The 126,323-nt window shown below is 41.2% G+C and overlaps 1 protein-coding gene across 1 annotated transcript; it reads left to right on the forward strand.

Moving 5' to 3' along the window:
* Nucleotides 1-20,654: 20,654 nt before the first annotated feature.
* On the forward strand, nt 20,655-119,593 carry ANKH (ANKH inorganic pyrophosphate transport regulator). Its single transcript, XM_058800817.1, has 12 exons — nt 20,655-21,132; nt 76,544-76,760; nt 84,770-84,888; nt 86,011-86,094; nt 88,475-88,645; nt 89,225-89,359; nt 92,345-92,437; nt 96,024-96,119; nt 114,633-114,762; nt 115,400-115,523; nt 116,106-116,205; nt 118,480-119,593. Exons 1-12 carry the CDS (start codon nt 21,037-21,039, stop codon nt 118,594-118,596), a joined length of 1,482 nt encoding a protein of 493 aa, XP_058656800.1. The 5' UTR covers nt 20,655-21,036; the 3' UTR covers nt 118,597-119,593.
* Nucleotides 119,594-126,323: the final 6,730 nt, after the last annotated feature.

The following is a 126,323-nucleotide window of genomic DNA, read 5'->3' on the forward strand; positions in this document are numbered from 1 at the left end:
CTTTTGACATTCAGATTTTAAAGGCTTTTCAGATCAGATATTTCAAGTCACCAAAAAGCTTTGAATTTAATTTCTCTGTGTTTTGATTATCACCTCTAAAGTTAGGGCAATGCCCTTTACACAAGTAAATGTGTAAAGTACTTTCATGCAAGGATCTATGAGAGTTAATTTTCATGGAACACTGTACGAAGTACACAAGGGAAATGTTCACAAAAGTCTTGCCAGCAGATGTGGCACACTCTGTTGTAAATGAAGTCCAGCATTATGAAGGGAATGGGACTAAGAGAACCTCTGGCAGCTTTGCAACAGCTCCCCGTGAGTCCTGAGTCACCCAGACACACCTCAACATCTCAACCCTTCTATCTGCTCATGGCCACTGGGGGACACAGCTGTTTCCTCTTGCCCCACCGTGCCAGCCCCTCACTCAGAGCCCATCAGGAGGGAGGAGAAGAGCTTGCAAAGTCTTCCAGGGTACTCAGATACCTTACAGGGTTACTATTTCCCCTGTTACAGGGTTATTTTAAATTGTCTGGCTATTGAAGAAATTGCCTCAGAGAGGGAATTTATATTTTTGGGGTGGAATTACTGGCACCCTTCTGTGTGAAAAGTGGTTTACTGTGGACATTATGTATGAATGTATATTAAAAAAATACTGTTTTGGTCGATGACACAGGATAAATATACCCAGTTTTCATTACTGCATCAGACACAGCAGTATTAAGCCACTCTGGGATGACAGCAGTCTTGGGAGGGCTGATTCTCAGTTTTGCCTCAGAATGAAAAATAGGATATGACGATCTAAATAAAGATTGCCTCAATGCCCACAACCAAGGAACCAAACTAAAATTGTTGACAGGAGTGGAAAAAGACTGTCTGAACAATCCCCACACCTCTATTCCTGCCCCAATGACCTCACTTACTGTAATGTTTCAGTTTAACTGCCACAGACTTTTACACATATGCACCCCCAAAAAATAATCACAGATGTCAGAGGAAGCAAAAGTTACAAATAATTTACAAATAATGGATTATACTGGATGTCTTCACTTGGTTGTCACAGAGGCTCAGGACTATGAAGCCTCTTTTACTGATAAATTCCTCCTTTAATATATGGTACTGAGCTTGGTTAAATATAAAGCACTACATTTTCAATAAGACTTGAACTTATGCTAGGCTGTCTCAGATTTCCCTGCCAGTGCTTTCCCCAGATGGGGACTCTCAAGGAAGCAGAACTCTCATTTCTCCCTTTCAGAACTGGTGTGCCATTAGACTAACCAGAGAGCCACTCCTCAGTGTCAGGCCTATGGCCAGGACACGTCACAGAAAGAACTCAGTCACTGCAAACATGCTCTGGGTGAATATCTTCCCACAGAATGAAAGTCTGGCCCATAAAATATACTGGGGAGAGTTTATGTAGTGAAGCTCCAGATTCAATCATCTCAGTCTACCCTACAAGTAAGGAGCCCACTCCCTTTTGACAGATGCCTCCAGCTTTGAGGACTCTCATCAAGTCAAAAACCAAAGACTAATTCCATCCACGCAGAATCACAAGTAAAATCTTTCTCAAGAGAATAGTGCCTTTTCAGATAGAGTTATTACAATTTTTTAGAGCATTTGCAAATGCAACACACCAAAATTCTCAAAGTAAAAAAAAAAAAAAAATTAAAAAAGGAATCGTTGCATATTTCTGAAGTACAAAGAGCCCAGTGTATTATGTTTTCACAGACTTTATGTGTATTAGTGTTAAAATTTTCCCTTCATACAGGAGATTCCAGTCCCACAGTCTTACCACTGCTGTTTGAACGGAAGCTGCAGTCTTACTCAGCATGAGCTGTTTGGTTTTGTTCAGAGAAATAAATCTAGTAGGATAACATGCTCCTTGTAGACACTGGTGACACTACTGAATGTAAACATCTGGATTTATTTTACATTTTCAATAAAATTACATATGTTATTTCTGATTCATTAGACAGTAAAATACAGCGAAAACAGAGCTCCGAATTTAAACAGCTTTTGTTGTATTTTTAAAAGTACTTTATTATGGAATATACCTTGTCTCTTTTCCTTCCCTACCAACTACTTTCTGGTATTTATCATTTCTGCAACAATCATAGACAAAATCAAATAATTTTTTTTCATTTTAAAGGAATATTGTACTGACAGGTTTTAACCCTAAATGCCTGTGTTTTAAAAGCCACTGGAAGGGTTCTGTTCATTAAGGTATGTGAGTCATATGCTGCAAATCAGCAATGGCAGGGGGGTGTCTGTAAGTCTCTCTCTGCCCCATATACAAATGGGGTTTCAGGGCAGGCTAATGTAAAGCAGGGAGAATAAGCTGTTAAAGGCTTAAGTCACTTTATACCATGTAACTTGGGATCAGATAGGACTAGCCAGACAACAATATGCAAGAAAGAAACTATAGAACTGTAGAATTAGTTGTGGACTGGTTGTGGAAGCAAGCTCCAAATGGTGGTACTGTCAGCGGTTCAGCCTTTCTGCCGTGCCAGTGACATGCTAGGTTTATATTTAAGCTACCTATCCACCTGCAGGACAACCAAGAACAGCAGCCTAAAAGCCAGCCTAGAATCAATCCTACTTCTAGCATTACTTGCAAAGACAGCTCTTTTGTGAAATTCTGTACCCACAGGTACTCACTCTGCTGTGCAGAACCTCCACAAGGCCTAAGGGCAATATTTCTGGACAATGTTTGCAGAGCACTCAAGCACACTGTTCTCTATGTATTGGGTAACATGAGCCTTTCAATTTGATCGAGTTACTTCTCTTGCAGATGGAGACATTCATAATTTGTTATTGTTATTGTTAAAACAACTGAGGTTTTGAAGACAGGAAAAACCCTTATGGAATGAGGTTTCTGAAACATGACCAAGCCAAAGCCACCAAAAATAAGTCTGGCCTGTCTGCAAAACAAAACTCTTAGTCTGTCTCAGTCCATTCCCTGTGTTGCAGCTATGCTTCCGGCCATATGAACTCACCTTGTCACTCAATCACAAGAGGGAAAACAACCTAGAAACCCCAGGTCAGCAGCTGATCCCCAAGTAATTGGGGTTCAACAGTCCCAAACAGTCTGGAAAACATTAGGAGAATAAGGTTTTATTCTCATTGTATTCCTATTAAAAACAAATATACCCAGAAGGTGGAGTTTAGAAAAATAATTTGAACAGCACAGACTACACAAACCTGCAGTGACTTCAGCCACAGGACTCTAGGCTTGTGGCAGCAGAAGTGGGGGACAACACAAGACCAGCTGACACTCTCCAAACATTTTGCAGGGAACCAGAATGTGAGAGAGATTGCCGAGATGGCCATGCAAAACTTAGTGAAGGTTCAGACTACTGTAGTTTCCTTCAACGAGTTAACAGCAACCTTTCTTAAGTAACTGTTGGTTTGAAGTTCATCAACAACTAATCAAACTGTGTAGTACAAAAATAATTACATCAGCAGACTTCAGAGTGGCACCTGAAAGGCACTCCAAAGACGGTCTCAAAACACTGTCCCCTTTTTCCCTTGCATCAAAACCACACAAAACATCAATTACAGGGAAACCATGATATAGAGAAAAGGAAGGGATCTTTGAGTCTTTCTCTGAAGGATCCCACACAGGATATTTACTTGGCGAGATGATGACTATGGAGAGAGAATTCCAGATGTGTGGGTCTCAGCTAGGAAAACCTTTCTCTTGCCTACACACCCACACATATCCACTTCATGCAACTCTTAAGCAAGCTTTGGAATGAAAAAATAAGAATTATGGGTGAAATATTTGACATGAACATACACTCTTGGCTTACACAAGCCTCTTGATGGATTCTCAAGAGTAAATATGTACCATGCAATTTTCCTTGAATAGAAGGAAATGCCAGACACTCACACAGTGATCAAGCTGCCACTGAACCTCTCTGCCCCCACTAAAGACAGCTGTATATTTGAGACTTGTAGAAGAGGTTTGCTTGTTAGGTTTTGGGCTGTGTGCTAGTAACCATTAAGAACTCCACATTTATCTTGCAGATCTTAGCTGATATAATGCCTTTATTTCTCATTCCAAACATTGGGAGCAACTGAAGGAGTCATATATGAGGACTTCTTGATGGCTTTTTCCTACTGGGTATACCAGTGTTGACTGTGGCACTCTCACACCCTACATGAATACCAAATCATCATGTCAGGCTTCCTCCATTTTTCTTCAAGTTAGAAACTTTGTTTGAACCTAAAAAATTAACCAGAAGATAAGTAGGACTAAGGAACTATGATTTCTATACTAATAAGAGAAAAATAAATATCTCATGCCTCTCAGAGCTGATTAAATCTATTAGTGTTCAAAGTATTAAGAGACCATGTGAGGCAGACAGCTGTGGAAGAGACATGACACGACTGCAGCAGTTTTTACTCTGTATTGAGCTTAAATATCCTGTGAACCTAGTGGCCTTTCAGTTGAAAACACTGTTTATTCTTTTTGGTCTGAGAAGGCAGCATTCACTGCAGTTCACAGCAAGTCATACGACCTTCAGGAGAATGAAGAGCTGATATTTGCACTTCATCATCATAAGTCAGGAAGGATGACTCCACTTCCCGATTGCCAAATTTACCATAAATCCCAAAAATTGACTGTGAAAAACAGAAGTTCCAGGAGCTCAGGTCTTCCCGAAAATTTATCATAATGGAAAAACAAAGTAGTTTACCCTTTTCCACACCCACACTCCAAAGGAAAATAATATTCTACCTACTGATCACAGAGCTGTGCCAGCTGGTCTAGCCATTCTATTGTTCTACTCTGGATTGCTTTCCTTACTGGCTTTAGTCTTGGAGAAAATTCATCACTGAAAAAAAACATGAAAAAATTCTCTTTCATTTATCTTCAGAGAACATATATGCATAGGCCAACAGGAAATTTAGACCCATGATTATAGTTTAATACAACACCTTCTCAGATGGCAAGCTCAGAAAAGAAGAGTCCATGTTCCATGTGGTCCCCTCATTAGTCCCCTTATATAATTTTGATTTTGTTGCTATTGTAAATTATGGAGCAATTTGGTATTTGGAGCGTGCATCCACAGGCACTACAGTATCTGAGTATCACACAGACTTGATAGGACACATGGTATTCGTAAATACTTTTAATTGAATGTACCAAAAGAAAAAAAAAATCACTTCCTCTGGTAGAAAATAATCAATTTAAAACATATGCTTTGCTTTTTCAGCTTGAATACTCCAGTTTGTGAATATCAGTGTCTTGGGGAGTTCCTGTTTCTTGCCACTGTGGGACAGAAAGAGAAGCATGCATGTTTTGTGCTTGCAGGTTTAATCCACAATAAGATTTATACAAACAAGATTTCTACAGAACTATACATCTTGTAATAGCCACACATCAATCCAGATTCTGTCCCTCGTTACAAGGCTGAGGCTTCCTGAAGCTTGGCTGAAGACATCCCTCAATTCCAACTAAATAAACAGCTAATTATAGCCTATAGAGATCTGTCAATATAGAGTGACAGACAGATCTGTAAGGGAAGACTTTGGAAAAAAAAATAAAATCAGTGGATAAATAAATGCTCAATTTCACTGAGAAAGCATTCACTTTAATTGCAAGCTATTGACTCAGTATTTTAGTACTGCACAGCAATGGCATGTGGAGATAACAATCATAACCAAAGAAATTGACCTAAAAATGCTTTTTTTTCTCTTAAATACTGAAACTACAAAACAAAATTTGCAGGTTGTTTTGGAAAAGCCCCATTATTTTTTACTGATTGCTGACCTTCATGACAATTACCTCACTGTCTCAAGAAAGGCAGCAGCACACCATCATAAAGTGTTCTGAAATTTACTGGTATAGAAGCAAAGCTTGTCAAGATGGTACCATCAGTCACCTAGATTTTAACCCCTGCCTGTTTGTTTCCTTCCTAAAGAATGCAGTTCAGCAACGACACAAGGACTTCCTGTTTTAAAATTACTATTTGCACAGTCTGATGGAAATGTAATGATGGGTCTGTGCTTCTGGTCACTGTGGTTTACCCTGTCACAGAAGTTTTGCAAGGGATGAAGGCAGTGGGGGGTAAGTGGGGAGGATGTGGCCATCCCATTAAAAAACAAAGCAGTGGGAAGCTGTCCACCTTCCTGAGGATGCTTCTCAGAATAAGTGACAAGCTGCTGAGATTCACCATAGAGGCGAGTTTATTTCTCTCATGGCACTGGTAGATGTTCAGTGCCGTCCTCACCCTCTCCCCAGCCAATATTTCCCCCATGTACTGTATGATCCTGCTGATCAAAAACAGAAATAAAAAGAAAGTCCAGATTTTGAATGTAAGTGTAATGCCCCGCTGCAAACAGGAAGGTGTGACTGCATCATTGGTGATTAACATGGCTGGATTCCCTTATCTCTAGATAACCATCAGGGTGAAGCATGAACTTCACAAAGGTGAGTCATCCACATTTTGGAACTGCCTATCTCCTTCCACCATCTCAGGAGAGGGCTAGAACAATTTTCATCTGGCATTTTGAAGGGCAGAAACTGCTCTACCACACTGATGCCACAGCCAGGCCGTGTCTGGGTTCCTGTCCCAATTATCGCTTTTGAATGAGAACACCAGTGACACGTGAGATGCTTTGGCACAGATGCCTTCCAGAAGAGTACTGTCTAAAAAACCTCACCTCAATAATGCTGAAGTTTTCTGCCCAGAACATTTGAATAATCCTGAGAGAGCTCAGGACTCAGGACCCAACTTTCAAGGAATCCTCATATTCTTTTAGTAAGGCATTTGTCAGTGTAGCTGTTTCCTGCCTCTGGAACAAAGGGGACAAAAAAGTAAAGCATAAAAGAGACCCTAAAATCTATTAGCATTTGACATTAAATGCATCAAAATTATGCTATTTTGTCAAGGAATGACCTCTCAGCCTTGCAGCATCAGAGCCTTTTTTTGGCAGCACACAAAAAATTCAGGTTTCACAATGGTAAAATGGCACATCTGATTTTAGCTGCAGATAAAAGCACAATACAATTCTTCAACAATTCAGATGCTGCTGATTATCAGTATAAGCTTTTATTATTAGTATAAGCTTTCAGACTGCTAAAGAAAATGAACTTATTATCCTTTCTCTGTAGATTTGTACTATCTCCTTCATCTAAAAAGAAGACATTTCTAAATATATATTTTTAAAAATACTTTATATTGTTGCTGAGAGACAACATACAGTGCAATCTTACAATGTTACAATTGTCTTTATAATTACTGCCATATATTTTCATTGCTATTGAGTGTTTCAATGAATGTTATATCTAGTATTTGGGAAAGAAAGTAAAAAATCACCCTGTTTCATTGGTGAGGATTTTTGTGTAGATAGACATTATTTATCTGTCTCATTCCCTGAGCTGACAGGGTCCCCATCTCTAGAAAGATGGCCTAAAATGTTGTGAATATGCAGATGTTTCTGCTGAAATCCTTGCCAAGCATTTTGGCAGCCATGAAATAAATGCTCAGTGTGTAATTTTTGATGGAAAGCATATCTGACAGATGGATGAGCATCTTAACTTCATTCTCTGACACTGCTTTAGCCCAAATGTTTTTATATAATTTCTCAGAATAAGAGATAAGTACTCTGAAGAACAGAAAATAACAGAACATCACAAGAAATACATGAAACAATGGGCATTCTTCTAATGACCACAGTTCAGAGATTTCCATGCATTCATGTCTTCACTACAAGAGCAGGAGACATTATTAAGTGAAGACAGCTGACAGACTCCTAAAATTTGCCAGCTTGGTCAAAATCTCCAGAAGCTTTAAATAGCATTTATATTGTCAGCACCAACCAATAAAGTATAATCAAATATTTAGTCTTCATATTTGCTTTCCAAGAGCTCATTTTCACATTTTCATAAAATCCACTAGCTACAGCACAAACGATCATTTTTGGAGCACTTTTCAATACCAGCAGGATGTCATCATGGAGGTAAATTGCAAAATAAAAATGTAACTAATTAACTTTGACAGTGCATTTATTTGATGAAGTATCATCTTGCACATCATAGAGTCAGTTACAAGCACCTGCTGCCAGAATGAAGAAATCACTGTTAATCTGCTTAACTGTGAGGCTCGCTTAGCTCCCAGACTCCTGCTGATGCAGACTCATGGGATCCCAGCAGTGGTACCCCCATGCCTAAAGCATGCAGGCAGCAAAACCTTGCCTCTCTCCATGATAAAACAGCAAATGGATGTATTGATTAAGAAGAACTGTTCCTCGTTATAACATGTAGGTGTAAACAGGATGGATTAATAGTGATTTGCAAAAGATTAAAAATGGGAAGCAGATTTAAAACTCTATTCAATTAATTAATATTTGCAAAGCATGTTCAGTAACTAGCAAATCTTGGATTATTTACCTTTGATAAAGCGGTATCAAGGGGAGAGCCCTGTGCTGGGGCCCCTTCTGAAAGTCTGGCTCCCTGAGGCTGAGGACCAATGTGGGCTGTCCATCTCTAATGAATGCATTTACATTCAACACTGCATCTGGAAGAATTAGTATTTTCACTTATCCTGAGATGGGAAATAAATTAATTACTCTCAGCAGATGCTGCCTGGCAACAAGGGATCTGCCAAACTAGGATCAGGTGCTCAGAGAGGGTACAAGCAGACTAACACCCTCCCAAGCCAAATAAGAAACCTAAAATGCTGCTGCTGCACAAAGTGCAGCCAGTGGACAAACACTGTGACTGAGAGGCTGAAGCTCCATGCATGCAGGATGGCCTGGGCTGAAGTAAAACCAGGTATTCAGGATGCATCTGCTCTTACCCACCCACCCCAAATTCAGCTGCTTCCATCCCTTTGCTGTGTATCTGAGGTTGCAGTGCTCCTACCTGCATCAATCCCCCGATGGGTACTGTACACTCTTTCCCAAATCCTATATCTCTTTGCTTTGGAAAGAAGACAAGCCTGCCTTGGGAAATGGTGGGCAACCAAACCAATGGACCCTCTTTGTACAGTACAAAACACTTACAGACCTCACTTGGAACAAGTTTTCACTAACTCATACATTTTGGGGGCCACTTTTGTGACAGTGAAGAAGAACTTCCATTTTCAGAAACTAGAGAGAACACCCTCCCCTTGGCGCAGTACCTCTGTGTCCTATGCCCACAATAGTGTCCTATGATCCACTATCTTTAAACAAAAGGTTTTGCTTGCTTTACTGCAAAAGTGCCCAAAAATGCAGTGCTTTCTGACATTTTGCTGGCAACAACTAGATGGAAGAAAAATTTGGAGCAGCTTCAGCACTTGAAGGACAACTCCAGGTCAAATGTCCCCATGGCAGATTTAACAGCCCATGGTGCTTCCTGCATGAATGAACAATTTCATGGGCCAGAAAGACCACACTTTACATGTTCAGCCATATCCTGGGAAGATCACCATCCCTGGTCCAGACAGCCACAAGAGGTCAAGCCTCCAGTCATAGCCAGGGATGCAACCAAAATTGGAAGATTACTACCAAGAACAGCTATCACAGAATTTCCCATATGCTGCATTAGCAAACTAAACTAAAAATGTGTTTCTTCTTCAACAAAGGAAGCTTGTCGCAGACATGAGACAAACTTGATAATGAAAAGAGGAGTTAATTTTAAGATATTTTGTTCCTGGTTATGTGGTAAAAACATTGACAAAACAATCAAGGTAACGGCTGATCAGGGCAGAACAAAATCTTAATGCCAACAAAGCAAAAGCATCCCTCAGGGGAAACTGGCAAACATCTTCATTTATATTTTTTTCATTTAACAACAAAAGAGAAAAAAACGTGGTTTATCTGTACTATTGTTTATGTACCAGAAATACACAAAGAAATTTAATTCAATACATAAGTAAAAATAAAACCAAAATATTCTGGGTTTTGTCTGTTTATGCCTTCATTCCAGAGATGCCCAGATGTGTATGAGAAATAATGAAATGCTAGGAAGCGGTATCAAGCTTTGCTCAGAGAATTCTGATAGGACTGGAAGTGTCCGACCTATTGAAAAATATACAAAAATTTAGTTAAGTTTCATATGGAGCATTAATAAAGATTTCAGTGAAATCTGGCACCCCTGAATAACCTAACCAGGTCTGCAACAACATCTGGGAAAAGTGGGAATCAGATGGACAACTTTGATATATGTTTGTAAATATTTCTATTCTCAAAAAAACCCCAAGAATATACAGAGGATTGGTTATCAGCTTCAGGTGATTCACTCTTGAAAAGCAAATGTTAAACACTTTTTTTTTTTAAGTACTGCTTGACAGAGTAGCCAAAGAGGGATCCATTTCAGAAGAATGATCTGATTAGTGTGGTAAGGGGGACTATAAGAGGCAAAAAACTGGGAAATAAATCTCAGCTCCATCTCCTCAGGGCAGCTGCACACCTGTATCTCCAGTTACCTCAGTGATAACATGTTGTGTACAGAGAGGCTCAGGGTGAATAATTTAAAAAGTAAATAAAATAATAAAAGTTAATGTCAACCTCTGTTATCAAGCAGCAAGTCTGCTCGAGGATCACATATACACACACAAATACCAAAGTTTCATAATTATGGATTTCCCTCTCAATAGCTAATCTAGCCCACACAGATCAGTATCATCAGCCAGGATCTGAAAGTACATTTTGGGGATCTGATCACTATGAGCAAGTGATCAGCTCCCAGTTTAATGTTACACATAACCGCTTCTCCTGAACCTCAAAGTCCAGCACAAAACTTCCAGAGGGATTTTTCTGTCACATTCTCAAACATAATAAGGAACTGCCATTCCACAGTGCTGAATTCCCTTGCCCAGTTTAGTCCATATTTTCATGAGGAGGAGAAAGACTCAAAATCCCTTCCTCTACTCGTGTGAATTCTCACACAGAGAGATGACTGTAGCGTGGTAACTATTAAGTGAGTAACTGAAATGAAGCATGCATTACACCATAAAATAAGATTAAAAGAGTTATTTTGCTTTGCTAAAACTTGTAAATATAAAAACAGAGGTACCCCCCAGCGGGAACAAGCAGCAATTGCTGGCTTGCTGGTGACAGGTCTTAATTTGTCACAGAGACTTGCAGGCAGCACAGTGATGTGTTTGCTCTCACACTACAAAAGCAACTATTTTTGCAAAAATGAATCACTTTACATTCTGGAGCTATATAAATAATTAAGAGTCAACTAAAGTTGCCAAAATATATAAGCACAACACTCTACAAAATTAAAGACTCTGCACTATGCAAGAAGCTTCAGCTCAGAGCACATATTGAAACCTCATCATTTTGTCCAAAGGATTTCTGAACCCTGAGGAGCTCAACTCAGAGCTGGGAGATCAAATGGCAGGAACCTGGGGTTGGAAATTACCTCATGGCACTTGTAACATCTTCCACTATCAAAGCTCTGAGCTAAAAGAAATTGTTTAGGCACTTGACATGCTGTGAATCAAAGAATGCTTAAACTTTACAGGGAGATTCATCTTCAGGCAAATACCATTGATTCTAACTTTGTATTCCCAGGGCTTCATGTCAGTTCATGGGTTTGTTTTTTTTCTATATACCTTTTATCTGCACTAAAAGCTCATAGGGATCCATTACACCTTTATGAAAACCTAATTTGAATTTTTCCAACATTTTTGCATAAGTTAGTAACCAGGCAGAAAATATCTGATAAAAATGGGGTGGGGGCAAGAAATTTTTAATTTTTTTCAGTTTATTGAACAATAAAATTTTTCAGGCTCAGTTGTTACAGGTCATATTTAGCTGATTAAGTTTTTCCTAGGCACAGGAGGCAGTCTGATACTCTGCTGTTTGCCAGTTCATCCATTTGTCCTTGCCTGACATTCTTTAAGCTATCCGACCACCTTCAACTATTTTTTGCTAGAGGAGAAAAAGCCTTGGAAAATCTGAGTTCTTCAGGGATTAGCAGTTAGGCATTTGGGAATTGTAGAAGGATACAATAAACCAAATTTTATTTTCTGTGCATTTAAAAATGACAGATAGCTTCCCGGCTGAAAGAAAACCAGATTTTACTGGGAAAACACAAAATTGGAAAAACCTGAAAAAATAGCAGAAGAGACTGACATCCTTCAGAACATGCTGGTAAAATTCCTGATCCAGTCTAATACTGTCTACAGCAAGTAGAGAGAAAAGGATTCCTTCTTCATCCTGAGGAAGACCAGACTCAGTGGATATCAGGTGAATGGGAAGTAAATATGCTGTCTTTGACGGATATTTGGTTTTGAGGATTGCACTTTCTAATCCATCTGGCACGGATACGATTCAGGCACTAGACCATGGTGACATCTGTTACTTGCATGGATCAACATCTGTCCTTTCTAACTGCATTCACTGCTGCCAGTTTGTTACAGCAAAGGCTTCAGTGCCAAACAGGTCTCTCATCAAGAGATTGAGGGCAGATATCATCCTCACAAAATTTCAAAACACCTTTCACATGGTGTCTCTTCCTGTCTTTTAACAAACAAGGAAAAACCATCATACCCACCAACAAAAACAACATTCTAAACTGCAGACTACAGCGAGGACCATAGCATCCTTCAGCAAACTTACATCTATTCTTCTCAGCAGGGTTGATCAGAGCGCTGCATCACTGGTTTCACCACTGAGCTCCACCCATGCAGGCAGAAGATGAGGTTATCGTTGTCATTGCCACTGACTAAACAAGCCCTGCTCCAATTGTGAGACTCGTTTTGATTTCCCCACTCTCCCCCACCACCACTTCCAGCAGATCCTCATTCCCTTGCACCCAGAGCACAGTGATGGCTTTCTGTGCAGCTCTCTGGTGTCGCTGAGATGTCTCTGCTGTTGGGATGCATCTAGCCAGCTTCATCCAGCAGCCAAGCTTCAAGAGAGGAGCATTCTCAGCTTCTTTCCATAACAACAAAGGTTTCCCAAACACACCAAGCCCACCCAGCTACATGTGGTTTCTCTACTACCTCCTTTCACCTGCTCTTCCCTCCAGTCCATAGCTTGGCTGCTGGATGGAGGATGGAGAAGACGCTTTTTCTGGAAAGGAAAGGAAAACATCCTGATCAACTGCTGAATACATTGGTTGGTCTGGAACCTGTCTACACCAAATTCCTTGCAGTTCATGACCAACTGAGACAACACACTTGTTACTTTTAGTAAGAAATTCATTCAACATACAATTTTTACTTTCAGTAGTAAATGAGAAAATAAATTCTGGTTTACTCCATTGAATATGACACATCTTTTTTGTAATTTAAGGTAGTAACATGTTAGTCTGAATTCTCACAGGCAGAAAAGACTGTGCTACAGTGTTTTTCTAAGTGTGCTAAGTCTCTTTTTTGAGGCTTATCCTAGCACAATGGGGTTCAGCTAATAAAGAGTCTCATTCTCCCCACATGCAAGAAACAGTTCTTTGTCTTTATCCAGATACAAATACACCTGGTTTAGATGGTAAGCTGTAGTCTGAAGGGCTTAAAAGCTGATTGTACTGCAACCAAAAAACCAAGCAAACAATTTAAAAGTTTGATAACTTAACTAAAAATATTTATTTTTCCTTGTCCTAGGAAGAATGAGAATCCTATTAAAGAATTATCCAGAGTGGAAGGTAGAGCAATTTTGAGAGAATCCTGCCTAAGGTAATTCATGTCCACATGCAAATGACAGCCAGTGCTGTGCCCAGTTTCTTTTGTCTCTTCACAATACTCCTTTGAAACTAGAGAAAAAATTGACAACAAACTATTGGAAGAAGGGCAAATGTCAATAGCTATGTCATATATTATCCTTCATGAAATAAAAGATTTCTACACTCCTTCAACAGGTTCACAGGGGCTCTCATAGCAGACTTGAAAGGAAGTGCAAGAAAGTACTTGAACATTATATAAATCTCAGAGTCATCTTTATATCATAGATTCAAAGAATCACAGAATAGTTTGGGTTGGAAGAGACCTTTAAAGGCCACCTAGTCCTGCCCCGCTGCAATGAGCAGGGACATCTCCAACAAGAGCAGAGCCCCATCAGGCCTGACCATGACTACAGGGAAAGGGTGGCATCCACCACCTCTCTGGGCAATCTGCTCCAGTGTTTCATCATCCTCATTGTAAAAAAATTTATTACTTATATCTAATCTAAATCAACCTTCTTGTTGTTTAAAACTATTACCCTTTGTCCTATTGCATTTGATAAACACAAAATTTATCATTGGAGAACTTCTGCTGAAATTTATGCTCAGGAGACACTGGCTTTAGGCATGCATATCCCATAGCATTTTCAGCCTTTCAAGCACTAATAAATAATGCTTATGCATTTGCATATTACTGCACACTCACAAATACATTGCTATCACATTATTTTACTACAGGCTCTGTATAGGCTATTTTATGGCTTTCTATGGTAGCACAGAAGCCATGTGTGGCAAGACACATATTCAGGATGGGCTGAGGCCCTTCTAAATAAAACTGGAGAGGGTGAAATATGGCAAGATTGTAAGTGCATATTTCTAAAATGTTTAAACATATTCTCAACAATTAATCTAACAACCAAGCTCTACACAAAAGAAAATTGAATACAAGAGTTTAAAATGAGAAAACACCATCTCCTCCCACTATGCCATTTTAGTTAAATGGCATTCAACATGCATCAATAATCTCTAAACAGTTCAAGTCCGGTATTGATTACTGTTTTAATAAAACACAAAGCCATAAAGGTTGACCTTTGTTGGTGGCATTGTGTGTTATTAAATTTCATATACAGTGAAATTACACATAGTTGTTTTAGTGGGAATCAAACAGGCTGCAAAAAGTACATCCTAATGCTCAAAGCAAAGATGCCAAATCTAAATTTAAAATGGATTCTGAAATCCAGGCAAATTCACATAAATACATTTTAATTTATTAACCAGAAATAAGTTCTAGAAAACATTTTAAATTAGCACTTGCATTTTTTTCAAAATGTTTGAATGCCCAAGTTATAATCATTAAATAAACTTTAATTTAGAAATTAGGCAAGGTAAAAACATACACAAAATGCATAAGATTTAAGATAAAGGATTTAATTTCTTCCATGCTGAGAAAATGCAACACTTGTACACAATTGCTTTGACAAGGAGAAAGTTTCCTCTGATCATGAAGCAACGCTGGAGCCTCAGCCTGATGTGAGTGATGCAATTCCCTCTGTAGAATGCAAAGTTTATAAGCATTCTGGTCCCTCAGGATCCCAGATATCATGGTACAAGCCTTCGAGAGACAGAAAACCTTTAACTTGGGCAGCACCTGGTCCGTGCACCCTTCTGCAATGCCATATTTACATTAACACCACTCCCACACCAAGGAAGGAGCTGTTTGGATTAATCAGCCAAGAAACAGCACAGCGTCATTTCCTGAGTGAGCAGGGCTCCAGCTGGGCATCCCTGAGCATCCCACCAGCAGCCCAGCTGCTCCCACCAGCTCTCTTGTGTCAGAGCTGCAGCAGAGTCATGTGCCCCAGGCTGCATCAGAAGAAGATACAGTTTTGGGCTCAGAACACAAGCCCAAAGAACAAATAACACTAATAAGGCCAGTGCCACAAGTGATGCTTACAGCTGGGATCACCCCCGGCCGCGAGCCTGAGTGAGCCACGGATGAGACACCATTGTAAAGATGGGGGTACAGAGCCAACACTCACGGGTGCCCTGTGACAGAAGGCATGTCCTGGACGAGCCCTCCACCTCAGGTGACCAGAGACAGTCTCATCCAAAAAATAAGTCAGGCATGTCTGAGAAACCCAGGTCTCCTTGTGCCCCTGAAATCCAATACCATTTTTATCTTGGTCTACCAAGAATTAATAGGAAACTTCTTCTGCTTCATCAGCTGGGAAACAATTTTGCCTGAAGCTGCTGCCAGGGTACTAGTGCCAGCCATAAAAGAAAGACACGGGTTTCCTGCAGGGGCACTGTCCTTATCATCTAACCTGACAAACCAGCTGCGTCCAGAGCAGATTGATCTCAGGGAAGGGGCACAGGTTAGTTGTAAAGACCATTTTTATTTTTCACACAGAGATGCAGCTAAATCAGAACTGTATTAGTCAGACACTTGTCTGACTGACAACCCAATTCCTTTGGCTGTTTTCTGATCTTTCAGTTCAACCCTACCAATTCACAGAATAAAATGCTACATAAATATTCTTTGCCTGCAGCTTTTCTGTAGTCTTTCCAGTCATGAACTGCAACAGCCTAGAAGCCATGGCCAGGCACACAACCCAAGAACCGAGTGCCTCTTGATCCTAAGGCACAAGGAGTGAGACAAGGAGAGTTCCACTAACCCTTTGAGGTAAAGGCCTTCTGCCCAGCTCACAGTGACTATAGTGATTCAGGCTTTGCTGACCTCTGGGTAAGAGAAAGTGTTGTACCTCTAGCTCTCTTTTGTCCTGTCCTTTGCAAGAAAAGAAACACTAGAAACAGGCTTTCTGCAGAACTCAGGTCCAGGAAAAGAAGAGGATCTTTAGTTGGGTCCTTACAACTGTGTGTCTGGTCAGACCCCCCAGAAAAATTAGTGTGTAGAAGAATTTCTTTGTTTTTATTCCTCAGCACTAAATGGGAAAGAGTATTTTTACATTTTGTGCACAGGACTCGCATTCTGAGCATTCCTTCAATAACATCCAGTCATAGTTTGACAACATTTTTAAATGACATAAATTTTAAATTTTAAGTATCTTATTGTTTTAACTACTGTGGTGTAAAGATTTGGAAATGTGCATCACACTCAGTTCCAACTTAAAAGTTAAATGTGGAAGGGGCAGCTGTTTTTGGGGGAGGAATAACTCAGGACAGAAGCAGAATATGACGGTGGAGGTGTCCTTCCACTTTATCTGATAAAAGACAGGAAAAGACAGTCATCATTTGCTCTCTCTGAGGCCAAGGCCATTCAGGGACCAGAATCACTGGCCATTCTCTAGGCTGGGAAATACAGCTCATCTGTCCTCTTATGGGATGACTGGCTGACAAATTTTATTACTTGCTGGTTTGAGTTTCTTATAGAATGAGTGATTTTAAATCACCAGATAAAAAGAAAAAAAATCCTATCTAGAAGAAAAGGTTTGAAAGAAACCCAGTAGCTCCAAAAAGAAGGGATGACAACTAAACAGCCAACTTGAGATGGAAAGCCCAAGCGCAGTGATTCAAAAAACAAACCCAAGACTGGTTTTCTCTGGCAGGTAATTAGCAGTAGCCTCAACAAGGAAAAAAGAGGCATGGTTCTGAAGTAAGGCATTACCACAGCAGGGTCCTTTCAAGATTCCCACCATGTGTTTGTGGTAAGAGGCCTCTTTAAGCTCAGGACAGCAGTGGGACTCTAACACATTAAAGCCCATGCGCTGATCTGCATGCTGCGTTTCTGACTGTGTGAGTAAAAGTAATGTCCTGATTCATTCTGCTACTGGGGACACCTTCAGGCTTTGCCCCCATTGCCTAAGCAGCAATTACATTTCATTACCAGGCACAAGGCAGTTTTGTGATACCTTTCATCCTTTCTACACTGTAACACATTGCAGCACTGCACTCTATTCATGTGGACTTCTCCAGTGAGATGGCTCCATTTGAGATACTCCCAGACCAGATGATTTTTCTGTAAAAAGCAGTGAGATTATGGCTAATTATTTCCTGCTGTCCTCTCTGTCTTTTTTATTCCATTAAACAAACAGACAGTGTTTGGTATATGAGTAAGAAGTGTAGTGTAACAGAAAATATGTTAGAAAGGAAATGATTACTAATCACTGCTTTTTGCCCAATACAGCTAAAATGACCTATTTCCTCAGCTCATCAGCTGAGCAAACTACTGACTCCAAGATGTGAGAAACCATCCTTGTTCTTTGGTTGCAAACACAGTTTTGTTTTTGTAATGAATTGAAGGAGCAAATATGACCTGGGCTGAAAGAGAGGCACACAAAAACTACAGTCAGCACAGAAATAGAAGACATGAATGGGAAGCAGAAAGACAAACCTAAAACACTGTCTAACAGTTTATTAAGTAGGTCTAATGATTTTAAAATATGGAACTCAAGAAAGCATCAGTCAGGTTCACACTTGCCCAGGACATTCCAGTACATGTGAGGAGGTAAAATGTAAAACTACTCTTAAAATAAAACTGTACTGCTTTGAGCAGCAGGAAGATAAAAAGTTAACCACAGCCCTCAAGTGACCAATCAGATGGAAATTAATTAAAGATGTAAGGGGCATGATTCATTATCTGGTAGAATTAAAAAGTATTAACTACCTTATGAACACATTAAAAAAAACCCAAATTTATAAACTTCTCTAATACTGCATAAAGTACTTGGGTTTCTCAGTATTTCCAGGACTGAACATGACTTTGGGACAAATAATCACTATGAATTCTTTATAGTTTGCACTGTGAGACACACAGAGTCCAAATGTTTTGATTCAAGAAGCTTTAATTTTGGGGTGGTTTGTTTTTGCCAGGAATTAGAGGAGGTAGCTCTCAAACCTCAGGTCATCTGGAATTTTCAAATGGCAACTTAAAATCATATATTTACAAGTGGCTTTGGGGATTCCCTTTTACTTTTCTCTGACTCAAAAACAGCACTAAAGATTTCTTTCCCTTAAATAAAGAATCTCTCTAAACTGAAACAAGAGGCAGACTTTGCAAAGAAAGCATTTTAAAACATATAGTTTTAAAAAATATTCTTCCATAATTTCACCTACAAGTTGCTCTCAAGACCCATGGCAGCGAGGAATGAGCTCAATGGCAATAAAATCTAGTCCCAACAGGAAGAAATTAGTTGCTGGCAATACAATTATCTAAAACCACACACATTTTCAGGAAGAAAGAATGTAATACTGAATTAATGCTTCAATACATATCTACCCTTGAGTTCAAAAGGCATAAGGCCTGCTTCAAAGAAAAGGACCTGCAACTTACATCTAAGTGTACATAAAGGCTATGCCTAAACTGGCAGGGAATTCAGCTCAGTGCAAGCAAACAAGTAAAACAAGGCAGATGGTGTAAGGCCTCTGCATCTCTAAGAGCTCCTCCTTCAAGTCCAGCTTTAGTTGGGTTGGCTGGAAGACAAACGTTCCCTCTCACTGGACACAGGTCGAAGATGTCCGATGGATGAACCACTGCTCCATCTGGAGATGATTAGCTCTCCCTTAGGGTGATGAAGATTTGGTGCTGTTAACCCAAAGACACTCTTAGGCAATCACAAACACCTTCTGCTTCCCTCTTCTCAGTTCATGGTCCTCTCCTGGTTTTCTCTGCTTCACTCCAGGACACCATGCCTGTGGCATTGGAAGTGACCTACAGGATGAAGGCAGGTTTGCTCTCTTGTAAGCCTTTGAGTTTGCTCTTCTGTGCCTCACAACGATGGCTGCTCCAGCTCAAGGGCTGCTAGGTGAGACAAACTCCAGCTGTAGGAGGGAAAAAGCCTCCAGCACAACTGGAGCTGACTTTGCCAAAACACCTCAGGAATCAGGGACTCCTTTTCTCCAGCCCCACCCCACAGCCTGTCAATTGCCTACCAGGGATATTCAGAGCTCTTCTCCTGTTGACTCTCCAAATATGGGCTTAGTCATGGGAACACTTTAATACAGTTGTCTTTGGGAGAGGGAGGCTTTGCAGCACTCCTCTGCTGGCCACTGGTCCTCTGAGGATCAGATACAGGTATCTGACTCCTCGTAGGGTTCCCACCTTCCCAAAATATTTGCCAACTCTCCTTGAAGGGGACAAGGTGTAGATAACACCATAAACCTAAATGACCCAGCGAAACTCAGTTACAATGAAACCTTGAAACCATCCTGCAATTTTGAAAACGTTAAGAAACTTCTGCAAGTTAATCAGAAGGGAGTTGCCTTCTCTTCTTTCTCCCACCCTTAGACTGGCAAAACCTTGTGGGATCAGAAGCAGCGAGGGCCCTCCTGCAAGCACATTCCCTTGCCCAGAGCTCTGGCAGAGATCTGTAAAGATGAAGATGTTACACTGCCAAACGTTCAAGATTCATTTATTCCAGGGTTTTGACCAGAAGAGCTGTGGGTCAGACGCCGTGTTCAGGACTCCCACCCTTCCTGCAGCTGCACGAGTGCCGCTGCCCGAGGCCCGAAGCCCACGGCCCTGGAACGCCTTCCCGCGCCCCGGCTGCGCGATGAGGGCGGCGGCCGTGCGGATGGGGAAGCCCAGGGCGCCCACCGGGACCCGGTGTGGTGAGGGAGCGCGGACAGGTGCCGAGCCCGGCCCGGCCCCGCCACGGCGGCGGGCCGGGGGCGCAGCGCGGCCGCTCCGCCGTCGGGAGGAGCCGCTCGGTGCCGCTCTTTCCCCCGCCGCCGTCTGCGAGCGTGTGTCAAACCCACGTGCTCCGCCAGCCCGCGCAGCCCGGAGCGGCGCCCCGCGGCCGGGCCCCGCCGCCGGCCCCGCACGGCCCCGCACCGCCGCCGGTCCCGCAGGGCCCCGCACGGGCACCGCCGGCTGCCGCGCCGCACCGCGGCCTGCGCCGTCCCCGCAGCGGCGGCGGGCAGGAGGAGGAGGAGGAGGAGAAGGAGGGCGGTGTTTTCCTGCGCGGCGCCGCGGCCGTCGCCCCGCCGCCGGCGAGCGTCAGGCGGGGGGCGGGGGGGGGCCCGGCCCTTCCCCTGGCCCCCGCGCCCCGAGGATGGCAGCGCTGCCCGCACGAGTGGCTGGCGGCGGTGTCCCTCCTCTTTTTTTTTCCGGCAGCGGCGGCGGCGGCGGCAGCGGCGGCGGATCATTGTTGTGTGGGAGGAGGGCGGCGGGGATGGACTTGATCTCTCGGGTCTCCTGCTAAGGCGGCAGCACAGCGCGCCCCGCCGCCCAGCCAGCGCCGCGCCGGGCAGGGAGGGACCGGACCGGCCCCCCGCCCGCTCCCCGGCTCTTTATTTTTAGGGGGCTCTGCTGCTCCTCTCCCTCTCCCTTTTCTCCCCCCCACCCCCTCCCCGCCCGCACACACGCACAGGGACACGCACGCACCCTCCCCGGTGCCCTTTCATCCTTCCCCCCGCCGTCCTCCCGCGCCGGCTCCTGCCGCGGCAGATGCGCCGCGGGTCACCGCGCAGCTGGGACTATGGTGAAATTTCCAGCGCTCACTAACTACTGGCCCCTGATCCGGTTCCTGGTCCCTCTCGGCATCACCAACATCGCCATCGACTTCGGGGAGCAGGTAAGGCAGCGCCTCTCCGGGGAGCGACCCTCTCCCACCCGCCCGCCCTCCCGCAGCGTCGGGCTGGCGCTATCGGTGCCTCCGCCGGGAAGGCAAGGGACGGAGAGCCGAGCCGAGCCGTGCCGAGCCGAGCCGTCCTGCCCCAGCTCATCGCTCCGGGCGGGGACTGCGGCCCCTGTGCCGGCGTGCCTGCCCCGGCGGCCGCCCGAGCCCACGGGCTGCCCCCACCCCCAGGAGATGCCCGGGTAATGATGGCAGGGTTTGGATTGTTTTGAGGAATTTTTCCCCCTCTCATTTCAGGATTATATAATCTGAAATTACATAATGCGCTGGCCGGGGGCTGGCAGGGCTTTATCCCCGCGCTGACACGGGCGCTCAGGTGCAGCAGCCCCTAGCGCAGTGCAGCGCGGCTGGAGCGGAGCGGAGCGGGGCGGGCGGCCCGGCTGCCGCCGCCCGCTGCCGGAGCGGAGCCTCGGCCCCCCCGCCCCGCCGCGCTGCCGCTGCCGCAGCGGTTCGGCCCCGCCGCCCGGAGCCCCCGCCGCGGCAGGGCGGGAGGAGCGCGGCAGCCCCCGGGAGCCGCTCCGCACCCTGCGGGCAGGGGAACCTCCGGCTGCACCCCTGCCGGTGCTCTGGGCGCCTCGGCACTGCTGCAGTTCTCCAGCGGTGCTGGTGACCTAAGGCTGTCCCCTGGCACGGGCGCCGAGTAGATAGCCCGGTGTATCCGAGCCCGCTGTCAGCCTGTCTCACTGACATGCCGCCACCCCATTTCGTCCTCCCAATCACCGCTTGCTGCGTTTGCACCGAGAACATGTTCAAGGCTCGATGTACCCACTCCCCTGCCCAAGCTAATGCTCGTTTGCCCCTGCACTGGGGTGTGGGGGGAATCTCTGGTCTCACGTTTTGATATTTATGACAATCCAGGCCCTGTTTTGTGTTAGGCTGCACTATATGGGACCTGTCATTACATTTTTAATAGGATGGCATACACTACTACTTACTTGCAAGTGTTAAGCTAGGCAGCCGCCCTAAGTATTGCACCCCAAATAGCTTTATCCTTGTCCTAAGTCACTCAGTTTGGCTAAGAAGAGCAGACACTTGCTCCTGTGCTTCTTGAGCAAAGATATCAAAAAATTAGTTGGTACTTTCAAGCATTTGTAAAGAAGAAAGTGAAAGGAAAAATACTACAGTGGGAAAAAATAGCTAACATTAATCATATGTTTGTCATGGCTGTGTGAATTGCATTTTGAGTCCTAGTCCTTTAAATAAACCGTAATACTGAAAAATACAATTCCATCCTTGTCTAACAACTATGTGCTTTCCTACTAAGTAGGTCTTCTTTAAGCATACTGGGGGGGGGGGGGGAGAGGGAAGGCAAATCTAAATATAGAAATGACAAAGGAAAAGGAGATTTAAATGCTAATAACTATGCCATGTTAATAACATATAGTAGAAGTTAAATTGAAAGCCGTGCACTCAGGAAACTGAGTATGACAGGTGCATTCATACAGTTTGCTTCGTACAAGGTCAGCTTAATTCAAGGTAAATGTCAGCCTATAAAAAAAACATCCCCATGGCTTCAGTGTGCTCTGAACCAGGATTTCAAAATTTGCAGGTTATTTTATAAGTGAGGGTCCTTCTGTCTGGCTGGGTACCAGTGACACAGGAGGGGTGTGAATCTGTGAATGATACATGTAAACACTTTAACAACTTTGACAGTGTTAGGGACAGAAATATCTTAGAAAATGTGTTTTGTTTGATAGCAAAGTCATAGGATTGGGTTTTCAGGAGAGTTGGGTTTATCCCTCATCTCAGATGGCTGCCTGGGGAGATATTTAATTGAATAGTGAGAAATCCAGCCTTCTATTACTCTTGCGTATTTCAGGACCAGAAACTGGAAAGATAGTTTTTTACCAGCCTTACCTACATGGAAATCAGGAAACTGAAGCAGGGACAAAGCTACTCCATGTCTGAAGGGTTCCTCATACAGAAAAAAGGACAGTGATTTTATTTTCCTCTATGTAATACATGAAGTTGCTTTTTGCACTTGTACGATGTTACTGTTGGACTTGAGAGACTGAAAGTACGTTGCTGAGCCAGTCACATTTCTGCTTTACATTTTCAAAACATGCGAAAATGTTAATGTGAGGGATGAATGGAAGCAACATAGAAGAATGGGTATGCCAACAGACAGCTCTGCAAAGGCTGCAGTACCCCCTCCTTTGAACGTATACTGCAGATAACACAGATTTCTAAGAATGATAAGGGAAGGAAAATTTGTATGAAGGAATATTACTTGCTCTGGGCAATATTGTAAAAGAGACAGGAGAACTGCAGGTCAGAAGTAAGAGATGACTGTAAAAAAATTAGAGAGAAATGGATCTTGTCTGACCAGGGAAGAAGAGATGTGTAAGAAATGCTGTAGGTCATAAACCCTTTTGATGTATGGTATTCATACCTCACTCCCTCAAGCAAGGAGAGTGTTTGGAAGTAGAGCATTCAAAGCAGAGCCTTCTTAGCAAAACCTCATACTATTAGACACCTCAGACTGAAAAGTGAGAAACAAAGATAACTTTTTTTTTTTATTATTACCTTGAGAGGCTTTTCTGGGTGTTGAGTAGTTGAAGTCAATAGCAAACATCACTACAAATTTACCAGATCCCTGCTATGCAATTGCATCTAGGTTTCTTGCTAGGTTAAGGGAAATTTGCAGTAAGGCTAAAGATTGTTTGCAGAACATGGGTTAAGGCTGTCACCATTGCCCCAAATAAGATGCTTGGCATGGCAAGACTGTTTGGTTTACAGGAAGTAAAAAATGCTGGCACAGGGCTTAAGAACTAATAAGCTCAGCTCCTGAAGTCACTTTCAGAACTGCTGCAGCCAGTGAAGAGCCTCCTGTTGACCCTGGACTCTAATCCAACAATGCCTTAGGACAAGACCATATTACAGAGTTACTCCAATCTAGTGAGCTGACCTCATTTCTTCACCTCATAAATTCTCTCAGACAAATACCTGATATTTTTTCCTTTACTTAAAAAAGTAATCCTGATGCAGGCCCAGGTAAATTACCAGAATATTAGAGAGATAAACCATTTCTAATTTACTTTCTTGATTTCCTTCTGCAACTCATTTCCAGCTTATTGACAGTGCTACATGGCTTTTATGAAATTAAGTACTACATACCTTTCTTCTTAAAAGTACAGCATTCAGGAAAATAGTCCCAAGTATTTTGGCTAAATGTTCCTTCTCCACTCAAATCTGTCTCTGTGTGTCAGTAATGTGTGTGTTCATGTGAACACCTCTATATATTTTTTTCTCTCCAGCTGCCCTCACAAATGTACAAATATATATATATTTCACACACAATGTACAAACATATATATATATATACACACACACAAATATACTCAACACAGCATTTCCATCCCAAGAGTTTAACACCACCAGAAGAGAGATAGTCACTTTTATTCTGCCATTGAGAGGAGCTTTCAATTCTCAACATCTTACCCTGAGATTCACAATAATTACTGTTGTATTTAGAGCTCAGTCATTGGAAAACGAAGTTTGCATTAAAAGTTCTGGCTCCCTTGAAAAATGTTGATGTACTTTCTTAGAAATAAATAAATAAATGCCTCCTGTGTAATGGAGAGCAACACAACCTCAAGCAACTCAACCAGCAGCGTTGCTACTCCGTGGGCTCAAAAATCCATCACCACCCACATCAGTTTTCCTTTTAACACAATTCCAGAGCTGCTGACATATATTCTGGTGGCCTGACTTGTAACATAAATGTGCATTTGCATCAGCATTTTTACAAAGGGAGCAAGCTGAGGTGGGCATGAATTCGCTAACTTTGTCAGAAGCACGGACTCAGCCCTAGGCAGTGCCAAATACAGTTTGCAGGTGTGGCTGGGAGCTCTCCCTGATGCTCATGGGGTGGCAAAGGCCAGGCAGAGAGCAGTGGTTTGATCTCAAGGTCTGCAGTAGTTCTGTAATTATCAATGGGAAGGAACACTAGTATGGTTTTTTTGTTTGGGTTTTTTTTAACTTTGTAGCTATGATGTAGCCAGCCCACGGATCATTAGTTTGTGTCACTATCAGTAGCTGTTGGCCGGGCAGTTTAGCGTGCCAACATAATTTATGTATGCCTCCGTGGTGTTCAGTGGCCTTTGGAAACTAAAACTGAGCAAGCACAGCCCTGCTGCCTCTTTCTCCAGAGGGCACTCAGGTGGATGGTCTCTGCAGAGAACTTGCCATGCATTGCCCATGTTGTAATGTTTGAGATCCAACAGATAAGCCATAAAGGAAATGCTAAGTGTTTGGGATTCCAAATTATTTTATAGTAATTGCTGTTTTTTCTTATATTTGGATTCTTTTGGGCTGTTTTTGTTGTTGTTTTTTGGTTTGGTTTTTTTTTTTTTTACATAAAAAGAAAGTTGCCAGAAAAGGAGAGCAAGTCATGAATAATGTATCAAAAAGAATTAGTGAACTTATTGTCTGCCCATGCCATTTGCAAACTTGGTAGGGGGTTAAACATTTTGATTAATGCCTTATGAAGCTTGGTTTTGGGGTAAGCATTATTGTCTGGACGTTCAAAACAAGTAATGGGAGAGTTCACATTCCCAGCTGTTCACCAGGGCTTTGTGCCAAGTTGTGTAACCTTTCCATGGCACAGTTTCCCTGCCTTTGAAGTGTGCCTAGACACCTACCTGCATGTAGATGTAATGAAAATTCATGTGTCAGAAGCACTCTGAGATGAAAGGTGCTGTATGAGTGCAAAGTACCCCTGTTATTGATGTTGTAAGAGGTCAGGGACTTGTTTCAATTGTGTAGGACTTTAGTACCAATATAAACAAGAAAGCTAACAGCGTCCTGTAATTGGTGTACAACGTGGCTGTATGTTATTACCACAACCACATTACTAATAGGGTAGGCTGACAGAAATGTCCTATTTATTTTAAATGAATGTGAACTACACAGCTTTTTAAATTACATTTAGATTAAATTATGTTGAAGAAGGAAACATATACAGAGTATACTATCGACAGAGTTTTTTTGTTGTTATTATTTTCCATGGCATTATTTTGAAGTAGTTTCTCTTGCAGAATTCACAAGCCAAATGGTCAGGGAATGACCACTGAAGTATATCTAACTTTTGTGTTTTGAGTGAGTAGATCCAAGTGAGACTGTCTGTGAAGGATTAAAAACCAAACCATATACACCTGAAGTAATAACTTTAAGATCTATACCTCAGTGCTGTCTCCAGAGACTTTTTTGTAAGCAGTTCAGCTTTACTTCCCTATGCATGCCAGCCTGAGCCTTCCAGCCCTGGCTCCTAAATGGTCATCTGCCAGGCTCTGGGGATTTTCACACCCGTGCTACATGGGCTCTAGACCACGTGGCCGGCTCTTGAGACTGCCCAAGAGATTAATTAGGCTGCTATGTCAGTGTTAGTGCGGCGGGCGCTGCACACCGGGCATTGCACTCACCGCTCACGCAGAGCGTTTGCTGGCATTTCACAGCAAGCGCTGCATGCTGAGATCTGGGAAGAAGTCAGAGATCTCATAAAACATTTGCAGATAAAAGCCAAATCTCCACAGAGCGCTAATGTTCTTAAAGGTGACAAAGACTTACTCCTGGCAGCTAAACCAATATCTATTTGCATTTTATAGCACGCAAGGTACAAAATAAACAGGTTATGAAGAGCACTGGGGCTATCACCACTGGAGATTTCACATGGTACTAGAAATTATGGGAATGAACCTGCACCACTAATGAGGTGTCCGTTCCCTGCGGTGCTCCATGTTGCCATACTGTAAAATACATAATCTTGAGCTAGGACCTATTTTGCTTAATTTGCCAGTACCTTCCCCTTTTTTATCCTGCTCTCTCCTTCCTTCACAACACCATCCAGTTCCCTGCCTCCCACCTCCCGTGGCTGTGTCAGCTCTAAGGACTTCTCTGGACTTTCTTATGCTTCACTGTTAAGAGCAGGCAAGTTTTGTACTTGATGGTAACCTTAAGCATGTCTGAAGACATTTGCTATCTATAGAGCTGTAGAGAGAGCTTATTTCCAGGACAGGTTGGAAGGGGAGGTGAGGGGGAAAGTGGAGGACAGCAACTCCATGCAGCACCAACCAGCCACTTTTTAATGAAGTAATTTAATTAATCTCAAAACTGTAAGTTCAGATGATATTTGCCCGCCAGGCTGCTGGAAAATAAAACTTTGAGGTCTGGGGGTTGATAATTATTCTCCCCACCAAGAAGTCTAGCTCATGCAGTGGGAGACAAGGAACATTTACAACTTTGCCAAGCAGTCCCAGTTCCCAGTCTCTAGGCTGGAGGGCCCTCACTGGAGATACTCCAGTCATATTATCATTTGATAGCCACTGAAAAAGGTGCATGGGGTAACCAAATACTTCTCATGCTTATTTCAGAGATAGGGAAATTGGCTTCTCCTCCCTATGCCAGTGAAAATCTAGAAGACTATGCTAGAAATCTAGCATCAGGAATTGAAATCAGGAGTTGAAAATAACCCAAGTCTAATTTTAAAACCTGGGTTCAAAACTGAAAATTTGAAAGGGGTTTGAACCACTGTATTCTACATCGTGTTGAGATATCCCTGAAGTAAAACTTTTGGATGTGAAGTGGACTGACCATTTGCTTTGTTTGGGGGCTTTTATTGTTTGTTTCTTTTTACTGCCTTTTTTCAAAGCCAAGAAAGCTGATTTCTCTTCACATTTGCTTTGGTTTGAACTGATTTCTTTTTAATCATTGCTCATTTTGCTGCTGCCTGAAGAAGTTGGTTGTATACAAAAGCTTATATGACATGGCCAATCTTATGACAAAAGATAAAGTGTCTTTTTATATTCAAAGAAGGCATACACTCAAAGCTCTAGCTCTAAAAGTGCAGATTCTATCTGTTCCTATCTTGATCTTAGACAAGACATATCTCCTTATGTGAGTTTCATCAGTTCTAAAATTGTGATGTGTTTCACAAGGCACTTACAAAGTATATTCCTTCATATTTGTAAAACATGGATGTAAGTTGTTGTATAAATAGAAAATTTAAATATATCTGCCAGCTCATGCAGAAAACTCCATGCATAAAACTGAGCAATTTCAAACAGATTTTGCTTTGCAGCTACTTTGAGAAATCTGTGATGTTTTTAAATAACCGATATTACTGCTGAGCTCAATTCCAGTTTAAATGACATATCAGAACATGTTTTTCTTTTAAAAATATGGGTAATTTGTAAATATCTTATATTTTAGCAAGCTAATTTAATCAGCCATTGCTACCTCATGCTCTTTGTACTTGGATTTTTGGGTGAGGCAAGCAGGAGTGTTAATATGCAATTAGATCATCAGATTGCACTTCTTTCTGCCTGCTTGATTTTCTACTGATATGATGTTGCTGTAGCTATGGCTTGAGACACCACCACTGTCTTTTCAGATTACGATTAGATAGAGAATTAAAAAAGAACCACCATAAGAGATGTAAATGGCCTGTGCACTTTGGTGTCTGAAACATCAAAGCTCTGCAGTTTTCCCGTGTTCTGCCTCCTTTATGGCATCACCTCTCTTTCAGCTTTTCCACAGGATGTCACTACCTGGCTATAGAGTTTTTCTACGTGTGCACTTTTCCTTGATGAGTTCCCTCCCAGTGTAATGCAGAATAAAAGAGCCTGCGTGAAACATTAACTAAGAATAATTCCAGGTGTAAATATGCATTTTGTTCCAAAGAAGGCTGAAGTAGAGCATTGTTACTTGCAATAGCACAGTTGATTTCCACAGCCTTTGCAAGAACATTCTAAAAAAAGGACAAAGGAAAAATACTGGAGAGAAGGGAGGCGTTCGTTGAAAAATAAGTGCCACAAGGGTGTGAAATCTCAAGTGCCATTTAAATTATTTTCTCAAAGATGATGCAAAAAATTCAATGCTCCTGTTTTGGCTGGAGTGTTACTTATGGAGAAAGGGTGGTCACTATTGCCCAACACATCCAGTTTGCTTTACTGATGGAGTGGTTCATCAAGAGTTCAGCCTTTAGTGTGGGAAGTGAATAAACTGCAAGACACTACTTATTATCAGATGTTTTGCTTCACATAGTATTTCTGCATTGTTAAGGCAGATTTTTTCAACCCTTTTCAATTTTTACAGCCCAGAAAATTTTCAGTGGAGTGCAGAGAAAATTCACAAGCATAGGAGCTGGAGAGCATACATGGTTTTATATTTCTTCATTACCTGTTTCCAACTCTTTTTAAACATTCCCTAAGGTACCGGGTTCTGTAGGCTGAAAGCTCACTGAACCAAAGCATGTGCCAGTCTGTTTGCTGACAAATACATTTGAAAGGCTTTTGGCTGGGAGATGGTCTGTCTTCTGGCCTTCATACCTGTGTTTTGCACTTAAATTAGTGAATGAAGTCAGATGCAGGGGTGCACCTGAACTTTAATGTGCTGGCATGATTATTGCCTGTGCTGGCTGAAGAATGCAGTGGTGCCTGTCAGCCATGACTGATTTTTTTCCTTCATCAAGTCAGATGTGCAGCTCGTGTAGTTATAAGGGATGCAACCACATCACCCAATGTTCTTCCTTGTTTTTTTAAAGATGATGTTCGACATCTACTTTCCTCAAAATGCAGGGTTTATGTCTAGATTTTATTGGGCTCTTTTTCCTGTTCACTCCCTACTCACCCCTCCTTCCTTCTGCTGCATACCAGTGACCAATATCTTATTTTTGTGACCTCTGTGTTAGTATACAGTCACTGCTGTTCCTGTAGCTATGGATAGTTAAGGTGAGGTAGCCTCTGATCCACCTCAGGCATCTTCACTCCTCAAGACAAAGGCTTTCCTTGCCACAACATACCAACGTGCTCCTAGAATTTGGCAGCCTTTGATCTCAAATCTGCTGTCCTGCAGATGGAAGACAGATACTTGAGCAAGCCCATCATTGCCATTTCCTCTGTCAGCATCTTACCAATTAAAAAACCTTTAGGCCATTTGAAAAGAAAATTAATTGTTAGCAGCATCTTGGAGTGGGAAGACACTTCACATTTTTGGTTCTGTTGAGAGGGGAAAAAATGTCAGTTACACAAGAGGAAAGATTATAGAAGTGAAGAATTTATAGCTTGGACGGAAAAGGGGGTTTGATAACCATCTGCAGTTGTATGAACTGTGGTGTGGTCATGAAGGAGAGGAAAGGGGAAACGAGGTTAGCTAGGTCACTGCTGTGGAGAAGAATGTGGACAAGAGTGGTGAGAAAGACTGGGGTGAAAAGATTTCCAGATTATTTTCCAATTAAAAAAGCAGAAGATTTTCCTTCTCACACTTTACTTCCTTCTAAACACTTTACTTCCTTCTAAACACTTTACTTCCTTCTAAACACTTTACTTCCTTCTAAAATGTGGCACAAAGAGTGCTGACCTTCAGACAGAATTTGGTGGTGGTGGTGGTTGTGTTTTACATAGGCTCAAATTCAGTGGGTTACCAAAAAAAAAAAGAGTGTTGTGATCACTGTAAAGCGATCACATGATGGATCAAACCCGAAAACCCAAAGACCACATTTTCAGAGCTTGAGAACCACATCCTCCTCAAAGGCATTCAGTACACTCTAGAAGGGCACTGTAATTATGGGCTCTTACTAAGGTGCAAAAAAACCTGTAAAAACCCTGCAACTCAGAGGTGAGAAATTTATTAATAATCGGTGGTCATGATACAGTTTTCTCACAGAACCCTGTTTTTCACATGCTGCCTCCCAGATTCAGCATACAGAGAGCACTTGCTGGGAGGAGAACCAGAGCTACCTAACTAGTAGAAGTATTGACTGTGAACCCTTGTCTTGTTCCTTTTAGAAGCATTCACTGAAGGCAGCATGCCCTTTGCTACCCAAGTGGAGGGGAAAAAAATCCAAACAAAATGAGCTTACCAAAATGCAGGAGCCTTTCCAGTATGAGAGAAGTAGAGTGTGGAAATGTCCTCAGTGTGGAAGTAAGGGAGATCTTAACACTGCTTTTTGGCTGGAGGCTTGCTGAGTTTTCTAAGGCATAAGCTGTTGTGGGACAGGTCTTGGCAAGCCCAGGGGAAGTTTCAGTCCTGTGGTCCCATATGGTGTATGCCCACAGCCCTGTACCTTTTCTTGACCTTCCTCACTTACCCTTTCTTACTGCCTTTCCAGTGCAGTTCTTTGGGTCCTTTGCTTGGCTGTCCCATGGGTGCTGCAGTGTATCAGTCACACAGACATCTCTGTGGCTTTGTTGCCAGACTGGAGCTGCAGTTCAGCACCTCTTCCTGGCTGCTACCAGGGAGCCCATCCATTACCCTGCAACTGGCTTGGGTAATTTATTCTGTCAGTCCATTCCCCTTCCTCCTCCACTGTGACATTTTGGAGATGACTTTGAACATAAGAATCGTCCGCAGCCCACTCAGCCCAAGAGGCCAGCTAAGAAGATGAGTTCAAACCAGCCACCAACTCTCCTCAACAGAAGTGAATGCCAGGTGGATGTACTTGACATCTCTGGTCATTTTTCTCTGCACTTAGTAGCACATAACAACTGGTAATGTGGGCCTCCAAATTTAGTGTGACAGCACTGTCAGTTTCCCCTGTAGTTATGTTGGGTCATAACGATTTTGGAATCTTAAGCATTCACTTTAAAAGAGGAGGAAAATCCAAACCACAAACATTTTTCAGCACATCAAAACACCAAAGGCAGTCATCCACTGAAAGCTTTCTTTTTTGACACAGGTAAACACATTTTTCACATGCTTCTTTAAGACACATGTGCATATGTATGTGGTGTATTGTGAGCAGGAGACTGCCTTTATAGGAGAATTATACACGGAGGGGTGCTAAAGGACTGTCTTGATTACTACTGACTTATATGCAAGACTAAATAAATGGTCAAGGAAATAAGGAGATGGGCTGTAACCGCTCATGTACCTGTTTTGTTGCTTATAGCCTGAGCCATCTCTGGTTACATGTTGCATGTGCAACTGCTGTTTTGTTTTTGAATCCATGGTTTTGTACATGGATTTTATCTTTTCAAAATGTGATCTTGAGAGCCGTCCTGATCGCTGCACCACTGTTCTTTATATACTAGTGGGCAGTCATTTTGCTTCAGACTGTTTTATTTCAAGGCATGAAAGCATGACGACCTCTCAGCATTCAGAGTCTTGTTCTTATATGAGCTTTCTGAGATGCAGTCAACGGTCTGCTGGTTAGGACATGCTCCAGCATTGTAACACTCTTGGGGAGAGCTTTCGTCAGCAGTGCCTTCTGGATCTAATATATTAGTGTGGGCTTTTTCTGTTAATACTGTGCAGAGGCCAGTGTTTCTTTCCTAAAGTAAATTCACAATAAATCACAGCAGGTATCTTGCTTGACATTTTCTTATTCCAGGCTTGACCTGTTGGTCAGCTTTGAGCCGCTGTCCAGAAAAGGCTGGTGTCGTTGTGGGCTAGCTTTTACAAATCACAGCATGCAGTTCTTGTCAGCTGCAAGCTCCTACCACGTTGTGGGTGGTTGCATCACTGAGGAGAAAATAGCTAACGAAGGCACAATCATTGCCTCGGGACTTTGCCAAGGAAACCTCATGTGAAGTTACATATTTGTGACTTTGAGCTCCAAGGGTTTGGTCATGCTTGCGGTAATCTGCAGATGTGGGGTCTGCTGTATTCTGTGTGCATCCAGAGATTTGAAAGGGGAAATGAGTGGTAAGAAAGAGGGGTTTAGATCAAGCTGTCTGAAAGGAAAAGGCCTGGCATCCTTGGCTTTAGAAATACCACCACATCCCAGAAGTCTTGGGTCATGAAAGCTTTTCACTGCACTAGAAGGTCTGAAATGCTCCAGTCAAAGTGACTGCAGGGCCATAATTTCATCACTAATATCTTGCTGAATAACAAACTAGAAACTTTTTCCTCTGTCATTCTGCTGAAAGTGTAAAGTAGACAAAGGAGGCATGCCAGTGCAAGTTTAGCTTAATGAGAAAGCCGTCAGGTTCTTGTTGAGACCAGCATTGAGAAGAATGTTAAATCAATACATGTCCAGCTGGTGATAAAGGATAACCTGCGCTTAACTGTAGAAATAAATAGAGGAAAAAATTATTGCTAAAATATGACCTTTTTTCAAGAACAGAGAATAGTAGCAGTACATGAAAGCATTAGATATGAATACATAGATATTAATACAGTCTCTTGAGAACTCTGAGTGTGGAGTGCTATGACAAGAAATAAGCAAATTGGCTGGACAGGGAACTGATTCTGTCTGCAGCCAGAAGAACAAAAAATACTTGAGTTTGTTGTTTTGGGTTTTTTCACTCTTAACACACCTATAGCATTAGGGAACCTTAAGCACTGTTCTGCTTTTCTGTTGACACAGCATAGGGTGAGGGATGCACAGCAAGGCTGGAACAATTACAAGAAAGGATTAGTAGCTTATTTGCAAGAGGTTAGTATTGCAACTTTTGGGAGTTGATTTCAAAGGCAACTGCAAGCATGAGTGTCTCTTGTTTGCTTTCCTTGAAGAATAGTGCCTCTATAGTCTCTTGACATTTAGAATCAAATACCTCTATGCTTTCCTTCTTTCTGTTTTGTCCAGATAAGATTCTATAACCTCAAATCTTCTGTGTACATCCCTTTGTTTTGCAATTCCTTTGTGAAAGAAAGAAAACAACCATTGAGAAAGAGAGAAACAGGATATAAAAATAGGGAGCTGCCCTCAATTCAATTCTTTTTTTGTCTTCCACTGAATCCCTGTGTGGCAGTGCAGTGATGCAGCACCATAACCAACAGTCTGGCATCTGCAGCCTGCCAGGCTGAACCCTGAAGGATCAAGCATCATCAATCTCATCTTTTACTGTCTGTTTTTGGCTCTTTGATTGTACATATATATATAAGACAGGGGAGTTTTTGCTTTCAGCCCTTGGCTGGAGCCTCCTGTGCACTGCTCTGTTTGGCAGCCCTGGACAGCTCCTGTCCCTTCACCTTGTCATCCTGCCTCCTATTTACTGCCTTTTTAAAAAATCCACAGTAGTCTGTAAGTTTCAAATACCTGTTCCTCTTCTGTCTCCTCTGCTTTTCCTTTTCTGTGGCTGTCCACAGGCTGGCTCCAAGAGACATGCCATTGCTGTTTGCAGACAAGCATCCCACAGTAAGTACAGCAGCAAGGTGCCCACTGCCTGCCCCCAACAGATTCCTTCCTTGCAAGAGGCCTGATTCAGCAAAAGAAATGCTTAATTAGAAATCTTTTTTGTGTTTCTGGCCTTTAAATGTAGGCCTCACTTCAGCTGGTGTGCAGGTATTTATGTCATATGAGACAGCCAGACTTCAAATGAGGAATGTGACCTTTGTGAAGCTGCAAGACTTTTATCTAGCAGAGGGTCCGTGCTTGCCGCTTGTTCCTTCAGACATGCAGTTGTGGTGCCAGGCAGCACATTCCCCAGCTGTGAGCGTTCCTCCTTTCACACCCCACCGTGCCAGAGCCAGGTCCAGGTCGGTCTGGTTCAGATACTTTTTCTCCAGGACTGGCATGGCACAGTGCTGTCACACAGCAGTCACATGGCTGTGACTCCTTCACCACTTGACCCGTGCCTCCCTCTCGTCCTCACCCAGGTGGCCTGCTTTGAATTCCTGCTCAGCATGATGCCATGTAGGAGAAGCAGTGAAATTTTTGTCCCTGCATGCTGATGTCTGATGACACATGGTAAATGCCTGGTGTCCTCATTGGTGGCTTTTTTCAAAGAACCTAGAAACCAAGGTCAGAGTGATTATTCTCACTAAGTCTTAAAGCCAATTTCTGGATCACAGACAAGAATAACATTGCCTGCATTCTCCACATGCCTGTTCATCCTGCTGTTAGGTCTCATGGCTGTGGTTAGGTCTCATTGCTCCTGAAAGCAGGAATGTTTTCTTACCTGCATGGCCAGAGATAAAGCTGTTGGAGTGCTGAGACAATCTAATCTCAACAAAGCCCCTTTTGGATCAGAGAGCACTTCTTTTCTTTGGTGTATTCTTTCAAAGAGAATCCTTTGAGGAAACCTGGGAGAAGCATGCCAAGCTCAGTCAGTTGTACATGGGCATGGATATAAGGTGCAGAGAGATCCAGGTGTTGTGAAGGTGGTCTCTGTAGAGAGAAACATCCCCATTGGGAACCTGTGCATCCCTTGAGGGACTTTGATGTTCATGACCATTTTTAACATTATAAATATTTTTTAAATGCTATATATAATTTGTCTTCAGACATTTTCAGGTCATAGCTAAACTACTAGGCTTGTTCCAAATTAGGGATGGATGGCATGAATAGCACAGTGTGAGTCAGACCCATCACATGTTCCAAATTAAACTTGTGCTGAGCCAACATTGTTCTTAAGACTCTTTCTGAAAATGTCTCTACCTTACAGATATTGCTGATAGTGTTTCTACAGAGGTTGATAAGGAAGAAAAATATAAATCAGAAGCATGGAGGAAAACTGTATGATGGAAGGACTCAAAACATGCAACTAGGAGAAAGTATTCTGAATAAAAAAGTTAGTGGAATTACAGCTTCAGCAGCATATAGGTTTTGGCTTGCCTAGCACTCTTAAAAGTTCAAATTGCAAACCTCTAGTGTTGATGAAGCAGAGTTGTCTCCTAATGACTACAGATTGATGTTTTCCTACCTAGGCATTGCAAGCTGCCTGAAGTATAACCACAAAGGTCTCCTGTTTTCTGGGGGGCAGGGGGGAAGAGGAGTTATGAGGGTAACATAAAGATCACAAGATAGAAGGTCTTGGAGGATTTATCTGATGACCTGTCCCCCAGTAGAGGTAATGCATGCTCTAAGTCAGATTTCACCTGGGATACTTTGCACAGTTATGGCCATACTTAAGGCAGGTTAGTTCAAACTTGTTCAAAAGATTGGGCAAAATAAACCCCAGCTATTAATTTCTCTTTTTTTTTTTTCCACCATCTTATCTGTGAAGGTGAAACTGGAAGGTTTTGGTTTCTGTAGCCCAGCAAAGAAAGGTAGAGCATGATTAAGGTGTTTGTGAGGGAGATGGGATCATGTTTTCTGATGGGAAGATGGTAGCCTACCTGCAAACAAGAGGAATTTGAGTAGCAACATATGACTGTGAACAGACAATGAGTGCTTTTAAACTGGAAATGAGGAAGGCTCCCAGCTAGCAGAAGAATGAGGCTCTGGAAAGAGCAGGGTCAGGAAAGCTGACCAACTTGTTTTTAAGATTGCATTAATGAAAGTCATGCTGTTGCAGGTGTGCCTGGAGCACCACAAAGGATTGACTACACCCCTGCAAGTAGTTTCCATTCCCTTTGTGAAGGGAAGGTAGTAAAAACTTCTTAATCTGAATATGCTGTGGTTCTTAAGTACTTGTTTTTCAATATTTCTGCCTTCTTTAAAACAGGTCATTGCTCACTTGAGACCTTCACAATTCCTGTTCTCTCCTAGGAATGATTCCCAAAAATGGAAGGTGGCACAGAGGCAGGGGGCTGCTTCTGCAGGGCTGACATTGCTGCCTCTGCTGCCTCTGCTGCTGCTGGTGAACAAACAGAGCTCTGTTCACTCTGTGCTCCAGCAGAACGAGCAGGGGGCGGGGAATGGGACAGAAGAAGGATGAGCTCGGGGAATGAGGTTGCTCAATAGAATGAGAAAAACATAATGAGAGAAGACAATGTATATTCTGTTTCATAAAGAAATTAATTCAATTATGCATGTTAAACAAAATTTGGAAGGGTTTGCTAATGCTCTTTTATTGTTGTTCATGGGACAGCTTATCTGTTAATTTTTTCTGTTTTGCATGCTAATGATAAATCAAAGCTGATCATCCTGTCATCGCCATTGACCCTGATTTAGGAAAATCTAAAAACATAAAATGCCTTCCATCATTCTCATTGCTTATGTCTTCTTCCATGCCTTCTCCCAGCATTCCAAATAGCAAGCTGTTGTTGTGATATGAAAACCGTTTTAAAGACTGAAGCATCCAGTACTAAGAGCACTGGAAGAGACATGCTTGTCTTCTGTTGGCCACTTTGGAAGTCTCAGTCTGTATATTTCCATACATTTGAATTATGTTGCTTTGGTCCTTCTGAAAGCAAAGCAGCTATTATTACAGTAATGAAAAACAAAATTACAAAAAAATCTATTACAATCTACTACAAGTACACAGTACTTTTGAAAATGTGGTATTTTAGAAGTGTGGGCATTACATTTCTTGGCCTCTGCATGATTGGGCTGCTAAGAAGCTGTATTGGTGTTGTTCTAGTAAGTTAAACATGTGATTTTAAAATGTTTTTGTACTGTCACTAGAACAATACATGACATAAAAAGAGCAAATGCTGAAACACGAGAGTCTCAATTCTGTGTCTGAGAGATTCTGCATTTTCATTTGGGTGAGTTGAGGCTGGGGGAAGAGGGACTTTCATTTTATTTGGGGATTCTGGGATTCTTTTTACCACATACACGTAAGTGTTTGAGCACTGATGATGCTCAGTCCAGTTATTCTGCTGACAGCAAATGAAAGCAAAAAGGCCCAACCATGGGGTGTGTCCTCCCTGCTCTGACCTGTGACCATCATCTGGCCCTTCTCCTTCTTCAGCCTTGCTGAGGAGGGATAGCCAAGGAGAGGGGCAGGCAAAAGGTTTGTCTCACCCTGTCACTCTGTATGTGCAGAGAGGTGAATCCCCATGCCTTTATAAAAGCTGTTGGTGTTTTGTTTTTTTTTTTTAAATCAGGGCAATGTTCATTTTTCCACAAATAAAGTGGCAGATCTGTTTACTTTATACTTACATCCTAGACTCAGGAAGGCTGAAATCTCACTGCAGCATAGCTGTTCCCTTTTCATCTCTATGATCAGTCCTCGTTGCTAGACTAATGCATGGGAAAATGGGTGCAGATTTGGTATTTCCCTAAATATCTTCACTCCTTGAATAATCATGATGATCCCTGCAAACATAGAAGGTACAAATGCCCTTAGAAAGTAGAAAAGAAAGTAGAAAACTGATTTTCTTTCTTCCCTAGTCTTTTTACAAGACTGGTCTTTGTCATTCACTCTTGGTAGTGAATTAGGAATTTGCTGTGTCATTGTTAACTAAGAGGAATAAAGACAGTCTGGAAATAGAATGGGTGCAGCCTGTGCAGATAGATGTCAGCTGTTGCTCAATGTCATTGTGAAACTGTGAAGTCATCAGAAATAGTCCCCCCAGGGAATGTGAATATTGGGCACAATGCTGGGTTTCCAAACTGAAAATAGAGAGACAGAAACCTGGGTAAGAAAAAAGGAGTATCACATGACATAAAAGTAGCTCCAGTTCTCTTTGGCTCACTGGAAGTTTTTGGCTGTCTGTAGTGTCTGATACTGTATCACAGAAAAGATATATGAAGATCCATGACCAATAAATGCACTCTTCATCCAAGATGGCCTGTAGAGTTTCCCTGTGCCTAGTGGGAACTCTGTCCACATTAACATTGAAGCCATGCAAAAACATGACCCTTGAAAATGAACAGGAGGAGGAGATTTAGAAAAGGATAATTCATCTTGTTAATGACACCAAGGAATAAGACACTCAAGAGAAATCCAATAGCTTCAGCAGTAAAGGTCCTGTAAGCACTGTCAAGGATGAAAAGGAAAACCTTTAAGAAAAAGAGGCAATAAATTTGCTTTCCAACTCCTTTATCACCCATTACATAAAAAAGCCTGAGGGAACAAAATCTTACAATTGGAAAGAGTCTTAATGGCCCAAAACTCAGCCCAGACATTGGAACAAAAGCTATAGTCATCACATTTCTTTGCTTTCTGGACAAAGAACTTATTATGTAAAAAGCAGAATAAAACTCAAACGCCTGGGATATGCCAATAAGCAAACCTCCCTTTACTCAGTAAAAAACCAGCCTGTTAACCCATCAGAGCAATGTGGATTTGAGGTGAAGATCCACCAGTTTTTCACCTACAGGAAATGACACCATATGTGCCCTTTGGAGTTTCTCTTGTGACATCAAAGACAAAGATTACACAACTTCCATCAGAAGTTATTGCTGTTGTAAAAGTGAGGGTATCTGCTTATTCATATAACATGATTCAGCTTCTTTTGCCTCCAGTAATGTTGAAATCACTGCTGAGTGCTTGTTCCATAGTAGTAGCGATGTTTCAGAAGAAAAAGAAAAGAATAGAGAAGTTAGTAGTTTAAATACTTGTTATTGTATTACTGCTTCAGCAATATTTCTGTATCACTTGTTTGCCATAGACAGAGAAGTCAGCAATGAAGGAGAAGGCAGCTGGCACTCATCATTGACAGAAGAGGAGACAGTGTGTGAAAAAAGTATTTTTACTTACAAACTTGTACCAGATAATTCTAATAAAGCTGCAATTGTCAATTGTAGAAAGCAGCAGCCAAATCTCATAGATTTTCAGGAAACTTAACAGAGTAATGCAAGGAATGTTCTTTTCTTTTAATGATCCAATAGCCTGGTCTTTTTTTATAACTGAAGGGTAGTCGCGTGAAGAAATCGTTGGCATTGTAAGATGCAGAGCTCCCAGGAGAGATAAGAAAGCCACTGCATTTGCCTTCACTGGATACCCAAGGAGTGCTGTCTTTGATGCCTCCATTGGACATAACTTTTGCCCACTGACAGAAGACTGCTGCTGGGAAGAACAAGCTCAGACCTGAACAAGCAAAAAGAGGATTTTCACTATATGGCAGTGTGAGACGTTTTCTGGGAATAAAGCTCAGATCAAGCTGATCCCTCCTAACATTAATCCCATGAAAATGAAATTTAAGGCAGTGATTCAGGCAAGTTTCTGTTTGAAACTAAATTGAGAATTACTGTCCATGAATAGTTCTATTTTCCACAATTTTCTCTGGTGACAAATTTTTATGTTACCTGCAGAAGAATAACAATACATATGGCTGACTATACCCATTCTTAACACAGTTAAAGGAGGAGGGCTAGTTAAGGCCATGAAGCAGGCTGCTCTGAAGCTACAGATAAATTTTATCTTCCTACTTTAAAAATACATAAAGAACCAATATTTCAATATTGTGTTGTCTCAATCGTATTTATTAAACTAATAGCAGGTATAGAAAAAAAACATTAGTCTAGTCAAATCCATTAACAGTTATTGAGCAAGCCTCAGATAGCTCAAAATTGTGGAGGCTATATAAGAGCTGCAGAGAGCAAGCAGCATCATTTGTAGTATTATGTTTTGGGAAAAAAATTAGACAAAAAAATTCACAGGTTATAAGATGATATAATCCCACACAAATGTACAGTTACATTACAACAAACAAACAAACAAACAAACCCATAAATGGTTTACTTGGTTTTTCTACATTTCAGTAGTTTTTTACTTCTGTCTTTTACTATAGAATTTCAGTATCTCATAGGTAGTGTACATGCAGACTTAGGGATATCAGAGGAAAGTTTAAAGATAAAAATTAAGTGTGCTTATATAGTGAAAGGGAATTTTTCATTAAAATATCTTGGCTGCCTTACTATGTCTCTGACCAGAGAATTTAGACTTGAAGAAAGAAGAGTTTTTGTGTTTCAAACAAGCAAAAAACAAAGAAGTTTGGTTACAGCATTCTGTGTTTTAACACCATGTTTCATTCTGGATCACCTACACTGTAGTTACTTAATATTCTGAACACCCAATGTATTCTGTTTAAAAAGATCAGAAAAAAAAAGAAAGAACTGTTTTCTTCTAATGTTCTTTCTAGTTTGCATGACACTGCCACTGTAATTCTATATTTGCAGTTATAGTAGTAGTAAAAAAATTTTGTTTTCTCCAGAAACCCAAAGACCCACCTTTTCAGTGCAGCTCATTGCTCCTAAAGTGTGTGCTTTGCTTGCAAGCAAACATCCACCTCCAATTTCTATGCAGATGCTCTTGATCACGTGTATCTGAGTCATGTTTCTTCTGGAAATATAGGCAATGAATTCTCCAAATACCCAGCCGACCTGATGTACCCAGCCGACCTGATGGCCGCTTATTTGCTGCTTCCTGTGCTGGGGTGCAGCTGATGGCAGCAATGCTGCTGTGTTCTCAGCTTGGTTGTCAGCAGTGGGGTTGTTCATAGCCTGATGGGTAATAGCATGCAAGATGAAAAGTGATAAAAATACGTTTTTCAGAAAGCCTCACAATCTTAAGGAAGTTCTTTTTCTTGCACCAAAACACCTCCCCATCCTCTTGCCAGGTCTCAGCCCTTCTTACTCAATCAGCACCTAGTTTCTTCACTTCCACAGCCAGGATCCACTGGGGATTATTTGCAGTGCTGACACTCTTGCTCTCATCTGGTCCCAAAGCTATCCCTGGCAACTTCAGCATAAGAGTGCAGCTAAGCTTGGCAGAACTGTGCTGCTGAGCTGGGAGGCAGTGACAAATGAGTGACAGGGGACATAGTGACACCACGGTCCCATGCAGCTACTTCCTTTTAGAAAATAGCTCATTAGTGTTAAAGCTAAATTTTACTTAAGTAATTTATATACTTTCGAGGTCATCAACTGAAGAAGTAAAAGTTAGGGACAGAAATGCTGTAAACAAATAATATGATAATTATAATTCACTGCTGAATGTTTGTCCCAGTTAAGAACTCTGTTCAGATTTTTCTTCACTGTTAGTGACTGTCAACATTTCACCTGCCCTAATAGGTGCAGTTCTGTGATGCAAGTCACTTGCTCCTTTGCTCAGTTATTTTTTCCTTGTTCAATGAATAGCTAGCCAATCTAAAAATAAATGTGAATTAGTCTGTAAATACTATGTTTGAGCTGCAGGCTGTTAGGTAAGAAGCAAATTCAGCCAACCATTGTGTATTTGTGATAAAATGAAATCTGTGCATTGATTTTCCCCCTGCTTTGAACTCTAGGCCATCTTGTATTTCTGGCTGCTGCTAGAACAATGAGGCTGTATCTGACAACAGAAGTGGACTTTAAAAGGCAAAATATAAATATTTGGAATGTGCCCAGGGAGACGAGTCTCTCATCTTCCTTTTTGCAACAACAGTCAGTCCCACTTTTCACTGAAAATTTGCCAAAATTCAAGTTAGTGTTTTTGAACTGAAGAAACAAAGCAAGTGAGAAAATGTGCCACCTTGAAAACAGATCTCCTGCTGTGAATGCAGCAGTTCAGTAGCAGGGACTTGATCCTGAGCACTCTGTGGTGTCAGGGGTGGTGGAGGCTCCTGCACGACTGAGCTCTGGAGATCCCTGCAGATGTGTTGTACTAGACCTGGTACAGGGAGGTAAGCTTGCTCTGAAGCTGTCATCCTGCACCTGCTCATGCTGTTGAGGGGCTCATTCAGGTTAAAAAGAAAAACTCAAGTAATACATGCAGTTAAAATCCGTCCTTTTCTCAGCACACCAAAAGGAAAGCAGAGTTTGCCTGGCCTGAGGCCGGCTATGGCTGGTGCTGCACCATTGCTGTTTCTGTGCTCTCCTCACGGCCAGTGCGGGTCCAGCTGCTGTGGGCTGCAGAAGTGTGTGTCACCTGCTGCTGGCTGGCGACAGTGCAACCTGTGAGCTGCACCGAGAGATTATGGGCTCTGTGTAAGCACCTTTAATGTCCACCAGGCTCCCATTTTGTTTGTAAGCCCAGGCTCTCCTTCTGCTATCTAAATTGCCTCCACATTCCACATTTGGTTGCAGTTGCAAGCAGTGATGTTGCAAGGGTTTCCATAGAAGGTTAGTAAACCTTGATGACCCTTGGTTATCTGGAAGAACTTATCTTGCCAGCTGTTTTCAAGAGAAGGGATGCAGAAAGCAAAGCCAGGTCAGTCAAGGTCGTTGAATACTTTAAAGGCCCTCAAATTCCTTGGCAAACAGTGATCAAAAGGAACAATTTCCAATGCTGGGAAAGGCAAACAGCATTTTTTGTTTTGCCTAATTCTGTTCATTTCTTGTGCAACTGTAACAGAAACTTCTGCAGAATCTCTGCACTGGATCTCAGTCATATCTGCTCCTGCATTTTACACACCACCAAATGCATACAAAATGGAAATATAGTGCTCGAACAAATGAGGATGGTTATGTGTGTGTAGGTAAAGGCAGGCATGTAGAATTGGACAGGGATAGCAATTGCTCTGACTGGACACTTGGACCACAAGGATCTGCTTCCTTACATGTCAACAGACTGAATTTTTGTGTGAAAGAAATATATCTTGGGGCTGCTGGAGGGAGGGAAAAAGGTTCATCCCTAAACCTGCCTCAGACCAAGGGAAAATAAAGAACTAGAGGTCCATATACATTTTTGGCAGGCATAAACCCCGGAAAACTTTATAAGTCTGCATCATCATCATCTAATAAAAAAATGATACAGAAAAGTTGTCTGGGCACACAGGAACTCTGGGGTAGCAGCAAGCATATCCAAATTTGAAAGCCTGTTTATTCATTTTTTTTCTCTTTCACATGTTGATGTTATCAGCAGTGACTTCAGAGTCAGACTTTAGGTTAGTATTTATTAATATGTAAACCTGCATGTTCAAATAGGTCATTCTCAACAGTTAACTAATTACTAGCATGGTGTGATTTGTGCAATGTTAACATCACTTAAGGAAGATGTGCTGTACTCCCCCTTGTGAAGTATTCTTTCAAGAGGTAGGGACTTTGTCTGAGTATTTCTTTCATTTTACCTAAGTTCTTATTCCATCTTTGCTTAACCTGATTTTCATAGGACCCTGTTTGTATTTGTCTGTTTGGACAACCTACAGATGAATTAGTGTCTGTCAGGCAAGGTTATGTGATTGCCTTAGGACTCTGAAAACTCTATCACTCAGCATAAACTGAAGAGTTGCAGCTCCAAGAATCGAGTTGCAGCTCCAAGAATCTGGAGGCTTTCTCACTAGATAAGTGTTTTGATTCCCACCTCAGAGCCACCAGCATGTTTGATACCACTGAGCATCTCCATTTAAGTGAAAAAAAAACCACTTGAAATCTTAGAAATATAACAATATTAAGCTACAACTTTTGCCAATGAAGTCTAATCCAATAAATTATGTGAAACTTCTACCTTTAACTCCCAAGTATCACAAATACTTCTAAAAGGATAACTAAATCCATCAAGTCCATGACTTTCCACACCATGCAAGAACCATAAACCTCAGAAATACTTTAGGTTTGTCTTCTACTAATTTAAAAATAGAAAGCAAAAAGGCTTTCTGTGTGCTTGAGTGGTGTCTTACAAGTAGTCTGCAAAGCAATCATGGTCAGTGTGCTCCTGGTATGATGCATATGGGCAGATCCTTGTAGTGCTCTACTACTTCAAAGCAGCTTTGTGTATGCTTCAAGAAATTATTTCATGGTCAGGCTTGGAAAATCTTGGTAGCAATCAAGTGTTGAATGTGGCTCAGAGGTAAAATAGCAAAAAGCACTGAGCATAGTGTAGGGATCCAGTCTCAGGTGAGCACTTTCTTGTGTCACAGCCTGGGAAGCCAAAATGCATATTTTTTCTAGCATGGTCTGGCATGAGTTTTACTAAAATCATCTTTCTTCCTTTTTTGTGCAGCCCTTTCCGCAGCACTTCCTACTCATCTGTGCTTCTCTGTTCTTTCCTTCAGTACCTTCACCTCTTTCCCATTTTCCTGATGACCACTGTACATCAACTATTTTACAAGCTGCTGGCCTGATAGTGCTCCGAACTGCTCATTTGCAAGAGCGGATTTGACTAATGTCTTCAATTCATTAATAATCTCTCTGCTGACATCAGTTTCCTTTCAGTGCAATTAATTTCACCTACAGTGAATACTGCCTGGCAAAGCTTAGAGTCTTGACTCTCCTCTTGCATTCTTTTTTCCTTGAGTCTGTATTGCACTTCACTGCTCTTTACTGCATACCCTGTCCCTTGATAGTCTCCTTCACAACTTTTGTTCATTCATTTTCTGCTTTATCATAACCATCTGTTATCTTGGACTCCTCTTTCAACATTTTCCTTTGTAATCATACCTGTTGCACAGGCTTTCTTATTCACACTGCCTGATGACTGTGCTTCTGATCTCTCAGCCTGCTACAGAAGAAACCCAGCATCTGCTCAGGCAAATCCGTGCCAATGCTGTGTTTATTACTCCCTCCAAACCACAAAATTTTTCCTCGAAACAAATATTGTCAAAAGAGAAACAAGACCAAGTGGGACAGTTGGTTAGAAAAAACACATCCAAATGAACATACATTATTTTGCAGTGTATACCATATCTCATTCAAATACCTCTTGGCAAATGTAAAAACTGCCCAGGACACAGGGCTCTGCTACCTTGCCTTCTGCCCAGCTGCCTGCCTCTGAAGCTCTGCTCGCCCTGGTGACAGTGTTTGTGTTGAGAGTGGCAGTGCCTGGTAACAGGATCCGCTATTTACGTGTACTGCAGGACATGACTCCTGCTCTGGCCCTGCTCTCCCAGTAGGGTCTCTTGCTCCATACACTGAACCTCTGCAATTATTTAGATGAAAGTTACAAAGAGTTGGAACCTTGTTGAAAACAGAGTAGGCCGCTGTTGATTCGAATTTTTTTTAAATTAATGGTATTCCCAAGTTTCTTTTCATCAGTAAGAAAAACATCCACTTTGCTGCATCTGGGTAGAATTCATGGGGATAATCAGCAATTACAAACAGATCACAATTACTAATTCACTGCAGCATTCCTGGAACATACTGTTTCCATTCCTGGATTGTTACACTGGCATTTAAATTATTAAAGCTGCCTATTAACAAGTGATATGTTCTCCCTGGAGGACCTGAAATATTCTGACATTTCTATTAATGAAAATGCTTCAAAAAGTTGTTTTCAAAAAAGTTGTCATTAAGAGCCATAGGAACATGCAACCATGTTAATAGGCAGCTACATGTCCACTCAATTTAGGAAAAGATTAGAAACTTAAAATAAAAACAGCTTATTGGGATGCTTCTGAGAGCATTTTTCATTTCTTCATTGAGAGATATATGTGTTTATGCAGGCTTCTCAGGTCAAAATAAGTTTTCTCGAGTTACTATTTTTAAGGAGTGCTTAAGATTAGTTCTTGATTTAGTACAAATTCTTTACAGCATTGCCCTGCAATGTGTTTTTCCAGTCTTGCTCTTTAACCCCCATACAAGTGACTTGGTTTGGATGAAAACTGAATACAATGTCCATGTTTCTGGTGTCCTGTCCCAGCCTGCTTCCTTCCCTCCTCCGCACAGTCAGGGCTGTTGTGCTTGGCTGCCTCTTGTGGGGGCTTGAGAGGCACAGAAGGCCAGTATGTCCCCCCATTTCCATGGCTGTGGAGCTGGGGAAGGCAGCTCCCTCTCGCCACAACATCATGGGGGCATGAGTGCCGTGCATGCCGCTTCTTACTTTTTCCACCTGAATTTAGACTTATCCTGAGTACTTTTTTTGCAAATGTGGAAGCTACTCCAGAAGAAGTTCAAAAATCAGTGATAGAGGACCTGGTGCAGTGTGTCAGTTGAAGCCAAAGAAATGTTTCCATTTACCTAAGAGGAGGCTGGATGTGAGGAGGAGGAGGAGGAGGAGGAGGAGTGCCAGAGAGGCTGATAGGCAGCTGCTGTGCCTGCGGCCAGCGAGGCCAGCTTCTGCTGGGCAGCTTCCAGCATCTCCACCACCACTGCTGGGGCTGACCATCTGCAATTTTAAGGAAAGAGCAGTGGTTGTTCATGTGCAATATTGCAATTTGCAAAAACAAAACTATTGTGCAAGACATGATATTTATTTTACTGTGAGATTTCTTGTCACACTCTGTCTCTGTATTAATAGGGTGCACATCAAAACATAAATCCACTGGTAAAGGCCTCTCTTTTGGGACAGAGACACTGTGTGATATCCCTTCTTCCCTCAGGACCTGGGTTGTTTTTAAGCATACATCTATCAAGTAGTTCCTCTCCCTGAACTTTCTGGATTATTTTTCCGAGCAGTATTTTTAGTTTGTGTGCCTGTTGTCCTTCCTATGGGAAATTGCTCAAGGTTTTACACTGAGAGCTGAGGGGAGAGGTGAGCAGGAGTAGTGATGAACTGATGAACACCTTGATGGGATGGTTCCTGCTGTTGAATGACAAACAGAGTTTGCTTCACACCTGAGGTGAGAAGCAAACTCTGTAGCAGAAACCAGAACAAGCTTGGTGCTCCTGCCTGCTGATGGAGAGCAACCCACCATGCCTGGGTTCAGCAGTGCAAGGGAAAGTAATAAATACCCTGACCTGGCATCATCTGAGGGATTTTGGCTGCCTACTGCTGCTGCTGAGAGTCCATAGCAGCTGGATGCCTCATCCTTGGGAGAATTTTGGGAAAAAAATCTCTCTCCTAATTGCACTGAGGAAAACCAGTAGCTGGAGCATCAGCACTATAAAGCCACATCAATTAGTTTGATTAGTTTGATGTCAATTTATTAATTTCTATAGCATTTTATTATTTGGTAGAAATTCTTTGGTTTGCCCATTCAGAAGGTATCTGAAAGCTTACAGATATAACAGTGTGATTCAATGGCATTTTTAGCAAAACAAATTAACCCTGCAGACGCTGAATGATACAGCCTTGTTATTTTTCCTGTCAGCATTGTTTTCAAGCAGATACAGTTCCAGATATAGTTTTCATATTTTAAATACCTTCACAGAAAACAGATTACTTTCCATAAATTTAGCTGCATGTTTTTTTACATAGATCTCTTATCTCAAAGCACACCTAAGATATCAGTAACTATTTTCTGAGGTAGAGTAGTAGTATTTCAAATAGTCTGAATAAGGAGTAAATTTGTGTTACCAACACCAGATCATCCAGTGCCCTGCTAGTTGTCCATCAGTGTCCATCCACTTGCATGTCTATCTAGTCTAGCAGCTCCTTCAGACAGCTGCTGCTGGGGGACTTTTGTGGAATGACTTGTCCATATGAAGGTATTGTCTGTCTTCAGCAGTGAAACTGCAGTGGATGTGGCAGATCACATGCTCCCATATTGGCCAGAGGATCATCCTCTTTGTTTAAAAGCTCTCACACTGCTTAGTAAAAGTTTCCTTTTATTCAGTAAAATAATAAAGAAAATCAAGATTTAGATTTGATTAACTACAGTTTTGCTAAACCTGTATTATGCAGAGGAGTGCACAGATCTTTTTTTTGTTGACTGCACTCAATTGTGTTTCCTCATGACGGTGCCATATTCCTCCAGCCAGGGTGAAAAGCCTCCAGTCATTTTCTGAAAATACATATAGAAATTGGATATCTAAATCCACACAGTGAAGGTCAGTATGGAGTGTTCTTTATTTCTCTGCTACTACTGCATTTCTTGTGGTGTGGTTTCTACATAAATTCTCAATGCACATTGCAAAGATGCCGATACAATGGAGGTCACTTAAGTCCACAGCTGGGTGAGAAACAGGACCCACTTCTTCACTTCAGACAACATCCTTAACAACTCCAGGCCATGTTTTGTCTCTGTTAAACATCCTTTGGGAAGGTGCTGTTATTTTTTTTTAATAGTCTTTGCTTCTTACCACTGACAACTGAGTGTGGGCATCCCTCCATGTCTGTGTCTATTACATCCATATTGGCTGTGGCCTCTAATTGAGACTTGGGTTTTTCTCAGCAGTGAAAGAGCCACAGAGCCCTTACCCTATTAAAACAGTATTTAAATTAAAGAGAAGCAAATGCTACTTTCTGGTGGAGATCAGCCCTTAAATACAGAGCTCTTCTTTTGCACATGGGGCCTAATTGGTTTATATGAGGGTTTCCCCTGCAATATTTGCATCACCTCCCTCCCCCCTTCTCCCCAGGGCCACATCATGCTAAAGGTTTTAGTTGTGACAGCCACCACTAGCATCTCACTGCCTTTCATATAACATTATACTTCTGAGCTGTTGTGGTGTACTCAGAAGGGGTTCAGCCTGGCTGAAAGGTGCAGCTCTGTCCTCCAGGACAGCTGTGGCATGGTTGTTGTGATTTTATTTTTTTTTCTCTTTTGTCACATACCCAGTAATGACGCTTAGTTACCCAACAGCCATAATCTGTCTGCACAGAAATGCCAGACCAAGGAGAATGAATTCTTATCCCCACAACTGTCAAAGGATGTTCCTGCTAAGCTAAGATATAACATAATCAATTACATCAGTAGCTATTTTCAGGTAGAGCTACATTTACATGTAAGCTACAGTTTGAGAGGCTTGCATGGAGGGTTGTTTTTTTCTATTATAATTTGTATTTGTGCTGCTGGTGCAGGCAAATCAATTCTGGCTCCTGATTTTCTTTTATCTTCTTCTTTCTTTCTGCTATATCACTGCCCTCAGTTTTTCAGACAATGTGCCAAACTAGAAATTAATCCAATGTCAGGAGAGCAGTAAGAATTATCAACAAGAAAGATTAAAGCATGATACAGTTTGTACAGCAAAGGAAGGAAATTCACTTTTTCTTCCACTTCAATCTAGCAGGTCTCTTGGGTGAATTATTCATGCTGTTTCCACCCCTGGCTGTATTTAAAAAGGTGTAGCAACAGCACGGCCTCGCCTGAGAGTCATTTTATTCCTACAGCCTTTCACACACACTCCAAGGGATGGCTTCTCAGGAATGACCTTTTTTTAATCCTGTGGCCTCCTTTCAGGCAGCTCAATCCCTGCAACTGCAACACAAATCTGATAGAATAACCACCATAATTAATGTGGCTCAATTTCTGATGTTACTGTGTGCTGTATATCTGCTCCTTTTGCTTTTTTCCCTCCCCTCACAAGGAAAGCAAAGAATAAAGACCAGCTGGGAAGACTCTCATCACTTCATGTCATTTTTCTAATTAGCCCTTAGGATTCTTCCAGGAGTCTCCAGGGGCTGAGCCTAATCAAAGGCTGGAGATACTGTCAGGAAGCAGTGTGTTCATTCAGAGAGTGAGCTTTCCTCCTGACACTGCTTGTACTGCCTTTCAAGTTCTTTTAAGAATCCTTTTAATTCCATTATTGCTCTTTTAACCTCCTTGTTTTCCTGCTACTATCAAGGAGCAAAGGAATAGGAAGTCTCAGCAGTTTCTTCACATATCACAGTAGCGAGGGAGAAAAACTGAGAAGGACTTAGAAAGAATATCCTTCTTCAGTCCAAGGATGAAGCATCTGATTATTCAGCCTTTTAAGCAAACTGCAAAATGACGAGCCAAATTACCCTCAGGTTCTATATATTTATATTAAAGCTGTATCTTTTGAAGCATATGTGTTCAGTGTAATGCCAGTGGTATGTTAAAGTTGGGTCAGTAAGATTAGGGCTCTGAAATTATCCACAGAGTTATTTTGCAAATATCTTTTGTGCATAGAAGTCATCTCAAATCACACTTCAGATAAATATCATGTGATATATATGCTGACATATGTAATTCTTGTCCCAGTACTCTTAGTGAGAGTTTTTAATTGTGATATGAAGAAGAAAATTTTAATGGCAATTTTGAATAAAATTTTATTTAAGAAAGAGCATTACTAAAATGGAGCTTTGTCCCACAAAACCAATCTGGGTCATTTCTCAGCATGCACCAAAAGCAAAAAACGATGGACTTATCAGTCAGGGAGCACAACCACTTTGAAAGCAAACGCCGCTTACCAAACTTCATCGGGAAGGAGTGATGCTCCTAAGTGTCTAAGCACCATGTACTCAGTTTGGTCAAGAACCACCCAAAGATAATTCTCATGCCAGTTCAGTCATGAAATTAGGAAGAAATCTGTCTGTTTTTAAAATAAAATAAAAACTTGGGGATTACAAACTAAAAAAAAAAAAGGTAAGCTAAAAATCATGAGTTCCTTTTGTTATTGTAGGCTGGGCATTCATTTCCCCATCTAGTATCTTCTTTACAAGCGATGTTCCTACTTTGTTTTCCGTCCTTCTTGTTTTATTTGCACTTTGTGCCTTGTCAGGGGCAAAGTATAGGAGCATAAAACTTTTTAATAGCAATCAGCAGTCCTCTCTGACTTCCTATTTTTGTAGTATTCTCTGTTTTCTGAATTTAGGAGGACTAATGAGAACATTGGAAGAAAAGAGGTGGCAACGTGTGCTAGAGCTCTTTGCAGAAAATTGAGTTGGTTTTGCAACAGAAGAGATTTGTGTGCTTAGATAATCTTTACCTGGAGGCTGCCATGTTTTTGTCATCATGATCCCTTTGCAATGACTATCTGGCATTATTTATTTATTAAATTATTTTTGTTGTTTCGCATTGTCTGAAAGCCTGCAGCCCATAGGAAGGACATGACATAAGTGTTTTCTCTTCCTAAAACAGGCACAGGCTCTTCTGCAGTAGGAGCCAAGTTTCCTTCAGCAACAGCAGCAATTCAGTTCCACATTTTCCCCTCAGTTTTCTGCATCACAAATTTGCATGCTGAGGTTTCTTTCTCCCTGGTTTTAACTTCACTCCCATCTTCACCCATCACTTTTGGCAGTGTCTAAGAGGCTCTGGTATTTAGTTGGTGCCAGTTCCCTGTTTTGTACTGTTAACCTGCTGCAGATGCCTGGTTTAGGGTATCAGCTTAATATGATGCAGTTTTTGTGCTGCCAAAAGAGGGATTTGGTGTTGCTACAGTTATAGCTTTAAACATGAGAAAGAAGATAATTCCCAAGAAATTATCACTTTATTCTTATTTAGCCCTATTGTGCTTTTTCCCAAGGAATGTGCACTATATGCTTTTAGACTTTATCTGGATAAACATGAATCAGCAAAGCCACATATGCTTTCAATACAGCAGAAAGTTGTTGACAGTATTTATTTTTTTTAATCAAAAAAGGGCCCAAACCCAAGTTTTGGCAGGCTCAGCAAGAGAGTTGTTTAAATCACCATTTTGGGGCATCCTGCCATCTTTCTCAGTGTACGCTGCCTTCCTGTTTATGCCCTTCACTCCCCCAGAACCACTGGTGGTGGGTGGGGGGGGGAAATCAGGCATAATTTGAAGCCAGCCTATGGAGAAATATTAAAAGTAGTTTTATTAAAAGTGAGATTAAAAGTAGTTTTGTGGTAAATACAGATGTCCTGTTTAAAAATAAGTAATTTCTCTCAGTGATGCCTTTTCGGCTTGCTGAGCTTCCAGAGAGCATTAAGGGCTATGATAAGTTGGCATTGCTGCTGCCGTATCGTAGCAACTCCAACAAATCAAGGCTGCACCCTCAAACAATGAATCATTCATTTAGAAACCATATCTTCTCTTTCCCTTACTTGTGAAAGATTTATTCCTTTCAGGAGGAAAATTTATATCCACCATACAGACGTAGGCTGCACAATACCTCGTGGAGCGTGTACAATAGCTTTGGAAGGATTGCTCAGGGCATTGCCTTCTGCCAAGGCAGTCATTTTAAAGAAGTCTGAAAAATGCAGCAGTGGTAGCTGTTTGGATAGCTGCCTCTCTCCAAAGCTGCTTGCCTTCAACCTCTGCATTTTACCTGTCTTGCTGAAGGGAATTAACATCACGTCATTATATCTCTGGGTTTTTGCTGCTTCTGGTAAGGTAAGTGAATCACCCAGTGAGCCAGCAGCTGAAAGTGATGATACTGCCAAGTTAGTTACTAATGATCTGCCTCTAACAAGCATCTAAGCAATAAGCAGGGGGAGAAAAAGTAATTATTTTCTTACTAGGAAATCCAAGCTGATCATATTGCTAAGAAACACATCAAAAGAGTTGGCTTAAAACACAGTAAGTCAGATTTCCTAAACTCTGCTAGACAGCTAAAATGTCTGAGAACCACTGTTAGAAGCCATCTGAATGAGAAGGCTGTGAAGAAGAAAAGTGCCCTTCCAGGTCTGTGTCCAGTTGCTGAATTAATAACAGCATCAGGGCACAGGCTTTCTTTTCCCTTTGATGTGCAGATTGAAAGAGAGGACTTGGCTTAGAACACGTGAGCCGGTTTAGTTAAATACCAATACAGAAGTGAACTGCCTTTGCACAGTAAGAAGGTCTGAAATTATTCTAGCTGTGGACTTAAGCCCTTTAGAGAAGTAATATATTGAAGTTATTTGATTAATTTAATAAATACAGGCATATGCCATACTTAGGCTTGTTAGCAACAAAGTAAATAATAAAAAATTTCTAGGGCATCCAGTGTAATCAAATTTTATTACATTTGTAGTGCTAATTCTTGAATATTAGTTCAGGGTTTTCAGAGGTGACGAACCTCCAGATTCAGAAACTGAAAACCCTGCTTCAAAGGGTTAAAAAATTACAAACCTTTATTTTTTTAAGCTAATAAACAGAGCTTTTTTAGATCAGATATAGATCTTTTCCTTATTGCTCCAGGAATTCTAAGGCACTAGGGCTGCTATGTTGCCTTTTTTTCTTTAATTGGCGCATGGCAAGTTTTTCAATCCTCATTGAAGGATTTGAAAGATAAGGCGAGAGAAAACTTGGCAAAAAACCTTTCTTCTATGTATGGCTGAAACTGTCAATAAAGAAGTCCTCATTTCCCCTTTCTCTGCCTCCAGTGTTTTTTCAGAGCTGTGCAGGGAAACAGTGATGGGTGAATAAATGGGTAGTTTCATTGGCAAGTACTTTCTTTTCTTTATTGGACACAGAGTGCCTGATAATTCAATTAAAGTACTTTACATGGAAGATTTTGATACCTGCATGTGCTGGTTTTGGCTGAGATAGAGCTAAATTTCTTCATAGTAACTGGTATGGGGCCATGTTTTGGATTTGTGCTGAAAACAGTGTTGATAAGTGAAGGAAGATTTAGTTATTGCTGACCAGTGCTTGCCCAGAGTTAAGGCCTGTTCTACTCCTTACTCCACCAGCCAGGAGTCTAGGGGTGCGCAAGAATTTGGGAGGAGATACAGTCAGGACAGCTGACCCCAGCTGACACAAGGGGTATTCCAGACCAAATGCCATCATGCTCAGCATACAGAGGTCTGAGAAAAGAAGAGGGGATATTTGGAGTGATGTCACCTGTCTTTGCAAGTTACCTTTATGCATGATGGAGTACTGATTTCCTGGGGACGGCTGAGCACCTCCCTGCCCATGGAAAGAGGTGAATGAATTGCTTGTTCTGCTTTCCCTGTGTGTGTTTCTTTTGCTTTTGCTAATAAACTGTTGTTATCTCAGCCCCTGAGCTCTCTCCCTTTACCCTTCCCATTCTCTCCCCTATCACAGTGAGGGGATGGAGTGATCCAGGGCTGTGTGGGCTTGACCCAGCTGATGGTCTGGTGTTAAACCACGAGCACTGCTCCCTCACAGTGTGCAAACTTTAAACACAGCAGCTATTTGCGCTTTGTTTGAACCATGAAGCAGTGGAGAAATAAAATTACCTCAGTCACTGACTGCTGTCTTAAGGAAGCATCAGGTTATCTGTTGCACGTCACTGTAGAAGAGGATAGTAGTCAACTGATAGATAAGCTCTTTTGTAAAAGTTCATGGTGATACCTTTCAAAGCTATAATGTCCCACTTTGTTTGGGGTTTTTTTACATGAGGGCTTTTTGTTCCTATTTCAAGATGAGGGAATTAATATATACTGGAAAAGCCATGATTTGGTTTGAACCTACTTTAAATGTAGCACTTGAAAAGGACTTCTGGTGCACACAGAACTATAAAGATCTGTCTCTGGTTATAGGATCATCACTGGTATGCAATCAAATTTCAGTAGTGCATTACAGCCCTTAGTTTATTTTCTCTCTTTCTATTATCACAAAAGACTGGAAACAGTATTTTTTGTTATCATAATATCTTAATTAAAACTAAATAGGTGCAGTACTGCCCAGCAAATATAGAGGAGGCACTCTCTATGCTGAAAGGTCTGGTCCTTGAGGAACAAGGAGATTAGAAGAAAACATTTCCACAGTATTTGCAAATAAATGTGGTCTGACTTCCAGTTCCTTGGAGTTACATGGTGTATTGTGCATTATTTTCTGTTCACCATCTGGAAAAAAGTTACTGGCTTTCTAGGGAATAGCTTGTATCCTCACTCTTTGGCAAATAAGCGAGAGAGGTTTGAGAGGTTAACCTCTAGCAGAAAGGTTTGTAAAGGTAGGACTGTTCACCACAGAAGGAGGCAAACCACCTCATTTTCCATTTCAGATCAGCTCAAATTGTTTAGTTGAATTTCAGCCTTAGTTAAATAGAAGTTCAGAGTAGTGGTTTTAATCACCACTGTCTGGTTTGGCTCCCAAATTCGAAAGTGCTGTTAAAATCCATGAGAGAATTGTAGTGTTTTCTTACATGTGGATGGATTTTATTTTTTTAAATTAATGCCATCCTTTATCTCTTGGCCTCTAGTACATTACAGTGCCATCTCTGAACAGAAGACAAGAAGCACTAAACTTCTCTAGCCAAAGGCAAAAGCAATTTCCCTCTGTGGAACCCATATGACTGCTTAGAACATTCTCCTGTCTTCACTCAGAAGGAGTGAATACTCTTTTCTCTCTATCAGATACCTTCTAAAGCTGTTTATGCTTTATGTCTCTGGGGAAGAGAATGGTAGGTTTTCATTCATCATCTGCCAAATTGGCTGTATCAGAATTTCAGGTCTGGCATTTGAAGTTATGACTGCCCTCGTGCCCATGAAAAACTGAGGACACTTTGATAGATTAAAGGAAATCTTAGTCTTGATGACCTTTTCCTTGTTAGAAGAGATTGTTTTTTTGGACTATGGCCTCTGGCCTTCAAGTGTAGTATCAGATTTTTCCACTTGTGTGCTGTGAGTACTTAGTCATCAGGAAATTCACTGCCAGACAAATCTTAGCTCTGCCTTTCCTGTTGTCACTTTTTAGTACCATTCTTTGAACTATTCATGTGCTGATGAGTTTTTCAGCAGAAAATACAGGGGAATAAATTTTATGATTCCTCAGTGAACTGCCCACCACATCTACTTCTTCAAAGAACTGAAAAAATTGAGAAGATAGACTCAGTTTTTAAATACTCCGAAAAGGTCCAATTTACTTCTCCTTCCTCCAGACATTTACAGGATGTTTATCCTCACTTTAGCAGTCATTTGCTCTCAGACATGCAGATGAACACCACTCCCAGAGGGGCAAAGTGAATAAACTTTGGTTCATTGACTGGTCTGTGGTAGGAAGAGGAGAAAACTGTAAGAAACCTTCCACCTAGGTCTATTTGGCAAGAAAGAAAAAGGAAAAAAATACATGAGTTGCTATCTTCAGGAATTCAGACCTTCCTGCCCTGAAGTACATTAAATTTAGAAAACATATTAGTGTACCGCAAAACCCACAGGGCAGATTTCAATTGACTCCACCTAGATTTTGGTGGCAAAACATCCTGGCCACATAAACCAGTGGAGCATTTTGTATGGAAATGTTGGCTTCAGCAGTTATTACTCACAAGTCAAAACAGAAAGATTTATCCCATTTTCCATTTCAGTTTTCCTCCATCTTATAACCTCATGAGGAGAGCTTCTTTCTTTTCAGATCATCCAGATGCAAATACCTATAGAAGGTAGAAGGCAGTGAAGAATTCTTCTTGAAGCTTCTTCCTGCTGCATTTTTCCAACACAGAAGCTTGTTGGAAAAGATTTCTAGATTCAGAGAGGATGCTTGGGATTCACCTCTGAAGCATCTGCAGCTGCTGTGGAAAACAAATGCAGCTACTTTTATGATCAGGCATTTTGGCTAAGTTTGTTCCAGCAAATACATTTTCTAAAAGTAACACTTTAGAGCAGATAAATGCATTGGAAGGGACTGTGGTCTAACGTGGTGAGGCTCTGTAGCCCTGGAAGATCAAAAAGTGTAATGCAAACAAAAGAAAGTCTGGCAAAACTGAGTAATGAAAACACCAAGGGGGTGGTGTTAGATAAAAGAAGACTTTCTTTCCAGTGGACTGAGGTAACAAACTAATTAGGGTCTTTGTTCATTACTAGCCTATTTTTTGAGCAAGGCTCAAACCATGTGGAGGCACAGCACTGGCTCCTATGCCTAGCTGGTGTAGGAGGTCTCATGCCTTTCCCTGTCTTTCTGAGGTTTAAGCAGGTGAAGAAGAACACAGATCCTGTCACACACTCTTACCAAAGCAGACTCTGCACCCTTACAAGCCTAAGCACCTTATTAAATGCAAAGCTCTCCAGATAGCACACGTTAAAAAAAAAAAAAAAAAAAAACCTTAATCCAATTTCTCATTATCTGGACTTGCAGTGCACATACACTTATCTTCATTGTATCTTTTAATATATATTCATCTGTTCTCTTTGCACATGTAGTCAAGTAAGACAGTGATACTGATAAAATATTGGTTTAACTGATGCTAAAGGCGATAACTCGGGCATGGCTAATAAAAGGTGAAGGCAGCATGATTAAAAGAAAAAAAAAAAGAAGATCTGTAAGCATAACAATATTGAATGGCTCTGGCTGGTGCAATGTAAGTGCAGTGTACAGAGAAAGAAGAGCTGGGTGCTGTGGTGCTTGAGAGCACAGGAAAGTAGGGGTAATATGGTTGTGACCCATCCCTCCCTTGCAGGCTTTTGTGAAAGACTGTACATTCACCCTGTTACTTATTAGAGAAACGGGACATGGGCAGGCAAAGAGGAAGCTGTAACCATAGTGTGGGGTGGAAAAACCAGGACTATAAAATTTTTGGGGTTTCCCAACAACCAAGTCCAAAACCTGCCCTTATGTAACAGAGCTGTTGCACACACGTACCAGGCTTTCAGCAGCACTGAAGCATACTGCCTCAGAGACTGGCCCAGCTGTTTGGTGTTAGAAAACAGCTGGAGAGCTGAGGGAAAGCACCTCTGAGATGTGACCTGGAGGACTTAAGCCACAGCCCTCTGCTGAGGTTGCCATTTGGAGCATCCCTTGCAAAAGCAGGTGAACACTCCTTGTTTGAAATCTGATGTACTGAAATAGGGGGTGAAATGGGATAAGAAATCCAAACAACCTGCAATAATAATTTAAAAATAAGATGTAAGCACTCCTTTGTTTTTTCAGGCTGTTTCCCTACCTACAAGTGCACAAGATGAAGATATTGCTGAAAGGGGTCATGCCACATATCTTTTTGCCCTCCTTACCTCTGGAAGGAAAGTGGTTTTCTGTTTCAGTTGTTAGAGACCCATCTTCTGAACTTCAGCCAGATTGTATGCAAGCCCTGTTTATACCCATTTGTTCTAAAGCCAGCACTATCTTCTGAATTAAGTGACACTTCTTCCCTGTTTTTTCCATCATGGTTATGTTGAAACAGAGCAGTTTCTCAGCCTTCCCTTTGCTATGGAAAACAACCTCTTCTGGTTTCCACTCACTTGATCAGGTTTCTCTGTACCCCTGGATCAACTTAGTAACCTTCCACTGAACTGGGGATGCTCTGAAAGCCTCCTTGATGCTGTGGAGGAGGAAATATTTCTCAGTGTCTACCAGAAATGCCTCACCAGTTCTCCAAATGCATTTGCCTTTTTCCATGTCTGCATCACCCTGCCGGTCAGTCATTTGGCAGTGTGTTCGTGCACCTCCTCCAACTGACAAGTTCCTGGCTTGTGCCAGAAATTCTTGTTATTAGTCTCCAGTATTTGGCTTGGCATTTTCAACTTTTTATTACACAACTCTCAAAGCTATCTGTGCCTGTGGTACTTACTAGATTTGCATCCTTAGCATATGTTATCTGCCTATTCTCAGTGTTTGTGATGCGGTGAATCGAAATTAATGAAGATGCTAAAGAATATCAGCTTGATCTTCAGCGCCCCACCAGTAAATTCCTTTGAGGCCTGTGCATCTCCTTTCAGGATTGCTGATTGCATTTCTCTTTGAGCCAGCCCTGTAAGAATTTCAGAGGTCCTCTTCTAATCCATGTAATTATTCAGTCTGATGAATCCTCTCCTATGTGATACCATATCAGATGCTGTTACCTAATCAGATTGTACAAACACCAGCATGACAAATTAATTAAACCCCCTGCAATTTCATGCACTGCTTCTTCCAAAGGTTTGCAGTGTAGACTGTCTAGCTGTTGTTGTCTGGACCCTGCACAGAGCTTACTGAGTATGGCTTCAGTCCTCAGCTTTGCTTGTGTTCACTGTTGTTGCATTTGCTGAAAATATAGTGGGAAGTATTCTTTTGATTTTGGGATAATGTTTATTCCAGTTTGAACCATTTCAAGTAATAACAGAAGGAGGACAATAAACTACTTCATTGGCTGTTTTTTGAAGTGTTCATCATTACTTTCTCTCCTACGTAAGCTTTGCTTGAAGATTTTCTCTCTTCTTTTTTGTTTTGTTTTTTGTTTTGTTTTTGCTGCTGCAGTATGCAAGTTTGGTTGTTTACTGGATGAGGGCAAAGTACGTAATGTGGTCAGAATGCACTGGAGTAGCAGTGCCAGCAGTACTCCCACAGACCCGTGCAAAGGCGTCTGCAGCAGACTGGGATTTTTTGTGAGCTGAAACCAACAGTCCTGCTTCCCACTGCCTTGGTAGCATTCCACCATGAGATCCACCATCTCCTTGAAAATAAAATGTGTCTGTATGGCCAAATAGTCTTATCTAAAGAACATTTGCAATAGGCTTGCAGCTTTGTTTCTCTCAGGTGACGTCACAATCTCCTCTGTGGTTAATACTCTTGGAGGAGATGCACAAGTAGAGATGTGTGTCCTAAAGGAAAAAAGAAAGATGATGAGTCTCTGAGCCACATCCTGCAACTCTTTTTTGATCTGACATCTTCAAGTCATTTCCTGTCTAAGCCTGAGGAGTCTTTTCTCACAGCATCTTTCAAACCTGGCCTCTCCCACTGTTCCACATCTGCCACCATAGGCACAACTGCCTTTATATTTCTGCATGGCTTGCTGCCTTCCTGCTAGCAGCAAATTGCTCCTCTCTGTCACAGGCAAGTTTGGTAAGCATGCCAAATTCAAAGTACTGAGCATTCCAAAGAATTCACTGATTTATCAGCAAATCAACACACCTTAGTGTACAAAAATATTATAAATGTTGCGAAGCATAAGGATTTGGACTGTACGAAGTGCTTCAAAATAGAATATCTCTTGTATCTCTGACCTGGATTTCACTTTCCTCTTTCAAAATCTATTTATTCCCAACAACTTTGCCCTTGATCTGTGGCATGACGGAATGCTGGCACTGAAACAACCAATAAGTGTGTGATAATAACATCGGGTTATTTAGGAGCAGAGGTTTTGGTATTTTGGTCAAGGTCTGCTGTAGGCTTGCTTTGCAGTTTATTAGTTTGCTGTAGGCAGACAAGCCAGCCTGAAATCAGAAAGTTGGAAGGGCCCTGGGTCAGGGCTTCCAGGGTCACAGGACAGTGGGTCACTCAGCAGCCTCTGTGCTGTGCCACTGTAGCTGTGGCACTTTGCCTTGCTTCATGTGTTGCACAGTCACACAGTACCAAACCTTTTATAACTAAACTCATGGGTGCTTTAAGTTCTCCCAGTCTCTAGAGAAGAACAGTAATCCTTGTATGAACCAATATTTTAAAAATTAAATAAACAAGCAGATGAATAAATGCAATTTATACAATTCTTCCATCATAGCACAATGTAAACTGTGAAATACTGCAAATAAACATTGCCTGGGAATGCAAACTCGCATGGAAGGTTACAGCACATTTGTGCCCTCAAATATCCAACACAGGACAGAAAGCAAAGAGTATTACTTGACTGAAACTTCAAGACTGTTTCACCTAACAGCTGTAAGAGAAACATGTGCAAATTGTATAAAACAAGATTTGTGACTTCTGTCATGACCACAGCAGGGTTGAGGGTTGTTAGCACCCTTTAAAAGATGCTATCTTTGGAATAGTAAAAGCAATACTAAATTCAACAAAGCCAAGCTTAGTTGCACCACTTCATGTAGAAGTGTACCATTCCTTCGTTCCATTGCCGGTGTAACTTCACCTGTTTCATTTTGCGAAGGTGGAAAAAAAGAGAGGAGGAGTCTTGACAGTCACTGCATCCTTCCATGTCTTCTGGTAATACACCTGGAAGAGCAGAAGCACTCAGAGAAAGCTATTGCTCAAGGAAAAAGTACTTTCTCATTTGCACTGATTTCAGAGTCCTGATCCACTGCATCAGGTCCTACTACCTGCACTTTAGCACTTTAAATGCATTTACTTACCATTTGTGAAACATGAGTTTTGAAACAGCTTATATTATCACAGTATTGGTTGAAGCCCCATCTTAAAAGGGCCTGTAGCTCTTAAAAAATTCTAACAAAAAAAATTACAATGGCCTTTTTCAGAGGCTTTTCTCTTTATTTTGTACTTTATAGCCCTTGTTTCTTTCCCAGAGGTGTTGGCAGCTGTTCCAGTGCTGGCTGCAAGAGTGCTTTCCCAGTGCAGGCAGTAGGGATGGGCCTGGCTGAGGAGCTGCCCTCCTGCTTCCCTTTCCCAAGGAATGAATGCTGACTGCTGCAGTCACTCAGCAGGCTGGAGTGTGCCCTCCTGCCCCCTCACTCCACTGCCAGTTTGGAGTAAAGGCTGTCCCTCCACCATCGCTGGCCAGAGGGGCTGTGTGTCCCTGAGGTGCCCTGTGCAGGGCTGGGCTGAGTGTTTGCGCTGCGACACAGGCATGAGGAGCGCGCCACTTCATCCTGCCACAGCTGCCTGGGCTGTAGCGGAGAATGTTGGGGTTTACTGCTGCTGACAGTACATCCATCAGTGCTGTAAATCTTTGTCCACAGTCTGAGAGCCAAGGGGGAACACAGTTGTCCTGGCGCAAACTGGGGCTGAAGAGTTGATCCCCAAATTGGGGGTGAAATAAATGGCATGACCGAAAGAGATTCAAACAATTCTTCTTTGTCCTATGCTGTTTGGGTTTCAAGATAAGCATGCAACAGAGCTTCAGAGTAGAATTGCATTTTAATCTTACAATGCCTATAATTCAAGGCTCTTTGGTTATAAATCCCACCAGTTGCAAAGAGAAAAGGCTTAATCCACTAGACACCACTGTGACAGGCATCTGCTTCCTCAAAGGCATCTTTATTTAAATGAATCAAGATAGTCTCCTGTAGGCAAGACATCACGAAAGCTCTGTAATAGAAAGAAATACCTTATTTTCCTTAAAGTCTTCTGATCAACAGCCACAGAGGTATTAGAACCTGCAAAAAAAAAAAAAAAAAACCATAGAATTTGATTATGTAGTGGAGTGGGCCAGTCTTCTCTGTTCAAACTGAAATAAGTCATATAGCTAACATAATAAATTAAATTCTTCACCCAGATTTGAACTGTATTTGTTGAAGAGATTGTTGAGTTACAGAATTATTGCATCTCAGTTCCTACTATAAAATAAGGTTTTTGGCACTCTTCCCTGGAGTTGAGAAATCAGTGACACTGTTGCTTAAATTTGCAGTGATGGCAACAGTTCTGCTCCAGTGTAACCTCAACAAAGGATTTTCAATGTCAAACACTTAAAAAGGGAAGTTGAAACATAAAGTCAGAACTTCTAAAAAGAGAACACAGTAGTAGTAAGGGAGTTGCCTCAGAGACAGGGAAATATACACAAAGAGATACAATAATTGCCTCTGCATCTAAGTTTATGAAAATACAGTCCTTATGTTTAAGGCAATTTGGCTTTACCCCATGGCAGAGTGGGAGGCAATTTGCTGGGCTTTTAAAGCCAGCTCAGCTATGTGTGATGAGACCCAGCATGTGAGATAACTGGAGCCCACCAGGTTCTGATGGCAGGCAGGCACTGTGTACAGACCTGCCCCATGCCGGAGAGAGAGCTGCCAGGGATGCATCCAAGGATGGAGGAGGCAAGAGGAGGAGAGTGTTAAAGTCTAAAGCATCTGACAGTGGGCAGCAGTGAGAAGCTGTGTTCTGTGATGCCATTTACTGCTCTTTATAAAGTGCATGGTGACCTAAAGAAGGCTGAAGTTGCTGTTAGATCAACCCACCAGGGACAAACCCACTGGGGTTTGTAAGGTGCCCACCAGGAACAGGCAGAGACTTACATGTTCCTGGGGATTGGGCCCCAGGGCTCACTGGGGTTATGAGTCCTGTCCCACTTTGTCATCACAGTAGAGTCAGCACTTTCAGAGAATTCACTGCCAGCAGTAAATCTGGGGTGATCCGAGAGAAAGGCTCTTTTTTGGATCATCTGACCCCCAGTTTAGACTATTTAAGAGAGGTGTCATGACACCTGCGTCCACTTTACACTTGTCACAGTCATGGATTTGACTCTTTGGACCAAAGAGTTCCAAATAGACAGTTTAGAAAATACATATGCTGTGCAGCATCACCGAAGCCTTTAAATACCTGGCATAGAAAAATATGCTTTTACAGTTGTAGTAGGCTGGTTTTGAAGATCCACCCCTTTACGATCACAGTTGCCAGATTACAGTGCTTTGGAGGATCATCCCACAATACTTCTACAGCTCATAAACTGCAGTTCCTAAGCTAGATCATTTCTTAATTTCCAGCAGACCTTGTTTAAGCTATAGTTATAAATTTTCCTTTGGGACCTGTGACAAGTATGAGCAAGTTTCTTCTAGGCTGCTCAGAACAAACATAATAGATTATCAGCAAGAACATGACCAAAGGGAGTAGCAATCAAAACCATCATGTGGCATTATCTCAAAGAAATTTTTATTTTCTTTGCAAGCATACCTTCCAGTTTTTATTGTAAGACACAACCAGCATTGGGTGCTTCAAAATATTTCAGATGTTTGCTCCCAGTATGACTCTGCAAGGTCTGTTTGAGGACCTCATTTCCCTGATGTTAAAAAATTTTATTTGTCAAGATCAGCATGAGCTGATTTGTTCCCAAACTGCACCTGGTGGTCTTAGAGCCTTCCTGGCACTTCGGTCCCAGAAGCGCTCCACCAGTGGCTGTGCACATCCTAATTTCAATTTTTCTACCCTGCAAGTAGAAAAAGCAGAGTTCTGTAGGGATTGCTGTGTGCTGTTGGCTTCATTCACATGTCTGCAGTGTTTGCATTTCTGGTATTACACACCACCCCTACAAGAGCTTTACTCCTAGGGTGTATGCCACTGCAGTGCAAATTGGTGGCCTTAGCATCAGCACATTTCAGAGGCTGTTTTGGGAGCACTTAATGCTTTTGCCCAACTGCTCTGCAGGCCTTGACAAAGCAAGCCCAACAGCCATATTTTGTCCTTCAGTATTCAAGATTCAGCAAATGATAAATTGTAACCTGTTTTTCTGGTAGACAGAGAAAGGTAGTGAAATATTCACTCAGGTTACAGGGTATGCTGTGCTATGAAAGCCAGCCAGCTCAATTTTTCAACCCCCATAATGGCAATAGTGTGACAGCTCTCTCCCCCTGCCTAAGAATCTTGGCAGGATGCCCATCTGAAGCCAATTTTGTATTTTGCATTGGAGCAAGTCAGAGATAAATTATAGCTGCTCTGAATTAATGTTTTACATCCTCTGTACTTCCCTGCTCATCAGCAAGAGAACAAAAAACCTCACGTATGGAGAAGATAGAAAAGAGATTGCATCTCATTTGACTTTGTGGAAATAGAGGGATAAATGACTCAGAAAGTGGAACAAGGCTGGTCTGGGGGCTAGGGAGACTGTAATGGAAGGCTGTTCTTCTGATGAAACCGCAGCACAATGTAGAGAAGTGCTGTAAAAGAGTGGTAGCTAGTCTATCTTCACTGCATTTCTTACCACTTTTGAAATCCCTGAGTAAAGACACCCATTATTTAAAACCAGTGACTCAGATAAAGAACCTATTAGGCAAAAATTACCTGTTGCACTATGGTGTACCAGCATCAGTTTCACTTAAGCTTTGAGAATTCCTGAGTGTTTTTCCTGAACTTAAAAAGTTGGACTCTCGTGTCTGTATAAAACAAAAGACAATGAATTAGTAAGTTTTACCTGTGCAATTCAAGTTGAGGAGTTAAAGGGAGCAGGGTGGTGGGAAAAATGTTCAATGCAACTGAAAGAATCACTTTTAGCAAGGAGGGATCACTGCATCAGGAATACAAGAATGAGAAAGGATGTCAGTAAAGACAGTTTTAAGCTTGAATTTAAGTTGGGTGGCTAAGAGAGCCTTGAGTTTGTCAGGGGTGTCATGGTGGCAAATACTCTGCTGCTGAAGGAGTCTGTGGAAATGCTGTTAGCAAAACCCAATTTAAGAATTATTGTGGCAATATTAGCAGTTCCTCAGTGGAAGAAGCCATCCACATTCTGGTCACCTCTTTAGCTGGAAGATGGTTTTTTGTTTGTTTTTTGTTATCTTGGTGTTTTTTAATTTGAGTTTGGTGAACCCAGGGGTAGACACCTTTGAAATTAGATTAAGCATCAAACTATAACACATATTTGGCATGTTATCAAGAACAATCACAAATTTACTTGTGACTGCACTTCTGATTAAGACTCACCCATGATGGACACATAGAAATCAAAGTAACAAGACTTGCTATAATTCCATGGGTGTTTCCAAGGCTCTCTTTCTCTGTGGAGAAGACTGCCAAGGTACCGCTTAAAGAATTCTAAATAGATGCACTAGCTAGGGATTTGCTGAAGGTATTAGGCAAGTAATTATTGCCAGGCATTTAAAGATTGCTCCAGTGGACCCCTGTCTCTGTGGCCTGTGTGTCCCAGTATATTCAAAAAGAATGGTTTCTTTGACTCTCTCTATAAACTTATGTGTTACCAAGAGGTTAAGATGATACATTTTCCAAATCTCCCCTTTTTCATTGACTCTAGTGAGGACAGAGTACATCTAGCTTGATTGCATTTCAGATGATCTGGTATTTCACCTTATTTCCATTGTCACAGAAAGCCACTTATTATAAGAGCAGCAATTTGGCTCCCAGCTGCCATGAGATAACATAAGCAGCAGTAATCAGGTTCTCCCATGGATCCCACTCTTCTAGGTCAGACGGGTACTTCATCTTTGCTTGTGTAGAAATACTACTGTGCTTCCCCTTGTGAAAGATGGGGTGCTTCAAAAAGAGTGCATGATTTCTAGAGAAACTTGTTTGTTACTTGTGCTGCATATAGCCGCCGTTTGGAAAAACCCATGTGCAATACTTTCATTGTGGGATGACTTGTTGACTTTTTGTCATTGGATACTGAGAGAACCAGCCGAGCTATTTTTAAAAGGAAATGTTAGCCAGTCCTGTCAACAACACCTGCAGGAACCAGGCAAGGAGTCCAAGGTTCTCAAAACTTAGGATGAGGACAGAGAAGGCTAGATTTTCTGAGGGAAAATTTTACTTTGGGGAAAGACTACGTCTTCTCTTTTCTGTCTTCCTCTATCCCACGCCTTTACCACCCACTTTCCATTTATTTTCAATGGATACATTAGGTTAAATTCTAGAGGCCAAATTACTGATTTAGTGGGACTTTCACTCTCTGCAGATACTGAAGTATTGCAAAGTTCTTTAAGAATTGAAAATACTTTAAAGTGTGTTTTGCACCAGCTTTAGAGAAATGAAACCACAGCCACTATCCACAATTTGTTTTCAAGTCCACTGAGTAACTTCAATCTTATCCTAATAAAGCTGCTACAAAGAATAAGAATGGAAGAGAAAAATAAAACAGATACAAATCAAAGGTTTTCCTACTGTTGTTGTGGACTTTATTTATGATGGGTGTTTCCAGCAGAGGAAACACCAAGTTTGTATTTAGGCTGGTGATCTGGGTGCCCTCTATTTGTCGCTTCTAAGCAATTAAGACATGAGCTATTCTGGCAGCTCTCCCCTTGCAGTCACAGGCACTCACACCTAACAAACTCAGCTTTGTGTAGCCCAAACTGTGCTTTGCCCGGCCGACAGCGTGCTGGAGGGAGCAGCTGCTTAATGACAGCCTTTAACCAGCCGTGCTCCCTGCTCCCGACACAACAGCTGAGGAAAACAGCAGACCTCAAATATGTTCTGCTGGGCTGAGAATGGGCAAAGCCCTGGAACATGAGTAACAAGTCCCTGCTGGGCCACATGGGCAGATAAATGCTTCCAGAGCAAGCTAATGGGCAGCAGATAATTGCATGGCACACTAAGTGCATGTAAAGGTGGGGCTGTACTGCGTGTTTGGGGACAGCTGGTCAAGCTCCAGCTTCCAAAGTCAGGCACAGAAGCCTTGTTTGATGGTTATGTGTATTTTTTGCAATCACAGTAGCTTTGTATTTTGTAGATTGTTCAGGGGTTTTTTACATACTGCAGTATTTAGGCTTCTTCCTAAGCCCAGTCTTGGACAAGTCGAGAATTTTATGCATTTGCTCAGCAGGGTCCTTAACGTCTCCTGAGTGAAGTGGGAGAACATTTACTCATGCTGAATGAACAAAACCTGCAGATTTGCTTTGGTTTGCTTTAGCCTTTTACCACATGCAAGAGATGTTAATTAAATAGCAGAAACGCAGTTGCTTTACATATTTTGCCTAGCTCCACTGACAGCAGAGGAGGTGCAGTTTGTGAGGTTCCCTTACTTTGGTCTGCTGCTGGCTACTGATGAATTTGAACCACATTAGGGGAGAGGAGGAGCAAAGAGCAGATAACAAAAGCTAGCTCTCCCTAATTATCCTACTTTCAACTTCTGAGTAACAAATTTGTTCTTCTTTACATGAAACCCCAAAATACATGTTTGCATGACCATACTCCAGTGAAGCAGCCCACCTCTCCCAGCTGACTACCAGTTCTGGCAAAATCAGTAGTTCAAAACAACAGCAGCAGTAGGCTGATCTCTAGAGCAGCCATGAATTGGTAGAATAGTACACGTGGTTATAATAAAAGGTTTTGCTGTAGTATTGATGGCCTTGAATTTTTTTGCTGGCTTTCACACAGTTTGATGGGTGTAATTAATACATCCCTTAAAATCCAGGCAGAAAGGGAATTGAGAGGATATGTCAATTATTTGTCTTCCACGTAGGAGGACGTGGGCTCTGAATCATTAGTAAAGAGTGGAAAGTGTATAGAAAGAAGAAAAATTAAGCAAATAAAGTAAAATTTACTGATCTTGCCTTTAGTGTCCTTTCCAAAAGAGGCAAAATAGGAGAATCAATCACCTCACAATTCCTGAGAGAAAGAATTCATAGTAGGGTACTGCAGCTTCAGTCTGTAGAATGAGAAATAACTTTGCCCCTTTGCTTTAGGCAAACATGGATAGTGTTCTTATGTCCTGGTCCCTTAAGGACTTGAACCTGTGTGGTCTGTGCTGTGTGCTGGTGCTTGACCTTCACTGCTCTAAGCTTGATGCCCAGGAGCACACAGCACAGCTGAAATATAGGCAAGATTTCTGTGCAGTTAAAGTAGTTCAACAAGTTTTACTGAACCTGTGCAACTCATATTTTGCAGGTGCTTGGCTGAGTTTTGCTCTGGCTTAAAGGCATTTTTGATGGCATCTGCCAAATTTCAGAAATTTTCACCAAATGCATCAAGACTTTTTATAATTTGAAAGATTTAAGCAAAATGTTTTAAAAAATCTACAAAGCCGGGGACAAGCCCCATTAATTTTCCCTAATCCTTCAGCTGGAAAAAGTACTTTTGCAGATAATGTTGAAGCGTTTGCTTGGAGATTTTTTTCCCTATTGGAGTATTTTCTTTGGTGGGGAAAAAAATGGATTTACACTACATATAGGATCTTTTAATTATGTGTGTCAAGTGACCTTATGTGAAAAAATATGACTTAAGAAAGCTGCTTATGTGAAAACATGTGAAAGCAGAGGCCTGGCTTCATATCCAAGGCATGAATGTAGAAATACAAAAGAAACAAACACAACATCTAAATTACTGAAAAATGCTGAACAGGAGGGGTGAAAATTAAATGACAAGTGGAGCTAAATATATTTTTGCTGTGAGGTAAAAACATAGGTAGTTTAATGTGGAGGACAAGATCTTTGGTGAAAGCGAGGAGAAGTGGTACTGAATGATGAAACAAAAGACCTTTCAGGGAAAGAAAGGAACACGAGGGAAGTGGAGTTAGGCTGATGCTAGCAAACTTTACTGTGCAAGGGAGGCAGATGTGGACCTTCAGATGCCAGTTTTGGTGACATGTTAAAGTTCAGGGTGACAGTGGCCTCTGAGGTGGGTGTCTAGGGAAGGTGTGGGGTCTCCACAACATCTCCCAGATGTTCAGCCTGCGGCAGCGCTCTAAACTGGCCCCAGGGCCCCTTCCAAGTCTGTACACTTTGGAGCCTAGTGAGGTGCAGTCATGGAGAAAGTGGCACTCTGCATTTCAGGATGAGAGAGCCATGAGCAGTCCTTCAGCAAAGACTGAGTTAGTGCTAATAAAAAGGCAATATGCCGGAGTTGTGACTGACAGGTGTGGGACCTGTGTGGATTATATTTGCCGTGTGCATACGAACAAGTCTTATAACAATCCTTGCAGAGATTTAATTTATAAACATGAGAAAAAATGATTTTATGAAGTGTGCAACTGATAGCAAATCAGCTTACTTTTTACTTTGGGGATATAATGTGTGGAAGAGAACAGAGCCTGTTTCTGTGGGAAATTGAAAACAAGAAGGAGCACCACTGTAGATACTGTATCGTTTGTGATTACAGCAAATATTCTTTGTGTGTAGATCCATATGATATGCATTTGTATCCTCCCCAGTGCTTTCTGGCGCTTAAAAGAAATCAAAATGGAATTTGGTGAAGAAATGATAGCTATTCCGCTGGGCATTCTGAAGAGACAGGGAACCAACCTCCTCCTAGTCTTCTGTGTCTCCATTTATGTCTCTATTTTATTTGTCTGTACTCCTAGACTTAGAAATAAGCTTTTGAGAGGAGAATGAATCTTTGGCATGAAGATGTGAAGACAAATAACCTCAGCCCAGACTTTGCCATGCTTATGCAACATAATCCCAAATGCTTCTCACCTTTGATGATTAGCTCCAGGGAAACCTGAATGAAAAGCTTGCACACTGCTTTGGGAACAAAGAATTCCCTTGCATGTTTCCTCTTGAATACATTTTGGACAATCGATTAGCATCAGTCAGAGGAAACCAGGAAAGTCACAATGCAGAGGAATATCTTTGATGTTGATTTTGTCTTGTTGCCCTAGAAGCACTGCTTGCCTAAAAAAGGCCAGGAAAATTTAAAGCTTATGGTCTCACCTCAGGAGTCATGTTTCTCTGCAGACATCAGTGGAAATGGCAGTGGTTTAGGTCTCTTTCATGCTACTGTCAAGCATCCCTGTTCCACAGAAGGATGTGTGTCCTGAAGGGCTTCCCACAGTCATGGCTCATAGCTCTCTTGGCTGCAGGATCAGTGTTCTCCACATCCCATAGGGAGGCAGCCATCTGCAGCAGCTGATTCACCTCTCCAGGACTGCTCCCTGTCATAAATATTCTGGAACTTTGTCAAATGTAATTTGAAATGAGCCACTTTTTGGCTTCACTGAGTCTGGTTTCTTTCCTGTGGTCATGCACCACTATCATCTGTGGTTTCTGTATTATTCTCTGCCTCATTGTGCTGTAACCTGTTTTTCATGAACCTGTACACAAGCAGTAGGTGCCCTGGGGCAGCGTGCCACAGCTGCTCCTCCAGCTCCCACACATGTCCTCCTCTGCCTTAATTTTTGCACTGGGAAGGATTTTCCATTTCCACTGAGGTGACTGTTGCCACTGCTGCTGTAGTTATTCCTGCATCTCTTAGCTGTGCCTATTTAAAGGTGCAGTTCCCTGATGCATCCCAGGTCAAGTGAGAGCTGCAAGTGCTCTAGAACTATGTTATTTTGGATTTAAGATAATTATTTAAACTTCTCCTAGGACACACAGCCTGGACATTGGGCAGTAAATGGCTAATACCAACAAGTAGAACTGAGATCCTGATCAGGGTCACAGGCATTTCTGTTAAAGTAAGAACCTTGCAGAAATGTTCATTCTTGCTTTTCTTTGCTGCTCAGGAAGGTGAATGGGGGGGAAAAAAAGTTGCAGCCAATGGCATTCTAGTTTCCACTGCAACCAATGGCATTCTAGTTGTCATGGCTTGGTTTTTGTTTCACATGGTGTGTGAGCTTTCTTCTCCTAGGCCATATTCTCATTGCTTAAGCAGGCAGAGTAAATTAGAATGACATTGTTTTTGTACACTAACTTTTTTAAAAGATAAAATGTGACACTCACCCTGCATTGTGAATTAAAAAACAGCCAGCAACAGAAGAATTTCAGCTCTCATTTTCAGGTCAGTCCTAAAGGACATCCTCTCCAGAGACAGGCCACATTCCACAGGGATGTTGAGGTGTTCCTCTCTCAGGACAGGCATTTTGTCTTCCTTCAGGTGGGGTTCAGAGCTCTGGTCTCTTGCTGAGGACTGGGATCATTTGTGGAACTAATGTCAGCACTTAGAGCACTTTGAACAGGGGTGACTGGTTCTCCCACAGCTAGCTTCAGTAGGGAGAGCAGGGGGAAAGTGAAGTATTTTAATACTAATTGACCTCAGATGGCATTTCAGACATCTGACACATGAGCTACAACAGATGCTGACCCAAAATTAGAGATACTGAATTAGGGTAAAAGCACTGCAGAACAAAACAAAACAAACATCAACTCCCCCCAGAAAGACCCAAAAGAATAAACACTCTTCAGTCATAATCCTCAAGAGACAAGGTCAGACTCCCTCTACCATTGCAGAGCTGTCTTCATACAGTATGGGCAATCTTCTTGGGCCCAAATAAATGTGTGGGTGTTATTTTTCCCCAGTTTTCTCTCACTTCTGTACCTGTGTCCGTGGAAGTCTTACACAGGCCTGTTCAGAGGTAAAAAACTACCTGTTTATCTCAGATTGCCCATGGCGGCTCCTGTGTTTATAAAAAACCCATCCAGAAGCAGAGATGCAGCAGTGCTCAGGTAACACCTACACAGCAATTCAATTATGCCATGCTTTCAGAGCATCAGATCTGTCAGAGGTCTGTCCTTCTGGCAGCACAGCTCCTGCAGTGGTGACAGTGGGAGGCAGAACAGCCAGAGCCAGCTGGTACCTTTGAGGCAGAATATTTCAATGGGACAGGATTTAGTAAATGAAAACTCAGCCAAGAGTCATCAGGAGAGAGATATGGGAGATAGACTGTCCCCTACATCAACTTGCTCTTTAAGTGAACACTTTGGTTCTCTTCATTTTCTTAGGGAATACCAGGTAGGAAGAAAGATTTGTGCAGGGAAGGGCAACACATTACAAATGTTTGCTGAACCAAATGTACATTTGGCTAAGATCTTGCCAAATAGAGCAGGTTTTTGATGTCACCTGTAAGTAGATAACTAGCTTGGACAGGCTTGAAAACATCTCAGGCAGAGTCCCAGTTTCAAACAAGCTGTAGGAACATGCCAGCTTCCATTATGTCACATTCTGCTTTTCTGAAATAAGCAATATTGAGCATTGACAAAAATTACATTTCTTGGATTTTACATCCTCCTGTTTAAAACACGTGCACTGGTGTCAAGTATTGACTGCACAATCAGTATTTAACTTCAAATGAAGTAGAAAGTGTTGCATAGTTAGATACAGATTAGTGAAATGTAGGTAGTGTGTAGGTAATAATCAGTTTCAAAAGCAGAAGAAAACTTGTATAATAGATGTTGCTTTACTGGTGGATTTAAAAAAAAAATATATACTTTTGAATCAATACTAAGTAAAATATCCAGTAGTCTCTGGGAAGGGAGGATCATGTGAATAATGGTCAAACTCTATGGAGCCAGCTTAAGAGACAGCCTTTGAATTTTTGGCAACGGAGGTGTGTAGCCCTAGATTGGAACCAAACCTTTTCTGCCAACATCAGTGAATAGTGCTAAAAGTTCATGCAAAATAGGACAAGTTAGACCTTTGACATTTTTCTCACAACTGTTGCTTTTCAAATCACAGCATTCGCATGCAAACGTTTGTTGGATTCATCCATTATGCATGTCCTAGAAATTTGATAAAGGTCTCAATAGTTCCTTCTAAAAGGCTAAATCCAGCTGCAGTACCCAATTGTGAAGATACGGTTACTGCCTTGCAATGTTGTTAAGTGTATTTGATATTCCTCTGACTTGAATCTTCTGGATGGGAATTTAAAAATGCTGCTCCTCTCTGATTGTAGTGAACATTAAAGACAGCACACGATTATTCATTTAAAAAAGGTTTAAAGGGTTGCTAGCAGTCCTCAAGTAAAGATTTAATCTTTCTAGTGGTAACAAATGTGTTACAGAAGACATTGCATAGAAGTAACAGTGCATCTTCGTGCCTGCCTTTTTTTGAGAAGTGTTTTAGGACTATGACTTACTTCAGCTAAACTGTCCATGTGTCTACCAGACTGTACTCTGCCTGGAATTGTTCTGTGGGTTTTTTCTGTTATTTCTAGAGGAAGGGTCAGCAATATCTATGGCTTTGTTTTAATCACATTTGATCAATTGTACTTTACTGTGACATTTTCACCTACTACTTTATTAGATTAGTGGTTCATTAGGATTCTGGCAAAGGTGATGTCACCAACATCTGCTTGTCTTCCAGCATCTGGATTGCCTAGTTATCCCATCAAGTATGGTATGAATAGGCCAGTTCAAAGTAGGATGACACCTGAAATGTCTATGATCAAGCTAACATGCTGTGTTAAATATTGTCATTAGTATTATTGCTGCCTAGTTCTGTGTGACTTCACCAACAAGCTACACAAATCTCTGCAGAGGGATGCTTGCTTGTGATACAGATGCTACTGATGAAGTTTCCTTATTGATTTCTGTTCACACAAAAAGGGTTCAAAATAGAGTCAGATTAAAGAATGGAGGCCTTGCCCTGGTTTATATTGCCTTCCTTTATGACAGATTTAATTGGAAATCTAACAGGAAATTAGACTGGAAGATTGCCAACTGCATGGATGGCATGCCATGAAAGATCAAGTATCTGTGTCTTTCATACTGCACACTGAAGCAGCTTATCAGTTATCTGGGATTTCTTGTGAATTTTAGGCTATCAAATATGGCATCAACAGCTTCAGCAACAAAAATATTTGGAAGTACATAGGGTAGAAAAGCTATGCAAGTTTTCATAGAGTTTGAAAATTGAGGATGAAGAGTTTTATATTGACATCTTGAAGTGAAAAAGGAAAAGGCTACAGAAGCTAAACCATCCCTGAACACAGCCCTATTGACTGTTCATTTCCTAAGGATCATTCCAAAGAAGCATTTAGAAGGACTGCTTTTTCAGGGCTAGCCTCTAGCGTATTTCATCATGTCAGCCACACGTTCCACAGGAATAAAATTAATGGCAGCATATCTCTTGCAGAAGTCCCTTTTGGATTTTGCCATTTTACCTTACCTGGTACACAGGGTGTCTCCAGGGAAGATTACTCAGAGGCTATCTACCTGGCTGTCATTTGTTCATTCAAAAGAGATCAGTAAAACCAGAAAGTGAGAGAAAGACGAGTGCTCAAGTATTTCTGTTTGTCCTACTTAGATGGAAAAACTTAGTTACCCTGGGGCCAGAGTCATATGGAGCTGTTTTCCCTGGCATGAGGTCTGTGCTAGGCAAAGTTTTGTCTCTGCAGAGGGATCATAGTGCCATGCCTTTCGACAAAAAGTTATTTCTTAAAGCCATGTTTATACCATGACCTTGTCAGAAGTGGATTACCATCCTCCACTGACTCTGGTATTCTGTAGTTGTACAAAGCAGGAAGAAAGCACTTGTGCTTGTGAAACTGCTGAAAATAATCCAGCTGTTTACATGTGATTAGAAGTTTCTAAACTAGCCTGCCTGATTTTGGTTAGCTGTTTCTCTTTAAATTGAAGCTGCCAGAAATATTTCATTCTTGACAGAAGAAAAAAGAGGGGAAGAGCCATGATCAAGGAACCCTTTATTTGGCATAATTAAGGCTGTTTGTCTATTACTGGCAATAGCAATTGGCAGATTAGGCATCCTTTTAGCAAGTTTAAATTAGAAGATTGTAACTCTGTATACACCTTGAAACTGATTATTTCACCATCACAAGTATCATCACAAAAGACAACTACACTTGACTATTCATTTCAGAGGCCACAGTCCTTCACAAATTGTTTGAATACACTTTTGTGCACACACTAGTGCTTTTGGCATGAGCAGATTTAATATAATTTGAATTGATATCAATGGAATAGATGGAATTATCTATATCCCAGGAAAAATCACATATAGCAGCTGCAGCTATTTCATATCTAACACATGGTGCTTTCAGGAAGGAACAAACTGAAGCAAGACAGATGAAAATATTTGGAGCTTCAGGCATTCAGGTCAGAGCACATTAAAAGAGAGATTTGGCAGACATCAAAGGTGGAGAAGTTTGTATTTTCTACAGCTTTTTGCTCTGTTGACAGTGCAGCTTTAGTCTGAAAAATTAAGAATATCTTATAGAAAGAGTGGAAAAGAACAGTAGGAAAAAGGCTCATTTCTATCAGGGATGCGGGTTCTTTTCAAGTCAATAGGAGTTGCTTGGTTGTATGATTTTTGGAAGGGCAAATAAAGTCAAATAACTGCAATAAAAAGTTTATGCTTACATTTGAAATGGAAGAACTTCACCACAATTACGTGATGATAATCTAGCTGGTTTTTTCATTCAGATAAAAAGAGTATTTGAACTGTGTAAGTGTCAGTGAGGTTTGGGTGGTGGCTTGGAGAGATGTTCCTGGTTGGCCTCACTGCCATGGCCCTGTCAACACACATCAGCTGTAACCCATAGGAACTAAATACTTGTTAAAACAAAATCATATTTCATCCTTCATGCTTTTTGAATCTAATACTGTTTCAACAGTTTGCTGAGTGTACCAGATGATTGATGTTGTCACACTGCAGATAAAATTTGTCATTCTGTCATTTTTATTCAATACTTTAGAAGCATTTTGGTTCAAGCTGGAATCTGAAGAAATGTTATACATCTTTTTTACAGCTCACCTTGGTTATAAAAATAATGTCTAATTCTCAGTAATTAATTGGCAGACATTTCTTAAACACAGACCTAGAATAAATTAGTAAGTTAGTTGTTCCTGAATATGTCTTGAAAGATATGTGCTGTAGTTATTTTTAAATTTCCTACAAGGGCATATAAATGAATATGGTGTCAAATACCAACAAACAAATTTGCATATACACAAATATGTATATGTCAACTACATGAAAGGAGATCAGTTATGTTTAATCACGTGCATATTTGGCCTCATTAAACAATGAAAGTAATAGACTAATATCAGCTATTTGCAGCAATTACATAGGATATTGTGAAAAGCTTGTTACATGGAAGAAATTTTTAGCTCCTTAACTTTGAGTGTATGTCAGAACTTTTGCCTGTAAAAATGAGCTGCAAGGACTATGTTCTGTTGAAATCATGGCCGAAACCTCACAGCAGTATTTCAGTGGTTTTGTATTATCTATGACTATTACCAGGCCATAAAATTACTCTAAAAAGCAAAGAGACTGACTTCTGGTATGGCAGAAGTTCCATTATATACTTCAGAAGTAGATATTTACTTTATCTTTGAGTCTACCTGATTTTAATCTATATTGAATTATCTTGCCTGTGTCACAGGTCACAAGTTATTGCTGCTGAATCCAAAGAAATAAAGTCCAGCTTGGGGTGAAAACATTGGCAGCTAAACTTGTTTGTTTCTTCAGAAACCAGATGCAGGAGATTGTGTTTGGTACCCCTCCACATGCGCTACATCATTTGCTCTTTCTGTGTTTCCACAGGCATTGAACAGGGGCATTGCTGCTGTCAAGGAAGATGCTGTGGAAATGTTGGCCAGCTATGGGCTGGCATACTCCCTGATGAAGTTCTTCACGGGTCCCATGAGTGACTTCAAAAATGTAGGTCTGGTGTTTGTGAACAGCAAGAGAGACAGGACCAAAGCAGTTTTGTGCATGGTTGTGGCTGGCGCTGTAGCTGCTGTATTTCATACTTTAATAGGTAAGGTCACTTCATGTCTAGTTAATATGACTTTTAATTTGTTTCCCTCATCCATTCTTCACACTGCTTAAGCTGGAGGCTTAATATTTCATTTTGTAAGTACAGCAGGAGATGCAGAAGAGATGAGCTCTCTTGGGCTGGTATCTTGCCTATCCACGCAATTTTTATTGCTTCTTAAACAGGCTATTAAGGAGCAGATTCCAAGCACAGGGCCCTCCTGCCTGGAAACAAAGCATGCTGCTGATCTCTTTCAGTCAGGTGTGTGAGCAAAATGTTGATGAGGGTGACAGGTTGCCTGAAGCTGATAGCTCAGTGTTACTGTGAGGTAGTAATGATCAGCCAGCAGTATCCGCTGGGTTGGTTTGGCAGGACTTCCAGGTGTGCTTGGTAGGGCTGTTTGTCATTCTTGATGGCACTGTTGGTGTACTCCTTCTGTACCTATTCCTTTGCTACTTATCTCACAGTACAAACTCTCAGCAGGCAAGAGCCAGCATCCTCATTAAACTATCAGGTAGTGCTCTCTACTGCTGCTAGGCATCATCCACTTCTGTTGAATAATTAATCTGTGAGGAAGAGGTTAGTAAGAGCAATTTGTACCAAACTGACCAACTCCCTGATTGTACTCTGAAACAAAGAAAATACACAAGCAGACACAAACTGAACATTAAAAAAGGCAGCCACAGGATTTGCCAGTTTTTGAGAGCCTACAAAAATGGGATATCAGCTCAAGCATCTGCCACAGCAATAAAAGCCATTTAACTTGGAAGACTTTTAACTTCATCCGCTCCGAGAACTCCACAAGATTCTCTGCACCTTCTGGCTCATTCTACAGAGCTGAAACCTCTGGACCATAGCAACAAGGAGCAGGAGATTCTGGAGGAAGAAGCAGAGTGCACTGCATTGAGCAGGTAAAATCCTAAAAAGCTGAGAGTTGTAAGGGGTGGGAGGGAGGAGGTAATTGTGACAGCCTATGGAGGCATGTGTTGGTCGACAGGCACTGGATTGGATCAGCACCAGTAGGGTGTCATTCCATCACAAAAAAATGGGAAATGCAAGTGTAAAGGCAACATCCTGAACTGCTGTGAAATCTCAGAGTGGCCTCAAAGACAGCATTCATTATCAGGCTGTTATTATCTCAAGGGCAACATGTGCTGCAGTTCATCATATGGAATGGAATGGAATGGAATGGAATAGAATAGAATAGAATAGAATAGAATAGAATAGAATAGAATAGAATAGAATAGAATAGAATAGAATAGAATAGAATAGAATAGAATAGGACTATTTTAGTTCCTGCCTGAGTAGGTTCAAGATCCATCTTTGTAAACACAAATACCCCCAGCTCTTACCATTTTTCTGGCTGCCAGCTATATTCACCAGCTCTATGTGCCTCCCAAGCACTGCAGTTTGTTTTGACCATCATATCTCTTATTCCACCACTGGTATGCGAGCCCTGTGCTATTTAGCTTTGCTCCATGTTACAGTCATAAAAAATGCTTACAGTTATGGCTCACTAGCCAGGGATTAGATATTGCTAATGTGTGCCAGGAATTAGATATTGCTAATTTTATAAACTAAATCCATGCATTCCGGCTAATATAATTCACTGATTTTGATTGGTCACTTCTTAAACATGTTTACATTTGAAGCTATTTTATTGAGTCAGTGTTATAAATTTTGGCCCATTTGTACATTTGGCTCTCATATTTCTTTGCTTGGAATATTTCTTCATCCCCCGGAGCTGCTCTTCTAGTTGCTCACTTGCTTTTCTGCCAGTGCTGGTCAAAGTTTTGCCAGCTGGATAAAAAGTTATTTTCTAGTCATACAGCATTTTATTTTAAGCTAGAATAGATTTTAAGAAAGTTTTAAGTGTAACTATCAGATTTCCAGGTGAAAGACATAACTGGATTTTCCATGTGGGACATCTTATTGAAAGGAGGTGTTTGGAAAAATGGTTGGAAAACCTGTCAGCTAAGTTTCTTGCCTTTGCCTGGAAGTAGAGCCCTGCTGGGTTCAGAACCTCTGAAATGCACTCAGCAGACACTGGGAAAAAAAAGAGGCTGTGCTTACCATGCTTTAAAGTCCTGAATTAAAGGACTGCACACAATCTTTCAGCTTTTTATGGTGACAGACTGCAAAATATTTTTTGGTATTTTAACTTGTCTGTGCCTGAAAATATGCAAAGGCCACAGCAGAGACTGGCAGAGCGCCTGAGGGAATGGAGTTAGTCAGATTCTAGCACCAATTGCCTGGGTGATGTTGCCAAATTTTATGTTCCAAGTTTCCTTTGAACCTGTTTCAAGTCCTGATTATTTTGCTCTGACCCACAGATCCACAGCCTGCCTAGCAGGAAGAGGAGAAGGAGCCCAGTGACAGGCGGCCTCCTAGGACCTGCAAGTGCTCCCCAGCAGCTGCAAGCCCATCACAGGCTATCTACAAGAGACACAAATACAGGTCCCTGGTGCTTGGTGGATGAAAAAGAGAAAAAATAACACTTAGGGGACTATTTTTTTTTCCCACATGGTGTAAATATAGGGCTAAGGAAGATGACATGTCTATCTGCCATGGATTGTCAAAGCCCAGGAAGAAACAGAAAACAAAAAGCCCAATGAAATAAGGAATACCAAAAGGAAGAAAACAAGTGATGGTAGAAACACAGTGACCACAATGAATCACCACATTTCCAACTGTGATAGAGACTATTTGCAGTCTACACACAAAGCTCCTCACAAACAGTGGCCTCTACTCATGGAAAATATCAAACCAGAGCATTTCACCCACCTGACTCATGCTTCATTGCTTCAGCACCAGCTGCCCACTGCTGCTTCCCCCCTGGCGCTCACACAATCCTCACTGCCAGTGACTGCCTGAGCTAAACCACTTGAACTCACAGCTGCCAGCTCTGGGCCCCTCAGTCATCACCCAGCCACATCCTTATGAAGGTCTGCAAAGTCCTCACCTGCAGCTCCTGTCACTCCCCTGTACAGGTAGCAGTAACAGCTGAGAACCAAGTTGGCCAAAGGGATTCAAAGCCATGTTCTCATCCTACTTCCAACGCTGCTGTAAACTTGTCAGTACAGTATTCCTGCACTGGCTGTTTCAGATGTGATCTGGAATTCAATATTTTTTCTGCCTTCCTTGCCCTGGGCTACTTTGAGGGCAGCTAGTGCCACCAATTAGTCTCCTGGTGGGAAGGTCACTATGGAGCCAGGGTCTAAAGTGTCCTGTTATTTCAGAGACTGGCTTTTTGGTGGCTGTAAGAGAAGGGATTCAAGATGCTAAGCCTGTCTCTGCATATTTTTGACATCTTACTAAACTGCCAGCTTGACAGAGGAGAAAAGTCATTTATATAACATTATGCTAACATAATGCATTTCTTAGTGTTGCTGGTAAGCCCTCCATACTAAGTGAGCCTTTTAACATCAGTGTCATGAAGAGTATGCACATTTCCTTTGGCAATAAAACAGCATTGTTTTATTGCTTTTCACTAGTTTACAACACAACTTTTCACTAGCTTCACTTGTTTACTGAGAAATAGTATACTGAGAAAGCTTGAATAATTCTCAGTAGTTCCAGAAATGACAGGACAGCAGTTACTTTGAGGAAATATTCTCCGTGCTTTTTACTATCCCTGATTAAAACAACATGATGGATCATTGTCATCACCAGGAGAAAAAGGTTGGAACTTAAGTGTAGGTTAACTTTTGCAGTAATCTATGGCAGATTGGATGGTCAAGACACTTGAGTGATTTGCTTTGTGCCTATTTATTGCTGTCAGGCTGCTGAGCATGGGCCACAGGTTGCACAGGGGAACACTTCAGCAGTTCCTGGCAATTCCACTGATACTTTTGAACTTCTCAGATGCATGGTCACTGCATGTACATTAAAAATCTCCATAGGAATTGAGACATAGGTGTAATCCCAGCAATTCCAGTGTAACACTACTGGAATTTTCTAGAGACTAGGAATTACAGAGTGGGTTGTAACAAGCTGAGGTATTTCTTTTACTCAGTCTTGTTCCAACAAGATCACTAATCTTGGGTATGCTAAACATTTTGCCTTGGAAAAAAGGGACAGCACAGGAACGCAAATCAGAATATATCTGGGCTTGCTGCTTTCTCCATCCTCCTCCTCTCTAAATAAAAGTAAAATGTTATTCATTAAAAATTTGTCCTACATCAGCATGGTCATTGCTAAAGCAGTAACATGCTTCCCTGGCTGCCCCCACCCTTTTCCCACAACAGGGGCAGTTGCTTTTCAACAAGCTACTTGGGACAAAAGAAGAAAGCACTTTTGGATAGCAGTGATTGTGTCTCAGTTAAAACAGGATAATTTTGAGACTTACAAAATGTTGGCTTATATAAAGCTATTTCAGATGCTAAAAGTCATTCATAGATTTGGGAAAATCTATGTAATGCAATTTTGGAGCTAGACCTGAGCACAGAAAAATATGGTTGCAGTAATCAGTCTTCACTGAGATGCTCCTAAGCTGTTTTGGTTTTCTTTAATTTGTGTATTACTATAATGAGCAAAGAAGAAAAATCTCAACATCTTAAACACCAATCTGAGCTTTCACTTGGGAAAACAGAGGCTTTCTCTTCTGTTTTACATTCAAGCTAACCAAAGACATAAGGAAATCTATATACCCTGTGGCATCTCCAAATGAAGTTTTGCTATTGTTTTTTCACATTGGTATTTTCCTATCTGCCCAAATCCCTTAGTTGAACAAATTAGCTCAGTGCATTAAGCATGGTGCTAATAACACCAAGGTTGTGGGTTTGGTCCCTGTACAGGCCATTCACTAAAGAGTTGGACTTTTTCATCCTTTTGTGTCTGTTTCAACTCAGAACATTCTGTGGTTGAGAAACTCATGAGCATCCGTTTGGCCATGTGAACCATCTTTCTGACAAGCAGCTGAATAGATTTGTTACTTCTCAAGTTTCCAAGTTCATTTTTAAAACTGGCAGCAAAGTATGTAAATGGAATGTGTCTAGAAAGAACACACTTTACCCAAAATCATGTTTTGGATTTTTTTCTTCCTGTAAAGCTATTTTTGACATATGTAGCTCTGTGTCTGGAAGTAAATGGTGTCACTTCCTCTGAGAGTTTTTTCTTTGTGATTTAAGTATGACATGCTCAGTAGCAGTCGGCTCCAAAATAACTACAGTACAGGTATTTGTCTGAGATTGCTGGCATCATTAAAAGTGTGTTGTTTTAAGGGTGTCTGAAGTTTGTGTGGTAGTAATTGGCTTGCTAGAGAAATCCATGTAGAGACCAGGACATCCAATTAGGTGTACAGTTTTCAGTGTCAGTTCTTGACCTGGGTCTTAAAACTCAACTGGAAAAACCAAAAGTTAATTCTCGCTAAGCAAGAATTCCTGCTTAGCCTCTGTAGCAAATCTGATCCTTAGACATAGCAAAACAAATGAGGTACTAGAGAAGAGCAAACAAGCAGCTTGTCTTGACTTTTCTGTTTTAGTTGAAATGATGCAAGAAGTGGGAAGTGCCATCTGCTTTAGATTCATGTAATACTCTCTGGCTCTGTTGTCTGTGTTATTAATTTTGTACCATTCTTCATAATAAGTTTGTAAGGTTGGCCAAGGTTAAGTTCTAATTGCATCAGCAATTGCTTGACTCATGGCTCAGTGACACATGCCTGTATGTTTGTCAGTGAATCTCAGCTTGCTAAATCCTTCTTTGTGAGGACAGAAACATTCATGGACATCGGGACAGTGATTGTGTGCTTTCACTGACATATGAAATAGTTGACTATTTTGAAAATAATGTTTTAAGTTCAACCACCATTACATATTTAAAACCAAAATCACATTAAAAAATGCAGTTAAACTTTTTTTTGATGGGGAGAGGAAAAAGAAAATCTTTCATGAGTACAGAGCTCAGTGCTGATATCCCTAGAAACCTTAAAAATGTGGTGCTATGAGTTTTAATGGCGTAAGTGCCTTGAGAATGCCCTGCCAATAAACTATGACTCTTTTCTTAAAAGTGAGAGTAGTTCAGCCTCTGACCCTCTGATTCTGTGAATTTTTCAGTAATAGTAAATCAACCAAAAAAACTACCCACAATGGCCTTTAGAGACAAAAAGGTTACTGATTCCACAAGGACTTACCATGCAAAAAACCCTTCGTAGCTGAGAGCTTTCAAAACACCAAGTGAAGATTGGCACATGGCTATTCATGCAAAAATATAAAGAAGCTGTGCTTGATGATTGAACTTCAACAAGCACCTGAGCACTTAAGGGACTAAACTGCCTTCTTAGAACTGAAGAAAAGTTGGAGTCCTGGCTTAAAATTCTTCCCTAACCCTCTTCAAAGGAAACAAGGCTGGGAGTGTGTCAGGAAGATGGCTAAGCAACTTGGGATTCACTGAGTCAATTTGGAGACTGAGTCTAACAGTTATAGTTCAGGTGAAAGACATATAGATAGGGAACAGTATAGGGAAAGGAGGAGTTTTTAACATTTTAGTTTGTTCACAGTGCTGTCATACCACCTTCTTTTATTTTACTATCTTTTTTACACTGTCTTATTTGAACTCAAATAGTATTTTCGGTTCTGTTAATCATTTAACTGCTGTATCTCTAAGCCATCACAAAACAATGACAACCTAAACTCCTCTTTAATTGCTTCCAAATATTGTTTACAAGTTATGAAAGGCAGTTTTAGGCTACAGGATTGAATTTGATGACTAATGTTAGCATTTGTCAATCAAGTTATGAGACCTGCATGCATGAAAAGGATCTCTCCTGAAATACTCTATATGAAGATTTGTACTAAGATAATAGGGTTGTTATAAATGGAAAATTAGATAGATGTTATCATTTGAAATAGTTAACTTAGAAAATACACAGGTAAGAGAGAAGTGAAATAAGGTTCCCCAGACACAAATAATTCTGCCATTATTTGCCTTGGGGGAGATTGGCCTTACAGCCTAATAATTCTTTTAACAATTATTGCAAGTGTATAGAGGAAATCAAGTAATGATGTGCAGGTCTAGAACATGGTTTATAAAAAGTTAAAACTGATTTGTGTTATTTACCTCTGCGTATTATATTCGTCTCCATAGTTCAGACCCCAGTCACAGCCTTTGTTATTCCTGGTTATTGGGAGAACTCTGAGGTTTTTAAAACAGCTGGATAACATGGGTACAAACAAAACTGTAAGCAGTTGTGCAGAGAGCTGTGTGGGGACTTCCCATGTCTGTGCAGCCTTCAACCCAACACTTTGAGAAGAGAAGCCTGGAAAGAGAGAGTTGTCCAACACTAAAAGTTGTCTTGGGTTGAAACAGAACGGCGAAGAACACACTGGCAATCAGGAGTGGGAACCCCCTGATTTCCAGAGGTGCCTTGTTCTGACCTGTGGCTCTGGAGGTGCTGGCTCTAGATAAGGAAGGAACTCAGGCAGGTCAAGGCTGCCCAGGGACTGCACAGCAAAGCACAGTGTCCTGACAGTCCTGGCAGAGGTGGTCATCAGGCAGAGTAAGGGAGAGACATAATGAGTGTGATTTGTTGCATGCCATCACAAATCACAGTATCCTTTTACAGCTTTGGGCAGGTTTACAGGTAATGTCATGAGAATGCAGTGATAATAGATGGTTTCAGCATTTATAAGGCACTAAATCCCATGAAATACACAATGCCTGGTGAAAAAGCTTTTCTAACAAAGAGCCTTGATTTAATGAAGGAGCAGTAGATTTTCTGGAGTACCAGTGTGTTCATTTAGCAAACAGATGTGGCACTTACTATACTCATCTCCCAACCCAGCCATTTGTTTTCACGCCTCTGCCAAAGGTTACTTTAAAAAGAACCATGAGAGCACTTCTTAGTCATAAAAAGCAGCTGGTGAGGCTGCAATATCTGAAGCCCTTGCAGCTGCTTGCTAAGTGGATGTGTGTCTGAGCTCCAAGGCATTACAGCCTTTCAGGTACTTCTGAATATCTCACCCAAGAGTCCATATGCAAGCTTTGTTTTTCATTCTTACCTTGTTTCTTTACAGCATATAGTGATTTGGGGTATTACATTATCAATAAGCTGCACCATGTGGATGAATCAGTGGGAAGTAAAACTCGGAGGGCCTTCCTTTATCTTGCTGCCTTCCCTTTTATGGATGCCATGGTGAGTGCCTGATTCAGAACTGAAATTTAATGTTAATGCTATGTTTTTGTGACCTTAGTTCACAAACTTTGTTACCTGATGGGAAACTCAAGTATGCAGAAGTAAGGTGTGTCCTTGGCGAGCAGTAATTCTCTACATACCTTGACTCATCTTCTACTACATGGAGAAAGCAGCTGAGTGAACTTTAAACATCCAGAGATCATGACAAATGGCAAAAACCTCAGCTGCCTTGTCAGAGTTACAGTATGTGCCTTTTGGAAAGCACTGGTAGTCTTGTGATGAGCTGCACTGGTTGTCCATATGTGACCTCATTCTGATTTGTAGTGAAAGATTTGGATTTGCCACGCATTCCCAGACCTGCAGAGCTCACAAGGAATAAAATCAATCATTTCTCAGAGCAAATTTGTCAAAAAGATGTTTCTTACCATGAGTTTTTGCAAGCACAGCTAACACAAGTATATCTCAAATGCTTGAACTAGGAAGCCACACATGGCTGCTGCTTCCCAGGTCACCAGGCTCATTGAAAATGTGGCAGCTCCCTTTAATGCCTCTACCTGTGTGTAAAACTGGTAGAGGAGAACTTTCTCATGCTAATGCCTCCACCAGTTTCTCACCCCTTTGTCTGCTTGAAACAGTCGCTGACAGTAAAAAGAAGTGGGATCATTAAAAAGAAGTTGGATTTCTTTTCCAGACAGGACTCAGTGTAACTCAGTGGGCCAATGAATATTACACTTCTGAGGTGCATCCAGCAGGTGCATTTATTAGATTTATCATTTATTAGATTTATCATTTATTAGATTTATCAAATGTATTAGATTTACTATGATAATTCATCCTGTGCAGCATCTGATTTATGAAGGGCTGCTTTCTTACTAGATGTGCTCAGAAATGTCTATACAGTCTGTAAATTTATCCCTATTCTCCCTGCCAGCCTGACAACATTGAGGAACTCAATGCAACAGTGCTTTCTCTGCATTAAGGGCCTAATGTTTGCCCAGGTTCACACCAGTTACTGCTGCATGTTGTTTGTGTACAATGTAGCAACCAGAAAACAGCATTCTTGGACCTGAAATCAATCACAATATCATAATCACTTCCCAAACTTTTCTGTCTTTTTTTCAGGCATGGACCCATGCTGGGATTCTGCTGAAACACAAGTACAGTTTCCTAGTGGGATGTGCCTCCATCTCAGATGTCATAGCTCAGGTAAAGGCTCCTCATAGAAGCCACTGTTCCCATTGGGTTATGGAGCAGATGCTTTCCTAAACAGGAGCTCTCTAGTACAGAGGCTCTCTGTGCCTTCTCGCTCTTCCACAAGCAAGACACCAGAGGAGGCAATCTTGTGTGCTGCCCTCTGACTGTTCATCATGTGAAGGCTGTTTGCTGGCAGCTGTGGTTTAGGACAGTCTCACTTGACTGGATCAAGTCAGTTCCCAGGGCTGTTTGCCTTGGGGTCGTGTCCTGGAGCACTTCCACAGCCCTGTTCATCATGGCTGAGAAACAAGTTCTGTATGTACACGTGTACATTTGGGCGAAAGAAAGGTCAGGCAAGGAGACCACGGGCTGCTACCAATCCTGAGACTGAGAGAGTGCTTTGAAATAGATCTTGCTCTCTCTGTACATTCTCCCCAGCACTTTGCACAGTTCCACTGAAATCCTGAGCTGGAGGTGAAGGCATGATTCTCCATCTGACCTGTCAGTTGTGCACAGGGTGTCTAATCCAAGGAAATGCTGTGTAAGCCACCTTTGAGTACTTGTTACTGTTCCAAAAGGTGAAGGCTCAGAAGTGCTCCAGAAGGGGTCTGTGGTGATAACCCCAGGGTGATTCAGAGGAGACAAAATGTTTTTTTGAATTTTCAAAAGGGAGTTATTAACTATCCTGGGTTTTTTTGTATTAGGCATATTGAAAAAACAACATACATACACATTGTGTTGTAGCATTTAAGAACCAATATACAGCCCTCACTTGAAATCATACAAAAATATTTGGAAATTAAGAATCCCAGCAACTGTAAACAGTTGTTGTAGTGCCCCATTACCAGCTCTATGGTGTAATGACTGGATAAGAAAGGGGATAGAACAGTACAACATCTAAGGAAATATGAAGTCAATGGCACTCAGTTCAATTTTCTGTAGCATTTTCCTTCCACTAAACATAGGGAAACCATAAACCAGGTTGAGCTGTTCAGTCAATTGCTACTCTGTATTTGTCAGCTCTGCCCCACTACAGTAGTGCACTAAATCCCCAGAGATAATACCAATTACTGCAAATGACCTTAACCCTCAGGGTCTGCTCTTGTTCCGATGTGACCCAAAAAGTTTCCTGACCCTGGCTCTCAGGCCATGTGAGCTAAATACAGAAACAAATTCTTATTTGGGCCCTTTCCACAACGGCTGGTGAGGGGCTGCCAGGGTTGTGAAGAGTAAGACACCTGTCATCTTCTCTCAACAGAATACTACACAGAGCAAGAGCAAATCCAGAACACAAAAAGTTGTGGCTGTCACAGCCCAGGACTCTGCACCTACATATGCACCCCACACAGGGAGTAGGGGCACAGGCAGTAGCCACTTTTTCCTGGGTAGCTTCATGTGCACACTCTTTGTGACTGACTTTGCTTCTATTTACTGAAAAGCAATATTTTTGTAGGATTGAAAACCCTCATAACCACTGTGGCCTGCCTCAGGAACATTTGCAGAGAGTGGTTTTTCTTAACTACTTCTTACAGCTCTAGCAATGAAGGAGAGAATCTGCACCTGAACAATGTGTATCTTATTTCTTGTAACTCACTTGAAATGCCAGAATGTCCTGGCAGGATTGTCCTGGTTCTGCTCTTCACAGCACCAAACACAGTTGGCTTTCCAGTTGTGCCCCCCATCCTGAGTCATTTGGAATTTAACAGGCATTTCATCCTCTCTGTACTTAACAAAGAGAATAATATATTAATCAGTTCCTTTACATTTTATGGATTGAGCATTTAGTCTTAAGAGGCAGAATTATGAACTGTTCATTAGCCTGAAAGTTTCCATTTAATTTACATTAATGTGGCTCTCAGCTGAAAAGCAAATAATGAAATAGTGAAATTTCACTCGAAAAAGCTGAAAATTAGGTTGACATAAGACTTCCTGCTCCTAAATGTTGAAGTGAATATTTTAAAAATCTGGCTTTTTAATTGTAACTATCCTCCCCACTGCCCAAAAAACCCCACAACAGTAGGGCTTAGAAGCTGACCCTAGAAGCATGTCTCCAGCCTCAGTGTGTATCAGAATAGAACATTCTCCTGGGAAGGGTGACCCTCAGCCACATGCCTGCTGCCAGACCCTGCCAGACTTTCATGCCAGCCTTCTCCTATTTATGGCTTCTAGTCTGTCACCTGCCCAAACTTCAAGTCCTGTGTCATAGAGTATGAAGTTAACTCCTGTTCTTCTCATGTACATGACCAAATACTGAGGGATCCTGACTAAAGTTTCCATTGATACTGTAGCCATGCAAATTGTTTAGTAGGAATCTGACAAGAATCGGCCAGGTGTGTTGACCCTGGAGAAGCACAGAGACAAATTGTTAATCATCTGTTTGTTTTCTCTGCAGGTTGTTTTTGTAGCCATTTTGCTTCACAGTCACTTGGAGTGCAGGGAGCCTCTCTTGATCCCCATCTTGTCCCTATACATGGGAGCACTTGTGCGGTGCACCACGCTCTGCCTGGGCTACTACAGGAACATACATGATGTTATTCCTGACAGAAGTGGGCCTGAAATGGGGGTATGTCTTCATGCTTGTGGTTTTTTGAACTCAATAATTTTATGTGGATTTTTTTTTTGTGTTGTAATACTGCATTAAACCACTGTGCATGAAGGGGCTTCTCTTTGTCCTGCAGGAAAAACATTTTCAGTTTAAGAGGCATGGTGGAAATTATTCCAGCAACAGCACATGTGACACAATGCCTTCCATAGTTTGGATGTGTGAGGACCTCTGTACTGAGCTGTAAGACAGCACAGCATGAACTAAGGGAACACCTTACTTCATATGGAAAAGATATCAGAATTTCTCTTTTTCTTCAAATGTCATATTGTTTTTCATGTAGCTTTGTCTAGTAGTCAGAAAAAATTATGCAGATAGATACCTTATGCATATTTATTGAGATCCATGACACATCTTTTGAATCAGTATTGCTACCATGAGTGAAAATATTTTAGGCTCCTCATATTGAAAATTATTGAAATTAATGTACCAAACTGACAATGGAGAGGAAAAGCAGAAAACCTTTCTCCATGCTTTTGGTTGTGTACTGCATGCTTTTTTCCAAACTCACTTCATTTTTTTTTTTATCCTGTGTTGCAGGGAGAAGCTACAATAAGGAAGATGCTGAGTTTCTGGTGGCCTTTGGCATTAATTTTGGCAACTCAGCGAATAAGTAGGCCCATTGTCAACCTTTTTGTCTCCCGGGACCTAGGTGGCAGTTCTGCAGCCACAGAGGTAAGAAAGGCAGTGCTCTCTATTGCTATTGCTGCAAACAATCATTTCCATGGCATTATCTCTGTGCCTCTCTCCTCAGCCAAGCTGACAAAAAAATTGTCTTAAGTACATTTCTCTTTAGTGTTCTTTTTATGCTTGAAAAGAAGATTGCCTGGACTCTCACCATGAGCCCTTCTGCCAGGTCTACTGGGACCTCACCCTCAGCGAGACTAGTAGAATTTTTTTGCTGAACAGTGCCTGCATCCCAAGTTTTCATGCTCTACACGTGGGTACATAGAGTCTGGAGCATTTAGATCCCAGGAATTTTAGGACAATTGACAGTAGTCCCATGTCCTACTCTTTCCTGTCATGTATACTTTATGGCTGTGCAAATTGAAGTGGAACTGCTGTTAACAGTCAGCGCATCAGACAGAACAGAGACATTAAGAAGTACATATAAAAAAAATTGACTCCTGGTTGGGATATGAAATGCACCCTGTTTCTCTTGAGGAATTTCAGATTACTCCAGTAAGTCTCCTACAGCTGTTGGGAGGCAGATTTCTGATTGTGGTGCAGAGCCTTTACCAATGCTCACCACAAGCTGACCCATTCTCCTCAGAAGTCTGGGGAATTTCTCCTGCCAGTTTCATGCAAGGATGTCTAGATGCATATAGCCATAGGATAAGCAAAGCTGTAAGATACTAAATTAAAAGAGAAGTTCAAAGAACTGCTGTAAATTTGTCATACATTATATGGTGTATTTCACTCACTCAGGAGGTGCCAGGGACTGCAAATGAACAGCTCTGAGAAAAGAACTTAGGAAACTTAAAACTTTTACATGTGTGATTCAGGGATAAATCTGTGTGTTAACAGTGGCCTTTGTACAAGGGGAGACAAAAATTAGCAAAGATCAGTTTTACATTTCTTGGTGACTTTCAGTTTTAGATGCATTACATTTCATGGCTAGCCAGTTCCATTTTGTTGCTATTAGGATGACTCCAAATACATGTCACAGCTGGGGATTTACTGGCAGTTTTACATTAACAGCAATGGTCACAGCCCAACTTTCTCTGATTTCTGAAATAATTGCCTTTGCAAAGGGAGGTGCTGACAACACAGATAGCACCAGTGTCTGGAGCATCTGTATCCACAGGACTTTTAGAGGTCCCCTGTTCAATAACAGCAGCAGCTTTCACTGTGGGCAGGGAGTCCCTGTGAAGGACTAGGCTGTAACATGTTCATGGGGACCACAAATCCACTTGCACTGTCCAGCCCCTTCTGCTTTGTTTGGACTGCCAGCACAGCTGTGGTGATTGGGCTGCCCCTTTGGTGGTGGCTGTCACAGGGGCCTTTCTCATCTGTCAAACACAGGTACTAGACATTTAGGAAAACTTTCATGTATATATGTTGGAATAACACTAATTGAGGAAAAACACTGGGAAAAATCAATACTAAAAACTTAATACTTTCATCCAAGCAGAACCTAGCATACACAATATGGTAGTGAAATACTTTTCCCTTTAACAGGCACTGTGTCTTTGCAGTCTTTTTGGATTTAACAATGAAAATAAGCAGAATAGCTTTTATATTCCTTACTTGATTTAACCTAGTTAGGTTTCATACAGATGGAAATTCTGATGAAAATACAGTGATGGGAGGGTGCAATTAAAAAGGGTACTATCTTAAAATTCCAATTTGTTTTATTTGAACCAATTACTTTTTCCAGGTACATTAAACATTATTAATGCTGTTATTAGCAGGGAAGGATCTATACCAGTCTCTTCCTCTCTGTGGATATCATCACATTCCACTTCCTTTTTAAACAGCACAAGGAACAAATTAGCTTGCTACATGGTCCTGTGTTTGTATAGATCTTTTAACCAAGCAAAGACAGCCGTTACATTTATAATGGGAAAATGGGCTCAGATAATCAAGAAAAAGTATTTTGAAAGTTTGGGAGTAAAACAGAAACAGCAGTAGTTAAAAAAGGTCTTTCTTAACACTACCATTGACAGATGTAAAATGAATCAGAAGTATGTGGATTGTAACAGATCTGAACCTGGAGACAAAAGGCACCCAAGTACTTTGATTTCTAGAGTTAAGAGAGTCAGACAGTTCTCAGTTCAGATGCATACCTCAGCTCTGAGGAGTAGAAAACTTGGAGTGACAGTAGATTTACAAGTAGCCACAGGAAGAGTTCCTAAATACCCTTCCTACATGAAGGACATGTATTTGGACTTTTTCTTCAACAGCCAGAAAAATCACTAAAATCTTTCATACATAATATGGAGGGGAGCTTATGTCTTTGATAAACCTCTTGGACTGTACTTATGAGAGAGTAAAAGGGCAGTGAATTGTTAAAATTTCAGGTAGTGAATTTTTTCTTATATTAAAAATGTTCACCTGGAATTATTTTTGTCTGGTGTTCATTGATGAGCACCAAAGTGGGCAGAGATAGATTTTTTTGGTCTCATAAGTGCCTCCTGCCTCCAAGCAGTCATATTGATGTCCAAACTCACTCAGCCACTGAGATCCCATGATTTATATATAGTATGTCTTACCTGAAGCTATTTTATTTATGGATAACCAAGTAAAATGTATATAAATTGAAATTATGCAGTACAATCCAAAACTACTGTTTTGGCATTCTGCTGCTCAGCTATCTGTAGGTAAAATAACTCAGGAGCAATTTGGGAGGAAGGTGTTGGCCTGGTAAGGGGTGCACCACAGCTCAAGTTAACTATTATCTCAGAGTATCAGAGTGATGGTGAAATGACAAAGCTGACTTAGGTGATTTCATGGCACAAAAAAAATTCATAAGCTTAAAATTCCAGGCCAAATTACGGCCATTTTGATGGTCTTCCTAAACAAAAAGTTTCCAGTCTCTGGTGTGGTTTTGCATTGTGCCAAGGTCAATGAGGTGGTACTGGTGGGCAATAGCACCCTGTGTTAGTTTCACTGTTGTGTTTGAAGATTTGAAGTTCATATTTCTCTCTCTATTCATAGGCAGTGGCGATTTTGACAGCTACATATCCAGTGGGACACATGCCCTATGGCTGGCTGACAGAGATCAGAGCTGTGTACCCTGCTTTTGACAAGGTGAGTGTCCCTGTTAGGGCTGTCATAAATACCTCTGGCAGGGTTTTGCCTGTGTGGTTCTCCTAGTTCTTTCTATTTGTTGTTCCACTGATAGGTTTTCTTAAAATCTAGTTAAAATTAATTGGCTTTCGGTGGCTTCAAACTGTTGTCTGATTTATGATTTTAACCTTACAAGGTTAAATACCTTGTATTTATATAAATACCTTAATACCTTGTGTTACAAGGTATTAAGCTGCCTTTTGGATAGATAGGTGCTGTATTTTTAGGGATTAAAAAAAGTTCTCACTATGAGGTAGCTACTCAGGTAATGAAGTGATTTCTCACAAAGCGTCATCACTGAATGAGCAAGCAAGCAAGCTCACATCTCTGCTCCAGATTTTGTGGTATCTCCCAAGTGGCTTTGGGTTCACTTGCTTATGTTAATGTTTAGCAAAGGATGTTTTACAGACTGACACTAACAGAGATAACAGACATTCTTTTAGTAGTACTGACTTAGCTGACCAAGGCTATGAAGATTTCTGTTGATAAATCATGTAATTATGTAAGAATGCAAGGACTGCTCCTGGATGGAACTGGGCGCAGAGCAAAAATTAATTTTGTTTAGTCTCTTTTTTTGCTCTGATTTATGACTGGTACTCACTAGTCCATATATTATGCAAAGAACAATCCTGTCCTGTGACTCTAGAATTCAAATGCCAGATCGTCTCCTTCCCTTTATTTACCAATTAGTAACTGAACTTTCTGGTTCCAAATACTCATGAAAAATATGTTTTCTCTGGAATGTATCTAACTGGAGCAAGCCCTGTTTAATATCATCCACCATATTTATAAGGAGAATTTAAAACCAACACAAAGTCAAATCAATCACAACCTCCTAAGCTGCCTGTGTACAACTAAATTGACCTGTCAGATAAAATACCACATGTAGGTTTTCTTGGAGGCCATACTGCTCTAAAGGAACTGCAGATGCACACCCAGTGAGCTGCAAGATAAAAATAGTTTGGGACGGGAAACTCAGGAGCTGCTAACCTCATTTGATGCAAGCCACAATCAAATGCACTATTGTCAAGCAGTAGTAGCAGCAATTAAGACTCCTAAATTCAGGTCTGATTTAGCTGGTGAAAGATACACTGACAACTGCAGAGGTGACAGGATTTGACCAGGATTTGTCCATTTGTTTATTTCAGTTAAATGGCTTCTCACAGGGCTCTTGTGGGACACTGTGCGGAAGAAAATGCTAGGATAAGGCACAGATGGGTACAGTTTATCTAACTGCTGGAAAAGAACTCATGGGAATTTTAGTTCTATGTTTGAAGAGCAATTTGCAATAAAATGTACAAAATTAGGTAGCAGCAGTATAAAGGGTATTTCATCCTGGCAACCATATGTGTAATTGCCTTCGCCCTACTTTTCAGACAATAAATACCAAACCTGAAACCCACAGTGGGTTTTTGAAGATTGCTGTGAGAATTGCTTTTCCCTCGGTCATGCATCACTTTGTGTCACTGTGCCTTCCAAAAGCTTTGTTTCCTTATCATAAGTTTTTCTCAGAAGAGCCCAAATAGAAACACTTTTTTATTTCTGGACCCTGTAAGGTGTCCGTTGTGATTTTCAGAAGCCAAAACAGTGTACTGCACTTCAACTCCCATTTTCTTTTGTTAGTTATTCAGGAAGCTGGCAATGCTGATGGCCATCAGAAGCACACTGACTGATGGGATTTGAGATGCCCCTCTTCAGGGCTTCTACTGGTGAAGTCAGATTATTGTCTTCACAAGAGAAATCATTATCTCTCTTCACATTTGTAAGAAAGATGCAGGGTCCTACTTCAGTCTTTAATGAGACTTTGTGTCCAAAGCAACCCCATGGCCTAGCAGTTACATTCAGGCTGAGGGTTACTACTGACATTTTGGAAGAGAGCAGGCATATGCTAGTTCTGTGCTCTCTATGCTGTTTTATATGGTGATAATGCCATTGCTCCTAATGGACCCTGCCACCTGGCTCAGTACAGCACCAGTTTTGAGATTTGTGAATGCTATTTATCTGATGACTAGATGGGAATTCTTATTGCTCCATAGTGTTTTGTTCTGAGAACTAAATCATGTGGAAGAGTTACGACCAAAGAGTATGTGGTCAAGAGCTGGAGCAAAGGGCAGAGTAGGGCAAGGGCAGGGATAACAGCAGAGAGATACAAACAGATGAGAAAGCTTTTTCTTAGCAGCCCTATTGGATGGTTTGTTTTGGGTGTGCTTTATTTCTTCTTTGTTATTTTAGGCTTGTTAGAAAGTTGAGCCGTGCAGCAAAAAGTTCATTTAAACAGTGGTGAGTGATGTAAGCAAAGCTTATCCATCTGTGAAAACTAACAGCAAAGCAAAGTATTTCTTCAGAAACACAATTAATAGTAGTAGATGCATGAAAAAATGTTTACAGGGAGTTTTCATAACCTGTTCCCAAAAAGGTCAGATGGAGTGGCTTCCTGCTTTAGGGTCTGGGTTGCCTACATCTTCAAGCATCCAAACTTCCAAGCAGGTATTTAGGCAGGAACGTGGGCTATCTAGGTGCAATTGCTGCACTGATCAGAACAAAAGCCTTAAACTGCAAAATTCCATCAAGCACCTGAATGTGTGTGAAATAATGTACTGTTCACAGTGCTCCACTCCCCAAATGTATCTGCAATAGTTCTATTTCCCTTACAAGTGACTCCAGTAGAGAAGGCTGACTCTGTGACAGGGACTGCTGCTTTACCCCAGTTACATCTAGGGTGTATAAATGTACATCTCATGGTACAGGTTTTATCAGCATGTGCACAAACTTGAGTATCAAACAGTCCCAGGGTAAATGCAATATATGACCTAACAGGCTTTTCCTTAAGGGCTCCTAATGGTAACCTGCTTTGATATCCCATCCTCTCCTTTCACAGACCATTTCGTTTGGTTTTATGCATTCCCCAAGGGCAATTTTAAATCTTCAGCTTCATTTGCTATATTAGACATTTGGAAGAAGGCTGTTGTTGTTTTAAATAAAACTTTGTTGCCATGTGAGTACAGAGCCCATGTTCAAGGTGGAACATCTAATAGTCCTAATTATGTTCTGTTCATTAAACTGCATTAATGGAGCCAGCTGTTCCAGAAGCTTTGTTTATATTACCTGCTTGTCTAATTGGATCAGTAAGGATGCTTGCATTCTTGATTTGGTACCAATTTGTGGTAAAAGGGAATCAAATCCAGTTTTTCCTGTGAAACCATGCTACAAACATTAAAATAAGGTTTAAAAAAAATCATGTGGTGTTTTCTTAGAAAGAGCTACCAACCTTTTTCAAAGCTGAATTTGTTAAATAGGACTTATTATTTGGAAAAGTAGGGAGATTACTCAGCCCTCAGTGACCATAGCAGCAGTTGCTGTCAGTTTAAGCAGAAAATGTTCTGCAGTGGTACAAAGTGCTCAGAAAGCTCCAGGTTATAAAGCAAACAAGCCAAGTCAGACACGGACAGGCACAGACAGTCAGGTCCAGCACATGACCCTGGTGCCAGCAGCTCCTGGTAGTCTGGAGCCAGGCTAATGCTCTCTATCTCTCTCTCTCTTGCCCTAGAATAACCCCAGCAATAAACTGGTGAACACCAACAGCACCGTCACAGCCACACATATCAAGAAGTTCACTTTTGTCTGCATGGCGTTGTCCTTAACGGTAAGAAACCTTCGTTCAGCTCAGTGGTTTTTGCCTCAACCAGAAAATTGCCTCCTCTACCTAATGCTAAAAGCACTAGCAGTTTAAGAAAGGTGAGTTGTCTTGTCTTGGGAAGCTGTGTTGCTTTTATCTGGAGAAGGGAATGTGATCGTAGTATTGGAGTAACAAGAAAATCAGCTGTCATTAGCTCAGGCTAAGGTTGGAGTTACTCCATTTTATTTTCACTACTTTTCATTTCAAATCAGCCTCCTGTGCAAAAAGATATCAGAGACCTGCTTTTCTTTTCATCTCTTTTTGTTTCTTTTTTAAAATGAACCAAACTTCATGTAACCAATGTGTCAGGAAGACAAAAGAATGCATTTGTGTCACATGCAGTGGGATGGCAGCCTGTCCCTGAGCATTTTTCATGTACTGTGAATGGTGAGAAAGGCAGCATGGATTGACCCTGCAGTAGCTGCTCCCTGCTGCCTCTCCTGGCACTGGGTTTTCATGTGGGGGTACTTTGGTGCACATTTGTTCTGTTTGCTCTCAAAATTAACTAAAAAGGGCAATCTCGGGGATGGTACTGACACTGACTAAAGGATCTAAATCTGTGTCATTTCATGGGGATGATTTTCAGGGAGAAATAAATTTTGCTGAGCCTGCCATGTTTCAAAATGACCAATTTGCACACATAAATACATTGCATTTTCCCCAAGAACACTGTTTCTGCAGTCTTCTTAGCAACAAACGGGCAGTTGTGGAAGAAAACTGCAGCTGGTGGGAATAACAAATAATGGAGCATTGCATGCTTTCCATGGGGTACCTGGGTGCTTTGGAATTCTCTTCTCCCTGCATTCACAAATTCACTATTGAGTATGGGAGTGCTGACAGAATTTCTCTCTCCCCTTCATTTTAGTGTAGAACCTTTATGTCTGAGTTGCAAGTGGTTTATGCATGAAGAGAAACTAATTTATGTCAAAGGAAATGTTACAGCACACAAGCCAGAAATGTTTGTAATCATCTCCACCCCACCTGAGAATGCAGGATACAGAACTCTGTGTTATTTCACAGTTGAAAAGGAATCAGTTCAATCCATCCATGGCTGAATTACGTTTCTTCTGTTCTTTGTTTCCTATACTTTTTCCCTAAACAGCCACAACTGGCCACCATCAAAGACAGAATTGTATGAACCAATGTGGCATCTCCTCTGTCTTTTATTTTCCTTAAGCTTGACCTTTTTTCATGTGGCTTAGAGACCAACAGCTCTTGCTCTAACTTGTATTTCCTAGAGCAAGAAACAGACATGTGCCTCCAGTGAATTGGCCATTGTCTGGAGACTTTCCATGAGACCCTAGCTCTCATTACCTACCATCACATGTCTTGAGGTTTTCTTTTGTGTCCTGTTCCAGACCAAAGTTATGTTCTCTAGAGTTGGAGCCTCCCTCAAAGTCTGTCAGTGTTGTTACAGATCCACAAAGGGGAAAGATTTCCTTGTTCTAAATTGTTCTGAGAATACTATTTCAATCTCAAGAGTTTTCTCTGAACTGACTGTATTATTAATCCCCCATGATATTTTTCAGGTTACTCTGATTCTGATAGATTACAAGATTTTCACATTACCATCACTATCCTCTTCAGAGTAATTTTTAATCACCTCAATTAGCTTTTGTTTTGTGTCTTCCTGGGATTTTGTATCCAAAAGTTCTCATTTTACTTTCAAGGGCAGTTCTTTCATGAGATCATCATGAGAGATCTGCCCGCAATGAAATTCCAGAAACGCTTTTGAGGTCCATAGCTTTTCCTGTCCCATTTCTATTTTTGCCCGCTAGTGACAGATTCTTAGGATTGCTTGTCAACAGACAGAGCAGAAAAATAGACACGAGCTCTAAAGATTCAGCTGTATTCAAAGGCACAAGCCTGTAAATGCTTCAGCACACAAACTCAGCAGATGTTGGGATGGCTCATGTTAATCTGTGCCACAGGCTCTAAGGAAGTAGATTTCAAATTTGCTTCTCTTGTGGCCAGGTGAGCTCCCATGGCCATTGGTGATAGCTGTGATTTTATCCAGGGGCTCTACTTCAACAAATGGCAGTCAGACTAGTGGCATCACCATTGGTACCATCGTGTTCTTTCAGGTCAGAGGGAAGGGCTCCCAGGCTGATAAGACAAAACCAATCCAGTACTTAGACATGTCATGTAAAGGCATTTTCCAGTGGATGATCTGTAGAAGGATTCCAGCAGATGTAAAGATAAAGGAAGTCCATTAACCACTCAAAAAATAACAGTGAAACTTTAAGTACAAGCAGCAGCCCTGCAGGGAAGCACCTTCCCAATGTAAAACCTTGGGAAGCTTCCAATCATCAAAGACATGCTATTCCAATAGAACTGGGAGGAAAATGTCCTACCTCCTTCCACAGACCAGTCATGCCTGCACAAGAAGTACTGCAATCCTACTAATGCAACAGAAACACCTTGTCACTGTTGTTGGTAGTGACAGTATTAGGTCAGAGTAGAAAAAAAAAGGCACAGTTTTGTTAAGAAACATAACTTCATGGTTTGTTTAAATTCTCATGGGATCTGAAGGGCTACACCTGAGCCTTTCCAGGCTCACTTTGCAACATGCACATGTGCTCTGTCAAGGATGATCATAAGTACTGTCTCATGGCTTTGAAGCTGCTATTAATGCTAGGGTATTAAGGCTGCTTCTTCAAAAAATGAGAATTAGTTGTGTTGCTCAGTAAAAAATGTGTAGACAAGCTGTTTTATTTAAAGGCTTTAAGTAGAAGGCATTGAACTCCTGAAAGGTAAGACAGCTGCTGTGATTAATCACATTGATGTGGTTTTTGTTGTAAGTGGGGATTCCTTCCAAAGCCATGTTTTGTGATTGTGCAACTGAATGTGGAATTTGCGTAGCAGAGGGAAGGGACTCAGCTGTAGAATTTTTTCCGTACAAATAAAGGACCATTCTGATTTTAAAAAGTAAGTCATGATTGGTAATTTGCATGCAGTTTAAAGGGTGTCCATAATGCTGTTTGCCATTATCTGTTAATTCACTGACAGTAGGCACTTTGGGAAAAATGCTTCTTTCTATATAGAAGCAGAGATGCTGCTCCAAATGCCAATGCTGCTGCCATTGCAGGTTAGGCTGTTGAAGAACTAAACATTTTGGATCAATGCTGTTTAGATGGCCCTGCAGATCAGCCCTGAGGTTGCTGCACAGTTGTAAACTAAGGGAAGACACAGACTTAACAGAAAAGTGGTACATCTGTAGCCCATATCCCTTTGGTTATGGAATGTGTCAGCCTCAGTACACTACAGAAACCCCAAAATAATTTGTCTGGGTGCTAATTTACTGCATTTCTCCACTGCAGCAAAGGTTTGCTCTGTCAGTGGAGAGCACTCCCTCACATATGAGCTGTGCATAGAGGGGCAGGCTCTGTGAGGAGCAAGCTACTCAAAGGAACCTTGCCATACACAGCGGAGTAATAGCAAACAGGCTGTGTTTTAGCAAAATTCTATTTCATAGAATTCTAAGAAATTCTATTTCTTAGAATACTGGTAGTGTCTCTGAGCTTGGATACCAGAGTGCAAAATTCAGGGAATTTTCCAAGGCAGCCTGTGATGGGGAACAGATACTGCCAGATTACCTTTCTCTCTCTTTTTCTCTTTTTCTGTCTTTTTTTTTTTTCAATTTTCTCCCTATTTCCCAGCTGAGCACTTTTTTAAGCCTTCTGTGATGACACAGAAGTTGCAGTCAGTTAAGATCCTTTTCCCTGGCTAATGTTAGCTGCTGGCAGCCACGTGATTAGTGTTTGGTCATCTGCCTCTGAACTGCAAGGCTTTGCAGGCTGATTTGACATCAGCTGTTGGTGCTGGTGTACAAAAGTGGCATTCCTGCAGCCACTGCAGCCTCAGCTGTGTGGCCACAGCTGTGCCCTCTCACATGTCTGCGTGTGTGCCCTGAGCTGAGGGGCAGCCATTGATTGTGCAGGCAGCACTGGGAAATGGGACAGTCAGCTCTCCCAGGGGAACGGCAGCGGTAGCATTCACATCTCAGAATCATGCTGGAAGGCAGGTCATGTCTTAGTTAACATAAGGTCTGAGCATCCTCATTTAGTAGCTGCCACTGGGGTAAAAGCATGGCCAGCACCAGCTCAGTGTGGCTGGCAGCAGGTCACTGCATGGGGAGCATACGGGGTGCTGGTGAGAGAAAAAAAACCAGCTTCTCAGAGAGCACTGTGGAAGCTCCCCAGCTCACCAGCACTGAAAGTGACCCTGAATAGTCTGCACTTACATATTTATTTACAGCAGGGAAGGAGCAATCGGTTCTTACAGCAGTAGTTCGAGAACTGGAATTTGGTTCAGCTTTGTCTCCCAGCAGCTTCAGCCACAGTGGTTTTTGGGATACAGTTCCAAACACCAGCTCCTGTTGCTGCATGGTTCACGTTAGCTGAAGTGTTAGCAAGACACATGGCCAATTATCTTAATATTCCCTAGTGTTCTGTGGATTGCAACAGGTTTTCCCTTCCCAATAGGACAGGCTCAAGGTGCCAGGGTGACACGCTGTGTGCACCACACCATGTTCATCTGTCACCAAGCTCATGAACAGCAGGAGAGCTGCACAGTACCTCTGAGTTTTAACATGTCTTCTATTAGAAACAGCTCAAAGCTCTTTCCAGCTATTTAAAAGGAATTTCAATCCTGCTTTGCTTTTTTTGTTAAATAAACATATGGTTATGGACAATTGGGGAAGGTAGCAGTTTTCATGAATAAACAGACTGATTAAGGGAAGAAACTAATTGTATAGAATACTGGTTTATATTTAATTAGTAAACACTGCTTAAGAAACAAAGTCCATGTATTTTTGATGTTCAGTTTTGCCCTGTGGTTTTTCATTCCTTTCTATTCCAAAAGAACAAAGATAAAAGAGAGTGCAGAAAAAGTGTTCACATTTACACTCATATGTGTGTGATTTATGCAAGATTTATACATTTCATATTTACTTGTTACAAACATACTAATGAAAACTTTAAATCTCTTTAAAAAAATACATAAAAAGAACCATCACCATGAAGTTCCAATGAAATTGAAGGTTCAGGCACTTAAGATGAACAGATTAATGTGCATTTTGTTGCAGTAACCAAATTCAAATTGCAGGTGACCTGCATTAGATTTAAATCTCAGTGAAAGTTTAAATGCAATATACTTAGGAGCAGACAGCTAGTCAGTTTACTGGCTGATATGCTTAACCCTGAGAGTTGAGTGTGTGTGTGTGAATACATGTCAAAATGTCAGCTACTTTACAGTCAGGGTTGGTTTATTGACTCCTCAATTATGTTGCTCATAACTGATGAGTCTAATGATAACTTTAAAATGTAAAATTATTTTCTATTTTACTTGTTAGGTAATCTCTTAAGTTCTATAAATAAAAAGCTAGATTTTTTTTTTTTTTTTGTAAATAGAGTGCAGTATATAGATTCATAACTTCTTCTTTTGATGGAGCATTAAAAAGTACTAATTTCTAAGGGCTCCTGCTGATGAGCAACTCTAGTTTGAGGAGTTACTACTGGCAAGTGTTGTTTCTTTCATCTGCTGGTAGTTATCAGTCCCTTAGGAGGAGCAGCACGCAGACATTCTGTCAGCTCTCCGGTGATTATAACTTGTAGCACAGCAGCATAAACTACCATCACTTGGCACTTATATGCATCTCATAGGTTAATGTATAATGTATGTACCTGATAAGCATGTCATCATACTCAGTACCATTCTAAGTGAGGGTTTTATATCATATAATATTATAACCATCAGAAGGTTTAAGCTGCAGCATTTAACCTGTTTGCTTGTGTATCTTTTATTTCCCCCCAACCATGGGCAAAAAAGAGGGACAGATGCCAGGAACTATGGACTTGAAAGATTCAATAGAGGGACCCCATCTCCACCTGAAAACAGCAGGGTGAGATCCAGAGTCACAGGGTTTCTCCTGCTGGGATCACTGTGATGGGATCAGTTTCAGCCTGAAGATGGGAGGAGGAAAGTCTTTGTTCCATTTGACAGGAGTTTACTGCAAGCCATCCCATCATTTTCCTAATTCTCAGTCGTCATCTGCTTGGTTATGTTCTGATATTAATCATCAAGCACCTAGGAGATAAGAAAACCCTGATCAAGAACCAGGAAGCCAGTACAACAGGGAAAATTCCCTATATGAAAAAATGAGAAGCACAGAAGACAAGACTCAGTAGTTGCTGCTTCTGCTTAATTCTGTTAGAGCAAGAATCAAACACTGTGGAAGAGTAGCAGCTGTGTTTCATCCAGGCTGGAAAACCTTGTCTGATTAAAAGACAACTTGAGATGCCTGAGCTTTTGCTCTCTGCTTTGGATTTGGTTCTGCCAGAGCTGCCAAGTAGGTACTGGCTGCTGACTCTTCTGTCCAGTTTATCAGCAGGGCTCCACCAGCCAGTGAAATGTAGCCCTGGCAGATAATACTGGAGTCAGAATGAATATAGGGAGAATATTCATACCAACTCAGCGTATTATTGCAACAGCATTGCCTTATTGATTTATTCCCTGATGCTCTGCAAACACTCTATACTCAATAGTTGTTCAGTTTCCAGTTGAAGTCAGCAAATCATATTTCCCAGCCTTAAGTCTGGCAGCTGATTTTTCCCATGAGAGACACCAAAGACTGTACAGTTTTCATAGGCCCATTTGCTCTCAAATATTCAGTCTGTAGTGTAATAAATATACCATTTCATATCCCTTTCTGCACTTACAAATAAGTTCATTTTCCACTTGATAAACTATCCTGTGTGAAGCTTTTACGTGCATTACAGTGATGTATCTGATGTTTTCAACTATGCTGTCTGCTAAATAATGAGACATAAAACAGCTCTTGACAGAAGTTAAAGGAGAAAAGTTAAAGAATTCATTGCATCTCTGCAGCAAGCCTGACTGCTGGCCTAGTAGGTACCCTTAGTTTGCACTCAGGATAACATGATGTAGGCTTGCATGTTGAAAAATACCAAGGAACATGTTCCCATTTCACTGAAATCTTTGGAAGGTAGAAGAGGAGGATCCATAGCATGAAATAACTTAATGGCAGATCCCTGCAGTGCACAGCTCCCACTGGGTCCCAGGAGTCCCATGGCATTTATCCACCATGGATGCACTTCCTGAGCTGCAGTTGCTAGAGGACTATCACACACTTCACTTTCTTTCCAACTTTGGAGATGAAATACCTGGAAGGCCAAGAGACAGAAAATTGCATTCAGGGCCTGACCTGAGATTAATTTTTAGATGCCTTAGGCAGCTTCACTGTAGCCAGGGGGTGTGCAAAGGAGTGTTTTAGAATAGAGTTTGCCACAAGCAGTACCTGTGAACATGTTTTCACAAAAATGTGCATTGTGTTTTTCTCCTTTGCAAAAGAAAATAAGGTCAATTACCATTACTACTGTGAAATCAGTATTAGACTGTCAGGTAGCAGGAAAATGTAGAAATACTTGAATTTATCCCCTCACCTTCATGCATTTGAGCAAACAGGGGAGAAGGGTCGTGTGTTCTCATTTGATTAAGTTTGGTAAGGATCAGCCTAGAGAGGAGCAAAGTGATTCGCAATTCTGACCCATGGAAGAAACTGTTGGGGCTTTTATTCTTTTATTCATGTTACACTCTCACAAAGCCCTTTAGCCAAGTACCTGCTGCCTCATCCCCATGCTTTCAAGTGATTCAGATGCTGGAAAAGGGAGCAAGAAAAAATTAATAAATAACTGTTTCTGTTTCCTTGTGACTGATGCCATGTATTTCCTCAGTGTATTGAGAGGATTGCTGCCAGAAAAAACCACCTACTAACTGCAACTTGGATAGCTCTGGTAGCTGTAAACATTCCAGGCTGCTAATACTGGTTCTTAGTTCACAGGCTGAAGTCTTGAACTAAGTGGGGATTTCTGAGATCCTTAGTTCAGCCCTTCTTCTCTGTGCTTTACATCTCACCTGCATGCAATGTTAAAAGCTCCTCAGTTCCCCATCTCAACTCTTACGGAAATGACAGATAGCAGGCATTCTGAAGATGACCCACAAGCACCAAAGTCTGAATTCAGAAAAAGGGCAGTACTGGAGGGGTGTGTGGTGAAATATGAGCATTTTTAATACTAAAGAGAGAGCTAAATAGGAAGTCTTTTGTGGGATCTCAGCACCTCAGGATGGAGGTGCAGAGTGGCCGAGAACACCCTTGGGGGGCTCGGGAGTCCTGGAATGTTGCCAGAAGTGTCTGGTGGCAGGGCTTTGATCCTGCACGGGAGACGACACCTGTATGAGGACTGGGAGGATTTCACTGGGGTAAATGGTGAAGGGATAAGTTAATTAGAGTGTAAGACACAGGGTTTAGGATTTCTGTACAGGGGGGTCTAAAGAAGTAAGATGGAGGAATTGGGGCGTGTCCTGTCCTTCTTCTTCTTCTTCTTGGCCTCCATCTTCTGTGGTGATGGTGGCACTTTGGGATTGGTTATTACTAGAAGTGCACCGGTTAATAAGGGTAGAAGGTATTGGGGAAAAATTATAAATATTGTACACGTAACTTCAGGTATAAAGATAAGTGACCGCCCCGGGGGCTCGCAGTGTGCCCATGGCTGACTGCTGTGCAGACCTCTGTCGGGCTGAAAGAAAATCTTTTAGATAAACAATTAATAAACATCGAGACCGAGACAAGATCAGAAGTCTCTCCTCGTCCTTTGAAGTGTCGGCTCTTCAAGGCCATCCCTGGGCCTTTCCAGGCCACCTAAACAGCCGAGAAATCGACAGTCTTTGTGCATTGATGGTGCAGAAGAGCAGCTGCACAAGTAGGTACAAAAAGAAGTGAATTTCACAAATTTTTGACTCATGACCTAGGGAATAGCATCATGGTCTGAAGATGACAAGCCATACATTTAAGTTCCTTGGCATTTCAGATACTGAACACCTTCTCTGCAAATAGGGAATGCAATGTGATATCCAGTTAGAAACCTCATTGATCTGTTCTGTCTTGGGGATTTGGCTGCTATAAGCATTTCTGCCTTACCAGAAGAAACAGCTGTGCCACACCATGAAAAAAAGGATCACGATGATTTCTTCCATGTGAACAAGGAAATCTGTGGATTTTTCAGTGTTCATGTGCTCAAACTAAAACATTGCACAAACTAAGTTACTTTGTAGAAATCACAGATTTGAATTCTGGAGCAGAAAGTTTCTGATGGAAATAATGCTTTTTAGTTTTTGAAATGCTTGTGTGACAAAGCACAAATGTTTTGGCACTGTGTTTTGTGGTGTTGTAGTTCCAGAAGGTCAGTTACCAACCACTGCACTAGATTTTATAAATGGAAGGTTATGTTAGAGCCAAATTTCTTAAAGTGGCTTGTGTTACTGCATTAACTAGGGTGAGCCTTTGCTGTCTTTTAAGGTTGACCAAGGTTATATGATTTTTATTGGCAGGGAGGGAGAGTGGGTTTTTTTAGGAAGTCTGACTGCAGAATTTTAGAGTTTTAGTTATAATTTTTTTTATGCATCCCACAGTGTCAAATTGCAGATTAATACTGCCAATCCTCATTCCCCTTCCACATAGTTTACAGCAGTCAAATTTGATAGTATATTGTCCAGTTCATCCAGGTTGAAGCAGTGGTGGATCCTCCCCTGTCTAAGGTCATGCTTACAGCTCTCCTGAACTGGGATTTTTCCTGAATATCTCCTTTTCTGCTTGTGAATAATCAATTACCCCTGAAGATCTCAGAGTAGCTACTACAGTGTATCTCCATTCCTGGTATTTGTTGCTTACTTTCAGGAATACCTTTTTATAACAAAGAAGAGCTTAGTCATGGCTAGCAACTCTAAGGAACAGTACAAACTGTATTTTTCTCAGAACCAAAGTCCTGTATATCTTAATTTAGTCTTCTTTGTAGTTCTTCCTCCTGAGTTTAAAAATAAATGGAAGAAAATGAGACTAACTGAGCTGATCAGAGTGCTAACAATGCCAAGGTTGTGGGATCAATCCCTGTATGAATCATTCACTTCAGTGCTGGACTCAATGATCCTTGTGGGCCCCTGCCAACTAAGAATATTGTGTGATTCTATGAAATGTACTTAGGAACTGTATTTTGCTGCCACCATATCTACTTGTGACATTCTGTGTCAGAAGTTGAAGCCATTGCAGAGGCCACTGGATTTATGTTCATTTTTTCATATTGGCTGTCTTTGTTTTGCATCTCTGCATTGCTTTATTATCAAAGGTTACAACCCAGCTTTACTAAAGTCATGGCAAATTTGGACTGAGAGACGGTAAAGTCCACAGGAATAAATGTCACAACAAGAATCTGGTCATTCTCTGGGCATACAACCACAGCTTCTGACCACACCAATATTTGAAATTCCCTGGGTGACAGAGTTTGGTGTCCTTATCTCTTGTGAGTATACAAAGAAAGAGCATGAAAAACACAGACAACTCTCCAAACTTCTCCAAATCTCTCAAATCTTACTTCACCAATGGTCTCATTACAGCCTTATTGTATTAAAAAGATCTCACAAGTCTTATCAAGAACATCCATACTTTAAAAAAGCAGCATTAACTTTGAAGACTTAATCTGTTTTGTTTTGACTTTATTGTTGTAGACCATACTGTTGTAGACTAAGGTCAAGGACACCTTTTAGAGTGATAAAAACTCATCTACTCATCCAGTGGAGCAATTTGTTTTGACTTCTTTGATTTTGCCCATCCCTTAACTCCAAGACTTTTTTTAATCATCGGGCTGCTGGCACAAAAAAAAACCCCAAAAAACAACCCCCCCCCCAAAAAAAAAAACCCAAACAAAAAAAAACCAGTTGAAAATGGCATATTGGCAAAGAATACCATTTGGAAAAGGGCATATTGGCAGATAGTTGCTCAAGATGCTTTTCACCTTTTCAAGGTCAGGTTTAGTTCCCATTTCAGTAAAAATTGTTTCAGACGTGAATGTAAGCATTCCTGCCTGCACAGGAAGATGCTGGATCACCAGAGGCAGACTTTATGAAATCCTCCCAAGGGCCTTGTCCTGTCCATGGTACTGCATTGAGCCTTTGTCCTGGAACAAAGGTTTCTTGTTTGCTCCAGTGAGGTGGAGATTAATGTCTCCTTCATGATTGTTCAGGTTTCACACAAAGGGTCTGTTTTGCATGAGTGGCTGGAGCAGGCAGAAAAGGAAGCATCAAAAATTGTCCCTGCAGCAATGTTTCTGCTCAGACTCCATGTTCACAGTAGGAAGAGCAGCAAGGGGTGCAAAAAACTAGGGACAGAAGAAAGTTACTAAGATGGGAGATGGACAGTTATCAAAAGGAGACCAGAAATCTGACATCTTTGGTTTATTAAGGCTTTTTATAAGTGAAGTAAAATATTCTTCTTTCTGCAAAAAAAATTAGGCAGCATAATTAATTGGGAAGATATAATGACTACCTTAAATAATTTAGTGACCCAACACAGCCTGGAAAATACCACCTAAGTACTTTCAGCAGCAGCTGGGGAGAAAGCAGATGTGGCATTGTGTTAATGCTATCAGAGCATCAGTGAATTGTGCAGCTGCTGGACATGCCTTTATTCCTAAAGAATGTAGTGCTCTGTCACTCTGGAAAGCCGGGGGAGGTGGGGGGAGATTTAGATATGTATAAACCAATTATTTCAGGAGGAGATAGAAAGTTAGGGGATGTTCCCACAAGCAGGCTCTGGTTCCTCTGCCACTTGACAAATTTTATGAAGGCTGATTGCAGCTTTACACCCCCTGCACAGAACACAGTGCACAGAAATCTATACTGACTTGCATGTGCCTGAGGGATCATCATTGTCAGAGAATGTCCTTGTGATTCAAGTCATTATCATAAATCAGTTTCAGATGTGACTGCGGTCTGACGTTTTTACTGCTCACAGATCCAGGGCTTTTTGTTTCATGGGACCCCACAATTTTTCAGGTTGGAAAGGCCTCAGGAGTTCATCAGGTCCAGCCTTTGTGCAGAGCAGTGAAGTCAGAACAAATTCCCTGGGCTTTGGACAGTCTGTTCCTCAAAACTTCACATTTCCCACACAAGGACCCAATTTCTGACCATTTCTGAGTTACGTGGCCCATGAACACACATCATAATGTGTCTCAACAGAGCATCAGACTACAGCAGCCTTGGCCCTGAGATTTGCTCTGTTGGTTAGAGCATGCTGCTGATAACATTAAGGTTGTGGGATAAATCCCTGTGTGGGCCAGTTGGACTTGATAATCTTTGTGGGTCCCTTACAGCTCAGAATATCCTGTGGTCCATGACTTAACGCCTCAGAGTCTCCAACAATTTGGGATGATGAATTCAGGTTGTTCTCTGTGTACCTGCAGGTGTGTCTCTGCAAAGGCTGCTGTCTGACAGGAAATACAGCAAAGATAGCACGAGTCTGCAGGCTCACTCTGGCAAGGACCAGGTTATGGTCTGCAGCAAGCTTCTGTAGCCAGGCAGTGATGCTGGCCTCAGGTGTTGTGTGAAACCCAGTAATTCCTCCCCAGATTGCAAAGAATCTTATGATTCTTTATAGAACTGTGCTTCAAAAAACGAAAACAGCTACCAACCAAACTGAAAAAAAAAAAAAAAAACTTAAGAACTTAAGTCTTTAGAGACAACAAGGTTTTTACTTTATTATTTTCATGGTAAATTGGATACAATTTCCTGTCAACAGGCAATCATGCCTTTGTGATAAAACCTAGACTTTATGATTTCTTGGCCCACAATAAAACACAAAAGCTCTGTGTTTTATTTTTCTGTGTTTAAATCAATGAGTAGCTGCATAGTCTTCCTTCATAAGAGCCATGTTGAATTCCTTCTGTATTTTTCAGCTACCTGAGAGGTGCATGGTAGCTTCAGGAGGTATTAGGACTTTGTATTCTGTGCCACACCTCTATTCAACACGGAAGCACAGCTCCAGGGGAATCTGAAAAGGGGGGTAACTATTAACTTTACTGTTGCTTCCATACTAGTAAGCAGTTAATAGTTACAAACTGTCTTTACTTATTTTTTACTTCATAAAAATACAGAAGTGCATCTTTTTCTTTTGACAATAAGATGCTAGAGTAAGATTTTGAGTGAAAAGCTCCAGTACTATGTAGTCACTTAGAGAACTAAATTTTTAAGGTTGATGAAGGTATGGATTTGAAATAGCCGTAAAAACGCTATTTAGCACTGACTATTTAAACAACTTTTTTTTCCCAACATCTTACAAAATAGATTATTGAACAGAGAAGAGAAATCCAGCATTTGACATGGACACTAGTTAGAACAAGATATTATCTTGACTTCAAAAATGTATCTGTGAAATCAGCTCATCTTGTGTGATACAAGCTCTGAAAGGAGAGAGAATTATGGAAGTTCTGTTTATGTCAGAAAGAGAGAGGCCATGGAGACATTTGGCAAATCAGGAGATCCAACCACATAAGACTCAGGCTACTTTTTGATTTGTTTATTGCACAGTTCAAAAGGCTAAATCATGTGATTTATGTTCCTCCATAAAAGTAAAAGCTCTAAACTTAGCTGATACTATCCCAAAGATCCTAGGTGCAATTCAAAGCTGAGATGTGCAATAATTTTCAAAGTGGGTTTCCTCTGCCCTCACTGGGCACCATGTAGCATAAATGGTAATAGGAAATGAACAAGGCATGGGTTAAATTAAGCTGCAATCCTCAATACACACATACAACAATATCTTTAGGATAAAACACTTGACTTGGACAGCCATACTTCTGCAAATATATCAGGTTCAACAAATGATATAAAACATATGCTGAGATTTTTTTTGCAGGAGAAAAACAGGGACTGCATTTCATCACAGAATAACCTTTACCAGGTTAACCATCTTCCACAATAAAACCTGTTATTCCAGACTCATTCCAGGTTGGCATATGTGTAACCTATTTTTAAAAACATCCATTTTGGATTCCTTAATTTCTTTCTGAGGAACATAGAACCATACCATGTCTCTGTCATCTGCCAGTGTTTCTTCTTACTGAAGACTGCACAAAGACTAGAAAAGTTGTACTGTTGTTCATAGCTCACTGGGATACTATTTTGTGCTTTATATTTATCAATGAACATCTCAAAAAATAGGCAGTTTTCTCCAAGTGCTGAAAAGCAAATCAGTCTGGCACCCTGCAGTTTGCTATACACATGACAATAGCCTTTGTTAGCATAATGTATTATAATGCATTATGTAGTGGGTCTCTGAGGTTTAGTAATCCCTGTCAGCAACTAGAATAAATGGAAATAGCTTCCAGGAGATGCAAGGTCTATGAAAAGACTGTTATTTTTCAAGAACTAGAAGCATTCAGACTCACACATGCAGCCTTTGAAACAAAATCTCATGAACAATCTTTCATCACAATCATTTGTGAAAGTCAAATGCTATAATTGTACTTAAGAGAATAAAGAGAAATTGAACTGAACACTAGCAGTTCTGTACTTTCCCTATTGGAAAAAAAGATTTGTTGCATTCTCTTAGGCTTGGTGGCAGCAGCAGTTTTTAATTTTGACTTTTGAATATGTTTAGACATGGAATTTGTTAGCTGAAGATAGCCAGGTTCCACATAAAAATAGGCACACCTCTTTGAGGAGGGTGTCTAAGCCACAAGTGAGAGCATTTTCTACTTTAATGCACAACTGTATTGAAAAAAAAAGTCACTAATATTAGATAACAGAGCATAAAACCTGCATGGGCTGAAGGTGCACCAGGATTACTGAGCTCCTGAAGCCATAACTCCCATGCAGCCTGGGAAAGGGATCTCTTCCACTACACTTGCCCTGCTTTTTGTGCCCTTCCCCTCGGCATCTCCCAGTGACCTTTAGCAGGGAGATAGTACTAATCTAGCTGGAGCTTTGATGTGAGCTAGTACAGCTGCACTAGTTTCCTTATGGTGCTGTGAGTTGTTGACACATTTAGTAAAGTTTTTCAAATTTTACTAATGTAGAACAATTGAGGGCAAAATACCAAAACCCAAAACCCTTCAGATCAATTGAAATTACTAAAACATCTTTAGAAATGGTTAGGTAACTGTTCTTGATACTGTAATTGATAATACATACAACAGTCTTTATGCAGAACTGCTTATTCTCTGTAGCATTCCACTCTGCTATTTACACCTTTGTTTCTTCCTGTATTTTTAAAACACTCATCACTGGTCAGTTGACATTCCAGTTAAATAATCAAAGTCTTTAACAAAACTATCCTTTATTAATATCATGCTGCACTCATACCATAAGGCATCAGAAAATCAAATAAGCTCTGTTGCTAGAATTCTACAAGAAAAATCCTTATTCCCAAAACACTGAAATGCTTTGGCCTCAGCAGAGTTGCCAGGTACAACACTCAACAGCAAAATACAATTGCAGCCTGAAGCTGCAGTGCCACTCTGTATGCACATTGCTTGCCTCTGCAGAAGCTTTCACTGTTTAGTCTTCATCTCTTGATTAGATTAAATGAAGGCATAGCTGTAACCCTAACCAAGCCATTTATTCTATATTTAACCTTGCAGACGTGCATAGAAATGCAAGTGGGGGTAAAAACAGGGTTAACTTAGGAGAAACATAGGAAACAGTAATAATAATTAGTAACAGTAGTAATAATTTACCTCTTGGTAAATCTGCTTCCTAAAGTCTTTCCTGATCTGAGTCACAGGAAGTTGGCACTGTGTATTCCAGTAGAGCCAATCTCTAATTGTCTGTGCCAGATTTTCCTGGACTACTGTTACCATCTTCTCCAGTCTTCTGTCAGGCATCACCTTTCACTGAGATAACAGCAATCATCCTAAGGACCAGAATCACAAAAAAGCTGACTTCATCCTATTTTCAGAACATGGCATCTGTAACAAAATTAGCAACTGAAATACCTTCCTGCTTTGCATGTTTAGTGTTATTCTTTGCCTGAAGTAGAGCCTGGGTTTTTTCCACTACATTTTGTCTTTGAAACAGTAAAGTCACAAGCACTCTAGGATTTGAATTGCAGAGGGCTCAAATGATGCAAAGCAATAATTTATTTTCCTGATGCTTTGTTCCCTCTGGGCATTGAGAATATCATCCCATAAGATGATAGAGAGGGCTCTCTTAGCAAAATGAAACTAGTTATCAGTACTGCAACCAAAAGGACAGAAGCATGCTGAGACAAAAATAGAAGGTCCTTCTGCTGCCATGCCTCACCTCCTCAAACTGCTTATTCTTGATCTTAGCAGTCTTTACCCACCAGCTGCTGTGTAAGTGCTCTTTGCAGCCATTTACCAGCACAGCTCTCTGCTGGTCAGGGGGGGGGAAGGCTGTAGTTTGCAACAGCTGAGGGGGAGTGACCACTCACCACCTGGGTGTGAGTCGTTCTCCCCGACTGGCAACCTGACCTTACTCTGGTGGGAGCGGGGTGGAGATTGACTCTGTTTCTGTTAGGGCCAGAAGGAAACCTTGAGAGAGCAGAATTGAGTACAGTACCTTTGGTCACTCATTTGCTTGCCTCTCTAACCATATTCAACACTTTTCAGTGGCTGTTGCAGAGGGAAAGACTGCTCTGTTTGCCTTTTGCTGGCAGTGGGCAGGCACTGCTGTTAGCATACACGTGTGGAATCTGGCAGCAGCAGCAACTATATTGCTCATTAGGGCACTAAATGGCATTGTGCAGTGAAAACAGTGTAAAGGTCCTTGCTTTCATGAAAAGAGCAAATTATAAATGAAGAGTGGGCATCTTTATATCTTACTTTATTTCCTGGGCTTTGAAGAAAGATTTGACAAAATATTACCTGTATGACTGCTTTGTGGGTGATTTGCAATGAGTGCAAGTGACTGCAGTCTGCCTAAGGGTGTCTCCAGCAATGAAAGAATTCACTCTGTTGTTGTACAGTTACTTTTTAATAACTGAATTCTCAACCATACAACCCCCTCTGCTCTAGATGTCCCCTCTGCTTCAGTCATACCCTGTACAAGTAGATTGGCACAAGAAGTGCTCAGTTCTTTTGTCTTCTGCTCTTGCCTTCCTCCACTTACTGTTCTGTGTAGAGGTGATGGAGATACACTGCAAGACAGTATCAAATTAGTCAAGTAAAACATGCAATTGTAACAAAAAAAATAGTAGTTCCTACCCTAAGAAGTGGAGAATAAAACTGAAGATGGACCTTTATGCAGGAATGTGAAATGTTTTGTTCACCACACAGAGGGTCAGAACACAGGACCTCCCACAGGCCATTCAGTGACAGGCCTTGGGAAGCTCCTGCAGTCTGGGTGCTTGGAGGCTAAGCAGAAAGAACAACTTCTGACACCCTATCAAAGAATGAGAATGATATCCCAGCTGTCTAAGAGGTGGTAGGACTTCAGAGACTAGTTTGAAAAGTCATCTGAACATGTAGGGATGTGACAACTGGATAAAAAGAAAAGACCTAGCTGCTATGATCCTAGGTGGTAGGCTAAATTGTACACAGAGTGGTTATAGAGTCTTACAGACTCTATTGTACAGCCAATGTGCATATTTTACAGGATACACAGATTTGTAACCTGACAAGAGGAGTCAGGTTAAATGCCAGAGCATTTAAGGTCCCCAGTTTTGCACCATTCAGTCAGCTTACTTCCATAATATTCACTTTACAATAAATAACGATATAAGAATAACAAGAATAATTGTCATAAGAATATTGTAACAATAAGAAGTAATTTTTTATATCACAAAATCAAATTAAATTACAGAGTAGTTATACCTGAAGATATGCTTTCTTATAGGGAAAGTCCTGTAAGGACTGTTAGGACTGTTCTTCAGTGAGTGTCTTGAGCAGAAGCCAAACCTGCAGCTGCCCACACCCCCTTCAGCTCAGATGGAAACCTCAGGACTGGCCAAAAAATTAAACAGCATGTACTACCACTGTACCAATTGCCATGGGTTTTTCATGGAAATCTCCCTTTCCTGTATGGAGTAAACAGCACACTCTTTAATGAAAATAACAAGACTTAGTGGATTTGTAGCCTGAGAGCACCATGTCTGCAGGACTGTGCTGAACACCTTTGCCTTGCTGCAGACTTACTGCATACCAACAGTACTCTTTCCAGCAGCAAATTTAAACCCCTAGTCTTAGATTCAGGTCAGATGTCTGGATCTTGGAGGACTTCAAATCTTTAGTTACTGAAAAATTTGATAATCTGTTTAGGAGTACAAGTGTTTTAACCAGATCAAATGCTGTAAAAATCTGCGAGTTTACTGTTTGAATAACAATAGACCATTCAAGTACAACCACTTGCAGAAACCATAAAAATTCTTTCTCTATGCATCACACTTGGCATGTGAGGAAAATTAAGAGTAGGAATTGCTTCTGAAGTTAAGGTATCTCTCTTATGTACACACATGTATTCAAATGCAAGCTACATATAAATCTATACTATGTATATTTACCATTAGTAGAGTTATCTACTCATAAGTAAACAAATATTTTAGTCCAGGAGGGCCTACCTTTCCTTGTGCTTCCCTTCTGAAATATAAAGATTTTTTAATTTTGTTCTTTCTAGCTCTGTTTTGTGATGTTTTGGACGCCAAACGTGTCAGAGAAGATTTTAGTTGACATAATTGGAGTAGACTTCGCTTTTGCAGAGCTGTGTGTCGTTCCTTTGCGCATCTTCTCCTTTTTTCCACTTCCAGGTAAAAAAATATAAAGAAAATAAAAGTTCTGTAACCTTGCTGGCTCCTTCAGAGCATAAGCATTATATAATAAAAGTTAATACTTCTATCAAAGAGCAAGACAAGGTGGACAACAATAATGAAATTATTTCAGATTTCTATCTCTGTAATTAAATGCAACATCTTTTAGTCTTTTCTGCTTATGTGACAAGACAGTTTCATAATAAAGGTAAACTACAAATACAATAATAAGTACATGTAGATACCCTTTTTGTACCTGTTACACCATGTGCCACACAGGAGCCAGATGGAAGTTTTTCCTTGGTAGAACTTCTCTTTAAGGAAGGGGATAGTTTGGGGTTTTTTAATGAAGAAAACAGAATGGACCGACCAATAAATTGTTCTCTAAAAGAGAACAGCTTTTAGGAACAAGTGCTGTCCATAACAGATTTTTTTTTCTTCATTTTCCCAAATCAGTATATTAGGGCAATTTGAACATAAGATCTATTTGCTTTCCAGTAGGGTGCAAAGTTACCAGCAGTAAGTTTTGCAGTGGTTATTTCTGAACAGTGCTCTCTGCATGGAAAAGCTGCATATGAAATTACTGACTTTATTTTTTTACTATTCTTGCTTCTTTTTCTCCCCTGTTTATGAACAGTGACTGTCAGAGCACACTTGACTGGTTGGCTGATGACTCTGAAGAAGACATTTGTGTTGGCACCCAGCTCAGTGCTGCGGATTATCGTCCTCATCACCAGTCTCATTGTGCTGCCTTACTTAGGGTAAATCATTATTCCTCACAGAACCCCAGGATTTGCTTTCCTCTTCATTCCTCTTCCCTGACACTTGATAGCTGAATTTGCATAGCTGGGAACATTTTCTCCAAATACTAACCATGATACAAGGCCTAAAGAGTGTCACTATCTGGAAAAGAAACATTTACAAATGTACAAGCATGACTGCTCTAGACAGGCACAATTGTGATGTCCCTTTGGAAAAAATACACAAATGTCAAAGAGGCAAAAACGTATCCTAAGGGGAATTTATTTCCATGTTATTAAACTCACTGTTAAGAAAGCTAATGGAACAATATCTTGTTTATAAGCTTAATAATCTATTCTACAGCACTCTGTACAAGACTTTAAATTCTTAGTCCATAATTTGATTCAGTGTGCTTCTTTTACTAAACAGTGTAGCCATTAAAAACAAACGAGTCCTTTAAAATACCAGTTATTCTCTTAGGCAGTGTATTGTGTCTGACGAAAATATTTCTATCATCAGAGTGGTTATATATGCCAGTGAAAATGTAATTATGAATCATGCACTCTCACACAACGACTGCTTTCTTTCTATGCCTCCAACAGAGTTCATGGAGCCACTCTTGGAGTAGGATCCCTTCTTGCTGGTTTTGTAGGAGAATCCACCATGGTTGCAATAGCAGCCTGTTACGTCTATAGGAAACAGGTAAGAATTCGTCTCTGTGGCATCTGATGAAAGCAGGTGGTGAATAGAGTGGGTTTTAGTTCAGATTAAGTTACACTTTAGCAATGAAACTCCCCAGAATCCTCACTTTGGTTTGCTTCCCTGTCAAGTCTCAGAAGTGTGCAGCTGGGAAAGTCTTTGGGTTGAAATAAAACCAAAAGGTGCCCTCCAGCTGTTAATGGGCATCTAGGCCATGGGACATGCTGGTCTGCAGTCAGAGAGCCTCTTGCTCCTCAAAACATGTGTATCATGGATATCCTGTCCTTACCACCAGCAGTTTTGTGCTGTATATTTGCTGCTGCAGTACAACTCAGCATCTTTATGTAGGCATAGGAACTACTCATCCAAGCTTACAATATGTGTATCTATATGTATACAGAATCATAGAATCACAAAATTGTTTGGATTGGAAGAAGCCTTAAAGTTCCAAGGAGTTCCAAGTTCTTTCCCATGGAATGTGTTACGTAGTGCTACATAGTGTATACATTTACATCTGTGGGTATACACTATGTAGTACATATATCTCTGTATATACACTTTTATTTCTTTATAAAACCAGCTCTGCTGAAAGTCAACAAGAAGCACAGATGCTTATGGTTTTTTGCTGTCCAGAGGAGTGGCTTAAAACAAAACATACTCCTGCAGCAGTTGACAATTAGAGCTTATAAATAATTAAACAGGTGCTTTTTTACATACTTTAAGCACTACAATCCTGCATGTGTGGCGTAGCAGTGAAATATGGATTTTGAAGAAGATTCTACTAAATTAGGTCAAACACAGGGTAAATACTGGCTGGGTGTCTGGGTACATTGCAGTACCTGCATGTTGTTCCCTTTCAGTTATGTGTTCAAGGCACCATGTAGGGCTCTAGGTCCAGCTCCAAGCAGAACCAGCAAGGTGTGTATGTCATTCTGTAGTACAGGAGGACTCTGTGGATGGAAACAGAAAATATAATCTATGCAGTGACTTTTTTTTTTCATTAGACTGCTTAGAAAGTGCCAAGTGGAAATACCTACCACTTCTATTTTAAAACAAAAAACCAAACTACAGAAGATGGAATACCTAAAAGCCTTAAATTGGAACCACCTAAAATCAGTTTTGATATGTGTTTACAGTGCAGGCCATGGCACGAGTTCAAAGTGTACAAGGTTCATAAGACAGCAGAAGAATCATAATGTCTGTCGTAATTTATCATGTTTGCCTTGAGAACCAAAGAGTAAAACTTTAGGACACTGAAATGGCTTGTCTTGACCTTTGTTTTCACAACATCCTTGTTGCTAGTTTGTTACCATAGTAGCTCACAGAGTCTTTCTGGCCAGGGACATTGCGCTTCATTTTTCTCAGTGGTGAGTGCAGGTAGTAGGAGTAATAATTGTGCCAGCCTAATTTATTCTTATTCAGTGTCACAGTGGCAGAGCCAACCAGTAGCTCTATTACACCAGGTTACTCTGACCTGCAGTTGGAGAGCTGCAGATCAAATGTTATGTAGACACCTCTGAAATTTTGGAACTCTAATACACCCATCTCAGCTGAATTAATAATACCTGTGGGAATATTTTGTCAGCGGTACAATTGTTTTCAGTAAAACTAGTCAGCCTGCTGAGAAATGGGTAATAAGGAACAGATGCTTCAACTTGTTTTTTAGGGGCCTGAACTCTTCTTAGCTTTACTAATCCAGGACATCCTGGATGAATCATAGGACTCTTGAATGACCTCCTGCTCCTTCTGGCCAAAAATATTCTAATATTACTTTGCTTTGCTGAGGCAAGAGATCACAGTGGATCAGCAACGCTAAGAAAAGCCAGAATGCTCACATCTTGTAAAATTCCTGAAGTTTGACATTTGAGAAATTAGGTTGCCACCTCGCCTCCCTCCTGAGAGAAGCTTTTCTTCCCTCACATTTTGTTTTCCTTCCTTTTTTTAAATAAGAAGTCTGTGATGCAAAAGATTCCAGATGCTCTCTTCCCTCCAGTCTTGCTGAAGCCTGTTTTGGATGTCGCTTAGCATAAGAAAGGCCTGATTGCATTTATGTTAGAAAGGAGAAAACTGAGCCCCAGAAAGGCTACAGAAATCTTCTAAGTTAAGCCAAGTCGTTAGTGGCAAGCCACAAATATGACACAAATATTCTAGTTTTTAATAACATACTCTAACAAACCATATTCTCACCTCACTTCTCCCACCTCAGTGTCCAAAGCTGATGGGAGTGTGTTCATGCACAACTTACTGATAGGTTTCTGGATGCTTGTTTCAATCTAGAAAAAGAAGAGGAATGAGAATGAGACAGCTGCAGAAGGTGAAGACTCTGCAATGACTGACATGCCTCACACGGAGGAAATGACAGACATCGTAGAAATGAGAGAAGAGAATGAATAAGAAATGGGATGCAATTGTTCTCTGCAGGGACGATTGGAGTGACGCTTCAGCATCTTGTCGTCTCTCATACTTTTTTGTTTGTTCGTTTTTATTTTTGTAATAAAGAGGCCTTGATTTAAAAGGTTTCAGATAAATTCTCTAGCATACTGAGTATGCTCTCACTGATGAGGGACCTAAAAAGAGGTCTTTGCTTCTTTTTCTTTTTTTTTTTTTTCCAACTGAATTTTTTTTCTCACTCCATGCACGCGTAAAAGATACAATTGCATCACTGTAGAGTCTTCCTTACTTATGCATCCACCTTCTCTGGACAATCTGCATTTGTCAACCAAAGCCCTGCTCCTGTGCGCCTGTGTGTGTGCGGACCTGCGCTCGCACGCTCGCACCGCCACGTGCCACTGGCTCAATGCTACTGCCATAACCCCACTCCCTCCCCTCTCCCCTTCTCCTTCCTTTTCTTGATCAGAAATGGAAAAGAAGTTTGGAATACAGAGCTTTATTTTACTTGCTTGAAAATGACTTTGCTACATAAACTAATATACTGTGGTGAACTATATCTTTTTGTTTGGCCTCATCACTAGAGCTTATACTGCACAGGGTACAAGACAGGGAGGAACGTGGGAGTCTCCCCATAAAAAGTGGAGAAAAACAGGTTCCTCTCTCAGGTTGAAAGTGTGTGGATGTGTATATACACACACAGGTACATGAACAGAGACATACATATATATATATTTTTATATATATATATATGCATTTGATAAATAAAATACACACAGGACAAGAACTCTATTTAGCTTTCATTCCATCGGAAAGATAGTAATCTTTTGAAAAATATTAACATTTAATTCAGAATTTTCTTGAATCATTAAGTCCCACCTTACATATAATTTTCTTTTGGAAAAAAACATGCACTTTCCTCTTGTGAAGAGGGTGATGGCAACTGATAGACTTTGACTGTATTTGAATAAAACAAAAATAAATATTGACGAGCTTTACCAAAGTTCTTGTCCACTGACCTAACTTTAATTTTTAAAGGTTGATTTGTTCTCTATAATTATTTCTGGTGCCTCTATATTAAAAAAGAGTAAAATCAGATAACGTATGCAGGATACCATGCTAGATAACATTACTAGACATAGTTCCATGAAATTTTTTATACAGAGATGTACACATACTCACGTGTGTGTGCATGTGTATATATGCTACTATACACATGCACGCACACACACACCAATGTATGTTTTGCTGTAATGTATTTACCTATGCAGTAGATCAAAATCCATGTGGTGAAGCTCAAGTACTGATGGTCCTCCAAGCTGAAAATTAGGGGCTTTGATGATCCATTGGCTCTCGAGGCAGTGTTGAGTGGGAGCCAGGAGCCATCCCCATCAGCCCTGCGGAGCTGTGCTTGTGGCTGGAGTGCGCCTTAAATTCAGCGTGAGGTCGGGTGGGAGACTCAGGTTGGGTGGAAATGAAGGCTGTGTAAGAGGTGAGGGAAGCAGGGAGGTTTTGGGTGTCACCAGTGCTGCTGTGGCAGCAGTTTGTGTTTCTGTGCTCTTCTGTGTTGGGCTGCAGGGCAGCGCTTGTTACTGGTCTGTAGTAGCTTGGGTCCTTTCAGATTTAATCATGTCAGAGTCTGGAAACCATGATCCTCCATCCTATATTCTTAAATCAATTAATTTAAACCTTATTTAGTAAAAGTATATTTTTCTAAGTTGTGGAAATTATTATTTAATTGTGGACAAATTCTGTTTCTAGATTTATTTGCCAGGTAGTCCCAGCAGTCAGAGAACTGATCAAAACTAAACATTACTTTAAATGTTTTATCAGTATATGTGTATGTAGACATACACATGTGTATAAATATATATATATATATTGTATATTATGTACATTTATTTTAAACTACAATATGTTTCCTATTTTTCCAAGTTCAGCTAAAAATGTCTCTACAAAACTACTGAGTTGACTAGTAACCAGTTATGGCCATCATTAAAGGCATTGTATCAATGAACTTTACATTTTATTGGAAAGATTTGTACCAATTTGTTACATATGCAAATACAATAAGAAAAAAAATAGAAATTAGTGTTAACTGACAGATTTGCTAAATCAGTTTATGGTTAATGAGCAGTGGCACTAGGAGGGTAAGACTAAAAACAGTAACCATGTTTACTGTGTCACCACAGGGTAAATAGTTTTTGACAGCAGAGTAAAACAATTTTTTTTAAAAAAACCCTCAGACAAATTAATGTGTGCAGGATGTAAACTGTACACAGTCATGAACACAGGCTCTCAGACAGTCATATGTATATAAGGTGTATATAGACAGTCACAGATCACAGTGACCATTTGAGGTCTCCTCTATTCATGTCGTTTTGGTTTCTCCAGTACATTTGTCTCCAAGTCCACAAGATGCAGTTTTTCAGGAACTGTCGAGATGAAGCAGGAAAATATTTTTGTGTAATGTGTGCATTTCTTTTGGTACATGACTAAAATTCAAACAGCAGTACTTTTGAAGAATTTTGAGCCTTACCAGTGTAGGTTTCAAGGTAATGACTGCACCAAAAAGTAAAAATCTGAAACAAAAGATAACACTGAGGCTTGTACTTTAGATAAATGATAAACAGATTTTTAAAAATTTATTTTTGGTCATACAGAGCTAAACTAATGGCACTGTAACAGATAAATTTTCAATTGTGTGTGTAATACTTACTTAGTCCTTTACTTTGCAAGATACTGAGTGAGCACAGGAGTGGTGAAATTTGGGCAAGAATTGAAGCAGAGACATAAGGACATGTGCATTGCATCTCTTTCTGCTTCCTGCAGGTCATGTATTTCTTTACATTTCTCTGCTGGATTAACAGAATGTGATGACGTTTCTGCAGGGAGCGGGTCCCAGCCAGCCCCTCGTGCTGGTCCCGCTGGTGGGCAGGCAGGGTCCTCAGTGAGGAGGGGTTTCTCCCTCTGACCCTTGCAGACACTGGGCCTGCTTCTGGGACTGTTGGCAAGAGCTTCAGCAACCTGCTGAGACCTCCTGCTGCCTGTTAGTGGCAAATTGAGCTGGGCTGGTGAAGCAGCCAGTGTGTGATGTGCTGCAGGTTGGGAGTGGGCAGACATCCTCTGTGGCCAAAGCCCCAGTGAGAGCATCACTGACAGTGTCTCTGTCAGGTAGATGCTGGCACATGCCCTGTCCTGCACTTCCTCCTTTCCAAAAGTACTTCCTTGAGTTCTAGTGCAATGGCTTAGCTGTGTTTCCCTTGTGATGTTGCCTATGAAATGGTTATCTATCTCTGTGGTAATTATTTTGCAATAGAAACCCGTCCTGTTTCTGTGTCAGAGAGATGGAGCACCGTCATCTCAGTGAATTCATGTGGAGACCTGGCCTTTCCAGACCGCATTACACAATCCAAGTTACAATAAAAAGAGAAAAAAAAGTTGATCTGCATCTTACAGCTTGTATTGCAGAGCAACTCACACAGAGGGAAATAAGGGCAGAACACCGATAAGCTGTGGATTAATGTTCCTCAGCTTTTAATAAGTACATAAAATTGTGTTAATGTGTCTTGAGCTTTCCTTTTTCAGAATTAAGAGAAAACATTGCAGGTTTTTCCCCTCCCTGACCCAAGCAGGCTCTCAGGCTCACCAAGGACTCGATGGACAAAGCTGTGCATCTCTGGGCCTGGGCCCGAAGCCATGTGGGTGCAGCAGCCATTCCCAGGCCTGGGACATCCCGCTCCCCGTCCCCCTGGCACAGGCACTCCACACAGGAGTGCTCAGATCCCTGCTTCTTTAGATAGAGCCGCCCTAAGTGAGAGCATTGGGTAAGTAACAGAGAAGTCTTTTTGTTTTCCACTCATTTTGCTGCTAAATATTTCCTTTGAGCAGGAGATTTATATCTGGCTCCTGCTCAGTGTCCCACCGAATGTGCAGCCAGGGAGGAGCAGCCCCAGACGGAGGCTTGGCTGATGAATGCAGCTGATTCAGGGCAGGCCACGGCCCATGAACAGAAACCTTTTGAAGGCAGAAGCGCCTTCTTTTATGGGATGGCGCCTCGTGCTTGGAAAAAAGGCAGAAAGGATGGATGCTCTCAGTCAGGGCAGCCAGAGGCGTCGGGCACGGCTTTGTGCTGGGCTGCAGGCTGGTGAGGGGAAGGGAGCGTCCCGCGCTTTCGGCATGCCAGGCCCCTGCCGGAGAACTGCGGGACGCTGCAGGGCAGGATGGGCGCCGCCCTCACGCAGGCCTTGTGGTTGTGGCACGGCTGGCAGAGCCTGGAGTGCAGCTGGTTGTTTCCTGGGGACAGTGGCAGTAACCCTTGGAAAGCCTTGGAATTTGTGTATGGGTGTGTATAGGAGAATGCTGCGCAGGCAAGTTTGTTATGACCTTTGAATCGTTCCTTGGAACGAGAGTTCAAGTCTAAACACAATCTCAATGTGGGACTAGTACTAAGCCATTTTTAAAAATTCCGATTTAAGCTACACAAAAGAGTAAATGAAACAGCAGGCCTTATACCATTAAGCTAAAACATGATTTAGATTAGTGAGCTGGAATGGGAGATAAAGAGGACATGTTGAAAATCTTACAGATATTGTATATCCCTCCTAAAGACAGCAGCATGGTGTGGAGACGAGGGAATCAAAGGGCAGAAAACACCATTTCCCTTTCACCTGCCCTGGAGAGGACTGAGGATGAGGAGCAGTGTGTCTGTGTAACACCACTTCCTCCTTCCCAGTAGAGGAGCCTTCAGAGACAGGAGTGTGAAACACCTTTGGAGATGATTGAAGCAGAAATAAACCAGCATGCAGGTTTTATAATGTGCAGTAAGGAGGTGCCTTACAGTTTCTGAGTAAGTCACAGGGCTGCACTGGGGAAATGTCACTTAAGTATTAATTAAACATGAGCAAATTATCGCAATTTTGGTAGCAAATTGGCATGTCCCAAATACCAGCTTAACCACAAAATGTTAGGATTCCCTTCCCTTTTTCATGGTTGGCTTTCTACTGAGTACAGCAAACCATCTGTTTTGAAGGGAGTAAGGTCCTGTGGAGGGGTTGCAGTGCAGAACAGGCTGTGGGTAGAGGCCCAGGTAGGAAGAGGAGCTCTGAATTTGTTCTGTGCCCTGCAACACACTGCATAGGAGCCTGGCAGCATCGTGAAACAAGGCAGAATTGTCAGCTTAGCAGCAAACTGGCTCCAAGCATGGCCACAAGCTGCAGCAGCCCTGCAGAGCAGCAGGAGAGCATGGGATGCAGGGCAGCCCTGGCTCCAAGCTCAGGCAGCTTGTGTGGATTTGCTTTGGAGAGCCAAGTTCAATTGTCAGTGCAGAGATGCAATCCTCAGCAAAACCCCTGCCAGACCTCTCAGTAATTGGCACCTTCTGAACAAAAAGGCCAAAGACAAAGTACGGGGGCAGAGAGATGGAGCTTTAGGCTCGCTTGGAGCACAGACTTGCACAGAAGGGCATTTTGGCTGCAGTTCCTGCAAATTAATTGTAGGGTTAGAGAATGAGCTTCAGTCTCCACATTTCATAACGATGACATCCAATCCATCTCAGTAAAAGAGAAGGATGGCCCTCTATTTCTAGGTGCTCTTTTGTCTGTAATCCCGAGGGGAAACTTTTCTTTAGTTTTACCAGACCTTGTCACTGCTCAAATCAATTTATTAGTTTTACCTCATTATTTTCTGTCATTCCAAGTCCAGTGTCTTCAGATATTTCCTCATTTTCTTCTGAAGGTTCCTGCTAGGCTTATTTTGTCTGTTGGCATTTTGAGAAGAAAAATGTAATCGTCATGCTGACTGAATGTCAACTAATGCTGTGATTAAAAAGTAGCTTACAACAAAACTCTTCTTTGATGGACTGTTTTTTACTTCACATTTGCTAAGCTGGAAAGGAGAGTCTAAAAGTAGAAGGAATTGGGGGGAATCTTTAGCTAAAATAAAGAATTAAATGAGTTAATTCAAATTAATTTCTTAACTCCAGCCACCTTGTGACTTTCTAGTGAAAACCTTTATCCAGACTATTCCAGCGAAGTTAGCAGTGCATCCCCAGAACAGCACTGAATAGTTTGAGACATGCAGGTTTTGTGTATTTCACAACTGAATGTATAATGAATTGAAAAGTCTGATTAACAGGGGTAATCCATTAGGTTTAAAATTCATCTGGACATGAGCAGCCTGGTCCAGTATCAAAGATGGCTCTGCTTTGAATGGAGGGGGACTTAGCAAGAAAACTGCCTGCAATCCCCTTACAACCTAAATTGTTCTCTGATTCAACCAGGAATCTAGAAAGGTCCCTTCATCTTAAAGGAATTAAGATTGCTTGCCTTTTTTTAGGCTTTTAGTTCAGGATTGAGAGACAGTGCCTAACAGGGGCCTACAATGTAGATGTGTGAGCAAAAATGTTGAGCTGCACAGATTCTTTTGCTGATGACAAAACTTTGGTATTGCAGAGCCAGCTTTGCAATACCCGCCCACCTTCTGGGAGCCCACAATGAGAGCAAAGCAAAAACAAGCTATTGTATCTGCAGATAAAGTATTTGAGTACTGTACTGCACTTCTCCCATTAAGTCCCTAAGCAAAACTGCCTGGAAACAGCAAGCAATTTGCACTAATTACCTGCTCCTCCCACCTCTCTTCATGTGCATCATTCAGCATTTAAAAAAAAGCTACCCTTTCCCATAACTCCCCTTTGTAATCAAGGTAATGCAAAGTAAATACTTGCATTTATGTAATAGAATGGCTTGGCCTGCCTGTAAATGAGAGCATATAAATCCCCTCTTAGGAACGGATGTAAAAATTGGAACAGCAGCTTTATCCATAATTCATTAAAAAACCCACAACAGAAATGCAAAGAAAAAATTGCAGAACTGAAAAAAAAAAAAAAATCATTAACTTTTAAGGAGACTAGTGCCTGGGTGGCAAGTAAGGTATATGTGCACATGCAGAGAACTGCAGAGCCTGGAACTAAAGTTCATTGCTCAACTTTGTAGTTTGCTCTCCAAAGCAAATGTAATTCTGCTTTTGTGCCTATTATGATGAACAAAAAAATCCCTCCTAAGCTATAATGAAACAATTGGAAGACTACAGGCAATAAATTAACTGGTTACTTAGATCAACTGATTTTATCCACCAAGTTTGCAGGCATGACAAAACTGCAAAAGCAAAATCTCGACAAAAGTTAACTATTTTTGTAGATGACATTTCCTTGCTTATTGCCATCAGCAAGTTTTTCACTTGGTTTAATAAAATTATTTGCAATATCTTTGTATATTTTTAAAAAGTAAATGCACAGGATGCAAGGCTTAACTTGTGTTTCAAATGGCAGAAACAGCCCCCACTATCATGCAGGCAATCAAGCTGAAGTCATGTCAGGTTTTGATCTTTCAGAACATTGCTCTGTCTGCTCCCTTATTTTAGATAATTTGGGTTATTTTGTGGTGTTACTGCCTCTGCCTTAGTTTTGTGAAGCCAAACACCTATGGAAGGTTTGTGATAAGAGACTTGAAGTTGGGATTGCAAGTAGTGTCAAAGCCCCCTGCACTGCCTGTGCTGTTTGACAGGGATTTTACCACCACACGCCACAGAAATTCAAAGTGGATTTGGCTCTCTCTGGTGGAATGGCTGAAATGCATTTAATGGGGTTTGGGCAGCAGAGCTCAGCAGCATTCCCTTTGGGAAAGGCTTGTTTCCCCTGCATGGGACAGAAAGCTTTTGGGAGTGCCTGAGGAGGA

The sequence above is a fragment of the Ammospiza caudacuta genome, chromosome 1, assembly GCF_027887145.1.
Source record: "Ammospiza caudacuta isolate bAmmCau1 chromosome 1, bAmmCau1.pri, whole genome shotgun sequence".
In the NCBI taxonomy this organism is placed as follows: domain Eukaryota; kingdom Metazoa; phylum Chordata; class Aves; order Passeriformes; family Passerellidae; genus Ammospiza; species Ammospiza caudacuta.

Excerpts from the sequence above, each read along its gene's own strand:
- ANKH (XM_058800817.1), top strand. The coding sequence starts at position 21,037 with ATGGTGAAATTTCCAGCGCTCACTAACTACTGGCCCCTGATCCGGTTC. Across the intron at positions 92,438-96,023 it reads TGTACCCTGCTTTTGACAAG|AATAACCCCAGCAATAAACT; the intron begins GTGAGTGTCCCT and ends CTCTTGCCCTAG. Across the intron at positions 114,763-115,399 it reads CTCCTTTTTTCCACTTCCAG|TGACTGTCAGAGCACACTTG; the intron begins GTAAAAAAATAT and ends GTTTATGAACAG.